The sequence below is a fragment of the Copidosoma floridanum genome, unplaced genomic scaffold (genome assembly GCF_036245765.1).
Source record: "Copidosoma floridanum isolate Cflo_tuat_1 unplaced genomic scaffold, Cflo_Japanese_pri ptg000030l, whole genome shotgun sequence".
NCBI lineage: Eukaryota > Metazoa > Arthropoda > Insecta > Hymenoptera > Encyrtidae > Copidosoma > Copidosoma floridanum.
The window spans coordinates 8,607,638-8,747,898 of NW_028321907.1; the positions used below are offsets into that span (position 1 = coordinate 8,607,638).

The following is a 140,261-nucleotide window of genomic DNA, read 5'->3' on the forward strand; positions in this document are numbered from 1 at the left end:
AGCGGGGGCGCATCGTCGAGCCGAGAGCGTGTGTGCGTGATGTTCATCCGCGCCAGTTGCGCTTTACTCGACGTTCAACCACCCCCTCGATGGGGGGCTTGTGCACCAGTACGTCTTTGTAGGCCCGAGATTTTGGCAGTACCGATACACGTTTTGTTGGTTGGTATTGTCCTTTCGATGCGTCACGTCGTTGCCTGCATAGCCTAGACAATAAGACAACGGGACACCTCAAGCAACGAGTCACGAAAAGCAATCGCACAAGTGCCAACGATAAAACTCGACGAAAGGGTGTGATGCATAGCACACGCCAACCCAGCCTCAATATGCATCAAATGACAAAGGGGTCGGAGAGTCCAAGAATTGTACTCGCGTTCGGCGTGGAGAGTTGGGAGGTAACCGAGAGGGAAGGAACAGTTGAAGCCGAGTAATAGAGATGCGGTACGTGTCGTCGAAACTCAGAGAGGCTGGAAGCTCGGAGGCTCCAGTCGCAGCCAACCAGTCACCATAGGGACGAAAACCGCGAGCGGTAGGAGGAGGAAGAGCCTCCTGCCGCTTAGACAGAACCGTGAGTATGGCATTTTAGATTTAACGTGCGTTACAATACGTATGTATGCATGTAGCTCGTAATTAATCGCCAAAAATCGTACAAATGTATATTGTGTACGTGTGACGCGTTTTCGTTACGAGTGTATCTTTGACGGGACGTGTAATGATGAGAGAGACCGCGTGCGCGTGTATCGCGTGGAAGGGGGTGGGAGAGTCGGTGCTACAGTCGCTGTCGATGCTATATGCATCTGTGTACAGCTGGTGGTGCACGGATGCCGAGATTGCCGAGAGGAGGCGCGTTATTGCTCGGTGCGCCAGAGATTGGGAAACTTTTGGTCCAGAGCTTTTTTCCCTTTATCATGCACGTTGCGCAACGCACTGATAATGGGACCGACGTGTAGGGAACGGTTGCACGAAAAATTGTACTTTTTGCGTGGCTCCGGGGGAAAAATTTTTATCATAATGTTTTTCGCGCGACTTTTTATCGAATGTGAGCAAGAGTCGTTGCACGTCACACACCTTGTGCGGATTTTTTTTTTATTTAGAAAGTGTTTGCTGTTTGGAAAAGTATTTTTTAATTTGCGCGAATAAAAACAAGTGGTCGTATACAATTGAAAAATTTTTTTTTTTAAAGTTTAATAGCATAGAGGGACTAAGTGATGGTTTATTAAAATCATATTCATGGAAATGAAGTTTTTGAAGTAAAAATACAAGATTTCGTTTGCATGAAATTGCAAAACAATTAATGATAAAGCAGGCAAACAAAAGTAAATTCATAAATATTGATATGTTTCTTCATGCAAACTAATAATAATGAAAATCATCACTGGAAGTTGAAAGTTATAAAATAGCCGCAAACAAATATATTTAAGCAAGTTTTGTGCTTATTTGTTAGCAATAGTCTGATAAATTTTACGATTTATTGTTGGGCGAATCTTCTTCGAAATGCTTGGAAAATACAATTAATTGCAACAAAATTAGTAGACTTTAATTTTTACCTTTTATCTTTGCAATGAAGACACCAGATGCTTTTTTGATATGTAATCAATAATTTTGGTACAATTTTAATTTTCCAAATTTGTCAATAATCATTGGACAGAAGAAAACATATCCATGGTTCCAAATAAAGTGCAAAAAAAAGCAGTTATCGAGCGAGGACTCGTGCAAGAGCCACAACCGGAGATAAAATTGTCGAGCGATGATCGAACGTCTCCGGCAGCTCGGCCAGTTTAGCATGTGTAACGAGAGGAGCTTCAAAAAGCGAGAAGTGCAACAATAAATTACCCACCCCCCTCGGCCATCTCTCTCTCTCCGTAAGTTTCGGTGGAGCCTATTAACGCTGTAATTTGGGCTTGTACTTCTCGAAAAATCTTAATACCCGCTCAACCCAGTTTCACGGCTGTCCTTACGTCGCCCTCTCCGCTGTTATCTTGACTCTGACATTTTTTTTCGCCTCCACTTGCGTGCTTTACTTTTAGCAATGCTCCAGCAAACAAAGAGTTATGGAGCTCTTTTTTTTTGTTCTTTCGACTAAACGGGGACACGTACTTGTTGTAACTTATTGTGCGGTGAGCCCCAAAGTGTTTCCGCTTCTGCGAATTTTTGTCAAATTTCGTGCTCCTATTGTCCTCTTTGTCTTTTTTTTTTCTTTTTTTTTTTTTTTAGTTTAATGTGAATAGGTGGGCTTACATCGGGAGTTTTTATTTTATTTATCAACTGCCCTGATAGGCTCGTAAATTTTTTTCAGGTACAAGCAGGCAGTGCTGCTGTTGGATGATGAGTACAGTAAAAAAAATGATATAAATAGTTTGTGTTTTGTTTAACGACTGTAAAAATGGCTTAAAAAATTTGATCCGTAGCCAAAAGTGTTTCCAAATAAAAATTGTAGATAAACGTTTGCACCAACAAAAAAAAATATGCTAACAGTTTTTCCCGTTTTTTTTTTTACCATCTAAAATATTTATTTTTAAAATTCTTTGAGCATAAATCAGAGTTTCCCGTTCATACATCTCAAAAAACATTTTCGCTGCTCACTTCAAGGTCTCAAATACAAATTCAGAAGTCATTTCAAGACTTTGAAAGTCTCTTTTTTTTAGCATCTTCGTGAGTCCAAAGCTAAGCCACTCAAAGTATAATAAAAAGAAACTTTATATAATTGGAAAACTCGAAGACTGTTTCGTGCTGTTTTTCAACAACTTAAATGCATACCTACATTTTATTCCATTATAAAAATGATCCCCGGAGTGAAAAAAAAAACTGTTACTCCCAATAAAACAGGTAAGTACCCATACCTGGAAGCGAGGGTCCTTCCCGAGTAAGCTGGGCACCGCAACTCCAACCCTTTAAAAGAAAATTAATTCCCTCGATTGCATTTGTCGTTCCAGGAAAATGAGAAATTTCTTTCTCCACCTCTGCTTCTCTAATTTAATTGGCAGAAGGGGTGAAGAAAAAAAAAACAGATATACACAAGCAGATTTTTACAGAAACCGTCGTTTACAGAAGCAAAAAGCTAAAAAAACGAGCTTTTACACTTACGGGGGTGGGGGTTCAAAAGGCGCCAAGTTCTCCCAGCGACTCTCACGTACGGTACTGCGTTCGACTTTGAGTACTTACATACACTCCATTTCGTTCCTCACAACACCCTGTGCGTATTTGGAAACCGAACCAAAAAAAATAGAAAGAGATATGTCTACTTCCCGTCGCAATGTCGAATTCCCGGGCTCACGGGATGGATACTCGGAAAATTATTGAAATCAAATCAAAGATTTCGGAGAACGTATGGGGTGAGAGAGAAAAAGATATAACTAAAGAAAGTCCAATTACGCACACAATAACAACCTTTATATCATCGGTTCTACGCCACAGGAATGCAACTGTGAATTTACACCCTATATATGCTAACCACTTGTGAATAAGTTCTCCTCTGCGTGAGTAAAAACAGCAGTATTAATTAAAAGTACGTCCATCTTATTTTATTCATCAGTTTTGACTTTAAAAACTATACAGTTCGTAAGGAATTAAAAACCCTAACACACTTGATGTAACGTAACATCTTGCAATAACAAATCATGATTCCCCTCATGGTTATTCACACCAAGGGATTTACTTATAAAGTCAATTAGAAATTGAGGATTGGATGGCTCAAGTTTTTTTTATTTTCCTTGCAGCACAAGTGAATTTCCAACTCTTTTGACGGTGTGCACTGTCTTTTTTTTTCCAAAATCCATTCAACCCCTAGCCAAGCGAGTGCAATCACGAAAAAGCACAATCACCGGAGGCTGAAATTAGATCAATGGAAGAAAGTTGGGTATGAACGAAAGATTATGAGGGACGGGTGGGGACGACGACGGTGGAGAAGATTAAAAGGAGAAGCCTGTGTTGGAGGAGTCGTTTGGCTGCATCAAAAGACTCGCGAACAATGGCCTGGGTCATCTGCTCTCGGTTTCGACGGGCTTCCGCAGCAGCAGCTGGACGATGTGTGCGCGACTCGAGCGCCTTTTCACCCACACCCGAACCTACTTGCTACGTAAGCCAGGTGTACATGTACCGGGTAGCTTTCGCGGGGAGGAGGTTAAAGCCAGTCCCAAGCCTTGATTTCCGAAGGAGCTGATGCACCCCGGGGATCCTGATTGCAGCTTTCGCACCGACTTTCTTTTTTCCTCCATCCACGATGTTTGTTTTATCCTTGGTGTTGAACAGGGCATTTCCATTTGCCCGTCGACGCTGGGTGGCTTATGATTACGGGAGACGAGGAAAGTGGGGCAGTACGTGGGCTTTATGGACCCCCTATCTCGTGCGTCTTTTGGTCGTAAAGGATCCTTTGATCCGTAGGTATTTCGAGCCCCAACCCCCAATGACCCTTTCTCGTGATTTTTGACATCACCTTGAGGGGAGGCGCGACCACATTTTTCCACCCGCGATTTTCGCGCTTTGCTCCAGAGTTGTGGACACGCCGGTGGAAATTAATTTCGTCCCCCTGTCGTATGTACACGTACACGCGAAGTAATTTCTAAGCGAAAGAGGGGTGTACAACTGCGAGACTGAGAGAGGGAGAGAGTTAACAAAGTCCCGGCTCTTGGAGAAAGCTCGCGAATGACTAATTTAATTTCTCTCTCTGCCCCGGCACGGGGAGTCCCTCGCGAGTTAAAGTATCAGTTTGGTACTGCAGCGCACTCCTGTGTATACTATTACAGTTACCACAAGAAAAAAAAACGACGGGTCTTTACTGTATTTTTCAATGATACTTGTTTGACACACACACACACACACACACACACACACACACACACATACACACTCTCTCTTTTTAGGCCTCAAAAACTAAAAATTAGCTTTGAATGCGTATATATAGTATGGCGAGGAAAAATAACCAGTTTTCCGATAAAGATCGATAGCTTGCATGTACTAAATGACACATGGATAGGGCGTGTTGTTTTGTTCACTAACCAACTCGTAAACTGAGAATTTTTGGGGTGCTTGGGTGGTAAAGAAGGGTTGGTACCTTTTGCACTCAAGGTTGGGTTGACTCTCGGATTTTTTGAATTACAAGAAGTTTTCACCGCTTTTCCAAGAGAAAGTAGTATGAGAGCCGCGTGTACCAGCAATCAGTTGAAACGAAATTGTTTGCTCGTTAGTTTTCAAAGCGAGCTAATCATGTCCTCGATGTAACTGCAGTTGGAAAAGCCAATCAAATTATACTATACGTTTTTAACATAGCTTAGGATGATTCCAATCAGTCGAGGACTTGACAACTGATAACTAATAAAAGCCCCATCATCAACGCAAGTTCTTGATTGATTTAAATTGATTGGAAAAGGCTCTATTTTACACGTATAGTCAGTTCTTTTTCTTCGCTTCTACTAAACGCGATCGTTTTGTATACACTTTGATTTTTACCACTATCAGGAGTCTTTCGGTAGATGAAACTTTATTTTAAGTTTTTGTTCAAATGATCAAAGTTAGATCCGTGTATTCCTCATCCATGTACATAATAGAAACGATCGTACAACTCGATGAATTTGGTTTCATTCCACGTACAGGTAGTTATCTTATTCAAAGCGGTGACTCTGATGCAATAATCGCATTCAAGATTTGGTTTGTTGGCAAACACTTTTATATAGAATAAGATCAATGTTTTAAGATGGAAAACAAACTCAAATATATTTTTCTTATATCAGATTTCTTACTTTCAGCCGCAATAACCACAAAAGCATTTCGTGCTTTGTAACTGACTTTGTTGTGTTTTCAATTTAATTTCAATATAAATAAATGCAAACGTCTTACATTTTGTCTTTATTTTGCATCTTTAAATGGATTTAACTTGAAATGAAATTCACTGTATTTACCAACGTGGAGAAAATAAGAAAAAAAAGGTTAAATAAGTACCTACCTCGAACACTTTGCTCCAACAGAATTCTCAAAGAGATTACTTTTTCCATTTTTTTAGCGCGTCCAGTAAACAAAACTCGCGGAAGAAGTTCTTTTTTTCCCTTTTATCTTACAAACATGGTAGTCTATCTCTCGGAGTACTGCTGATTTGATTTTTCCTTTGCATCCCCGGCTTTCTCGAGAGAAATCTCTGTCGCGGAAAGTTACAAACGAATTATTTGTATTTCCGGTGCCTCTCCGAACTTGCCTGCCTGTCACTTTTGGATGCTCCGTTACAAGAAACTTTGCCTCATTTGGACAACTCGGGTAGTTTCTACCCTGGGACTCTTAATTTTTTTTTTTTTTTTACAAAGTCACACTAACATAGACTATTTCGCAGGATCGCTTTGAATCCATAAACGAGTCCAGACACATCTTTTGCAAAGCGCATCGAAAAAGGCCTTCAAAGTAGGTATTTTTCCACCAAAGTTAATTTAATTAAATTCAACGGAATCCCCGTAAACCGTAAAATTGCAGGTTACAAACGGAGCAGAGAGTCATTCGGAGCATCCGTTTGAGTTTTGGCGCCAACGAATAATTGCATACCGCGATAATCTCCTTCCGATCGGATGAAAGAAAGTCACAAAGCTGCAGGTCACGTCCTTGGAGAAACGTACGTGAGCTTATCGAAACATTTCAAGTGAAATTTCTGAAGGGAACGCACGGTTTCAGAAATATTCCATCCAGACTAATCGGTAGTACCAACTTTGCATTACTCATAGTGGGGTTTCTCGGTTTAGCTGTCACGAGGAATGAACTTTCAGTCACTTTGTTAAAAGAAAAATCAAAGATGATGAAATATTGTTCAAAAGTACAGAGAACAATTGACGAAAAGACAATACAATTGTAATATCGGTTGCAAAGTGATTTTAAATTTTTTTGCTAAAAACGGTTTTTATGAAACGTTAGGAGCTCAAGCTATGCATGTTAGTACGGCGACAGAGAGACTCTCAAGCAGTTAATTAACGCCCACTCGCGAGCCGGGGACTCATTGGTGCATCTTGGCACGTGTCGTATCGGTGTACGTGTACTCGCGTATACTTGCGCTTCGCGTTTATTGACCCGTGGAAAAACCAAGAGAGACCGGATGGCGCTCCAGAGTACCAGAGATGCACGTGAAACAACTGTGCCAACAGAGAGAAAGAGATAGTAAGGAGTAAAGCAGCAACACAGTACTTGCATTACTCGGAAAAACGGAGAAATGAAAGCATCAGGAGACGCGTCAAAGACGCTCGTACATAAATCCAATACGTGTGTAAATATATATGTATACGGGGGAGTGAGAGGCACGTCGTTTCTTTGGGTCGCTGTGCGCATAATCTACATTATGTGGGTATACGTTGCGCGCACATGTTTTCAGATGTATGCGACATCCTTCTGCCGACACGGGCTGCACTTTGCTCTCGCGGGGTGAAGGGGGTGGGTGCGCGACTGCGAAGACAGTGGAAGGGGGCCGACGTGCTTTGGCGGAGTCAGCGGGTCAGTCAGTCGAGTCGCGGCTACGGTGGCGGGAGGATCGCTGCACTTGTTCGTGGGGTGTTTCGAGCGCGCGCACGCCGGTGTCGGGACGCAGCTTGACTCGTACTACTTGTGTCGTCGGGCACGTGTACGCTTTTTAATCTTTTTTTTTTTTTTTTGTGTGTGTGACGCGTCACTTGAGCGCAATTCAGTGAGTTACCACTTGTAGGGATGCTGAAGGGGACGCCCTCCGTTTCCTCTGTTTTGCATGGATCTTCCTCCCCTCTTTGCCCGTCCCTCGAAACTTGCCGGGGAAAAGTTTTGAACCGAATTAAGTGACGGGGTGAATTATCACTTTGGTGCGGGTCGGATGGACGTGCTCTTGCGAAACGGGCGTTTCATCGTTGGGAAGGAAGAGCGACGTTTAAAGTGTCGTTAAGGCGATTTAGTCGTTGTAGCGGGGAAAAAGCTCGTCAAGTTGGCTTGGCAGGTTGATTCGGGGATACTTTGGGTAAAATTTTAGATTTTTCAACTGCTCGATTAAGTTTTTTGTTTGTTTTTTTTTTCTAACTTAGAGCTTGGGGCCCAAGCTGATTTTTGTTCGAGTATATTGTCACAGTGGCAAATAATGGGATCGCGGTGGAGTTTAAGAACGATAAGCATAATAGGTTCGTGAGGTACCGAGCGATATCTTATCTGGGCGCCCAACGCCGTAATGTGCGGAACTTTTCCCAATAATTGGCTGTCAACTAGAATTTACGGCTTGATAGTTGCCGGGGTGATATATGTGAGTGTGTATTTGCAAATTTTTTTTTTTTTGTTTCATTCGTGGATTCGGGGTGTATTAGAGATACGAAAGAGATAAAGACAAATCTTGGGCTTGTATTTTGTTGATCTCGAATTAGGTCTTGAAACGTGATTTTAACTTAGTTGTAGACTCCAGTGTTCCATGCGTGTATGATTAATAAAATTAGTGAATTTTTACAGAAAAAAATTAATATCTTGAAGGAAAATTTTACTGATTCGTAGTGAATGAGTGAAAATCTAAATTCAAGTGTTCGATCAAGTGAGGGTTATCTGAGAAATCAACGTGTCAGTGATTATTGGGGTGAAAGAAGTGCATTAAAATCAGTTCCACTCGTTCCAAAGTGAAAATCTCGATTATCGATAAAATCAGTGAATCTTCCACTACGCTGTTTGGTGTGAGAAAAAAAAGTACAATATTTATATTGGAATAAGAATCGGAGAAACTACTCGGTGCAACTACAAACAGACCCACCTGAATAACTGCGTGAAGCCAGGGTGCACTTTACTCAGTTTATCTGCAAACACTGCGCCTCCGTTGACATTTGTTGAAAAACCCTCCGAAAAAAAGCCTCGGGCGAGTGTGAGCTTATACGTAAGGATTTCCAATTGTCGAGCTTAAATCTACTCCCGAAAAACCGAGCCGATGCACGCTAGAAGACAAGAGAAGCGACGAAGCGAAACAGCAACAAAAACGAGCGAGCTGGAGAGCGGCTTATCGACAACAACAAAAACAGCAGCCCACACTACGAGCGACTCAGCGTTGCTCTTGTTCGCGTTGTCGCTGATCGCCCGGGCCGATGAGCAATTGAATGGACGCTGGATGGACGAGGAGCAGTCCGGTGGCAGCGTCGAGAAGAGCAGCTGTAGCGGCAGTAGCAACGACACACCGACTACGGCTACACTCAGCTGGACGACCCTCAACCCCAGCAGGACTCTTTTGGGTATACTTTTGTTGATGCGTCCCAGGGGTTGATCCTACCAATTGTATCAGCTTGTTTTAATTTATTGAAAATTCGACACATTTTTTCCTCATACAATTTTCGTGCTACTAATTTACATAGGCTACCCCTCTTTTAACACTCGATTTCACCAAAAAGAGATGAATTTTTTACTTTACTGATTCTATTCCGCGTTTGGCTCTCGGTCTGTTTCACGTGACTGTACAATATGCTCCCAGGAAGGAAAGCAATTGGCAGCTACATTTAGCTAGAACTATAAATGAACACGTCCATAGAGAAAAAACACATCGAGCTCCTACTTCTAATGGAAATGTGCAGGAGTACGAGTCTAAAGAGATAAAAAGAGAGAAATAAAAGCTGACTCCCCACATGTACGGACACCACTTTTTTTTCCCCCTTACACAAAACCAGAATAATTTAAAGTATCGATCGCAAGACACAGCGTTAACCTCGTTAGTTTTTTTTCCCTCTCCCCGTGCAGCGGAGGAAGAAAAAAAACGGAGAGGGAAAGAGACCGAGTAGCCGGCTAATACCAGTCCTTCCGAGCACCCGCTTCTCTGAACGTCTATTTCTGTAATTCAGCCGAAGCGTGTACCTTTGCTCTCTCGCATCGCCGTGCGACAACCGAACGAGCGAGGCACCCTGGTGGAACGACGACGACGAGGAGACGGGAAATGTAAGAGTGCATACGTGAGTGTGCGCGCGGGCATATATTATGTGCAGGCTCGAGCACACGGAGATAAAGAGAAGGACGAGAGGGAAAATGAGAAATTACAGGGATTCCAGGGCGCGTGAAAGATGGCTGGGAACCCCTTCACTAGTTTTTCCTCACCCTCTCTCTCCATCGAGCTCTTGACTTTTATTTGCCATTAACATGGTGGATGTGTTTGGCGAACGCGGTTGAATTTTCACCAACAACAATGGGAGGGAGGGGGAGGGATGTGATATTTTTATTTACAGTTTTGTGTTGGAATATCGAAGTGACTTTGAAGTGTTCGTATCCCCTTGCTAAAAATCCGATCACACGAGGAACCGGTTCGTCCCTGATATTTGCCTATAATCAACGTGCACATCCTTACGCGCGTACGGCGTCATTTAGCCCATATACGTATCCCAAGTAAATGTTTACACTCGAACGTGACTCGTAGAAATTCTATCGGGATCGGCACTTAGAATCGAGTACTTGTATACATGCAAGCCCGTTGCAATTTCCTCGCTACCCTTCACGTGTAATTGCGAAGCTAAACTGCAGCACGTGCACGAGCACCCGATCCTCAAAACTCGAGCAACCCCGTCCTCGCATTTCTTATTGTATCGTATCTCTTGTCGCGCAACAGGAGCCCCAATTTCGCTCTAATCATTTTTTATATCTGCTCCTTCTTCCCCGCCACCACCCCTCTGTACATATATCAACCCCGCGCTAAGCTTTCGATTACGCGGCACTTTTTTTTCCTGCTTCTTCCTCAAGAATACACTTAGAATCCTGACGTGTTTTTGTTGATGGCTCCACACGCGGTGTCTCGTCGACCGAAGCATCAATTACGGGATTACCGTCGTACGTACGTATACACTCGGACCGTGAGCTTTTTCGTCCCACCCCCCCCCCCCATTTGAGTACGCGTAACATCCAGCGTTGTGATTTACCGCTCCCATAATGTACGTTATTAATGGATTCCCGTTGATAAATCTCACCCGGGACTGGCGACCATTTTCCGATGTGAAATCACAACGCTGTCCTTTCGGAATTTTCACGCACTTCAGTTCCACCCAAGCCGATCCTGACCATTTCCTCCCGCGTTGCATTAATTTTCGATCGTTCCGCGAGCACCTGCGGCTACAGGGTACGCAATACCACGTGAAACCAAGATCCAGCAATTCAATTACAACACTGGAGTAACCAAATTGCACTCCGTACCCCCCGCATATACGTACGCGTTTTGTCTTTGAGTAAACACACTCTACTCTACGTGGAACTATACCATTGAAATTTCAAGTGCGAGCGATCCCCCTCCCGTTGATTCGCTTGGTGGTTTTCTTTGCGAGGTCGACTCGGCTTTTGTTCCCCTTTAAGCTCTTGTCTTTCGCCCTAAGCGGTGGCATTTTTGTGAGGCCAATTATTTTCTTAGGAAAAGAAAAGGCAACGACAGAAAGGGGGAGGATTGCCTGCATTATTACGGGATTGGAGAAAAGAGACACGTTCGGTGTTTTCCATGCTCGTTATTCCAAGATGTAAGCATCTCAACGTGTTTTACTCTAAAGTTGATGTTGAGAAAAAAAAACTTCGCTGATTTTGAAGCATTAGAAATTTTTACATAACTACGATGATGTGCGCTTACGTAGGTACATCTAGTTATCGGCTCGTAGTATCTAATTTTCCAGGACTAATGAAAAAATTGTATACTCGGGAAATAGATGGCAACCGATGTCCACATACGCCTGATGCGACCAAGATAAGATAAATAGAGCAAGAACCGTGTGTCACATGATGATATAAGCATCGCAACAACTTTTACCGAGCGTTTTCCAACTTAAGTAGTAGTACAAGCCTACGTAGGGTCAGACGCACGTATTAATGGAATGCTTCGATCCACAATGTTTCACTTACATACTAAATGTTCCGACTAATGCGTGTATCTACTTTGATGATAATTCTTCAGCTTTTTCTTTCATTTCCCAACTGCCTCTATTATTTTCATTTTAGCTCTCGGGTGGTTGTGTACATGGGTACAGCGCTAATTAAAGTGGAAGCGCCCGAGGGGTGGTAGTGCAAGCGAAGCTAGGGTATCACGTTCGATGATCCAAGCACACTACTAATATTCATGAGCAAGTAATTACGAGCTCCAAAGGATACCGAAGATTCACCTTCTTGGGATATCCGATCAGGCCTCACCAGGTGCGCGGCTTGTTTAAATTCTGGTGTTTTTGTTTTTTGTAATTAAAATTTTAGTAATTAATAAGTTTAACGAAAACATTTCAACTCTTGAGAAAAATAAAATCGGCCAAGCGAATGATTCACAGAAAGGAGACCTTTTTCTAATTTTGTTTGGCTTTTTACGCGCTCGCACAGAGAAACGTCGTCACAAAAGAAAGTGCTTCAAAATTAAAACACGTTGAACCGCGGTATCTTCATACATCGTCGGCTACAAAGACTTTTATTATTTTTCTCCTAACGAATGAAAGACCGCTTTGTTTTCTACTGCTCTTTCGTTTAATTTAATTTTTATTTATTTATTTATTTTTTTTTTTTTTTTTTTTTGTTGGAAGATTTTAATAACTTTATGCAAGAAAAAATTTTTAATAACATCAACCGAGAAAAATTCTTTGGAGGTTCAAAAGATTGAATTTTCAGAACTACTTTTGAAAAACAGCCCTCCCTCAATGGACCAAATGGCATTAGTACAAAAAAAAATCTCACAGAAATCGCGAATAAAGAATTTTAATGGTGTATTATTCATTCTTTGTTCTTTTTTCTTCGCGAATGAATAAAAGAAGATGAGTGATGAATGTCTTGCCATCATAAAAGTCGACTTTTGAAAGTTATATCATCCATTTTCAGACACACGCAAATGCAATGAACGTACATATCTTTGGTGGTCGTTTATTGTATTATTCCGTGCTTTTCCTTTTAACGAGGATGTTTTTAAAGTATATTCAAAGAGTTTCAATGTTCGTTGAAACATTTTCACCCAAACTGTAAAAACCCGATTGAATTTCAAATGAATTTCTCCTCGTGGAGAACTGTACTCATTAAAGTCTTCCCAAGTATCACAGTTGAGCGAAAGCGTGACGCAACAATTTAATTTTGCTTCCGTACAGTTTAAATGCCAATTGGAAGGACGATTTGTACAATTAATTAAATTTCCGTAGCAAACGCAACGCCACGCGCTCGAACGGGTGCTGCATTGATTACGAGCCACCGATAACAAACGAATCGTATTGAAAATTTAACTTTCCACGATTCGGAAGAATTAATTCCTCATAAACAGACGTTTCTGAGCTAAAGAGGTTTTTATACTCTGTTACTATCATCCCAACCATGAAAAAGTTCGTGTTCAGAGGTGCGACTTTTATAGAAAAAAAAAAAAAAGTTTACCGTGAAGATGTTTTTTCCCATGGATTTCGTTTTGTTTATTTTACAAGATACAAAAATCAATCGCGCTTCGATTTGCTTCGGGCAAGTCCTTAGAGAACAAAACTGACGTAAAATATCATTTTGACGCGTAATTTTACAGGGAACCATTTGAAATATCGCTATTAATGAATTACTCCGTAAGAGTTAATGAAATGCTCCTAAAAACAAAAATAGTACAATTCTTTTCCAAGGAGTATTTAAGTACGAGGTTGCATATTTTCTCTACCATACGGTTGTTTGTTTCTTTATGTCGTATTTTTTTATTTTACTTAATTTTTTATTTTTTTTTTGCAAAAAAACACATAAAAAACCAAGAAGAAAGCACTGACAGTACATGCAAATTGAACAAATATTAGATTTCCATACACCCACTCGAGCCTCGAATCAGCGCGAAAGTGATTTTTTCTTATCCACTTAGAGCACTATTAGCTATGTAGACGGAATACGCAAACAATGCGGACTATTTAAAGTAGAAGGAGGACGGCCACTGAAAGGTAAACATAGAGTGTTTACTTTACGCTCCGTCAAGCGTCAATATTTGACAAATGTTGAGCAGATGGCCCATCGTGATATTATGCGCAATAAGTCTTTTTGCACTCGATGGTTCTTATGCAATCTTGCACTAAATAAAATAATACTGTCTGACCTATACCGTACCTGTACTACTTACTGGTGCAAGGGCATTGATGGCCTTTTTCCGTGCATATAAACGAAATTTTCGTCAAGAAAGTCCTATTATTGGCAACCTACACTTTGCACTTTGTCATACAGATGATAATAAAAGGGTAGTGCTATCTTCGAGTGTAATTTCAGACGCCATCGTGTTATTATTGCAACGACCCAACTTGCCCCCATCAGCTCTATAGCGTTGCAAAATTTTTCCTTCTCAGCTTTGTAGCGCGAGAAAAGCGAAAACGTTTCCAGTGTAATACCTAACCGATATAGTTACAACAGAGTGCCGATTAGGAGTCGAAGCGAGCGAGCGAGCCAAGTGTTCATCCAATTATAGTTACAGTAACGGCGTACTATCGGTGCCGACTGTAATTTGCATACTCGGTGCATACAGTCAGCTAAATGAAAAAAAAAAAAAAACAAACCGATTTAATTTTTAATTTTCAAAAACGCACCATCTCGTATTTTTCAATTGTCACATCAATATTGTATCCGTAGAGTTGGTCATCTTGTAAATAAATTTCAAAAGCACATCACAGATGATTTATTTTGAAAATCAATTTACGAGATGATATGAGTTTTGTCACTGACAAAGGTTCACTTGCTGGTTTTAGTTTTGTATACAACTAGTACGTAGCTACAGCCGATGTGTGATTTTTTTTTTTTTTTTTTTTTTTTGTTGCAGAGCTAGACCTCGATTACTTGGAGCGGCGCGGCGTTGGCGACGACGGACTCGAATCCGAGGCAGCGAGCGGCCCAGCGAGCAAAGACGAGGACAGTCCAGCTGACACCCTCGAGCGCGTTAAGGTCATATTTCTCGGCGCATCCGGGGTCGGCAAAACCAGCATCATTCGGGTAAGTTGGTGTACAAAGGAAAAAAAAGCCCCAAAATCACCTTTTTTTCGCGGAATATTTCATATACACAAGTGTCACGAAGCCCTTTCTCGACTTTTACTTATCTTTCATTTGGTACGTACATATACCGCCATAGAAGCGTCCCCCTATCCAACCCTTGCGTTAAAGGGGCTCGCAGCTTCTGCACATTTTCCTCCTTCTATGGCTGCGACCTTCCTCCCCCCCCCTCCCGGAATCAGGAAATGAGATATTTTTATTAGATCTGATAGAGAGGGAGGCGACCTTTTCATTTTATCTTTCCCTCTCGCTTGCTTGTTTAACTTATCTCACGGGTATTGTTGGCTTTGGGTCGGGCTGCTCGATTGCCTTTCAACGTGCGGTGCTTGATTCCGAAATGTGATGCTCTAGATTTCCAATTGAAGGGACTCCCTCGCACCAAGACAGTTGGCTTTCGTGCGATGTCTACTGGAATTTTGATGTGATGTGTTGCGGAATAGATTTTGAGTACTTGATTATTCAATTCGTTGTTGCTTCGACGGGCGATAGGCATATATATATGTATGTATATATTTATTAGGTGTGCTCAACTTTCATTTCAAGCATATACTGTTCTTGCCAGTTGATTGTTGCTGTAACATTATAGGTGGTGTTTATTTCAGTGAAATGCGAGGCGTATCGTGTTAAAATCAACGTTGTGTCTGATCAAGCTATTAAGGGTAGATGAAAGGGCTGCAGTACAACGTTGGATGTTTTTAATAACAAAATTTCAGAAAATGTTAAAAGTACAACATCCGAGTTTTAATAAACGTTAAAATACGTCTTACCGAATTTTATAGAAAAATATTGAATGTTATGTGTTCGTGCGAAGAGAACAAAAACAATTTTATGAATGATTCGCTGGAAAATTGAGTTTTGATGAAGATATCGAGTGTAGCTAGACTATAAATAATTAAAACTAATTGGACGAGTGAGCAGCGCCCGGTTTTAATGAATGATTGAAGTAAAAAAAGAATATTTAAATTGGCAGAAGAGCGAGTACAATCTGTAACATGATATTTTATGATGTAGGATTTATTATTATTACAACTTTATATTACTTCTGTTGTTGCTATCCCCGAAAAAATACCAAAAGTCATCAAAGAGTCAAATCAAGCATGTGCTAAAGATAAAAATAAACAGAGTAAATTATCACTTTGATGAAAAACATTCGAATGAAAAACGATGAATAAAAGTGTATTATACTCACGTCCTGTTTATTTTTTCGTAATTTATTCATAACGTGAAGAATAAAAAATTAAAAAGGATCGACACTTCACTTATACAACGACGAACCAGTTAATATTTCCATAATCTTTGATCTATAAAACCAATGCATGCACAGAAATTTTATGCAACATTTTTTGATATCTAATTGAAACTTGTGAATATCAAATTTAGTTGAACGAGAGCTTTTGCAAAAGCAAAAAACAGCCAATACTAGTTTTAGTTTTGTCTTTCACGAGCAAATCCTTTTGCATACAAAAAAAGCCAGCATTTACTTCTAGTCTAGTGCATGCATACATAAAAAGGCTTACCTAAATGTCTGTTTAGCAATTCTTTTGATAAAAATACCCTCAAAGCCGGCCAGTTTGTCGATGTGAAAGCTATTGCGCAAAAAGGTTGTATACCAGTGTGCGATACTGTTTCATTTGTGAATTTTCCAAACGTCAATGCATCGCCTCTAGCTTTCGTCTATAAATACAAACGTACGCACGTATATATTATATACCTGCACACACCACTGTAGGCCCTTTTCATTGCACGAGTATAGTCAGCAGGCGTGTCCGAAAAAATTTCGCCTCGTTTGTTCGCTGTAAAAGTATGGATGAATATATGCAGCGCGCATACCATTCTGAAAAGGCATTTTTCATCAGAGAATGTTTTTTTTTTTTTTTTTTTTTTTACGTCAAAAATAAAAAAGGGAAAATGCACAGATTGATGAAATTTAATATCAGTGCAGAAGATGAGATGAGGGAAAACAAAAAAATTCTCCTCATACTATAACTCGCACGAGCAATTAGCGACGAATAATTAGAGGGAGAGACTTAGGATTTTCTCTTTTTTGTAAGCTAACAACGTAATACCACGTTGCTGCTGATTACAAAGCCGCGAAACTTTGGTAGGTACTGACCGTCAAAGCCATCATCATTAGTAATTACTTCATGGAACAAAATAACAAACATTTTCTGGATGTTTAGCATAAACATTGAATGAACTTGAAATTTTTTTAAAAACGTGTGGTTTGATTTGACCAAAAAAATGGGATGATAAATGTGATAAAATTCCAGGAAAAATATCCTTTACGTGGAAAATATATACTCTACTGCGAGCAGCAAATTTGACACATAAATTTAGAAGCACATGTGGTACTTTCTCCGCTAAAGATAGTAAAAAAAAAAGTAAAAAATTGCGTACTACGTTAGAACAAGATGCAGTACAAAGACGAAGTTGCCTGTTAAGTCGAAGCCCTGTCTAATGAAAATGATATCCAAGTCTCGAGCCGCAAACTTGATTTCGTGCACATAGTTACAAACATCCAGTTATAAGTGCTCGTGGATCGCAATAATAATTTTAGATTACAAACTCGGTTCGCAAATTTGTGGTGAAGGCTCCGGCTAAAGTATAATTAACTACTCTGGAGTGTAGTCGTGAATAAAAAGGGGAAACAAATTACGTTGATCAAAAGTTTTCGCTGTCATGAAGACAAGTTTTCAACTACGTAGGTAAATTTACATCGAGATAACAAGCAAACCTGTTTTTTTAGCAACCACATAGAGTCCGATTGTAAAAAATCTTCATAATTATTATTTTCCACATCGTAGAAGAAATTTTCACAATGGGAAGACGAGTATTGAAAAGTGCGGTCGAAGGTGAGCGGTTGAGTCCGAGGAATGATTCTTCATTAAAAAAATTTGGCTTTTTACGTACGCTTGAACAATTTTGAGGAAACTTTTTAAGTCATCCCGCACTGAAGGTGCTCCCCGGACGGCCGACTGCTGACTACGTATGAGCCGTTTGCACCTATTTTTTTTTTTTTTTTTTTTTTTTTTTTTTTTTTTTTTTTTTTCTCGGCAAGTAATAACTAGTTGAAATTTATTAAGGAAACGAAATTTATTAAGGATGAATACACACGTACCCAAGTAACGAGCTACAGCTATGTGAGATAGAAAAATTGTAAATTCTCAATTTACTAATTCGATTATTCGATTGATAAATATTTATTTCGTGGTGACATGCAGAGGGACTCTTAGTCACTTCTCTCCTTATCTCTTTTACTCTAGATCTATGCTCCAAGAAAAAGGTAGTTTAATCGCTGATAAGAATTTGCATAGAATATGGTTGCATTGTAAAAATAGAAAAGGAAAAATGTGGCTTAGCCCTCTCCTCCCGCTCCAAATGTCACAATTGATGAAGGAGACCGGTGACGTTCATTAAGCGAACTCGCGTCAATGTAATCCGACGGCTGCGATGAGACAGGTGCCCTTTATGACGTGTCCCATTTGGGGAGACAGGTCGATTGGAAAAATTTTTGCGATGATTAATTTTTGAGTGATTAAAAACTCTCGTGGGATGGAGCGAGAGCTGGAATGAGAACGCGTTTTTATAAAAAATGGAAATTTATTTATATTTAACCTGTACTGTTGATGTCTTTTTTTTTTTTTTTTTTTTTTTTTTAACAATACATACTAGTGGGAGAAAATTGAAATTGCAATTTACGTAGCATCTCTGTTCGGTAAAGTGTATAATTTTGTTCGATCGGTTTACGAGCTAATTTCAAAGCTGCAAGTATACGCAAAGGAAGAAAAATACATTAAGTGGTTTTCACTTACAAAGCTATCTTCTGTAGGAAATTGTACTCCTTCTCTTTTTGCATGGCGTTACAGCTCCGAAGAATTATTTTAAATGAGAATCTCTTGCAACTAACTTGAGCGTGTAAATGTAAATTACCTGCTCTATGGCAAGAAAAAATTAATTTACTTATTAAAAACCGAGCGTGACATTGTTATTTTTTGCGCGTATAGTTTGCACCATTATAAAGATTACTAAATCAAAATTATGAACTATTTTCGGAACAAAATAATACCCGGAGCATCGCTAAAAGCATGTAGCTGTAATTCCGCGGTGTGGAAAGAGGGTAGGAGTACGTGTGGAAACATTTATTTATTTATTTTTTTTCCAAGAGCAAACTAGGCTAAGTACGTACGCAAAAACAAGTTTTTTTTTTCATTAATACTAAAATACGTGTCAGCCACGCAGCTCGGCAAATTACACAGACTGCGGCGTGTGCCCTGATTTTCCAGGAGTACGCAGATTTTTTCTGCACTTTCATAAATCATCTCCTCTGCAATATCAACATCCGAACAATTGAAAAAGATTCTCGTGATTGAGAGTAAAAAAGATATAAGAAAAAAAACCATGCCTACTATCATCCGGTGGCCTATATTCTCGTTCCATTCGCTCAACGAGCGACATCATTAAGAAGTACTACCTTTAATAATTTTTTCTCAAAGGAAAAAAAAAAAATTTATCACATCTGCACAACATTCATCATTAATTAAGAAAAATGTACGAGGCGAGTAGTACTGCTCGTGTTGTCTAAGAGAGAGTGAACGTAATTTTATTATACGTATAAATACATTTTCTGCATTATGTGCTCATACGAGTAATATATTGTGCATGTGCACAGCAATTTGTTTGGAACGAATTTTCGGAGGAGTACAGGCCAACCGAGGGCCGCGAGACTTACTACCCGAGCGTCGTGTTGGCCGAGCGGATGTACGAGCTCAAGATCACGGATTTGCCGACGATACCCTACTTCCCGATCAATTCGCACCTCGAATGGACCGACTTTCGTTACTACGGCCTGCGCAGCGCCACCGCCTACGTACTCGTCTTTGACCTCAGCAATCAGGACACGTTTCAGGTAGTTATTTCTTGATAATTTTTTTTCCTCCATAATAATCACCTGCAACAATTTTTTGGCTCATTTTCTACAGTTTTTACTGGTGCAATCGTTGCACATGGGTAATCTGTATTTTTACCAAAGTGAATAATTTTTTATTGTGTGGAATTAATTTTTAGTCGGAAAAACATCAATTTTTCATCCAAAGAGAAGGTTGTTCGAGTTTTGCATGCACTGTGTAGATTTATTTATTCAAGTAAAGACATACAATTGATCTCAAAAAGTTTACACCCAACTGCTACTTTGTTAATGATACCATTTCATTCAAATTATTGAACATTTCAGGACAACCTTGTGAATGCAAAATTTGTAGGGCTAAAAAAATGTACATGATTGTTTCGAGTAACATTGAAAATTTACTTTTTTCGATATCAATGAAATAGAATAGAGTTGAAAAAAAAATAATGACATCATTTGTAACTAATTCTCACTCTGGCAAAAAATGAAGCAGCCGTGCCTAATACGTGACAGCTTTTTTTTAAAAAAAATTCCAATTTTTTTACTATTTTCTGCTATGTGGGTTTGGAGTATGGCTAATGAGGAGGTACATGCTTTACTTTAATGATTCAGTTCATGGTGCATGGATTTTCGCGCTCACCCAAATTCATATTTAAATATCCTGTGGGCGCTCGTTAAACGCCTGATACAACTACACCCTTTAATATTTCTCGATGATCTTATTTAGAATTAAAAAAAAAAACGTAATGTACATTAAATTATTCATTATTATTTTCTGTGTACATGCATGAGTGTAATCATCAAAAATATCCCTGTATAATGATTTTAATGGTAAATGTATAATTACACACATTAATATTGCTGAAAGTATCAAGTTTAGTACATGATGAATAAATTTTATTACCAACGGAAATATGAATCAAAGTATGTCTCATTTCTCAGTTATGAGAGTTATGGGAGAACGTAATGAAAAAAAATAAATAAAAATAATAATTTGCGCGGGAATATCAAGATGCGAAAGAAGATTAAATTCGTTTCGACAAAAAGAAGAGAAATTAGATTTAAGATGTCGAAGCGATCGGATGTATGAAATGAATTTTCGAATTAAACGAACTGTTAAAATCCATCAATTAGTAAACGCAGCGATGTGAACTCGGTTGGATCAATTTTCGTCTCTTGTCGTGAAGTTAAATTCGAAATTCATATAAAATCTTTATGAATATAACGAAAAATTCAGTGAATCGAATAAACTACACTTTTATTTTTAATTAAATTTTACGAATGAAATAAATGAAATAAATAAAATAAAAGCCCGTGACGAATCTACCTGATTTTCATTATTCAAAATTCTCGCGCGAGTGGACCCGTACAACAATAAATATTTGTAATCCTTTCTTTCATGTCAAAATTACCTATCATGATAACCACAATAATTACGACAACAGTTATAACAATAACAATGCACGTATTATTATGTCCCACCGTAAACAATCACATCTGACAACAATGATAATCAAAGCCGATGAATAAATATTATTTGATCGCCGAAACTGATTTTATTTTGTTTACATAGCAGACATGTATACTATAAGCTAATAAACATCAGTTATGTTAAAAAAAAAATGGAAATACTATGTGCCTCTTAAATAAATGATTCTACCGAAACGTTAGGCAAGTAAGAACTGACTTTGTGCTCAATATGAAAAATGAGCGATTCTATGGGTTGGAAACGTCGATGTGAGTTCAAGGCGCAAAGTATACATTGCTTATCTTTTAAAGAAATCGGAACAGTAAAACGCTGAGATCCAACTTTCCAAATCAGGGTTATATTATCCCAAGAAAAGAGCCAAAGGAAGTTCATTTCCTTAAAAGAAAACTCATTAAAGCTAGTACAGGGCCGTTTGAAAGATTTATGTAAATTTTTTTCTATTTTTAACTACTTCCATAAATATTTTACCCTCTACCTTGGTTAATCACACTTACTAAGACGATCGAAACATTAATTACTTACTGTTACATCTTTCGGAAATTCCCAATAGCCCCAATGAACGCGGTGATTAAAAAATACACATGCATCACAAGTATAGTTCATCCGATGATTGAAAGTTTCAGCGGAACACAACCTACGTACGAAATGCTTTGTACATAAAGTAGAGCAAGGAGCATATTTATAATGTACAGTTGAGTGGATATTCGGTGCCACGTCTGGCGTAGATACTCGAGATAAAAGTCCTCCGGAGTAGCCCGGACAGCTCGAGCACTTACTTATCGTTTTCACTTGACTTTTCCCCACGAGATTTTGAATAGCCAAATAAAAATGCTCAACGCTAAAGTCACGTGCTCGAAAGTCATGTACGAGCCTTTGAGATCGCGAAATGAGACGATGAAAGGAAAATACGACAGGTCTTATACTTACGCAGGGTGGCCACGAGTTCCCTTGCATACCGCAGTCCTCGATCGTATGGCAACTTTTTTCAAACCTTTTTCTCTCTGTGTGTGAGTATCTGCGTTGAAGAGGGACTCTCTCACTCAGAGTCAACATGGGATGATGGAAAAAAAAAAAAAAAAAAAAAAAAAGGTTCAAGGGTCTAAGTAGCATAGCTCTAGTCCTTCTCGTCAAAGGGGCCTCTGACCGCTTATTTATGACACAATAACGTATAGTCAAAGAGGAAGCATGCAGCCTTATCGTGTTCGCGTATCTCTGAAGATAAATTTCAACCCACCGTCAAAAGTCATGAATATAAGGGGCGTGCGCTATCTACATAAGTACAAAAGCTCTGCGCGGTGTATATATTGGCACTTTGGCCTCTTTCGCACAAAGTGTCCATCCGCCCGAAAGAGTTCCGCTTCTTCCACGTATTTTATATGCACATACGTAAACGCCGAGCGCCGAGGAGCCTAAAAGTCGTATAGTGTATACACGAGAAAGCAGGAAACCTTTCTCTCTCTCTCTCTCTCTCTCTCTGAGCTGCCACAAAGTGACGGGGAAAAGTTTGCACGGACACGCATATATACACATATACAAGGCTGATGGATAAGGTGCCTCATGCAAATAAGGGTGTTATCGGTGGTGGGGGAGGCTCCTTTTGAATACAAGTTTCGCACCTCATCGTGCCAAAGAGGAGAAGAGTGTCGATCCAATATATTAAAATTCCCGTTGCGCCGTCGTTCGTTCCCTTTCATTTCCGTTCGTCCCCTTCTACCCCATTGTTTTTCCTCTCTACCGAGCGTGGTTTTTTCTCCGCTCCCACCGCCGCCGTGCAGCTGTTTTAGTTTTATTAGCACCCGCGAGAGGAATAGGCCGAGCGTGGCGATGAGAGGGAATCGCACAGAGGCCATTTTGTGCGCTCCAAATTTTTTCTTTTCCTATTATTATTTTTAATTTAAAGTTCACACGCTCTGCATACGTTATATCTGCATTTATATTTCACGCGAGGTGCGACGCAACCTGTACAGAGGGAAAATTCACTCCTGAGCTTTTTATTAGCGTTCATATTTTTATGTTTGTACGTGAATTGGGTGCTTGCTGGCATTTACTGCGTCAAAATTACTAAATGAGACATTCAAAGTTTTCTCTTGGAGTGACTTGGGTATAATTACACGAGTGCCTTGTACAGCACAAGTGGATTAAACTTATTAACGAGAATTTAATTTGTTCTTTAGAAAATTTCAAGAGTTATAGATATTTTAATACATTCTATTAGATGTAGGAAAAATCTGTGTTGATAAAACTTTCAATCCCGCAAACCTAAGATGATTTTTCCTTGGAATATTTTAATAAAGAACAATTTGCTTATCAAAAAAAATATTTCTTCGACCATTTCAAATCTAAATAATTTTAGGTATGATTGTAAACTATTTTCACTACGATTCAAGTAATCGGATTAATTTTTTAACCAACGAGTACAATTAGTAGCAGAATATACTTACGTACCATCAATTGTCCCGAAACAATAGTCCATCAGAAATTTGCACATTGTTACGAGAAATATCACTAAAACAGCTAGATAAGCGCACTTGAGTTGGTTCACGTGGTTCCTGTTTACGTTACCAACTAAAATATTCACGAGTGTTAGAGCTGCACTAAAATGGTGGATTTCAAAATTAATCTCCTTGGCTTTGGAAATGATTTGCACGATGATTCAACAAAGTAGTAAAAATTTGTATAACAGATGACAATAGATGTAGCAACGATAGTTCATACAATAGAGAGCCATCCCTTTGTTGCACGCGCCATAGTATTCCTCTTCGAATTTTTAGTCCAGCATTAAAGTTTGTAATACCCAATACCCAAGTTGTTGGTACAAAATATTTCAAACTCCTCCGATGCCCATAGAAATATAAATACTCTCACACAAATTAACATAAGTTTTTTTCTCGTTTCCTACGGTTCTACCCCTTTGCACATGGTATACATTATTCGGATACAGAAGTCATGGCATAACTCGATACCTCAATATTCACGAGTTCACATAAGATGTGCTTATGGGGTAGATATACCTATATTGTCTAGGACCTGAGTTGTAATTGTACAAATGAAGTAGGTGTAATCACCAAGCATATGTTAACAAATAAACTTTACCCTGTAAAAAATAGAAACCCCCTAAAATTGGGGCATATATATGCTCACGTCTTAAAAGATATCGGAAAACTCTGTGTGCGAACTTTTGTAGGGCAAGTGAGAAGTTCTGTTGCGAGGAACGATACCGCGGGCTGGGATCCAAAAATCCCTCCGCAGTATCCCAATAGCCCATTTGCCCTGTACTTATCGGTATCCTATATATATATATAATCTTTCGCCCCTTGCTCCGATGGAGCCGAGCCGTGCTCGCGAGTTTCGCATTAACGGAGATCGCGAGAGAGGGATTATCCCGAGCGATCGGCCGCGTGCTTGGTTTTGTTGAATATATATATATACATATATACATATACATGTATATTTATAACGATAGCGGAACCGCGAATAAGCTCGTTGTCGTCGTGCAACAATTAATCGCTGCAGGGAGGTGTATTTTGCAGCTTACGGGTTTCGTGGGGAGTGGCTTCGAGGTTTTAATTGAAAATTGGATTTTCAGGCTTCGGGTTGAATCGGGCAGTGGAAGGGGGTATCGGGACGAAATTGAGATGGGATTTTATTTTCATTTCCATGGATTTGTTGTTATTGAGAAAAAAGTCATAGAGTGTCTCGTGTGTTCACTATTGTTGCCGAATTTTGTAAGTCAATGGCTTTTGTACTGCCAACGCAACAGAGCCGGTGATATGGCCACGTAGATAGGAGCTGTAGTAATTTTAATTGGGAATGAATCGACGGTAATGTCGGAGCACCTTGATAATCTATACAAAAATACAGGTGGCATGAAAAGATTCAAAAATTGATTCACTTCAACTCGAAATACTCGAAATAAAGTTAGGATTTTTATACATTTTATATTCATACGTATTCGACCAAAAAGCAATTTATAGGGGTGAAAAAAAAGAGCTTTAATTTAAGCTTTTCCAAACTCGAAAATGTTAATCAGACCAAAAGTCAGCGGCAGAAGATTTAAATGAAACCGTGAATTTAAGCAAATGAATATTCCGTGTGCAGTAAATCCTTCAGATTAAGTTAAAGCGTCTTTTAAGCGCTTTCGATTGACTTCAAGCGCATACTGCAACTATATAATTCCCCGAGTCAAGTTAAAACCAAAAATAATGAATTTCGTTATTTTTGATATCACCATTATTCTTATACTCTCGGATGAAGATCAAGTATCGTCCCAAAGTACAAAAAGCACGAACCATCTTAAAGGACCCTGGAAGAGGTGCCGTGAAAAAAAAAAAAAAAAAAAAAAAAAACTCTCTCTCCAACATAATAGTATTTTTCTAAAGACGTGCCATACGAATACCCTTAAAGCGTCTCACTCGCAAAGTATAACGCCCGTCTACTGTTAAATCCCTTAACTGTGCTCATGGCTACGTCCAACCATCATTGGTAGCGTCAACAATACTCCTCCGTTTCCACCTACTCTTGCTCCTTGTGTACACGAATAGCTCGTTAGCTTAAAGACATCAAAATACACACGTGCAACAATAAATAAACAAAATCTAAAATAAAATCACCTCCCTTAAATGAATATCGATGTATGTATGTATATGTATGTATAAATTTTTTTTTCTCCCTCCCAATCCTGTTGCACAGTACATAAGGACACTTCGGGAGCAGATCTACGAGGCGCGCGACATGCGAGGCGTGCCCCTCATGGTGGTCGGGAACAAGCAAGACAAACTGTCGACAACCTCGACGACAACTCCCACGGCACGGCATCGCGACATCATCAACCTTGTGCGGAAGCACTGGCGCTGCGGCTACGTCGAATGCAGCGCCCGGTACAATTATCACGTGGTACAGGTGAGTTGCGATCCTTTGTTCTCGGTTTTGGTTGAAGCGTTTATGCGCATCTAGGATATAATTAGGGCGAATATTCGATCGAATCAACTGGAAACGGGTCGATGATACCAACTCCCATCCCCGTGTGTATACATATAGGAGCAAGCGTTGGTTAATAAACGCGCGCATCCCACGTATGTGTGTACCATCGTGTTTTTGATGATTGGCCACTGCGGTTCGCCTTGATTGGATGCCTGTTTGATTATCCTCACCCTCCTATAGTCGTCCTTGTCACTTTTGTACCTAGTTAGGGATGCAGATGTGGGCCCATATATATGTATACAAGGTTATTCTTTTTGCACTTGAGGACACCTGACTCGGACAGCAACATCATCATGCTCTGGACACTCCTCTAATCGATCCTTACTCACCCGGAGTCACGAGCTCCGTTGATTCATTAACGTTATTTCGGCTGGCTTGAGAGTCACTCGAGTGGCTGCTGGTGGATTTTGATCGATCAAGACCTACAACCACTGTATAGGATTTAAAGGGTGTAGAGGCTTGCTTTTATCTTTTATTCATGTTTTTCAGCTCGATAATGGGTCCCCCTCGAATTTCCATCAAACGGGTCACAACTGGGTCTTTGTTGATTTTTTTTTTTTTTTTTTTCATCATTGCGTCTTGTATATATGTCACGCGTTGAATTCTATTTTTTTTTTTTTTCTTTTCCAGAGAGGTAATGTAACGTTTGCGAAAAAAAACTTTTTCAATATCTGTGATCCGTTTTGAAGGGGAATCGCAAACGCGGAGGGGAGGCATCCTCACTGCGAAGCAGGTATTTTCTCGTATCGCGCACGCAGATATTTTACGGCTTCTATGCACATTACAGTGAACCCTATATTTATGGGCACGCTATTGTGTACCAGTAGCCTTGGGGGATTTTTATCAACACCAAATTGAATTTTTCTCCGTAGATCCATACATTTTTTTTTTACCTCATGGTATCGCGTCGTGTGCACATGGGTTTGTTTCTAATAACGCGATACGTTACTTGCTCTCATAAAGTTCCTGACATTTGTTTACGCTCTTTATGTTTAACGATATTATTAGAATAGTAAGCCCATTAGAAAATTGAAACGTTACAACAGCAGAAATCACGAAGAACAAGCACTATATTGATTCACTAACTATTTCATTCCAGCATCACTACCCTTAATGATCTAAAATACAGATTATGCATGATGAGAAAAAAAAGCAGAAAAAATTAATGAAAAAGCACGTGTATGAAGTCAATCGGTATATAATATAGAAATAACGACGTGTGCGCAGGTGTTTCGCGAGCTGATGAAGAGCATCCAGTCACTGGAGGGCAAAGTCCCGTCACCAACGGCGAGCGGCTCCTTGCGCCACCAGTCCTGCGACAGCGGGGCCGCCGGAGCCGCCGGCAACGAAGCCACTGGTGGATCAGAAAAATGCGTTCTTCTCTGACAGTAGATGAAAGAGCCGCTGCCGTCCGTCTGTCCCTCTTTCCGGCCTTTAACTCAAGAATAAGAGGGTACACGGTGGACACGAGGGATAACGCGAGTCGAGCACCCGATGCCAGACCAATGGTGGATTTGTCTCGTTACTCTCGTTCTCCTGTGTCGTCGATGCGTTCACGAGCCCTGGTCTTGGGGGCGGATCGGGCACTCGAGAGCGCGCCAGAAAAGCGCAAAGGGATTGCACGCGGGATCATGTTTTCAAAGTGGTTTTTAGGGGTTGCAAACACTTGGCCTGGATCAGCTCGATTTTTTGGTGCACAAGCGTGTGCGGTGCAGGCGATCATTCTCGATCGAGGCGGTACACACGTATTGCGTACCTTGTTGGGACTCAACGGGAGAGTTAACACTTGTAACACGGCCTAACGCAGCCCAATGTGCCCCAAATGTGGCGGACAGCTGCTCGAGCAATAGATAATATATTTGTATTCAAGCGAACATACGCATTTAGTTGTATCTTTATTGTTGTTGTTATTATTATTATTATTATTAATATTAATATTATGATTATTAGTTATCTTTTTGTTATTATCCATAAAGTGCTAAAACAGCGCCATACTGCCAATGAGCAGGTGGAGCCAAATCATCTGTTGGGTATTTTGCTATATTGCACAAGACATTGTGTGAGTGCTCAAAATTTGAATGATAGGATGATAACAAAAACAATAATAATGATAACCAATAGTTAACGACAAAAAAAAAAAAAAAAGAGTCAAAGTGGAGACGCACCGGACATGAATTATATTGTCCTTGTAGGAGGGTGTTGGTACACGCACGTTTGTATTAGATGAAAATAGTTCTTAAGCACGGCTGCTCCACAGGAGTGCCTTATATTTTTGCCAGAGTATGTAATACCATGATGAAATAACTATTTGAGCTTTAAACCAAATTGTGGTGGGAAAAAAAAATCAAATGTGTTTCGAGTTGCTCGATCTCCTGACGTATGCTAGGATTGTTTTTAAAAATTTATGTTCAAAGACAAGTAATTCAAGTCTAAAACTTCAATTAAGTCGAATTTTTTTAATTGAGTTGAATTTTTTTTTTTTTTTTTGTATTATTTTTAATTAGTTCTATTCAAACTATTATCACTTATAAATTCTAAAATATTAAGAAAAAAAATTTTTTAATCAGGTATTTTGATAACTAAATTCTTTTTGTGGTCGAAAAATATTTTTGAGTTTCATCAGATTGCATAAAAAATTTTACATTTCTCACTTTTGTCCCTGATGAAATCCTAGTGACCTATAAACATTTAAAAATAATACATAGATACTATTTTTTTGACCACTGATGTATAAAGTTGTTAATTTACAATTTAAAAAAATAATTCGTTCCACGGTAATATCAATATTTAATACTTGATCATTCATAATTATTTTAAGGTATTAATACTAATTAAAAAAAGCAGTAACATCACGATGCACGTAATAATCGTTATCTGGTGAAAATTGTAGCAGTCGTGCCTTATGTCCATCCGTAGTAGTATTTTTTTTTTTTTTAATAGCCAACTTGTTCTAGAGATTAAGTGTGAAAGTGTGAATCTAGTTAAAAACAATGAAGAAAAAACAACAATAAACAAAAAAAAATTGGGGTCTTTTGTAAAATGTATGATAAAATAAACAAGAATAACAACAATAAGTGTACGACGTAGAGTAACCATTGTAATTATATAAAAAACATAATGTACGAATAAAAAATAAACAAAAATATATACATATGTTATCGATGAGCGAGTAATAAAATTAAGAATGAAAATGATAAATAAATAAAACTGTTACATACATACGAAATGCACAATGTTGTTACCGTCAATTTGTAATACTCCGAGGCTATTATACATACGTAAACGGTGGTGATGCGCATCTGACTTTGTGAGAGCGAATTTTCCGTAAAATAAAATACAAGGTAGAAAACCAGAAAAATCCAGAGTTGTGCACATGTGCAAAGTTAGATTGATCGTGTTTTAGAAGTGTGAGTAGTAGGAAAAAGTTGAAATCAGAAAAAAAAAAATTCGGTGAAATAAAAAGATAAGACTACGTGATTTTCAGTAGATACCGACAAGTTAAGGTAAGACATAGGTAGAAAAAAAAAAAAAAAAAAAAAAAATTCGTCATAATACGTAGGTAGTAAAGCAAGTCAACGTGTATACACACGCACGTGAGCAGTGCCAAAAAATTATCCCACACGCGCATAACTATATAAATCATTATCATCATCGGCTGTTTCCGCAATTGGTAAAATGCAGTGTCTTTGTGAAGTATATACAAGCGAATAAGTTGCGTGCACATCGATGCGCGCGCACCCGAAACACCACATCTCCTCTCGCGAGGACGGGTGTGGGTGTGTAAGTCGACTTGGCTTCTCTCCGACACTGCACGGGAAGCACGGGAACGTCAAATAAGTACTTGTACACACAACACTTGCGTTGCCAGAGCTTTCATCTCTTGTTTATGAATATTTAAAATCGCGAGTAGAAAAACAAAGATATTCTTAATACGTATACCCAATAGTTTGTCGATGTCATCTAGTTTCAAGCTTGCGTTTGTAACTATCGCCGCGTCCAACATACAGACAGTGTGATGTGTCATTAGATCTGTGACCTTGAGGTGCGATAGTAAAGTGTTTTTTTTTCTTTTTTTTTTCATTGCTAGTGAGAACATGAAGGTGAGACCATTGAATATGTGCCATGTTGTATTATTAGACACGCAACGATCGAATATGTCACTGATGGAGTATACATACGTCAGTTGCTATAGTTGACTCTTTTTACCGTGACTTTCTTACACTATATAATATTTATGAGTTTGACGACGAGGAAACTTAAAAAAAACAATAGGGAAATAGAAACGAAATCAAAATGAGGCAAAAAATGTAACGTTAGTGAAAGAATTATTAACAATAAATATTAAAATATATGAGAAAGAGGCGTCGATTGAAAAAAAATATGTTGAAAAAACAGGTGGTGTGTTCTAGACTAGGACGTAGACTACTGTGAATGAGTATACATTGTTTTGTTGCGAGAATAAATTATTACGTTTGACGTGTGATTTTTCGAGAAAGTTATATTATGATATGTTTGGATAAAAACGTGATTACGTGATCAGTTAATAAATAGACGATAAAAGCACATACTGATAACCTTGACTCTTCGATTACATCCATCTTATTATAATTGTACACACACACACACGCGCACACACACACACACATATATATATATTCTCTTTTGTTGTTTCTCTTGTTGTTGTTTTACCATCGCGTCTTAACCTACATCGCATGTTTCCAAATTCCAAGTCATAAATTTCCGCACCAACCTTTCGCCCGTACATCCTCATTTCGGCAAACACTGAGTGACGCAAAATTTTCAGTGACCATGGAATTTATCGGAAAATCATTATAATCCGTCTGACGTTTCCGTGCACGAGTGACAGTGGCAGAGCAACAGTAGAGCTTGCAAAGTGGAGCAAAGGCCGAGCTTTCGAAACGCACACACACACGCGAGTGCAGTATATGTGAATAAACAAAGCGTGAGGAAGCAAAAATGTTCCGGAGCGTAAAAGCCAGGCAAGACTTGCTTAAATCGGCCAATGCCGCGTTCCTAAAGATCGACAAGGCACCATCGTCCAGTGACTTTGGCAAGGACTTCGAGAGGATCGTGCCCAAGGTGAGTCGTCTGTTAGCGTGAGGTTATGTTTTTCTCTCTACCTTCGTCTTCGTATATATAGTGTCCTTATCCGTGATATCGTATGCTCCGTGTTTGTGTGCAGACACTGCATGACTGCATATGTGTGTCTGTGCTATGTTTTGTATACATGAGAGATTCCGCAAATCGTTACATTGTTTTGAAAAAAACTATAATCAAATTTAGTAACTTGTTGAGCTTGTGATAAATTAAAAAATCGCGATTACCCAATTTGAAAAAAAGAAATTAATTACATATTTATGAAATTTCACTTATTTTTTATGTTTTTTTTCGGTCTTGATAACTTTTTCTAACCAGAGAAATCTCACATAGATTATGTTTCTCAGTAATCGATTACCTCATTTTTCAGTCAGTTACATATGTACCTCTTGGAGCTACAAAAAAATTAAAATCAGTTTCAAATTCGTACGAATTTTGTAACATTTATGTAGTACTTCTTGAAACTGCACGTATACTTGTACATGAAAGAAAATTTTCGCACTAATCTTATTATAATACTGTCTCACATTAAAGTGAAATATAATACCAATAAATTAAAATTGTTCTATAATTTTAAAATATGCTAATAAAAAAAGAATTTTAATCCAGCAACTTTATTTTCCTAGCTAAAATGTTTCCAAGTTAAATGAAAAAATCTCGTTTAAAACAAAAAACGATAGCCTTTAAAATAAGATACCATAGAGTTGATATCGTATCTACATTTTTACCAATTAAAACTTCATTTATTGTGCACGCAACTATGAATTTTTCAAACAAGTATACAGGTAACGTTGATTTTAAACCATTCAGTTATTCCTCTAACCCCGTATTCAACAACAATAAAATCGGCACCATTAGTCTTCAGAAGCAAAAATTCCAATTAATTATCCTCGATCTCCTATGCAATAAAATGACCAAGACCAAACCGATTCTACAGACCAGTGCCGTAAAAACAAAAGAAACTGGTACTCGGGAATTTTCCTCATTATTCTTAGACCCACAGAACTTGAAATTTACGGCCAACCGAGCCAGAACTTCTCAACTCGTCGTGAATTCAAAACAAAAGAGCTCCCCCTCCTGACCTCTCTCTCGCTCCTTCACCAACTCCCATCCACAAAAAGCCCCCAACCCTTGGAATCCTCAAAAGCTTAGCCACGCCGCAAGCATCTGAAATTCAAATTTTTTCCTCTTGCTCGCGTGGGCCACACAAAAGCTGAGCACGACGCGGGGCGTCCCGAGCACGAGCACGGATCTCAAGGAGGTCCTCTGCGAGAAGATACCCCTGCACCACGACCTCCTGCGCAAGTTCCATCGGGTGCATGGCTTCGACGTTGTCAGTCAGATCACCGTCAACGACATATATCGCGGCCTCGATGGGGTCAACGCCCTCATCAGGGAGACGTCGGAGTACGACCCTCAGACTGGAGTAAGTGTCATGTGGTGCTTTACTTTTTGCCACTCGATCGCTTTTTTTTTTTTTTTTTTTTTTTTTTTTTTATTACGTGGAGGTGTTGAAAATGCTATATCATTGACGAGTTCACACTACACTTACACACGAGTGTTTCGATCACGTTGATTTGTGGTGATCTCCGCCAGTAGATATTCTTCAACAATATTTTTTACTTTAAACCATACGAATTAAGCCTATCAAAACAACAAAGAGTACCATAATATGTTATTTTCATCCCATGATGACTACCCAAGGCATTATCGATTTAAAACCTGTGAATGAAATTTGACTAGGGTGTTATATTTAATTTAATAAATTCACTCCTGCTCAATTTTCCAATTGTTCTCATAGGATTGACATCTGTTGCGACGAGCTTAAGACCCGAGACATGTAAAAAAAAAAAAAAAAAAAAAAAAAATATATATAACATTGACTAGTACGTCTATAGATTTCTAAACTGCAAAAAATATGCAGATAGATACACAAAATAGTGTTGTTCACGCGTTAACGTCTGACGTTTTCCCCCCGCTTCCCAAGCTTAGTTTCTCAGATCCGTCTGATCATACGCTGACTCGTTCTACTGATAGTCCCCGCGTCCGCGTCTAACCCGGCCCTAATCTACTTGATCAGCTAAAACCGACCGACCCCTTGCAGATAAAGTACCGCGGGCTGTCGTTGCCCGAGCTCTACAATCTCCTGCCCCGGAAGGGCAACTCGCCGAGTCCCGAGGCCGTGTTCTGGCTACTCCTGACCGGGGACGTGCCCACGCACGAGCAAGCCGAGGCACTGACGGCCGACTGGACGGAACGTAGAGCCAGGCGCAAGGACTGGTGGTGGTCCGAGTCGTCGGGTGAACTTGGCGGCGTCGTCGGGGGCGTATTGAAAGCACTGCCCAACAACGTGTCTCCGGTTGGTCGGCTGGCCATCGCCCTCACGGCCCTTGACGCCGACAACCACATCAAAAAGGCCATCAAGGACGGCGTCATGAGCTACTCGTACTGGGAGGTCGGTCTTTTCTTTTTTTTTTCTCCTTATATTTTCCTGCCTCTGCCTTTTATTTATTTATTTTTTCCTTGCGTTTTTATCGGGGTGATGAGCTAAAGGGAGGGTAGGAGGAAGAAGAGAGATGGTTTTTGAAATATGATTGATGGCAGCAGCAGATCGCACGTGTACCATGTTTGGTCTTTCAAGTGGCACGCGGGGTGGCTGCGGGTGGGTGTTGCTCGACAGTGGTCTCGCGTGTATACCCCTTGTGTGCTCGGGGAGTTGAAAGTAGGTGTGAAAAATAGAATGTCGGCGCGATTCGTGCCACGCCACGTGTGATAAAGTGACTCGTTCGATTAAAAAGAAGATAAATATGTTGCAGACCATTTTTTCGAATGACAAAGAATTTAGCACCAACAACAAGTGTTCTGATGTTAATGTAACGTAATCTTTTTTCTTTTTTTTTTTTTTTTACGCAACATTATTTTTACTGCGATGGACGAAAAATCTCGTAAATAATAAGCGAATATTGATATTTTTTTTTTTTTTACCGTTAAATAATAAAAAAAAAGGCTATAATTATTTTAACAGCTGCTCACAGTATGTAACAAGTTTCAGAAGCCTCATTGATAGCATGCATGGCAATAAATTGTTTAAATAAATACCAACGCCATGCGCAGTTATGCCAATTATAACGAAATTAAATGGGACGCGTGTTTTTAATAAAGTGTATCGGTGCCATGATACATTAAAATTTATTTTCAGCGTCAAACTGACGTGTACAGAAGCGAAAAATGTTAGTAATCGATGTAAACCTCACTTCTACGCTCGTTCACGCGCTATTTACTATACTTTGATCACCGTACCTTTTAGCCCCAACAGCATATACAGCCGGAAAATAAATTCATCGGGACGAACCCTGTACTGATCAATATTCAATTCATTAGTTTGCAACGTAAAAAATTGAGAAACGTGGCAAACGATAGCTCCTGTGCCAAAGTTGAAAACTCATCAATTTATTTTCTCGCTAATTGCTTTTTTCTCTTTTTTGTTTTTTTGTTTTAAATAAGTACTCGTGTCATCAGCATGAAAAAAAAAAAAAAAAAAAAAAAAAAACGTACACTCGGGACTTAACCACACACTTTCGTAATCGCATTCCCTCTCTCTTTATATCGATCACTTCGAACGTTATAATCACGTAAAATCAGCGAGAAAATTCATCCTCCCGGCCTTTGAAAAATTTGCGCTCTCAGAGGCTCATTTTAAAAGGAATTACCGGGACGTGGCGTAATGAAAACGAGCGAGCCCCTCGAGCCTTTGTATAACGCCCCCGATAAACCGTCCGAGTGTTACATCTGCATACGTAAACGCAAAAGATAGTAATGATGATATAACTCTATCGGGAAACTCTCGGTTTCGTCCGGAATACCCAATGGATGGGGACGGCTGGTCTTGATTATCGAAAGGCTCGATATTCCATGTAAATACGTAGCGACGCACTTGCAAGAAATTATATAGCGCGAGGGCGCATACGTGCACGCGAGCGAAGGGTATTGTGTCCTGAATACGGATGGAACGTCATTACCATGAAACGCCTCGTACCCAGTATCTGCACCGAACGGGTTGGGAAGCGTACAGGGGTCGTGTAAAAAAAAAAAATCGGGCAAACACAATATTGCCTTACTCCCCCTCGCGCCCTGTATCAACGGTATTCGTGTGCACTCGCGTGCTACGGAAGCTATAGCGTGAAACAACCGAAAACTGCATTAACTTTTTTTTTTTTTTTTTTTTTTTTTCGCCGGCATGACAAATTGAGGCTTCGACCTGATCCTTTTCGCGTGTGGCCTTTTATCAATTGTTCGTGCGGTGCTTCTTGTGTGCGCACAAGTTGTACGTCAAGCCAAGCCAAGCGATTGGTGGCGATTTATCTTCTACTCGGACTGTATACGCTATGTTATCTCATGCACAAGTTAAATCGCGTATTTAATAATCGTCGTTTATCAAGTGCACCGTGTAGCCGAGTGATTTTAGCAAGAGTTTCTCGTGGGTGCAATTTTTTGTAGCATCCAGTTTTCAAAGCAGCCCTTGTACATTGTGCAATTATTCAAGTAAAGATTCTTTTTTTTTTTTAATCAGTACACCTCGTTGGTAAATCATGTTGAAAATAAAAAAACAACTCTAGATACAAAAAAAAAAAAAAAAAAAAAAAAAAAAAGGGGAAAAAAATGAGGCGTCCGATTTTAACGATTGGTCAAAGGGTCGGTGATAAACGAGAGTGATCAGACCAATGAATAGACACGTGCGTAAGATATGATGCACATGTGTATTACAAGCGCAGGCTACGTCGAAAGGCACCGAGGGAAGGTCGTTGTTCGTCTGCCCGTGTAATTTCCGACTTTGATTCTACCACACCAGCTCCTCCTCTACTCGCAGGGGGTGTGGATGAAGCTGGCGTTGCGAGCGTGTGGGTGGAAATTGGCCCTCTCTCGCGTTACCATCGCCTCTAATTGATCACCGATCCAGCGTCGCCCATCCGTAGGTTGTATACGTATGTGCACGGGTACTTTATGCGGGTCTGTTTCTCTCCGGTTCGCAGCACATTTACGAGGACAGTATGGAACTGCTGGCCTCGTTGCCGGCCATCGTCGCGCTGGTCAGTGCCACCGAGACGCGCAGGTCCAGCTTGGTGCTGGAGAAGGCCGACTGGATCGACTTTTTCCTCGACTGTCTGCACAATGTCGACGATAGCTTCTCCGAGGCCCAGAGGCAGGGCCTCGGGGACTTTTTGCGGCTCTACGTCTCCGTCAATGCGTAAGTTTCGTGCCGATGATGCTGCCCTTTTTTCTTTTTCCAGAAAAAATTTTACGTACAAGTACATTTTACGATTGCGTGGAACCATGAACAACAGAGAGATACAACTCACAGGTTTTTTTTTTTTTTTTTTTTTTTTTCATAAAGTGAGCAAACTTCATGTTGAATAATTCGGTCCAAGACAAGATGTTGCTCCATGCCAGCAAAATCTAAAACCAACTGTAGACCCTTTCTGAAGTTTTCGATTGATTTGAGCCCTGTTTTGTGTTTCTACGTATGCTTCATATTTGGATGAAAGGCTTTGAATATCAATTCAAACCAAATCTCGAAACATCAAAGCTTTTGAAAAATAAAAACACAAACGTAATTCTTGACAGATACGAATACTATCACCCAATTATAACAAGTTTAGGAAAACAAAAAAAAATTATTTTTCTAAAATTCGTGCCAACATCACCGCACGTAGAAGCATCAACACAATACCCGAAACAAATTATACGTTTTCCCTACGCCCCAATTCAGCACGTACGGGCACAATTCTATGCCCATGTTTATTCATTCGAGGCGTCTCGGCGATGCATACACCTACATACATATACATAAGTACATACACATACTGGGTGTACGTACACGCGTATGTATATATACTCATACCTGTACATGCATACATATGTATGCGTACCTATACATATATTCAATTATTTGTGCGACAGTGACGACGAGGGTGGAATACCGGGAGCTCACGTGGCGCAAATCATGGGGACGAGCCAGTACGACGCCAGCAGAGCTTTGGCCGCGGGTGTTCTCGCCTACGCCAACGAGCCCACCAGCGGCACTCTTTGTCAGGTACTCCTATATAATATAAGCAGATCATTCTACATGCCTACGCGCACCTCGTACATGCTCTTTGTTACACTGTTTGTGTATACATGTGTGTGCACATGTTACCGATTTGCGGCTTAAAATTAGAGCTATAAACAATGACCGTTGCATCCAACGGTGGTAACTACGGTACACCCTTCCTCGTTGGTTTGCGAATGTATGTAAGGGTATGGACAAAATAGCGGCTCATTTGTTGCGCGTCGAGAAACGCCCTACTTGTGCGGGGTGTGATAAATTTTTGCTTTATTTCTGGTTGTCAAATAATTTCGGGCTTACAAATTAACGTACGACGCAGTTGTGCTATTGGAAATTCATTTTTCACCCATTCCATTTACTTGGAATGTAGCAAAGTACACGTGGAAATTCGTCAATGTAACGATCTTCTCTTGATCTTTTTTTTTTTTTTTTTTTTTTTTTTTTTTTTTTTTTTTTCATTTCAGTACATGGATTTTCTGGTGCAATTTCAAAACGCCGTTGGTCGTGAGCCAAAGAACGAGATTTTGCGAAATTTCGTGAAAATCCTCGTGGATAAGAGATTCGAGTTTACGGGGCACAAGAGCTCCCAATTCGAAGACACCCGTTACAAGGTCTTACAGGAGTTCGTTAGGAGCAACGTGCCAAATGACCCGGAAATCAAGGTATTCACTGCTGACTACCATTTCTTTTTCCTCCCTCCGAATTTTTCGAAAGGGTACATTTTTTACGGCTGAAATTTGCATGCTCGATCCATTGCAAAGTACACGCGTTTAAGAGAAAGCCAAATTTATTTTTAATCAAATATTCCACCAGCTCCATCTAAACGAACAATTTTTGAAGGAAAACATTCATGCAGATCCTGTCACAGCTTCAAAAATGCTTTTGCGCTGTCCACGTGTATGGCATTGGTTGTTTCGAAAAAAAGTATTCAGCCAAATAGAGATGGTCATAAATTATCGATTAATCGTTATTCCGGTGTACTCGAGGTCATTGAATATTAAATTTCTCGATCAAACAGTTAGGATTAAAATTTAATTTTCAATTTAACTTTTTTTTTCAATAAAAATTTTAATAAAATAATAATTGATTGTTATTAAATTTAATAATTAAATTCACTTTTGTTTTTAACTTCACTTATTCGGTTTAATAACATTTATTACTCCATTTAATTAATCGTGTTTTGATGAAGAAAAAAAAAATGAATTTTAATTCCTAATTAAATTGTAATGAAACTTAGATTTAAATAAATCATCCAGAAGCAACCTTATAAGCATCAAACTGAAAAACAAAAAAAACAAAATCTTAATATAATGTTTCAAGACTGACAAAATGTATTTATGCTTGTACTTCCAATTAAGGACGTTTTAAACCATTATTTTGATAAATACTCGGTATTATAATTATTGTCAACAGCTGTCGCAGCAAATATCGAAAGTCTACACGAAGCAAATAAAAGAAGCTAGGAACCAGTCGATGGTCGCGGAGCAAAACGCCATAGCTGCTCCGCTCTTTCAGGTAAATGTTATTATCCCTCGCAAACAAATAACCCAAATGGCACTCGATAACGATGACCAACATTTTTTTCGCCCCAGTTTTACGGCTTGCGAGACATGAACTACAACCAATTGCTGCTGTGTATGTCGCGGGCACTGGGCATCGTTGCCTCGATGATTTGGACGACGGCACTTAACGCACCCGTCGAACGGCCCCGCGCCAAGTGCACCGTAAGCTATTTCACGGATTTGGGTGGCGATCACAAGGGACGACGAGGCAAACCTGGAAAGCACTTCAAGACGAAATAAACAGTATTTTCACAAAAAAAAGAAGAAAAAAAAAAAAAAAAAGTACAGAAAAAGAGAGCTAATTACCTGCCAAGGTGTTTTTTGTTGGCAAACAAACTCATTGGGCGCGTAAAAACAATGTAATTTATTGTAATATACCGATGTATCGAGTCGAACGAGATAATTTTTGTTCAAACAACGCGTGAGGATGAGACAGTGGTGAGCTGGTGCTCTGAGCAACGGTTTTCACTGAGGGTATCACATTCACTTTGCCGTGCTGTGAAATATGTATTAATAATAATACTAAAAAAAAAAAAAATTATTTCGATAAAATAGTTTAAAAAAATATATACACCTTAACTGTATATAGGTACAGGAGGCGATGGTTGTAAATTGCTCATGTGTAAAAATAAAAGTAATTTATGCTGGGATACTTCGAATAAAGTATCACCACCTATGTAGCAACTACCCTCGTTCACCTCCTTGTATCACTGAAATGAAAAAGCTAGGGGAAAAAAAAAGAGTTTTCGTTAAAAAAATATATGATGTATGTAGGTATCTTTGTAATTCTAATATTTTACTTTCAACTCTTCAGGGGAAACCATGATGATGTATATAGTTGTACAATTCTTAAATTATAGTATATTGTACAATGTAGATGTAGACCAACAGACAACCAAAGTTTAATTTATATAATCTTTTAAAATGACAGAACATTAATAGCTTGGGCATTATACATTTTTTTCAATGATGTAACGATTTGATCGCCCGTTTCATTAAAAGCTCCATATATTTGTGGAAATTATTCAAAATGCTGTTGACTCGTAACAAATCTGTGAAATGATAATGAAATTTTCCTTGGATTTATATAATATACAATAAATCTGTTTTACCGATTAAATGTCTGTATCATTTATTTTTTTCATTCTTCTGAATTAGCCTACAGGAATTACGTTCGTGGTAAGATATCATTATATTACCCGTACATCTAACATTCTCGACAATACTCCGTAACAGCCAAGGTACGTAAGTATTGATTATTGAATAGAAAAAAAAAATTGTTTAGTTGCGCGCAAAAAAAGAACTGAGTGTCAAAGAATCGATTGTATTTGAAGTATCGAAACGCGGTTGATATCGATTTTTAACGATAGCATCGATATAAATATGTCTCGATGTATCGAAAACATGTGTTGTTTCCGTTTCGTCGTCTGCCTCTGTTGATGTGAGTGAGTCAGTCTGACGCTGACGCCTAATATTATTGCGTTATATATACGTCAAAGGGAGAAACTTGTTCGATCGCTACATGAATAAGTTGGTTTTCAACTTTTTACAAGACTTTCCTACAGCTGTTTTTCAACGTTTGATGTTTATTACTTTTGGTGCACAGTCATTTGCGAAATAGTTGTGCAGTGAAACGTATAGTGTCGCAAAGCTGTCGTGCACTTGCAGCATCCAGCGTTAATGAACGATTTTATCTTGGGTGAGTCAAACAATTTTCATATCAATAAAGGGCACATTGTGTTTTACTCAACTCAGCCAATCAAGAGAATTTGTTGCACTTTGTCGTTCCAGTGTTACTATCGAGGGTTTTGGGGGTTGTTTAACATTAGCATGAAATTGATACTTGTTTGTGCTTCAAGGAATGAAAACAATGTATGCTATGACAAAGATCTATCGTTCTTTTGGTACTTTATAAAGTATACTCAAACAAACCTAGCTTTTCATTTAATCCAGATGTGTAGATCATACGCACGGTTTACGTCTGCCTTTTACTATACTCTTTGTTAAACGTAATAGTGTGTCATCCGACAATCATTTCATTTCTTTGTCTTGTTTACTTTTTAGATCTATAATGGCTAATAATTATCTGCGGGACCCAAAGACCCCGTTCTTCTCTTTGGAGGATGATGTGGATGACGAAACCTTTCTAAGAAGTGCACCACCAAGGTATCCAACATCATCCAACTATGGAGTCGGCAATCATTATCAAAACTACAATGATGAATTGCAGAGGAAACAGCAGGAACTCATTGAAAGGCGGAAAATGATTGAAGAAAGAACCATTCAATCCTCGGAACGTTCTTTGAAAACTTTGTTGGACACGGAACACATTGGCATTGCTACTGCTGAGGTATTTGTTATTTGCCAGAGTTTTTATCTATACAAGATAAGTTAAACAGATGTGTTCTGCATGCAAGGTCAAAGAAATTCAGTTCGAGTACAATTCACTTGTAATAATGCACTTTAAATAAATATTACTCGGATTTTTCATACAAATTTTGAAAGTGAAAAATAATAGTTTTGAAAAATAATTTTTGTGCAGGAACTGATAAAACAGCGAGAGCAACTGGAACGAACCGATCGACGTCTCGACGACATAAACAGCACGCTGCGCTTCAGCCAAAAACACATTCAAGGTATAAAGAGTGTCTTTGGCGGTCTAAAAAATTACTTCAGTGGCAGCAAGTCGATGGAATTACCTAATGGCTCGAGCGCTTCCGGGTTGAGGAGTCCGACGTCCCCGCTGTCTCCGACCTCGGAAAGTATATTGGCTGAAAGATTAAACAGTTCTGCCCAAAGTACGAGACGCAGCTCTGAACATCCTTCTCTGCGTGTACGTGGCCTAACAGAAGAAGAGGAGATGGATAACTTCCAACAAACTCACTTGAGAAATGCGGCTGCTGTGCTGGAACAGAATTTAGATGAAATGAGCGGCTCGATCGCTACTTTGAAGAATCTGGCTATTGGCTTGTCAGAGGAGATTAATACACAAAACGATCTGATCGACAATATCACCGACAAAGCTGAGAGAGCCGATATCACTATCCAGAGGCAGAACAAAGACATAAGAAACTTGTTGAAAAAGTAATCGTAATCCCACATATCCGGCAGTGTTGATTAAAAACTCGTTTTATTTTTCTCACAAGAGAAATGTATCAACGTTGTGGCATGAGTTATCAGTTACGTGCTTGTGTTGGACAGTTTTAATCTGTAAGGAATTAGGTAACGTGAAATATACTTTTTAGTTTTTAACGAGTTAACCGGAGGTATGGTTTTAAAAACAATTAAACTCTTTGATCAAAAATATTTAATAATATACAATTATAAGAAGTAATTGTTTCTCACACGATTCTAGTTAAATTATTAAAAATGTGTACATAAAATAAGTCGTTGCTTTCGGTTTCCTATACTAAATTAAGAAGATTTTTATGAATGTTATGATTGTTTGTAATGGTGTATTCATAAGAAAAGAAAAAAAAAAAATTCCGTTCTAAGAACTCTGCTAAAATATGTAGATGTCGTAGCAACGAAAAATATCTGTAGTATTCAAATTTGTCATCTGCTATACCGGAAAAAACAAAACAAACATACGATTCAACGAATTTACAATGCATATCTTATAATAAAAAGGCAATTTATATACTTTCGAGACCAAAAAGAATAAAGTAAACTTGGCACAGTAAGAACTCTCGTCACTTTTTTCAATCGGTAACGATGAAAAGAAGAGAAAAAACAGCAGAAACATTGTTCAACGATGAAGCAAGCAACACGTCAATGAAGGTACGCCTCCGGCTCGCTGACTTCATTAGCCACCGAAGTCGCCTCGAAAGCTCGTCTCTGTGCCTCGCGCTCGCTCGCTATGGCCGCGTGCTCGGCCGCGATTTTCCGGTACAAGCTGTTGTGCCGGTCCTTGGCTCTGGCCACGCTCGCCGAGTCCTGCCAACAAATTCATAGTCCAGGGTAAATCATGATCACCCGAGACGACCCGGCCATACCGATTTCCCCGTACCTTGGGCAACTCCGCGACTGGAGCACCTTGGGACCTCGAGGCGGCGATTTTTTGATAGAGCACACTGTGCCGCTCCTTAGCTCGCCTCACGGCCTCGGAGTCCTTCGGCTGGTAATTCAGCACGTCATCGTAGTTTATCAAGGCCGGGTGGAACCCGTTCTCGTCCGCCGTGTACTCAACGGTTCGCACCTTCAATTTCGGATCGATGAACGAGTACGATCCTGTTGGCCACAAATTTCGTGTTTCAATCAACAGCTCGACCCATTGCGAGTTAACTATAAATAAATAGCAAATCAACGCTCGGCGATAGTTGTTTTACCTCTGACGCGGCCAGTGCCGTCGCCGATCTCACTCTGGACGCGGTCGACGTGCCCGGGGTAACGGCCGGCCTTGTACTGGAAGCTGTAGGGGTTCGGTGGCCCTTGGGTCGTAACGTCATTCACTGCAGGTGGTAAAAGCTCGTCGGCAGCCCCGCACACGCTCGCTAGGCCAACTAGAAAAATCTGCGTGCAAGAGAACTTTTAGTCTTCGAAAGAGTAACAAACGTGGGGGGGGGGGGCTTGCACTAAGTTTTTCAATTCTTTCCATTTCTACCGATTCTCATCTTTTTCTTTTATTAATTTTTTCATTTGTAACGTTACAAGTATCGCCGAATCAAAATCAATCGAGGTTTTTGAGGAGATAAAAAAAAAAGTCCTCGATCGTAGGCACATAATAATACATAATCGCTGAATTCTCCATTTGCTTTCACTTTTCAGGCAGCGATTGTGTGCCTGTGTACATCTACCCTACCTGCGCGCTTTTTTTTTTCTTCCAAACCGATTGACACAATTTCCGTATCTCTACTATGGCGTTAAAAAAGCACTGTAAAACATATTATTGTTAATCACTAAAAAACTGATACTTGTACTTACCATGTAGACCATCATTGTTGAAACATTTATCGTTGCACCGTTAAATCGAGAGTTTCGCACGCGTGGATGTATTATAATCTACCTCCAGCAAGAGGCCCCTGCTTGTATACACTGAAGAAGCCGAGGAGAGAGAAGTGTTTTTCGTGACAGAGCGCCGCACGTTGCTGGTGAAAGTGGTTTGGGTCCGAAGGTGCGCTCGATGACAACACGCTCAACAACGACGGTTTAATATTTATGAGTTTCTTGCTTGATTTTTTAAATACTATAATTCCTTTGCCTCGAGAGGCGTGTCCACATTTACAAAAGAACAAAAACAAACGGGGTTTTTCTCCTTAGAGAGTATAATTGATTGTTTTGCGATTATTTTGCGTGAATGTATTTTGTGTGACTATCAATGGGTTCAAGGAAATTTGGGACAAACAACTGTTCATCGACGAAATGGTTCGGTGAAGAAAAATCTATAAGACATAGAAGGAACTCTCTATAGCCTGCGTGTAACGATAAATAAATGTAATGTACGTTGTGCAAAAAGTGGAGTGCATTTTTTTTTTTTAAAGAAAACAATAAAAATCAAGTATGTGCAAAGTACAGCTTTTTCCTCTGACTTTTCCAAATCACTTTATTTCAAAGCATCATTTAATTTCGTAATCCAAAAAATACAAGAGCCAAAAATCGGTTTCCGATACATTTCAAAATAACACCGCGTATACAAAGGAATAAACGTAACAATGTCCGAAACAATAATTAAAAACAAAACAGAGACAAATCAATCAATGTCGAGTTTCTTGAAGCTACCCTCGACCCCAAAAAGATCGGTAGCGTTTTTACCCTTGCCGGGCCTTTTGCTCTCGTCGACCCTCGCCTGGGACTCCTCCTCGACGAACCAATCCCGATGCTCCTCGATCCTCTTCACCTGCGCTCTGTGCAAATCCATCAGCGGCCCAGCTTTGCCGCCCAACTCGTTCGGAAGAAACTCGATCGGTATGAATTTGTCGAGGCTCTCCAACGACGAGTGCAGATGTAACTATACCAAAAAAAGCTCTCGTTTTTCGTCTTTATCTTAAATATTCAAATAAAAAAGGAGATAGAGGAGGTATAGTGTTATCCACCATTTCCGTAAGTTCCTTCTTCATGAAGGGCTTCATCATGTTGAGGATGACGTCCATGGCAGCGTTGGTGTTCATAAAGTGGAGGCCCTTGAGCCTGACGGGCAATGCCTCTTGGAGATAGTAGAGAAACTTTTTCAGGCCCAGTGGATTGATGCGTGCCGCGTGACCGAAGGCCACGTTACTCGTGTCGACGAGTATTATGTGGCCCTTGATGGTCCCGTGGCTGTACATCCACAGATCTATGCTCATACTGAAAAACTTCATGTTGTCGTTGTACACGTACTTGGACGGATCAAAGTCTATCAGCTTCGCGAATATCACCGAGTAGCCCTCCTTTGTCGTCCTCTCGAACGGCATCACGGTTCTGCAATCCATTACATTGGGATTTATGCTTTTCCTTCTCTTTGTCTCGTACATACTTGCGTACATGTTATATTGTATATGTGACGATCATCATTTCTACGAGTGGCCTAATTTGTTGTTAACTTAGTATGTACACAGCAGCAAAAAGGCCACTCGTATTTTATGCTCAACATTTTTCTGACCGCGACAAAATATATCGGTAATTGCCGAATCGGTCGTTATCTGTGTAACACGATGAAAGCAAGACAATGCAAGCAACCGATCGACACTTACGAGACATTGAAAGCCTGGCGCAACTCCTTGACGCTGAGCGGGTCTCGATTGGCAAAGAACTCGGGCACGTGGGTGCGAACCGTGTAAAAGGCATCGATGGTGCTTTTCGTCGGCTCGAGTCGGTAATAGTTGCTGTGGAGGAACAAGGCCAGCTCGGTGTCGGTGATGTTCGGCAGGTGCGGCTGTTTGGCGCACCAATCCCTCAGTGCTTGGACGTCCGACTCCTTGAGTTCGGGGTTTTTTTTCAACTCCTCCTCGTAGGGAACGAAAAGCGAAGCCGACATGATCAACTAAAAATGATTTTTTTTTTTTTTCCGCTAATACCGCGACTCGACGTGATCGCACTGCCCGACACACGCGACGGAACAACTAGTTGGATGTGACCGGTAGAGCTGGTGTGCACGTAGACTTGACGATGATCGTTTAATGATTAAGTACTGATGTGCGTGACTGTTATTACCTTTGCAGGTCACGCAAACGCGCCGCCTAACGTTACGTTGTAATATGCCTCGTACGCATCCGCGTCGCGGTGAAATACGTTAGAGAGATCGGTAATAACAGCCATGATTTGCGGAAGGCGTCTTTTGTTCCTGATGACGCGTCGAAACGATGTTTGCCCGTGTCAAGCGGTGACTAAGGATAAATATTATTTTTCTCTCTCTCCACATTGTATGAAACAGCAAACGAGACTTTTGCAATAGATTTCGGGTGCCTTAGGGTGCCGGTTAATTACATGCACCGCTTCGGCTCTTATTTCCCCTAATACATGGTTTCAGGCAAGGCCTTGTGACCGATTTTTTTTTTTTTCTTTTTCTATCTTTCAACACGAACATGCTGACAGATTATACATCATACTGTAATTGTACTGTAGTACTCGAAACAAATAAAATATCCATTTCGAGTTGATATTCTGTTGATGAGAATGGATCGGTTAACAAATTGGGGCAGTCGTTGTGTGCGCATAATCGTTTAATGATATACTCATTGCAAGCAGAGGGAAAAAAAAGGGAAAACAATTGTTGTCAGAGAGGCGTTTCAGTCGAGCTCGAGTTTCTTGAAACTACCCTTGAGACTCGAACGATCGGTAAGGCGCTCCGGTCCGTTCGCGCGCTTGGCCTCGTCGACCCGTTGATTTTTCTCTTCGTGCAGGAACCATTCGCGGTGCTCTTCCAGTTTCTTCAACTCCTTGGCAAATAGGTCCTTTTGCGCTCCAGCCTTGCCCCCGCACTCGTTCGGCAGCAGGTCCAGGCTGATGTTGAAATTCTCCAAGGTCTCGGGCTTGGGGTGCAAGTGCATCTGCGGAGATAATACACATGTAGCCAAAAAGTTAGATGGAGGTAAAATGTACAGAAACTCGTGGTAATTACCATGTCGAGCACTTCCTTTTTGACGAAAGGCTTGGCCATGCTCATTATGACGTCCATGGCGCTGTTGGAGTTGATGAGGTGCATCCCCTTGAACCTGACCGGCAGGGCGGCCTGGACGTATTCGTTGAACCGCTTGAACGTGCCGAGGTTTATCTGATTGGCGTGTCCGAGTGCCACGCCCTTGAGGTCGAATATGATCACGAGGCCCTTCATCGTGCCGCGTTGGTACATGTACAGGTCCAAGGTCATGGAGAGGAGTTTCACGGCTCTGGTGTAGTTGTAGTGCGAGGGATCAAAGTCCTGTAGCGCGCCGTAGATGATGCCGTAGCCGTCGGGAGACAACTGGGGCAGCGGGAAGCACAATCTGTTGAATTTTTTTTTTTTTCATGTAATATTGCGTTAAAAAATCAGTGGTCATATTTACGTGGGGTGTATTTTTTAAACCGGAGATGACCCAATTCGAGCGTCCGAGCGTTCGACCAGTTGACCCCATTATACGTTAGAACTTTGTTGCAAGGAATTGTATATTGTCGATAAAATGTTGCACGTTAGATAATCCGGAGATATTTTTTTTTATCTTTCTCAAGTACATTAAGAAATATTCGGTTGTAGAGCGTTAAAAAATGCCATGTTGTTTCCATCTCATGGTTTAATTTATTTACAAAGTAATATGCTTCATTTAGTTATTAAAAGTACTTGTTTGAAATAATTTAGACGTGAAATAATTTAGTTTTCGTATAGAATAATGTTTTACACCAAATATTACAATCACTTAATGCACAATCATCAGGCGGGCTTTATAATATATATATATAAAAATTGGAACGTTTCAAAATTTAATGCGTTAATTAACACCAAGTTTTTTGTAATTGTATTACAAATACTACATTGCATACGTATATTAATAAATTGGCAGATATGAATATAGCTTTGGGTGATGTACATGTACACTAACTTGATGCGATAATTTATCTTATCCGTAAATGGCAAAGTACGAAGCGAAGCATAAATGCACGATAATCTCTGTAACTTGTCCAGTAGTGATTTTTTTTTTTTTTTTAATCTGTAGTGTACATAGTTGGTTATGGTCGAAAATTAGAACATCTCGTCTGTTGCTAAAAATTATTTACTTTGTTATCAAAATCCAACAATTTTGAGTCGAAAAAGCTCAAGTTATATCGTGCCTTGAACTGCTCGAGCCACAGGTATTCAAATATTATTTTCTAACTACGTTTATAAAAGATAAAAAAAGCACTGAAATGTTACAAACTAAAGCGCTGAAAATGTTGCTGTTTAAAATATTTAGATCGAGTTATTAATGTATCAATGATATTTAAAATATTATAAAATTAAAACTTTCTCGAAAAAAAAAAACGTACTTACATCGTCACCTGAAAAAAAAAAAAACGAGAAAAAAAGCATAAAAAGGGTAAAATTCCCACAGTATAGAAGGAAAAACTGGGGCTCGATTTTTGCCTAAATTTTTGCCGAAATTCACCGCATTGTTTCGTTTTCTGTTATTTTTTTTAATGACTGTTGTATGAAATGAACTTACACTGTATTTTTTATCTGCTTCAAGTTATCGTCTTTTTCAATGTCCCTGCCTGAGAAAACTTCGGTCAAGTATGTTCTCGAAGTATAAAAATGTTCAATCGTGCTCTTTGTTGGGTCAATGTGGTATTCATTGCTGTGGAGGAACAAGGCCAGTTCGCTGTCTGTGATGGGTGGCAGGTGCGGCTGCTTTTTGTGCCATTCTCTCAGTACCTGAAATATTAGGGTGAATACTAATCAAGTGCTCTTCATTCCAACATATTTTTGAAGCTTCCTTTTTTTTTTTTTTTTACTCCTACGATATAAGATATTGTTTTACCTGTATGTGATCTTCCCGTAATTCTGAATTTTTTTTCAACTCTTCCTCGAAGGGCACCAGTTTCAATTTATCCATATTTTCTTATAATTTTCAACCCTCAAAATTTTCGTAACAACAATCCGAAAATCGTTTGAATGAGTGTAAATTTTTATAACTTATTTACACGTACATATTCCAGAATAACTTTTGCTCCAATAAAATTTAAAAGTATTGACCGTAGTAAAAAAGAAAAACGCGACTTCTGCACTTGCGTTTGTTTTACAAAGGAACGGATAGAAAAACCAGCGGGCGATAAAACTATACTGATTGAACTTGGCGTTTTATTGTATATGAGATTAATTTTTAACGGTGTGTACATGTGCGGGTGTACTGTGATGTATGGGTGTGTTCAAGGAGAGATAACAAAAAAATTAACAGTAGTTTTTTCATACAAAGTTGGCCGAAAAATGTTACACAAAGTTGATATGATAAAAACGCGCGTATGAAGAAATATATTATAAAAAAAAGTTAATAAAGATTAAATTCCTATCGCCTTTCGGACTTGTACTTCTAGGTATATACACTTAGAAAGTACTATACGATAATTTTGGTGAATGTAATCGATTAATTTTTTATACATATGAATAATAATAGAGTACATGTCTACGAGATAACATATTATAAGTACATATGTACCATGTGTGGTATATACGGTTTATTTAAATCTTTTTAGTGTTGCAACTGCTTCAGGTGGTGGTGGATGTATGTATTTCTTATTGCCCCATCTATAATTAACAATGATACTGACGATATAATGATAAAAATCAAGATAATCGATAATGATAATTTAGCCGTTAGGAGCATCGAATAGCTCGAACGACAATTCGTTTTTATATATATTATTCGTACAATAAATTAAAAAAATTTTCTTTTTTTAATTCTAAATTATTTTTCAACAGTACATGCCTGTTGTTTTAAAAATGGTACTCGTACAGAATAGACTTTAAGAAAAAGTATAGCATGTAATTAGCTGCGTACGAGTTTGGTGCTGCCTTCAATTTTGGCAATGTGTCATCACAAATTTTCACTCAAAGAATGAAAAAAAAAAAATAATAATATATATATGATTTTTATACTATTACGAGGTCGTATTAATTGCATTTTCAACCTTGTCGAGATCAAGGAAAAAATATCGCGTTTTGTAACAAATTATTTGACTATAAAGAAAAAAAATTCACAGTACAATAATATATTTCATCGAGATCAACAACTTTTTGCCGAAACATTTTTCGACTCTGTGTCGTGTGTGTGTGTGAGTCTTAAAATATTATTTGTTATGCATCAGCTAGTACGAATGCACCTTTGCTTAATAACTCAGTTTGTTAGGTAAGAAACAAATTAAAAGTAAAAAAAAATAAGTGAAAAAACGTCTTTTGTTTGAGTTTGCATAGTTAACATCAAGCTTGGCCTCCATAAGTAGCTCGGACTGACTTGACATGACTTTTTCCCTCGTATAGTAATCATCACACCTGTAGACTGCACTGTTACTCATTTGTTTATAGCCTATACAAGTTATTTATTTAAGCCGCATCAATACATATGTCGTTGCCTTTTGTTCAACTGTATATCAGTGTTCGTATACCTATTTGAGGTCATAGTACACAATAATGTGAAAAAAACTGTGAATTATTGTTTAACAAACAAGTATAAATTTATACTGGTGAAATATGTTAAGGAGGGGTCTCGCATCAATTATTTTTTAAGTTATTTTTTGGCATAAATACGTACAGCCAGTCCACAATTATATATTAATATTATTACTATAGTCAGTTAACTGGGAATCAGCGCCATCTAGCGTACGATTTTTCTCGTCGCTCATAGACCCTACTGACGTTTTTGTATTTTCGTTGACGAAGAAAAGCACAACCCAGATATCGCCCTTTAAAATGACGTGGAGAAATCTGAGTTGTGCTTTTTTTCATCCGCCGAAAATATGGGCTGTATTCGACAGTCCGGACGAAAAAAAGTTCAACTCAGATTTCTCGATGTCATTTTAAATTGCAAACTCTGAGTTGTAATTTTCTTCGTGACCTCGTGACCTGAAGCAAAAAACGTCCGTATAAGTATATATATGGCTGCTTGATTTTTTTCAGTACAGTAATACTGGCTGTGTAACTTACGCAGTTATACATTAAAGACCAATAAAATCATTAATAACAATACTATCATAGCTATAGAACTGTAGGAAAAAAGAGAAAAGGCACTATCTACAGTTGTGATGTCCATAAAAAAATACAAGAAGTAATATCCATATATTATTATAATTTACTTATAACTAAGACGACTGTTGTTGTTTCGGGAACTGCTGGAAATGAGTGACAAGAGTCATGGATTATCGGTAATTTATTGCAGTTATCAGTAATCTTACACTTCAAATAACTAATTTTTTGCCTCTCAACACTTTGAATACACGCAAAAAATATAATTTAAACTTATTTACTACCCAAAGCTGTGAAGAAGTTTTGGTTATGTTTCGTTTCTGCTATAATGATCGCATCGCATTCGTTACAAAACAAATTGTTCAACTACAACTGTTTACAAAACATTTTTTTTTTCTTTTTTTTTTTTTTAGAAAGAGGAGATTGCAAAGCAGTTCATGTTGCCAGAGAGGAAGAGTAAAATAGCAACTCTATTAAAACAAGATGGACAGGCATACTGTATCTGCCGAAGCTCTGACAGCTCGCGGTTTATGATGTAACTTTTTTACTTTAAAATCGCTTGATGTGTAATGAAATTACTTTTATTTAGTTACATTTGTTTACTAGTGGCTGTGATGCTTGCGAGGAGTGGTACCATGGTGATTGTATAAATATCACGGAAAAAGAAGCCAAACACATCAAACAGTTCTTCTGTGTTGTAAGATATTTTTTTGGATAAAGTCATTGGATTAAATAATTTTGATGTACCTATGTAATTTTTTTTCCTAGAGATGTAGAGAAGAGGATCCCACTTTAGTAACCAGATATAAAGTTAAAAAAACCGAGAGAACAGAAAAAACTGATCAGGAGGACAGGAAACACAAAAAAAACAAGGAAAAAGAAAAGTCTTTCAAGTATGATTATGACAGTCATTGGGATCTATCGGGTACTAAAAAGTCGCCAAAAAAATGCGGAGATTGCTCTGGCTGTGTGAGAACGGATAATTGTGGAAGATGTGATGCTTGCAGGTAACATTTTTAAACTGTGTTACAAAAATATGTAATCATAAACGTTTAAAACATAAAATCCAAAAAAATCAGTGATTTAAACATTGGTGTTTACAGGCATCTTAAGAAGCATGGTCCATCAGTTCGTTTGAAATTAAGATGCGATCTGAGAACATGTAGAGTACTTGGAGATCCGCTTAAACCTTCCAAAAGTTTAAATCGCAACACAAAGTTGAACAAAAAAAGAAGAGGAGACTCTAGTGAGAGACTAGACTATCTTGAACCTCCGAGGCACTGTTATGGGCCGTCATGCACCAAACAGTCTAGACCTGGAAGCAAATACTGCTCGGAAGAGTGTGGCATAAAATTAGCTACCAGTAGAATTTATCAAGTGCTCCCTCAGAGACTGCAAGAGTGGGCACTTACGCCTTGTATCGCTGAGCAAAATAACAAAATAGCTTTGGATAACGTTAGAAGGCAGCAACAGGATGTAAAGAGAATTCTCCAGGAGTTGGATAAGAGACATTCCGAGCTGGATAAGATTGTAGAACGTGCTAAGCATGCTGCTGTAGAGTCTAAGGCTGAAGTTGACGATAACGACGATAATGAGATGAGCATGTACTGTATTACTTGCGGCCATGAAATTAGTTCCAAAACTGCAATCAAGCATATGGAAAAGTGTTTCAATAAGGTAATTTAGCATTTTTTTTTAACTTCGAACATTTTATCAATTTACTTTTTATCTTCTCCATCTCACACTATTATTAAACATGTAACCCAAGTTTATTAACAAACGTATTTTCTTTCAGTACGAGTCTCAAGCGTCATTTGGGTCCATATTCAAAACCCGAATCGAGGGCCAGGTCATGTTTTGTGATTATTTCAACCCAATCAATCACACGTATTGTAAAAGATTGCGAGTTCTCTGTCCAGAACACTGTAAAGATCCGAAAATCAGCGACACAGAAGTTTGTGGCTGCCCACTTGTAACAAACGTCTTTGATGCGACTGGTGAATTTTGCAGGGCTCCTAAAAAGAGCTGTGTGAAACACTATGTTTGGGAAAAGCTAAGCAGAGCGGAAATTGATATGGAGCGTGTGAGGCAGTGGATAAAAGTTGACGAACTAGTCGAGCAGGAAAGACAAATAAGAACAAATATGGCTGCTAGAGCTGGTGTGCTTGCTTTATTGCTACATTCAACGTATAACCATGAAATCATGGAGCAAATTAGCCAAGAACAAAATATAGAACGAATCAAGCAAATGGAGGAAGAGCTTCAAAGATACAGTATGCAGTTGCAATTGGAACAAAATAAAGGACAGTTATGAGGTTGAATTTACAATGTCGGTCAAGCATCAAGTTTAGTTGAATGGTTTTATTTAATTTTTTCTTCTTCAAAGTTTAATCAGATAAGTAAACTTAATTTCTTATTTTCATGTATGTACATTTACAATCCATCATTAAAATTTCTTACATTCTAAATATTTGTGATGTTAAATTTTATTAGCATTATAAAAACATTAATTATCATACAACCTGCACATGGCGCGTGATAAACATTTGAATTAAATGTATCTTTTGTTTATAAAATTTATTAATAAAAACGAAAAATGAAACAAAAAGTGACTTGCACTCTTATCACTTATTAATACTTTTTAATAGTTCATTTGATGACTATTACAGATGTTTTTTGTTTGGCGAGTTTTTAAAAGGATTTCTGCCTTTTATATACTCACCGACAGGAGAAACGATTTCTTTTTGCCAAACCAGCTTGTGCTTATGTGTTGGCGTTATACTACTTTTATTGGGAGATCTTGAATTTAATCTTTGTACATTATTGAGATCAGATGGTACTTTCAACAAGTCTGGTGAGAGAGTAGCTTTTCTATATGACGAATTTCTAACAATCTCTGGAGATAAGCTTGTACCATTATTATTATTGGTGTTTTTTAATGCACCTAGAGACAATAACGTTGCCCCATTTGTGGCTGGATCCAACAACAATTTCTTAGTTAGCAATTGTCTGTCTGTGAAATAAAATTTAAATTGATTATTTTTGGTATGTAAAATTTTTACTTTTAATTCAGTTAAGATTAGAAAAAAAAGATATACCTGTTGCATTTCCACAGTTTCTAAGTTTGAGAGTAGTCTTCCTTACACAGTTTTTGACACTTTTTTCAATGTTCTCTTTGTTGTGGGGCTTTTCAAAGGTCTTGGAACATGTACAATAAACTTTTTGTTTTCTCATGTTTTTTATTTCTGTAGCTAAATATTTTAGAAACTTATCACACAAAACGTGAGGTAAATGCTTGGCTTCTCTCAAAAAACTCTCACATGACTTGCTTCTGTACATGGACCGTTTTTTTACAATACGCTCTTCATCCATTAAGTATCGCGAATAATTCGACAAGTAGGTATCATCCAGACTTTTGAAAATTGATGAATGTTCGTTGTCACCGTCGTAGTCATTGGTGGTGCTTAAGTCTGACAAAGAGCTCCGTAAACTTGAATTTTCGTAAAGTTCGCATTGTTTTTCCCAAAAAATGAAAGACTCTGTAGTATTGTGGTTGCAGTTATCATCGGTTCTTCTACATATATTGTACTGACTTGTACCATCCTGCAGCCTAGAATTGTTTTTTGTATATTTTGATTGCTTTTTGTCTGAAGCATCTTCTGAAAGATCAGCTTCATTGGCAGAGAAAATCTTTGTAGAATTCTGATGGTAAGAATTAATTTCATTTGCTAAATCTACTAAATACTTCCCAGTATTTTCAAGGGTTTTAGAAATATTATTGGGAGAAGTTGAAGTTGTAGCAGCGCGAATTACAGTAGATTCATCCAAGACAGTCCTTAGCCCATCTAGTTCACTTTTTTCCATACTAGATGATTTGTTTGATGAAATATTACTTTTAGCTAAACCAACATTAAACTCACGTTGATCAGAATCATTTTTGTACCTGTTGGCGTTTGTTTTGGATATATTTTGCAATAATGTAGGTTTAAACGGTATATATTCTGTACTTTGATCTTCATGTAAATTAAATTTGCTATTTTTTTCATTCAAATTAATGTTATTCATATTACAAGAGTTTAACGTGTTTTCATCCAAACAGTCCATGAAAATATCACTTTCAGAAAGTACATCCAAGTTTTGATCAAGAGGACTGATGGCATAGCTTGTATCATTTTCAAAAAAAGACTCTTTTAACGTAACATTTGGATCTTTAGCATTTGGCATGGCTTGACCAACAGCTTGCACACATCCTCTCACATTATCTTTATTCAAGCTGCTGCTGTTGCTATCATTACTACCACCATTGGAACAAGTACTATAAACTGAGGTATCACTTGTTCCATTTTTTCTCAATTCAGCATGCAAATCTGGAATCCAATAAAACAGATCTACTTAGGTATTACAAACATTGGTGAGCAACGTTGATTGAATGAAATATATGTAGGTAAAACCCATAAAACGTAATGTAATACTTCTATAGAAAGTGCTTTAACAACTGATACAGGTCTACAACTGGAACTGTACTATATTGGCCATACGTTTTGAAAAAAACGTGCTATTCTTTAAACAACTAAGAATTCTATAAGTATACTTGTGGGGCATTATTGCACGTGCGAAATCTAAATAACAATTCAGTACAAGAATAGTTACTCACCCTTAGGATCCAATCTATGGTTTTTTCGAAAATATTCGTTGTTCATTTTGCTGTGTATGGCAAAAATCACTTGTGCGCAGCACCACCTCTTTTCCTCGTTTCTCGGAAGAGAAACAAAACACGATTTGACTCAAAAGATTCACGATCAACAGTAAAAGTAAGTATTCATGTTTCATAAATTATAAATACAGTAAATCTAGTTGAGTTCAGAGAACAACACCATAACAGGTGGTTGCGGACTGCGGGGCCCTTTTTCTGCACTGCCGACCTTCTCCCGAGGAATATCGCGTTTCGAATGCCTGCTACTTAATCTGCTATACGTCTCTGCTCTCTCATGTGCGTATGCATGCCTATCCTATTCTATATCCTGTACCTTTTGGCCTTAAGGATGCGTGGACTGTGGACAAAAGTGGGCATGGTCAAAGTGAAAGCCGGTACTTTTAGGTATAAACACAAAAACGTGTGAGAGAGGGCGGGGAATCGGGGATACATACGTGTGTCCCTAAGCCATACATAGTGATATGTTACATGGAAAAGGGAAAGAGAAGAAGAATAAAACACAATCTCAAACGGTCGCTTTTGAATCTCGGACGGCTCTCTGATGCTCGCTTTTTTAGTTATACGTAACCGGTGTCGGTTAAAAAAATATGCCGACACTGACGTAAGTGCATATATGGGTGTAGGTGATGGGGCCCGATAAAGTCCTGGGGAAATGGGAGAGCGATAACGCGATATATGGAGGGCTCGCTTCGCCCTCCTCTCTGTCTCTAATTTCTTATCGGGGATGAGAAGACATCCCTGATTTATCTTAAGTACTTGCACTTAAGATTAGGATTTCCAACTATTTGTTTCTCACGAAGCTATTTTTCTGTTACAGGCCTTTATTTTACCGTTACAACGCGTACGCGAATGTTTTATGTCTCACAGGATGGTAATTTATATATTAAGTATATACTCGTACAACGCATTTCTACAAATGTTGATTAACGGCTGTTGCATATTATGCTAACTATGGACAAATGCACGAGATGTTTATATTTTGGTTGAGTTGTTTTTATACATGCATTATTTGTTATCATGGTCCATATTTATTTAATTATATTAGTGTCAGCATAGATTATTTATTGCATTTTTGAATAATATGGTAATGAAATGTCGGTATAAAAAAAGTAAAAGGTACAGGCATTTAACAATGATAATTCTTTATTCGATATACATAACAATATTTCTTTTCACTTTGGATTCAAACAAGATTCAGATTTACTCTATCTATTTAAAGGTAATTGCTGCTCTCGAAAGCTTTATGTACACTCGTGATAAAATTATCAATTTACTCATCGTCCTGTGCTCACAAAGCGCGTATCACATGATTCTCACATACCTTTTTCGTTGACAAAATATTGCACCCTTGGTGCTTACAATCGTATGATAAAGTTTTTTTTCCGTTCATAAATATTTACATAAATCATTATAAAAATTCAAATGGAATCCATAGTCTTTTTTTTTTTTTTTTTTTTTTTAGTAAAAGTTGAAATGAATCTATAAACATTGGTGACAAGAAAATTGAAAATTGTGGGTATTTTTTATCTATCACACTTAGGAATCAACAAGTCGTATGCATGTTGCAAAACTGATACAACATTATTTAGTTGATATAATTTGACATTATTATACTTTAAAAATGAATAAAAGTATGGGAACTAGTGTGAGAACGAAAAAAAAAAGTTTCATCAGTGCACATAAATTAAATAATTGCAACTGACTAGTCTTAACTTGGAATCTAAGAAAAATCCCACAGACGAACTTAATTACTCATTTGTACTTTGAAGTGTATACAATTACAAGATGTTAAAAGAATTCACCTACAATAGCCAAACGTTGAAGAAATGGTTGTGACTGACAGCTTAGTAAAAGATAATCTTCTTTTGCTGTTAGATTTGTAGGGTAATTGTGTTTTCTAATTCTTTCAAGCATGACCTGTGGGTCATAGTTAAACTTTTCTTCCGAAAAAGTTTCTTCGTTGTTAATGCTTTCATTTTTACCAGATCCATAATTATTATGAGTTGAGAAGTCTGCAGTTGCTTGCGACGCAGTTACAATTGTTTCTAAATTTTCACTGTCATCTGATTTGTAAGCTCCACTTGGGGGAGCTGTAACTCTCACTTTGTTTGTATCTTCCATTTCAGTTTTTTGCGTGCTGTTGGTTTCTGTATAACTTTCAGAGCTTTCGTTATCAGAATTACTACTCGTTCTGATTCTCTTTATTTTTGAAAGTTTTTCAATTCTTATAGCATCATTACTTGCTTCTCTTTTGCTCTCATCATCTTCAAAATACTTGATATCGGCAGGGTTTTGGTTTTTTCTATTTTTGACAGCAGCAAACTTGCGTATGCTGGCTTTTTTTTGAGAAAACAGGTTGTGCGGGTACTGACAACAATGAAGTGCACCAGGATCGATAGGATGAGCTTCTGTATTGAAAATGTAACCACCAGCATCTACAACACACTGTCCCCATTCCGTTTCAATGACATCACCATGTTCTCCTAAAAATTAATTTGAAAAATATATGTTTTGCTCGCGTTTACAAATATTCAAACAATTATTACCACATACCTGCATTATGAATGAAATTATCAGGATCAAATAGCAAGTACAAATATTTCGTTGTTTCTGAGAGGAAAAATGATTCCATTCTATCGGCTTTGCGATGATCTCTGACGTCATTTATTGTGGCATAGCCACACGTGGTTTTTGCACTGTGCTGCAGACTTTTTAGAATATCAACTCCAACTTGAATCAGATATGGATCACCAGTTGCTCTGTACAAATACATAACAGACTCAATTAACTCAGGCCTCAGCGGATAGCCTTCTCTGTTAGTTCCTGCCTCTCCTTGTGGAATGTTATAAAACTCTGGGGTAAAGCCAAACTGTTTCCATACTCTATGGTAATTATGTAATGATTTCATGGCATCTTCAACTTGACCAAAAAGACTGAGCACGCCAGGCCAATAGGCATCCAACGATTGAAACACCGGTAGAGTTACTTGTCCTTTTGTCATAGAAACCCAGAGGTGCCAGTCTTCTCGTCTAATGTACTTTTCAATGGCTGCTCTATGCTCGTGAAAAATAGCAGCCAACTCTGGATCTTGAAAGAGCAGAGTCCCCTTGGCTAAGTACTCGAAGTAGGAATCGACACCAGCACCTATTCCAGAATCCTGAGCGGTCCAGTGTCCAGTCATCACATCCACGTGGTTTCCCACCAAGCCAATATTAGACTTGTAATAGTGCAAAGCTTTCATTGCATTCATAGCTACCTCCTCGTATACAGGATCACCAGTCAACCTTGACAAAGTGCCAAACTCCAAGATGAAGGTGCCAATACCTGCTGTACACGTTATGGTCGTCTCACCGGGTGGAACTCCATACTTGAGATTGACAGTGCCATATGGCATCCCGGTAGGTGTGTCAAAGGCTACAATCAGTCTTCTGCTAATATCCTCTGCTAATCTTAGCAGAGGCCCATTACATGGCCAGCCGGGCTCCAGCTGCATCCCAGCTTTTTTCGACAGCAAGTGCGCGCTCAAAAGACCACCCACTACCCTGATGTTGGTCTCAAATACCGATACGTTGATGTTGGCCTCAAAGTCGGACCTCGAGGCGATGATCTCGGCGACTCGGCGGAACTCTGTGAAATTTCCCATCACAGCCAGCGTGTCGAGGGCGTCGATAAGGGTGAGCGAGAAGCTGCCCCAGGTATCGAAGCCATCGCAGCTCAGAGAGCGCAGCTCGTCGTAAGGATAAGCGTACTTAATGTAACTGGAGTACGCGTGGTCAAACATAGCACGTGTCTCCTCGCGTAGCTTTGTCAGGTCTTTTTTTTCGTACCTTTGGAGTACGCCACCGGCCAAGGACGCGCATTTTAGCACGATCAACAAGCTCACAAACACCATGAACATTTTCTAACATGTGTGATTGTTCGTCGATCGTTCGAGGATGATTGAGAGCTGCAAGTTGATAAGACGACTGTTGTTACATTGTATCATGTTTTAATCTTCTGAAATTGGTTACAACACAGTTAATTAAGTAATTCTTTTGAAAGACTTTCACAGCTTTTGTCGTTGCAGGTTAGGAAACTGTTGTGTACTGTTACACATCAGGAACAAATATGATTAAACTTTCGTCTATTAATTTTATATTGTAGTACAACCGGTGTGGAAGTTTATTAATTAATTAATAATATATAAAAAAATGTATTAACAGCTCTTGCACATTTTTTGTTCAAGAAACTAAACTAAAAACACTACGAAACTATTGTCGGTGTTCAAAGTAAGAAAGCTCAAGCCACGAACTTTACACGTCGGCAGGTGACGTCTGACGTATAAAATAAGTGTACCTATTATGTATTAATGATAAGAATTATCCCTGGCAGTACATGCATGCAGTTTGCGGATAGCAATCGATCAATAACTACGAGTCAAATAACAATAGTAATAACGAGTTATTACTTTGTTTTGTTTATAAGAAATTTCATACGAATAATATGGATAAACTTTTCTGTTGATATTTTCATATTTATGAATAAAAAGAAAAATCAGAGACTACAGTCTGATTCATTTGCTAGAGTTATTTATTTATTTTGTTTATGCAGTGCTACCTCAACTGCTGGCAGCTGCGGAATATAGAATACAGCCTCAAAGTTATACGCTTGCACAGGGAAAAACTACAAAAACCCGGTAAACGCCAGAGATTTTGGTAAACGTGGGTGTGTGGAATAGGGGATAGGTATTGCCTATTGTCAATTCAATTTTAAAATTTTTTATTGGCAAAACTTTGAAGTTATACAGCCATAGTACTTATAGTGCAGTTTGTTTATTCATTGTCATCGCGTACAGAGTTTAGAGTGCATCAGCGCCATCTAGCGTTGTGGATTTCGCGGACTAACGCAAACTATTTTCTAGGGGAACCGTCTTGAAAAAGTCCCTAGATTCTAGTGATTTACACCAGAAGTAAATCACTAGAAATGTATAGATATATATAGTGGGTGCGCCTATAAATAGACCTCGTGTGGCGCCAGTCAACTGTCGATACAGCAGGGCCGACATTATCGTTGCTGTACCGACGGTTGGTTGACTCAATCGAACTGCAGGTTTCCCTCTTATCTCGTGTCGACCGTCGATACAGCAGGGTTCGTAACACTAGATGGCGCTAGATGCAAATGCAATTTCGACCGACGATCGTTGGGGGGGGGTGGTTGCGTGCACGATATACGCAATACAACCAACGCGAGATACGCGTGGGGGACATAATTGTTCATAGAGGTATAATAATTACAATTATAATTATATTATACCTCTATGTAATTGTTACCTTTTTTGTCAAATTTTAGTATTTTTAGTATGCATGTGGCCATCAATCTCGAGCTGTATTGCGTAATATCGAAGCACACTAATAGACCCTTCACGTCTATGATTTTTGACCTAAACTATATATATCTATACCTATCTAGTGACTTACTTCTGGTGGAAATCACTAGAATATAGGGACTTTTTCAAGACGGTTCCCCTAGAAAATAGTTTGCGTTAGTCCGCGAAATCCGCAACGCTAGATGGCGCTGATACACCATACACGATGGCAACTCTGACAAATGGGAACAATTGTCAACAAACTTCGATGTTTTTTGCTGTTTTGTTTTGACTCCCATACTACACCGACATTTCGGAGTTTGTTAGTTGACAGTAACGCCATCGACCATGCGGCGTTACTACAGCCTGCGTAACTTATTAACTAAATGCAACGTGCAACTCGCAATTTTTCCGCAAGCGCGCACTCGCGCAGTTAACGCCGCCGAACGAGGGAGGAAAAGAGAAAGAGAGAGGACGAACGTAAAGTGTGATTTGGTGATAAACAAAGAGGAGGAAGTGTCAGATATCAGCTGTTACGGCAGCAGCAACACCACCAAAAAACAATAAACGGCTCAGAACTTTCAGCATACTGTTGATATACCTAATACAAAAGCAGGTACTTAGGTATATCGCCAAAGAGGAATTCTTAGGATGTTAAAAGGCTGGATGTTGTTTCATTGGACAATGGTTAGTCGTCGATTTTTCTAACACATCATGCGGGTGGAGGTGGACAGAGCAAGGAAGCGAAGAGCAAAAGACTCGAACATTTTTAGCACTGAGAGAACATTTATAAGCTCACCCGCCAACAAGCCTGACAGTATTAAATTATACGTGCATGGAGTATAACAAGCACTGACTTATAAAGAAAAGAGAAAGGCGGATATGTATCTAAGTATTGTGACAATTACTTGCCCCAGAGTTTAAAGAAATGGAAAATTTCATTTTGTTTCTGCACAGTATAAAGTAAACCTTTTTCCTTTTCATCTCGATCTGTACTCGGCTCGGTCGTCCTTGACTCTTTCTTGCGGCTCTCTCTCTCACTCTTTCCTTCTTCCTCGGTTGTTCTCTGTCGTCATCGAAAAATCGATCCGCTAGCAGAGAACAGGCCAGCTTCACCAGAGGCTGCACAGCTGCAGTGTCATTGCAAATCCGCGGTGACATTTGTTCGACAATGACACTGAACAGTCTTATTTGTTGGTAAGTTGATTTTTTCGTACCTGCTTTCGTATTTTGATTTTCTTTCGAGTCTATTTGATGAATGGGCTGCACTTGACACTCGTGTTTTCACGCAGGAAGTTATAGCATGTAGTGCGAGTTTTGCATTTCTTTGTGAAGCTTCAAGTGCAATATTTCAATGGTTTTTCTTTTTTTTCTTTTTTTTTTTTTTTTTTCTCTAGAATCTCATCATTTTTTCTAGTATATTATTATTATTATTTTTTCATTTCAATTTTAATGTACAATAGTTGACACAGTTTTTTACGGATAATATTACGATTTTTCTATTGTTTTTAGGTACCAGAAGAAAATTGGCACTTATGATAAACAATTGTGGGAAGAGACTGTGGAGCAGAAAATTTTTTCCAGACTTACTCATGTTCCTATGAAGTCGGCAAAATTCAAAACAGAACTCATAGATGTTGATTTTGTCAGAGGTAAAAACTATATATCTATTTTTACCGCAAGAATTTATCAACAAATGTTAACGTCTATTTTTCACCGATCGTAAAATAATTTTGGCTTTTAACACATAGGCTCAACTTATCCAAAAGTTCCAAATCATGGACTGGTGACGGTTGCTTATTTAGCAATTTTAAGACTGCTTATTTTACCGTTGACCGCGCGATGGTGGATTCAACAAACAAGCTTTCGCATTTATATTTTTTTCTTACTACTTTACGGCTTTCAGATGCTTAATATTTATATATACTTTAGTCACTACAACACTGAAAATGAAACTGAGGTAAGGATGTTTTTTATGTACCTAACTTGGATAGCAATAAAATAAAATTTTTGTTACGTTTTATTGTAATTTTCTAGAATGTCACAATGTCAGAAGTATTAATACCTACAGCAATGATGTTAATATTATGTATGGTACACTCTCAAATAGTATCAACAAATTCTGGTCCAATAATGTCTCACAAATATGATAAACAAAGAACGCGACGTTCCAGGCATAGTAGATCTTCTCTTAGTAAGCCAAGAACAAGAAAGAATATGCGTAAGTCAAATTGTTTACAAAATAATAGATAACAACAGCTCATTCACTTAGCGTTTTCACATTCTGCCTCTGATTTGTTTTTTTTTTTTTTTTTCACATTGCACACTTGATTTTAGGAGAGAACAAAGAAACAAAAACTATTAAAGATAAGGTAGCAGTGAGGTTTGCTAATAAATTAGTTAACGAAACTTGTACAGTGATAAGTAGTTCTAGTGAAATGCAAGAAGTTGTTTTAAATGACGGAAGAGTATACTCAGAAATTAAATCAAACCTTTCTGCTAATTCACAGCAGCTGATTGTCGAAAAAGAATCAGGTAGTTTGTTTACTTACTGAAAAATTAAAAGTATCAATTTTTCAATGAAATTAAATTTGGGTTTTATTTACCGATTTGTTAGATAGTTTAGGAGAAAATCGAGAAAATGAAAATAATATTCCTCAGGATGACGATGGCTTTGAGAGTTTGAATGGGAATGGTTCAAGTGATAATGACAGAGAAATATCGAAAGTTGAAATGGAGGACAATCAAGTTGAAAATATGACTAAGGAGAAAAAAGACAGCAGAACTTCAGGGCAAGCAAATTTTCGTTGTAGAATATCTGGTGAGTTATTTTGAGTCATCAAAGTCATAAGTGCAGTTTATTAGCACCAAGTAGTATGTATCATCTTTTTTTTTTGCAGCTCCAGAAGTTTGTAAGAAAAAGCAGGATTTTTCTGATAAAGATCTAGATGATTATGATAGCCCAGTAAGTGATTGTCAGACAATTGTTATTAGATAAGCTGTCTGCAACTTTAAATTTACATGATTATCATAATGTAAAGAAAAATTACAAAAAAGGACTTATAATTATTTCTAAATCAGAGTAGCGAGCATCTCTCAATGCAGAGTTCGAGAGACGGAAGAAAATATTGCGATAGCGAAGAAGAAGGTGATTGCGAAGAAATAACAAATCATCTTATGGATGCAGCTACTTCCGACGCGGAATGGATGGAAGTTGCAACAAATAGAGATGAATGTAGTTATAGGTATACGGAATAAATAATTGTCATTATAAATTCTTTTTTTTTTTTTTTTCAATATTGATAAAAAACGTAATGGTAAATTATACGTAGTTCTGAATTCGAAGAGTCTGACTGCCAAAGCGATACTGGACTGAATTATGAGGAATACCTAGAGTACCCCTTTGTATGTGAATTTGATGTTCCCCCATCAGTTCTCTTGAGCCCTTGTGCTTCTCACGAAAGAGGTACAAGCAACTTTTTTTTTCAACATCTTTGTATTCTGTCCAAAGTTTATACATTGAATTTTAATGGAAATACTGTTTAAATTCAGTTTCATGCACAATATGGACCCACAAGGACGTTAAGAAAGCAGAGCTTTCGGTGCTTGACATTAGTTACGCCATTATTTCCAAAGTAGAATCCCTGTCGAGTAATTTTTATTCCGGGCTTGTACTCGCCATCCTGTTGTCCCTTGTGCCTTCCTTTCGACGAGTCAGCAATCATTTTGGAGTAGATTCGGTGAACAACACCACTGTTGGTTCAGTAATGCTCGGCGAATTAACGTTACTTAATCATCAAACCCTCTCTAATGTGATTTGCGAAATAATCGACATTGCTTTTGGCTCAACGTGGACGTAAGTATACCCTAGCTGGTTATAATATTAAGATACATGAACCATGAAACGAAATAACGGAAATTTTTTTGTGCTCAGGGATCGGTTACTGATCTGTTGTTCGGCAGTTGAGAGGTTTGTTTTATCATCCCTGTTGTTTTTTCTATTAGCAGTTGCCGAGCGAACGTACAAACAGCGACTGCTTTATGCTAAACTGTTTTCTCATTTGACGTCGTCCAGACGGGCGCGAAAGTCTGATTTACCACATTTTCGTTTGAATAAAGTTAGAAATATTAAAATATGGCTCAGTGTACGATCATATCTTAAGGTATGCCAATGTCGCGGATCATACATTTTTTTTGCGACTCGAAATTTCATCACGACTAATAATTTTATTGGTATGTTGTAGAGAAGGGGACCTCAGAGATCGGTCGATATTATCGTATCCTCGGTATTTATCATCACATTGATTTTATTGTCATTCGTTTCATTTGAATTGATAAAGGTACATCAAAAAGTCTCAAACAATTTTCTTATCATTTTTACGTAAAAATTCTTATTGAAATAATTATGTAGGACCTTGACAGTTGGAGCTACAATTTTGAAGCGATTTTTTGGAGCTTTACTTTCGGGGTATATATTTTAAGATTTATGACACTTGGTACAAAAATACACAAAAAGTATCGAAATCTCTCTGTTCTAATTACTGAACAGGTAAATATTTTGAATTTTTTTTATTTAATGCCGATAAAATTTTTTCAAACTAACACACTGTATTTTTGCTGTAGATAAATCTTTATTTACAAATTGAACAGAAACCCCACAAAAAGGAAGAGCTCATGGTTGCTAATAATGTGTTAAAGTTGGCAGCAGATCTGATAAAAGTAATTTCCACACTACCTTAAATTTTCGGTGATTCCATGATTAAAATAATTTTTTTTTTTTTAATTTTGCAGGAGCTAGAAAGTCCGTTCAAAATTTCTGGATTATCAGCCAATCACCGGTATGTTCTAACCATCACAAAAGTTGTATTGTTATCGGCCCTGTCCGGAGTATTTTCTGAGTTGTTGGGATTTAAAATTAAAATTAAGATTAAATAAATTAAAATGATTGTACGAAAAATGACACATATATGTATATTTTAATTGAAGCAACTTTTTAAAACACAAACCAACGATTGCGATTTTCAAGTATAAAAATAGAAGTACAAAAATAATACCTTATGCAAATGTATTATTTTCTTATGCTATTTTCGAATTTTTTACCTTCAGCAACGTTAACGAAATATTTTTATTAATTACGAAATGTTTAAGAATGTTACTACGTACACAGCATCATGGAGTGACGGATTGTGTCGAAGCTTGCAAACATTTACAAATACTGTTTCTAATAAAAATTTAACGATGTTACGATTTGAAAATGTACCAGTTCTGCGAAAAGTCTTGACAAAGAATTTTTAAACTACAACTAAGAAATTAAAAAAAATTATGAATTTTATGATGTCGACGACTGTTGTCAAAAAAAAAAAAAAAAAAAAAAAAAAACATTTCGTGACATGATTAGTGTTGATGATTGTTGATAGCTTTTAAAGTTACATAAACAGACCTGTTTTTTTGAATATGCAAAAAATTATGTAAAGTAGGAAAAAATTTGTTTATATAGGTTCATGTTATCTATAAATTAATTGTTTCATAATAAAATAAATATCGATCGTTTCATCTATGAAAATTCTGTTGTAAACTCATTGAAAAGAAACACCCATTTTACTTTAAATTAACTTTACATTTATTTTAAAAAAGATGTTATATGATTTTTTAAACCTACAGTCAGATTTTTAATATATTTTTATTCAAAGTGAATCGATTAAATACTTTTTCACTAACATATCATTAAACACTCAATTTTTTACTTTCATTTGGTCTTATCTGTTCTTCAAGTATTTATTACACTTATAACATACACCTACTTGTGTAACACACAATACAAGAATTAAAATTTCATTCGTAAACGTGAAAATGTTGAGTGTTGTAGGTGATGGCTACAGCAACAGGAGAAAGTGATAGTGTCGGACGCAATACCAATACCAAGAAAAAGCGTAAGCAAAAACGTAAAAAAATGTGTAGATGCAATTGCTGTTGTATTAGAAAATTAAACTACGATCGTGTATCTACAGTTCTACTTATTATAAACTAGCGGTAGATAAAATTGGCATGTTTTATTTAATAAATTAGGTAATTTAAAATATTATTTTTTTAAAAAGGTACATGTAAAGTAAATAATATTTCGTATTTTATCGAACAAAGAAATTCAGTGATCAATTAAAAAATGACTAATAATATAAAAATTTATTTAGAATTCGAGTATGTGTGTTTCATAGGAAATTGGAACATTCGATTTCATTCAGAAGTGTCGGTATGTCAGTAAAAAAAAAAAATAAAAAAAAAAAAATAAATGACTGCACAATTAAATATAAATAAGACAAATGTAATACAAAATTATATACATAAAAATTCCTTGATTAAAGTTAGGGTCACTGACGGTCTCAAAAATTACTGAAGCAGGTCATAATTATTTGAATGTAAAAAAAAAAAAAAAAAAAAAAAAATAAAAATAAAAAAAAATAATAATGATAATAATTATAATTTTTACAAATTAAAAATTGCAATGTAAATCGTTAAAGATTATTGAAAATTAAATCAAATATGCATTTGAAATTACAATTTTTTTATGCTGACACTTTTTTTCTAGTTTGAAATTACGTCGTAATTACATAAAACATTAAGTCATTATTTTACGAACTGTCGATTTAATTTCAATCTGCATAAAAAAATCAAGTAAAATTAGAAATTTGTAAAATTTCAATTAAATTTGTAATCAAAATAAATTTTAACATCTAGCTACACCGAAAAAAATTTCTTCAATCAAAATAAACATTTATTTAAATGCAAACAAATAAAAATATATATACAATTAAAATATTTATTCAAATCAAATAATATTGATTTAAATCAAATAAATAACTTCCTTATAACTTGATATTTAATAAATTCAACCCAATAATTGCTTTATTCAAATAAATATTATTTTTATTTTTAAATAAACATTTATTTGAGTTCACGAAAAATTTTTTATGCAAGGTTTTATGTATTTTTTATCAACTTTTTAATTTTAACATTTAAAATACTCTGAGATTTAGCTAATTTACCTTCAGAACCCTTAATTTTTAAAAAAGTTTTCTTACACTTTATCTTGCAACACTGCACATCTGCAAAAACCACACACCACCGTAAACATTATACTGTGGACTCAGAAATAAGCATGACCTTATTTACACTCAACTATAGCTCTACATTTTATGTTTGCATAATATGTATGTACAATCGCGTGATTTATATATAACTTCAGCGGTGTGCATAATTCAAGTCTCACCTTAATTTTTTAAGATTGCTCAGCAGCCCTATCATCAATATTTGATTAAAACTGACATCTCAAAAATCTTAAAAAACGTATAACAATTTTTAAGACATTAAGACACCTCTACAAATCTTTTTCTACGTCATACTATATTAATTTTTTTGTTTATTTATTATTAATTACTCATCTTAATTTATTTGTTTGTTTGTTTTCGAAAATTACCAATATTTAGACTGAAAACATGATTGCAGATTAATAATTATCATTAATAAGAACTTTTGTTTTTTCAGACCCGAGTTCGGCACTTGTCTATGAAAAAAAAAAAAAAAAAAAGAAAGAAAAACAAATAAAAACATAAAAAAATTATCTGACGAAATCCAAGTAAAAGTGACGTTTGCACGCAATGGAAATCGCGAACTCTCCGTTCCTAAGCCGTTTTTTACTTTTTTACTAGTGCTTTTCACGAACAGCAGTTCAATAAAACGAATTTTTGATGTGTCTGTGAAAACTTTTTTTTTATTTCTTTCCTTAAACAATAAGTGAATTAATAAGTCTTTAAATGTTGATGTTAAAAAAATATCAATTGAATGAAAGGAGTGGTAATTTTTATTGAATACTGACCTGAATTCTATGGAGAGCAAAAGTTTGCCGTACGTAATCTTGGAAAAGCTGTCAAATAATACACATATCTACATACCTGTAGATTTGCTGTTTTTGTTTTTTGACCGCACAGTTTTTCAAGCTAAAAATATTGTATTTAAATGTTATATTTAATTAAACTTGTAGTTATATTATTAAAAATTATTTTCCTGATCTAAATGAAATTCATCCTGAAAAAAAAATGTAGTAATGAATAGTCAACAGGCAGCGGAAAATTAATTGCTGGTGAGGAATGAAAAAAAAGACAATAAAAATAGAAGGGTATGTTGTGTTGACACGTCAAAAATAAGAGGGGGTGGCTCACGAGCGTAAGCACTGGCATACAAACATGTTCTCATATGCCATCATACATGTACACAGTTTGCGTAAAAAGAATGAAATACTGAAATAAATATAAGCGACGTATAAAAATAAATGAAACCACATAAATGGAAAAATAACAATTATTAAGTTAAAAAGTTTAATTTATGTTGTATTTTCATTTATTGTTATGTTATGAATATTTCGCTAGCTGCACAGTTGCATGTTAATTGAGGATTAAATTTGAAGTTGTGTAAGATTTTCAGTGTTAATTTATTTCTGTTTTTTAGGATTTTCAAAACAACAAGAACCCAAAAAAACAAAAATTCGTGCATTTTTATTGTTGGCTGCACATTTGTATATTAATTACGTTAATATATCTTTCTTACACTTAATAAGTAGCAAATAATATATTGCAGAGACTGACGGCACGCGCATCAATCAAAAATAGCTTCCGTTGCTCCAAAATCCTAATTCTCGTTCTGGTGTGAATAAATAAAGATGGCCCTACATTAATTATCAAGAGATGTATCATTGAAGCACTTCATAATTATATTTCTTAGGATTTTGAAACTCGTTAAATTTATCATCATTCAATTTTTTACCATAAAGCCACCCTTAATATTAGACAAAAAAAAAACAAAAAAAAACGTGATTCTTTTATAACTGAAAATTATTGAGATTTTTTTAACTACTCCTCAGGTGACTCATAATATTTTTTTGGTTATTTACAATTATCGAACTCCAAAATAAATGTTTTTTTTCTGAATTTTTTCTTGTCTTTGGAAGTTTTTGAGCCTCCTGTAGGCCGCAGATCGGCAGTTCGGCAATTTCGGTACGAGCAACGCGTGTAGGCGTTGTCACAACATCATCATCGCCTCCGTTAACTCGGCCACGTTACCTATACAGCCAAGTATAGATATGGTACGGCGCATCGCACAAGGTACGTATACTCTATGGCTCTCTCGTACACTACTTACTCTGTCACACTGTGCAGTGTGCACTGGTGTTAATACGGGTTTACCTACGTATATACTTCTTATTAGTTGGCAGTGCCTCGCCAAACTGCGTGCAAGCCAGCCACACTTTAAAAGTCGCTTGGCGTGCGCGCGCGCTTTATCGCACAGCATAGCATGGATTTAACGACACCACGTCCCGTGGTCCATGTTATAAATATATACTCGCTTACTCAGTGCCGTGGTAAGGATGGTTGTTGATGGTTGTGTGCCTAAAGAGCGGGACGAGCTTGTACTAAGAGAGAGGGCTGGTGTAGTGGTGACTGTTTTATTATATCCACAATAGGCAGTGCAGAAGCTGCGAGTGTTGGTAGAAATAAAAAAAAATAAATAAAAAATAAATTAAAAAATCAGAGTAAATTAACAGTATCACAGCTGCACTTGATCTCGGCTAAAGAGATAGAAAAAAATAAAAATAAATAATAAATAAAAAACAGAGCCAGAGAAGGTCTGAAAACTATAGCCATGGCAGTGATCCTGGACGAACCGAACTACGATGGATTCCGCACCTTTTCTTGGCTCTCTGAGTTCGCCGGTGTGCCTATCGACCAAGTGAGTTATGCCATACGCGTACATTCTATCTATTCCTCTTATATAGCCTGCATCCTGCATACCTACGGTAAAAAGATACATCAGCTCACCGCCCCATAAATATTTGCCTCTTTTTTTTTAAGTACCGAATTTATTTTTTTTTCATTGTTTATTTATTTTTTTCTTTCTTTTTTCCCTACTCCAATCTCCTGGACGTACGTACTTTTATGCGAGGTATTTTGGAACACGAGCAGGATGGAAAATTAATTTAAGCCCAAGCATTTTGGAGCAAAGCAGAAGACGTTGCGCTCCGAAATGCCGGTGCTGTACGTATGTGCGTGTGTATGTATTATATACGTGTGGGTGGATTTTGTTTTTTGGAGCAACCGCCTGCATGGATTGTTGTACACCAAATTAGAGTACCGTATAAGGGTAAATTTTATGCGTATATATGTATTATATAAATAAGGAGTAATCGAGTATATAATATACAATGGTACAATAAAATTCGTGTGCACTGGAGATTGAACTGTTGAATGTGAAAAGAGGTCGGGTGAGTAGGATACATAGATATAGAGGATGATACATTCACCAGATTCTGCGAATTTGTGGACGTGCATGTATGTGCGACCCATACTGTTATAACGAACCGTTACGTGGACGTTGCGGATAAAACGATGATGGCAAAACGACTCGCTCGTAAGATTTTTTTTTTCTTTTTTTTACATCTGAGAGGGAGGTATAAGTATGACTTATGCGCTATTCTCACGCCTTACCCCTTGCATTGTTAAACAGTTACGTAGATTTTCGTTTCTTCCATGTACGGCATCCTTATAATTCGTTGGAGATGGCGTATGGATCGTGAGACAGTAGATATTATACGAGTGATTTCGCAAAAAAATGTTCTTGAATATACTCACATGTGACGAAACTACGGAACACGCGATGAATTCGATCTATATTTTTAGCAACTGGTTTTCCTGATTTTTTTTTTTTTTTTTTTTTAAACACAATTTAGTTTTCTCGAGCATTGCATTGTGGAACAGAAAAAGAAATTTCTTTGAAGATTCCACAATGGAAACCTTAAATGAGTGTCATATCAAGTTTCTCATTTCTCCACGTATACTTAAAATCATGTAAGATTACAAATTCTTTTCCAAAAGGAATGTTTCAGAACATTGAAAATTAAAGGTGGCTTTCGATGGAGAAACCAATATATATTAATTCCACCCCAGTTTCAATTAAAAATATTATAAATTATACTGGTTTCCGCTTTTTTTATTCTGTTTATTTGTTTTACTTCTTTGTAGTGTTGAGTTTGAATCTAATTAAAAAATGAACCTTGCCTGCGTGGCTTTTCTTTTAGAAGAACAAAACATCGTAGAATCAATTATTACAAGCTTCCAATAAAATCAAACATTCTATGCCGGAAGCCCTTTGAATCTAAAAGCTCTGTTACACGAGATTTTTTTATTCAACAATTATGGTACAATACATGATATTTTGAAATTCAGCGTACTCAAATGGGTAAAAAATTTAGAATTTATTTTTATGAGCTCCTAAAATTCGAAAATTCTATACATAGTAAGCTTTTAATAAGAACATCATGATGTTAATTGAGCTAATTTATTAAATTCATTAGATTAATCTTGGCTCTTTTAATCTAACAACACCTGTATCGTGTACAGTATTTTAACAATGAACCACAATTCAACAGTAAGACTTTGTCTTATCTAAAAAAGAAACTCATTGCATTAGCTTTCTCATTCCAACACTTTCAGTTTTTCTCCAAGAAACTAAAAAACAAATTAGAGCCGTAAGTTCATTTTAGTGCGCACATGTAGGTTTCTAGTGGCGTTGTAATACTCATACTGATAATGCTGTACCGTGGCACGTTAAACACACTAATTTTCCTAAAACAAGCGAAGCATAAAAAAGATCGGTGGTTTCACAGCAATTTTTTGTACCATTGCTCGAATGTAATTAAACCCACGATAATGAAGGGGTGCGTGCAAAGGTGACTTTCGTTTTTTTTCTTTTTTTTTTTCGTTTACGCACGCGTTTGCCAATACCTATATATATGTACTATTGTAACCTTGAAACGCCTGGTGACGACATCTTTCCTCGCGACTGTCTCCTCATCTTCTACATCGGTACCTACATTTGTTGAGCCCAAGATAGCGGGTGGAGTTGATTTTGCCGATGCCGATACTTAATAAGCCTCTCTAGTGCCGATCTCCCTAACGTTACCGCAAGTTGCTGGTTGCCGGTGTCAAGGATGGAACCATCGATAAGCCGGCTTATCTAGATTTGGCTCTCATGTCACAGATATATGTTACATTTCGGCCCATCGATTAGCTGACAGTACAAATAGAGGTGCGTGCACGCGCGTACTTATGTGGGCTTTGTTTTAGTGCGGAAGTAAATTTTGGTCGTATTGGTACGAGGGAATTTATCGATCGATCGGTGGTCCAATGAGCGTGAAATAAAAATTTATTGTCATCGCTATAGTCAACGGGGAAAAATTCAATAGATTCTTTGGTTTTATTACTGTCGGCCTGGGGCTGAAAATCTAATCCAATTGAGGCCTCGAATAACTCTTTTTTTTTGTTTTGTTATTTCTCCGTTACCGACTTGTACATCTCTATTGTGGATGTTTATACATTGTACGCGAATGATGAATATTTTTCGAGAAATCTATAAAACAGAGTGTCAATTCGTACGTAAATGCAAATAGACGTGAAAAAACAATATATTGTTCATTGCACCTACTCGCTAACAATGAGCGTTAATAGGTCGCGTATACTCACATGAATCGCGCTCTTGTCCGCCAAGAAACACTGTACTGCGGGTAGGTATAGAATTTAAACAATTGCGTTATTGTGTTTAGAATGTGCGTTGTGACACTGTTTGCATTCATACCAGAAAAAATCCTAAAGTCATCTTTGACGGGAAGCTTCATACAAAGGAACTTTTGACATAATTTCAATAATTAACCGATCGCGTCGCGTAAATTAGTATCTTACTTTATCCACAGTACAGTGTGAAAAATTAAATTAAATTTTTGAGAAAAATTTTCTAAATGCAGTAGTCTTCATTCGGGTAGTAACAGGCAAACGTATTTTGAGAAAAGGATACATTACTGACGAGAGCAGGCCACAGACTGCCGTTGCGCTTCATTTTATTGCGGTCGTCGTAGCGGACACGTACTAGACGTTTTTTGTTGCCCTACCGTTGACTTATTTATTTTTTACGTTGTTAAAAAAAGAAAGAAAGAAAGAAATTAGAGTTTGTTTCGTCGATTTTGGTGTAAGTACGACTACATATACAGGTACATACATGTGCAGACACTTCATTGTAATTTTATTGGCTATAGCTGTGGGGCTCTGACAGTAAACCCAAAATTTCATTGCACGATGTATTATACAGAAGGTTCTTAGTTTTTTTTCTTTTCGGTTTGCTCTTTTCTGAGCTCAACTCTTTTTTTAGAAAAATTCCGACGAAATGTATGATTCAAGTACATTTTGGTCTTCAAACATTATTATCAAAAGGGTTGTGTTCGTACTGTTTGTTTATCGAATTACAAAGCGGCTTATCTGCAGTGAGTCACGTTTTTAATCATTGCATATCTATAGTAATCATAAAATTGCTTTATGATTAAAAAAAAGAATCAGTATTCCGTTTACATTAACAGAAGAGTCTGTTATTTGTTTTCAAACACTTTACTTCTGACCGAGTTCTTTCAAAAAAGCTAATTTTCTCAGCTCTGATTCGACCTGTCAGATGAATTTTCTCTTTCATAATTCAAAACTTGCTGTCAATTGTATATTAACTAAATTAAAAGTAAACTTCTTCAATTGAAATTTTTTTTCCCCGTATAACTCTGAGTTGAAAAATGATACAACAAATGACAAATAGTTTCTCTGAGAGTACGTTTTCACAGAGCTTCATTACAGATAAAAAGTCAAAAAATCGTAGCTAGCGGTGGAAATATGAAAAGAAGAGGTAGACGATATAATAATAATTTTAAAAAATTGCAAATTTATTAGGATGATAATCGTTCGTAAGTTCAACGCTTAATAAAATTGACGATACTCTAGTACAATTAAAGCTTGGTGACAAATTCAACGAGTTAAAATCAACTAGTGCACAATAAGTATAGAAAAAAACAACGAAAAAAGACACAAAGAGACCCGTCGAGATTGTAATAATTCACGAATGAAAAAAATTACACAGATTGCCGATATCTGCGATTCGTTTGTTGAACTCACAAGCTGTATTATTTTGCTCTCTTTTAGCCAACGTACGAATTTCTTCAAAACAAGAGTGCCATGTAACGTACGTATATGAGGAAATCCACAAAAAATATCCTTTTTTGTCCCTCATTTTAATATAAAAAATTTTGCATACCCTTCAAACCAGGCTTATTTTACTCGTAATTTTATAAACTATGAGGAAAAAATTTTGAACACGGATTTCAGTGTTCTCAACACAATCTGTATGGATGTAATCATGTCATGTAAATCGCGGAAAAAGAGTGTCACCCTTACTGAAACCCGCGCGTGTTCAAAATTTTTTCCTCATAGAACATGTTATTACGTAAAATTAACCTTATCTCGAAGGTGTGCTTCAAAAAAAATTTTTTTATTAAAATGAGGGACAAAAATGGGATATTTTTCGTGAATTTCAAGCAGCAATCCGTGAGTTTCGCGCAAGTCCTTGAAGAAAATCGGGTGTACTCGTCATACGCAAAGATGCTTTCTCGCACAACGATGATGAAGACGATGTTTGAAGGCGTGGATATAGCTGTTGGTTTAAAATTAGATTTTTTACTATCGTTCGATCGTCATCGATTGAAATGCAAAGCGCATACTTGGCACTGAGAAAACATCAGGTTATTTGAAAAGTTACTCGTGGTAATAGACACGTAGAGATGTTTGGCAGTCCGATTTAGTACAATGTGTATATAAACACGACAATTATTTATTTCATTCCAAATTCACCATAGAATTTATTGATATTCTTGAATGATAGATAGATAAATACGCGAATTTTTTTTTTTCATCAATTTCTCTTCGTTTTTATGTAAGGTTTTTAACTTTTTTTTTCATTTTATCGTTAAAACCAGGTAGTTAACACAACTTACGCGTTTCAACAGCTCCTCACGTCAACCTACGTGCAAGCACTAATTTTCGTTAATCGCTTTGATGAAATTTATATTTATCGTTTCAAAAAAACTAATATTGTTAATACCATACATCAAACAAGAAATCTGTTACAAACTGCTATTAGAGTGTTGTAATAGTCACATTATTATTTAGTTGCCAATCCCATATTTGAAACATTTCACGTGAAACCTTGCTAAAGAAGTATACACTCAGCTGGCATTGATTATGTCCCGATAAGCCATTTAAATGGAAGGCAGGTGTGTACACATGCAATGTCAGTCATCTATACACGAATTATTTCATACAACTTTTTTATGTGTATAAATGTTTGTCTAAGTAATTACACTCTAACTCTAAAGCAGTACAAGTATACGCAAAGAGTAAGAGGTAAGGGAACATGTGATTGAACACGAAGCACGACAATAGCACTTGTCCACGCAGAGCCATGTTCTCTTAACAAAGCTGTGGGGGCAATTTTTAACAACGAAAAAAAAAGTATACTGTTTGGTTACCTAATTTTAATGTCTCGGTTAGCGAGGTCTCATTTGTCTGAGAATTGAAGTAATATTTGTAGCCAGTAGAAGTTGCTGTAGATATCGAAATGATATTTCCGAGCAGTACCTTAATTATTTGTCTCTCTAAATTAGTTCATTTGCTTGAATGTCCAAAAGTTTGTTGTAGTGCAACAACATACTTTTAACAGCTTGTAGAACAGAGAATGGTTTTTCTATGGTTACAAATTATGTACTTACATCCATTTAGAATATTAGTAGCAATTATCGATAAAAACACAGTTTTGATTGATCATTATTTAATTGTAATACAATTAAATCGAGGTGTTAAAAAACCACTCGTTAAGACAAATTATAGTAGAAGTCACGGAAGAATTAAGAAAACAGCTTTTAATTTTCTCGTAATGTACGAAACAATGAACTTAGATGTGTGTAAATTTGTAAAATTAAAACTAATTTATGTTACATGAAATGATTCTGAGTGCAAAGTTCTTTCTTCATTAGTGAAAAAAAAGAAAAAAAAAAAAAAAAAAAAACGCTAATTTGAAGTATTCTAATGTTTTTATTTGAATTTCAATCAGTAACAAAGGTTTTGTAAAATCATTAAATATTTGATGCTTCACATATTCACTAGGAACTTAGAAACTTAGGCCGTATGCTGCAATAATAAAATAGTGATCAAACGGTGTACGCGATCAATCTAAAGATCAATAAACCAGATGGCATAACAATGAAGTCCAATGACAATTAAATTAATGATATCACATGAACTCAGTGAATAGATCCGGCTCGTTACTAGATGCAAAATTTGAGTGAATTTCAAAACATTGTGAAACCGATATCTATTAATAAAAAATGACGCATGGGTGGGTGCGTCTCATGCGCATACATATATGCAACGTAAAGCTAAGATAATCGCAAAGGGGAATGCAGCGATCGAGCTTTTCCGATACAGGCATGTCTCTTGGATGTATAGGTTTTGTAGATTGGCAGGTGTGCATAATGTGTGAGTTTCAGTAAACGAGGCCACGTTTGTTTCCTGCACAAATGGCATGTAAGCATACATAAACACATATAATTCTTAGTGGGCAGTCATCTCTCGAGTGTGAGTGAAAAGTCATGTAATAGAATCATCTTGACTCTCAAATGGTTTGAAAAAAAAATTATATTTATTTTTTTCTTTGAAAGAACGACATTTGGGTGCATAATGCGAATTACATGTTAACATAGAACTTGATTATAGATACTTGGGGCCAGGAGTATGATCGCGGCACACTTAATTTTGATTATTTTGGGATGGTTGTTGATTTGCTGATTCGAATATTATTTGTGTACTCGTTACATTTTTAGTTGTAGGTATATAGAGTTTCGTTAATACAGAAATCTGTTTTGGAAAAAAATATCAATTTACTTTAGTATAGAACTGTAAAATTCTTTTTTTTTGCTAAGCTCTTCTTTTGAGAAATTTAATTAATTTTTTATCAACATATAATTTTAAAAAATTATTTTTTAGTTACCTTTCGTAAATTCTACTTCAAAAAAATTATCTCACTCTCAAAAAGACATTTTATTCCTCTTAAATTTTTTTCCAGCCAATTTCTTTTACCTTTTGCATAAAATCGATATTTTTATTTACTTAATTTGTAAGAAATAGCTATAATATAAAATGTATAAAAAAATTACAACTTTCACTAAAAAAAGTAAAATAAATATAGCTGGTGTTATTTCTTTAAATATCTCAAGTACACAGGTACAAAAACTTCAAACTAAATGAATAAACTTCATAAAGCAGAATCGTACCACGTGAAAACATGAGTCGGCAGAAAACGTCTGACTGACTGTTTATACCTGCGTTACTGTTTCTCAATTTACAACATGAATTATGTTTTTCTAGGATTTTTACAAACTCTTGTGTATACATTGCATTAAAATTAAACGATAATTATTGAGACAATGAATGATAGTCTTGGTTAAAACTATGTAAATTGTTGGTTTCACTAAAAAAAAAAATTCGTTTATCCAAATAAACATGTATTTGAATAAAAATCAAAAAAACGTTTTTTCTAATGAAATAAATATTCAGCTAAGTATGTTAAGTATTACGTTACAAAAAATTATTTATTTGGTTTAAATTAATATTATTTGATTTCAATAAACATTTATTTCATTCAAATAAATATTTCTTGTTTGTATTTAAATAAACATTTTTTTACATTGACGAAATTTATTTTGAATCAATGTGTGGGGAATCAATTAATGGAACTATGTAAAAAGAATGAGAAATTGATTTATCTAAATTGGTCAGAATAGCTAAAGCATGATTTATTTAGGAAATATAAACATTGTTTATTATACAAGTTATTCGTGATGAGTTGTGGTCCTTTTCGCTAATGAACATCACTTAAGTTGTCAAAGTGATGGTACAAATCCGTTGTGGAAAATTTGGAATCAGTGTCTGCGCTGTTTGATGGTGTCAATAGTTATGTCACTAAAACAATAAAATAAATTTTATTTCTTACTAGTACATTTATCGTGTACTTCCAACTTCTATATCGACAAATGCATAAGGCAATTTATGTATGCCATATAAATTTCAATATAACATAGAAGCGAAAATTATGATGACAATTTGTTTACTTTTGATTGGTAAGTATGGATTAGTTGGCAGAACATAGTTATTACATCCTTACTGAGAGAAAAAATTATGAAAAATACTGTACTAGAATTGTAATCTGATAAATATGATTTCATTGTCTAAAAACTTTGAACTGTTTGTACAATAATTTTCTGCGTTACATTTTACACAGCAAAAATAATTTAACATAGTAAAAATTAGGCTATTAAAAGTAAAAAGTCCCGAAATAACGGAATGATACTAGTTTACTATTTTAGCAGAGTAATTTTTATTTTTTCTCTCAGTGTAAATGACTTTATCTCCACATCGAATCTCCTTGTAATAATAAGTGAGTGTTTAAAAAATTATATTTTGTTGGTCTTTTGTTTGTATTCTAAGACAGTATAAGTTTAGTTCGAAGGACGAGCTGTTATACAATAGCAACGTCCATTGCTAGGATTAAAATGAATAAACTAAAAATTAATTGAAAATATGTAAAATAATATGAGTAAATATTTTTTTGCCAAGTTTTTTTTCAAAAAACAATTTTATCATATTTCCGATGACACAATATGTATGTACAACGTATTTGAAACATACTTACTATGTTGGCTTATAGATTTCTTGGCTTTAGGTTAGGAAACATTGTTCCACGTGGCCTCCAGTTATCGTTGATTTTAATTAAGCACGTGGTATTAGAGGACAAACTCATGTTAAAGGGACACAAAAACGTGTATCTTCTACTCGAAAGAAACATAATTTTTCTATGGACTGTATGATTTGGAGAGTCGGATAGGTATAGGGAAATTGCATCGCAATTGAGTATTGAGGCAATAGCATTGCACAAAAAAAAGTAATAGGAACTTTTACTGAAGCAACTACATGAATTTAATAATTTTTGGGATTACTATGTTCTATCTATCTAAACGTTAAATACACAACAAGTAATATATTGTATAGAAGCGGTGGAGATGTACTGATTACTGCAAAGGCAGCACAATTCTTGCTGTACATGGGTTTAATTTTACGTGCGAGGCTCTTCCAGATATTATGATTCTAAGCTTACGATTGGTTACCATACTGCGGCGTAAATGTATACAAAGTGTGTTTGCTGCTGAACTCACGTTCTGAGTAGTAGGGCTCCAGAGAAGAAGGAGCCAATAAGAGGGCGGAGTAGGAGAGTCCATAATGGTACCTACAATCCATACAAGTACGAAGTGCCATAAACTGTGGTGTTAATGGCACTTCGTACTTGTAAATATGATAATAATAAAACCATGTTAATATCCAGACTTGCAATTTAAGTCGAATGAGTTTTAATCAGAAGCTAAGATTTCTTTTTTTTTTTTTTTCACAATGATTTATTAAAAAATCATAAAAATAATGCTTTTTTTTAGTAAAATTCATAAATTTCCGAAAATCCATAACACTCATTTTCCAAGATCAACGAATAAAAAGGATATTTTCTTTTTTTTATTCCAGATTAATTTTATGATAACTCAGTTTACGGCATTGGCGTTGGCTGGATTTCTTAGGAAATCTTTAAGTCCAAAAACAGTGTCCCCAACTACCCGACATGCCTTCAGCCTCATCATGGGCCTTTTTCTTGTATACTTCAGTTTTGGCAGGTAACGTTGATTCTCATTTTTATCATTCAATACCCTCAAGTAAATCACACAGTATTAAAAAAATTATTGTTTATTTTGTAGAGGTTGAAAATTTTATGGTCACTCAATTATTTTGTTATTATTACAATTTAAATATTTTTTATTTAATGTAATATCATTTTAATTTTTAACAATGAATAATCCTGACAAACGTTACGCATTCCTGATGTAATCGTATATTTCTACAAGCTTATAGATAATATTTGCAGTATTCTTCTGTAAGAAGTTCATCAATTCAAATTCGTGAGATAAAATATTTTGCAGATTGTCAATTTTATTAAATGATCAAATTCGTCATTGTTTTATTTGTATTACACAACTCAACGTATGGCTGAGTAGTTTTAAGGGTGTGAAGGTAAATTTGTTGTGCTAAACTTTCACGCATGTTTTGTCCCCATATACAATAGCCATCTAGAAAAAGTGGTGAACTAAAACAAAAAATAAATAAAAGTAAAATTTTATCAGTGCCAAAAATCCCTTGATTTTTCCAAAATGCTTAAAAACAAAAATCTGCAGTTCACAATCACACGAATTGTTCATTCGTCTCTCCCGCCACTACAAGTACACATCACAGTTGTTAAAACAGCTTCTGATATATTTTTAGTGCAAATAAAATCTTAAGTTTTGATTTACGAAAAATCGTACTCTTTTACAAACAATGTAATTAATGAATATACTGTTTCTTTTCGTACGATATAGCCAGACGATGCACTTGGCGGGGCTGCCGACTCTGTGCTACATCGCGTTGCGCACACAGAGTCCTCACTACGTACAGAGGTATGTACTTCTTTTGTAACATGAATAAAATATATATAAAAAAAAAACACAATTACAAATCTACAAGTTAAACGATAACCTTTTTACGATTAATTTGTCGAGCCAAAGTGGCTCTGTATACCATGTAATCAGATCAGTCGTACGCTTAATTCAATGCTTCTCATAGAAATCCACCCCCCGGCCGATGGTGGCTCGTATCGGATCGATGTTAATGTGATATTGTAGATCTGCGCGGATTAAGAACAGCTATGGTGAAAGAAAAAAAAAAAAGTTTTAATTCAACCGGTGATATTGGCCTCGTCATCATTAAAGCGCTGTGGGTACTCTGAGCGTACGATATTTTTTTTCTCTCTGTCTCATGAACGAGGCTACGAGGAAACGCGCACGTATAACATGTACTGGTGCGCTCACGCGACTTTTCATCTCGTGACGGGATCTTAGTTGGGATTTTGTTGCTTTTGAATGCCCGAACGTATTGTGTAAGCGTCAATAATGAAATTGGTTATTAGGTTGGCCGTAGAGCAAGTTAATTGATGTGGGTTGACTTGCGGACTGTCTTTAGTTGATTAATAGTAGCTACGAGGAAAACTGTTATCCTCTTTTCTTTAACGTTGGAAGCTACACGTTATGTTGATAAAATAAATATTAAAGAAAATGAATGTTAATTGTCTAACTATGGAGGTAAAAATTGTTTATACTCGGTTTTGAGTATTCTGTATACGTTTTTTTAAAATTAAAATTAATGAAAAAATATTTTAAAACTATGCTACATTTAAGCGTTTACTTATATTTAAAAAAAAGTTAAAAAATTGTAGAATACTATTCCCTTGTTTACAAAAAAAAAAAAATAATAAAAAAAATAAATAAAAAAAATAAACAAAAAAAATAAATAAGTAAGAAAATAATATTAAATATTCTTTCTTACAGACATGTATTTATAGTGGCAATGGTATATCTGTCGTACATCCATTTTAATCGGCAAATGTATCATTACGGTTCTCACACACTCGATATTACCGGTAAGTCTTTGTTAACTTTTTTTCCTTTTTTTTAAAAAAAAAAAAAAAAAACAAACCAATTAAAATACTTTCAAAAATATTATTTCTTGTATGTTTAAGGTCCACTTATGGTGATAACTCAAAAAGTAACGAGCCTGGCATACAACGTGCACGACGGCTTGTCACGCAAGCAGGACGAGCTTACGCCTTCACAGCGACATCATGCCGTACAGTAAGTTATCTTTACAAATTATAATTAACTTTTTGTTTCATGAAATACATTCTATTTGATAATGAAACATGATTCAGAAATAATTACGTTTATGTCGATGTATTAAATATTTACAGGAAAGTTCCCACAGTGATAGAATATTTCAGTTATGTCTTCCATTTTCAAACACTAATGGCTGGGCCTATTATTTTTTATCGTGACTACATCGATTTCATTCACGGGCGTGGTCAACAATACGTGTTGAAGGTAGTTTCACTTTCATTAACATTTTGTTAAAAAATTAAAAAAAAAAAAAAAATTCCTCGTTAAACGTCATTTGTTTCCAGTTGCGATACATAAATCTAGTTTTGGACTTTTCTATTCGATAATCACTTGCTTCGGTAAAATAAATTTTTTTTTTTTTTTTTGGAACCAACTCTGTTAATAAAATTAAAGCTCGTGTGAACGTTCAACTAGTTTCTTTTTCAAACGATATTTATATACAGTCACGCTTGAAATGTACCCATAAGCACAGTTGAAATAAGTATGATTATTAATACACCATATTCCAAATAGAAAAAGTATGATACAGTTTTTGTTACAAACTAACTGTATGTACCGTCTCCTCGTAAAAAAAAAATAAAAATAATAATAATAACGTGTGTTTCTTGTATTGTAAAAAATGCAGGGTCCACGTGACGAGAACGGCCAAGCGAGTGAAATCGTGCTGGAGCCGTCGCCCAGAAAAGCAGTGTTGAGGAAAGTCACCGAGAGTTTGATATGCGCATTCATCTTCGTTACTTTGCTCCCATCGTATCCTATTCAAAGAATTAAAGGCATAGTACATTTTTTTTAATCCATAGGCACTTTGTTTCACGAGACGCGATTATTTAATTTATTTCTATATTCTTTAACAGACGACGAGTTCCTCAACAATACTTCCATGGCGTACAAATATTGGTACCTGATAATGGCAACTATGCTTGTTCGATTTAAGTATTACCACGCTTGGATCTTTGCAGATGCAATTTGCAATAATTCCGGCATGGGCTTTAATGGTGTTGATGAGAAGGGCCGACATCGTTGGGATCTAGTGACGAATGTTGATCCGTACACATTTGAGGTATATATTATTATTTTTTCAATCCTCACTCCTAATGGCCGATAATCAAGTATGACATAAGCTACAAAAATCGTGACCACTAGAACCGCTATCATTTTATATTTAACCACAAGGTTTGTGTGCAAAAATTATTTAAATTTCATGCCATTATAATTTTAACTTAAAATACATAAAAAAGTATAGGTGTGCTTATCACGAGACTACCAGAGATACGTGATTAAAATAAAAAAAAACGAACAATGTCTCATTAGAACGTTGATTCATTAAAATACTAATTTGTTTCGTTTTTCTTTATTATTGTTGATAAAAGTCAGCTGGTATAATGTTATCTAAGTTTAAATCCATTTACTTGATAAATGAAAAAAAAGTATTAGCTTTGATATCATATCAATACATATGTGTTTTTCTAGAGATAGGTTTTTTCGCTTAAATATTATCATTCTGAATTTTTCATCAAAGTTAAAAACATTTGGTATACTTTAAATTATGCTTTTTTGAAAAAAAAAAAAAAAAAAAAAACCGTTTCAGATCACTAATTTACATTTGTCATTATACATTACGGCGTGGAAATACGTAAGAAAACAGTAGATCAGGGACGCAAAACATCCTTACAACACAATATTTTTATATGTATATACATATGGACATTTCAAGGTATCCAAACGTTTATCTTTGATTACTCGTAACTATGTTTTTCCACTGAATCGGCAAAAAAAAGAATCCAAACCACGATGTTCACACCAACAAAAAGAGAGGGTTATCGTAAAAGTTGTAATTTCAACTTTTATAAATACAAGTGATCTCAATTTATGGATGTAGCACATTTTTTTCTTGCTCGTTGTATTCACACGTTCGTGATATCCGCGTTAAATTTAGCTGACGCATATACGTACGTACGTGTTCGGTTGCATGTGCACCACAAGTGGGAACCTTACGCTTATCTAACCACATTAAACAACAGTAGATATAGAAATACGTAGGTTTCAATTGTGTACGGAAGTGTCGTGCAAGAATATTCTTATCGAAACATATACTCGATGGAAAATATCTCGATTTCATCTTTTCCTTGTTTAAGACGTTGAAATTAACGTGGGTTGTTTTTTTTTTTAATTTTGTTTACAGACTGCGTTAAATTTGAAAGACGCCATAGATTCGTGGAATAAGGGCACAAACAAATGGCTGAGGATGGTGGTTTTCGAGAGAGCCAAGAGGCACAAAATGATGCTCACTTTTGCTCTGTCTTCCTTCTGGCACGGCTTTTACCCCGGCTACTATCTCACCTTCATGAACGGAGCCTTTTTCACGACTGTCGCGCGATTGGTGAGTCCTACACTCTTCAACCATTTACTTACGAGTTTGCGAAGGATAAATTTAAATTTAAATATTTTTTTTCGATATCATTGTTCACAGGCTCGGCGGCACCTCAGGCCACATTTTCTCACCTCAAGTACAAAGAAAGTATTTTATGACGCGTTTACCTTGGTCACAACTCGGCTCGTGTTGGCGTACTTCACTTTCAGCTTTATTTTCCTCGAATACGCGCCCTGCATCAACTTGTATCTGTAAGTCACCTTTCTTCCTGCCATTTTATGTTTAATCGTTCATAAATGCCATCGTAATGTTGGATTTATTTTAATTATAAGTCACAAAGTACTCTTAAGTGTTACATATTTTGGGAAACTAACTCGATAAATCTCAAGAGTCAATGATATTAGTAAAGTACGAAGACATTGAATGGAAACATTGAATTATGTTACGTTTGGGTAATTTATTACTTTTCAAATTAGTTTATGCTACATGTACTTTCCGATTCGGTCGTAGGCATATCTTTTGTTGGACTGTCAAACTGGTGATGATAATTTAACGAAGGCGTTATACTATTTTGGCCCTCTTCGTTGCTCTTGAATAGAAATAAAAAGATAAGAGGGCTTCCACAAGAGTTAACTGATTGCTATGACTTTTCTTTTTTACTTTTAAATATTTGTGTCAGTAGTAATACATTGAGCTTGAATAAGTGTACGATGTTAGCGTGGCTGTCAAAAAACAAAAATGAACAAAAATGGCCCAAACTCGCTAAAAACGGTTTACAAGGAGATTTTTCTCTTTTATAAAAAAATTTCTTTTTTTTTTAATTTTTGCAAATCATAATCCGTAGCCGATTTCTATATTTTTTCCATAAGAGCAATTAAAAATAATCTCAATTTAAAATTTTCATGAAAAATTATACGCTTAATTTTATCTCATTATCTTAAAAATACGTAAATACAGATCGAAGCGAACGTGCGGGGGGACCGGCACGTACGCCACGCGAATCTCGTTTTTTTTTGTCACAGTGTACGTGTGCATCTCAGTGTAAGTATCGGTATATCAGCTGTATAATCAGCATCGAGTACCAGTGTATTGGTAAGTTGTTGTTTTCGCTACGTGATATTTTCAGCAGTCACCAGATGACGCTTCCTTAATCGTATGTTGTGTCTGTATACCCTATAGAGTGTATCGAAGCCGGTGTGGGGATACGGACGCTCATATATATACAATCCAGTAAGGCCGACGCACCGACAGTAAACCCAAAAGACTACGTGCAAGCGCAATACTATATAAGTGATTAAGGAACTCTAATTTTTTTTTTTTTTTTTTTTTTTTACCACAAAAACATGCAAAAAATACACCACGTAACGAGGATCTATTAGTGGTTACGCGAGGTGTCATTATGTGCGATACGTTCGACAAATCAACCGAGCAGTGTTTTTCCATAACTTGGCGAGAAATTGCTGTCAAGAGCCAAATTACAAAATCAATTTACCAAAATCACAACTACGCAGTATTATTCGCGCGTTTACCGTAAGTGACTGAAGTTCGCGATACTTATTAGTATCATAAATTATATTTCGGTACCTCGAGTCGGAGCTCCGGAGAATAGACTGATAGGTACGTATATGATCAGCCTCGAATGGCGTCTCTTTTACTACGTATTTCGTGCGAGTTTGTAATTTTTTAAACTATCTGAAAACAAAAAAACAAAAAATAAAATAAAAAAAATAAATAGAAATTCAGTCTGAACACTGTGATTTTGTAATCATTTATATGCATAAACATTGATACGAATATACACTATAATCATACACACGGATGATGTGAATTTTCAACGCCACCGAAAAGTTATAGGCATATCCCTGACCATAAAAACATATTAAAACGATACTCAATGCACTTGCAATTCTCCTTTAGTGACCGTTGTTTGCCTCCGTGCTTTTACTATCGCATGTACATCTTATGTGTACTCGACGCGAAAGAAAACGCAGAGCTGGCAGCTGCGCTGCTGCATATACTTGTGTAGTTGGGAGACTTTCGAAAAATCCTTGAACGACTTCTTTCGCGCTAATCTTTGTGAAAAAAAAAAAAAAAAAAAAAACCATGAGTCTTATCTCTTTCTCCGGAACAAGGAGCTGTACGCGTACATTGAATCGATAATTAGTTGATGTTACGTAACACCATGAAAGTACTCTGCATGGGGAGTCTTACCAATAAAACTCGGTTTTCTCCGGTTACGGATTAGAATATTATTAGCGTGAAAAAATCGATGAAGCCGTATCACTCGAACATTGTGGTATACTTAATAAACTTTTAGCTCTTACTGATAAACTGGGATGATTGATAGCTGAGCGAGGCTGGAGAAAGAAAAATTTAATTTTTTAATTCGTACCTTCGATTCAAAATTCATAACGAGTTTGCGCTCTTAGATGTGGATAGTACATCACGGTCATCATCTCCGCGTGCAGCTTAATAAATGCTAGAAGTTTCTTTTGTGTAATCGATGGTTGATTGCAACTTCGAAGTAATTAAGTTTTGGAGTGTAAGATCGGGGCTTTAAATTATTAGCTGCAACTAAAAAAAATCATCAAAGTCGGTCTTTCGCTGATATATAATACCTATCTATATGGGCCATTATTAGGTGACCAAAGAAAACTAGTATACAGCGAGTCACGTTCGCCGGAGCCGACAATAATTGCGAAATCCACGGACGATCGCAAACCGGTTTTTATTAGCAGTTTCAGAAAAAAAAATCCAATCGAGAATTCGCCAGTATTGAAAAAAAACCTTTTTTTTTGAGGGCTCACTTGAGGGACAAAGACTTTTATCCTCCGTGGGCCTTTGGAAATGTGAGAAAATTTGAGAACTACAGCGATAGATAAGTGTGGCACGGAAATTATTGCTAATTAGGATATGGAGCACCTATTCTTACTCAACACTTGTTGAATTGTTGAATACACCTGCGGGCAAGAATACAGTGCTTTGCGTTTAATGGATAGGGTATGGTATAGTAAGATAAATTTTTTGTTTCTTCGTTAAAAAAAAAAAAAAAAAAAAACATCGTGCAACACACAAGTGCACAATACTTAATGTGAGACTCAACTACTTTTCAATGTATCATAATATATTTTTTGAGAATAAGCCTAAAAATCTGGTAAAAAAAAGGTTTTTTTCCCCCAAGATAAGCTCAGAATTACATTTGATGTATAATTAAACTTCCTGAAATCGTTTTCAGCGGGCATGAGATAAAAATGCATGTTCCAAAAACATGTGCTTAAAAAAATTTGTGTTTCAATCTCAGGGATCCCCCAACTGGAGATTTTTCGTGGAAACGCATGTACAGTCAGATAAGCCGTTAATATCTCCATATCCTGAACTGTCACAGAACCCGAAATTCATGATACACGTTACGAAACAACTTTTTTTTCCTCAACCACACACCTCATACGTTCTCTCTAATCAACTCTCGGCATGTGTGTGAATATGCTCGCAAAAGAAAAAAAAAAAAAAAACAACCCCCAAATGTTCTCTTATTGCTTGTTCGCAGGAAAATGTACCTTGCGCCGCATTTATTCGGCCTGTCGGCGATCATGGTTCTACCCCTGCTGCCCAGGGCGCGGGAGGTCGGTGGCCACAAGCCCATGCTGGGCCACCGCAAGAACTCGACGGAACTGAAGGCTCACCACCACCACCACAGCGAGGGGCCCTCGGCGAGCGCCAGCAGAAACGGCCACGCGCATCACAAGGACAAATGAGTCGAGGCTTCCAACAGTGGTGGTCGCTACAGTATCGTTGCCCCTGCCATCGCCACTAAAGACCTCGACAGTGTCAAAATCACGGCTGATGTGTTTCTACTGTCTCCTTGACTGGCTCATCCCCAACCTGCAGGCCTGTTAATTGGGACGGCCAAGCTCCAGGCTGGAGTCACCGGGCAAACCTCGTTATTGTTTGACAGCACAGTTTTTATTTTTATTTTTATTTATTTATTTATTTTTTTTACTGTGGGATACTGTATCTCGTTTTCCGATGAAAGTGACCGTGGCGTCCGATACATTCAATAAGAATGCCAAAAAAAGTTTTCCTCGGGGTTACCTCGAGCTTAACGCGTTTTGGTAGTCCAATGTACCTAAAATTATGCGCACCGTGTGTAAATTTGTACAACATCAGGAGGAGAGAGGATGTATTGTGCGTTTCTATATGTATATGGTGAAATAAAATGCGAGGCACAAAAAAACGCGCATAACAATTATATATACGTACGTGCACGTGTGCGCTACTTTGCTTCGTTGAGATTCCTGCTCGTGCGAGGAGATATAGTTGCCCCGCCGCTTGTCTGCTTCCATGTATCCGTTTACCTTTTTTTTTTATTTAATTTATTTTATTTTATTTTATTTTTTATTTTTGCATCCGTCTGCGATATTGCTCGAGCGAGTGTAAGTATTTTTCATGTGATCTGTACAGCCGTACTGAATGCGATGTGATATTGCCTGAGTGGGTATTTTTCTTATTGTTTTGAGTTGATTGAATATCAAGTGTATAGATGGAAGCTGTTGAAGTAAGTAATTATGCGTACGTACATAAGACTTGTTGATGCGTGTCTGTGCGTTTTATTTTATTTTTTACTTTGGATACAAGCCAAGGAAAATGGACGGCGAACGCGTGTGCATTGTGTTATTACTCAATCAAATGATGTATATTTTAATGCATCGGTTTTAATTGCATCGGTGATAATGTGCTGTTATTGTTTTGTCCATAGATTAAAAAGACTCAAGGTTTGATTCTATATGCAATTGTTACTTGCGGGGACTTTTTAACGTCAGATTGCAAAATTTCTTTTGAATTTTTTGCACGTATTATTATAGATATTGTGTTTGGCACTTTTTTAAAAGCTCCATACGGTTATGGCGAGATATCATGACGATATATTTTTCAGAGATATATCATATATATTTATGAAATTTAAAAAAAAAGCGAGAAAAAAAGACGAAAAAATATTTTTTAAGATAAACATGTTATATATAAACGTACATGTACACATGGAATGAAGAGAACAAGTTTTATTTGTTGTACTGTGTTTTTTTATTCGTTTTCATTCAATCGACAAATATTTACTCTTGCGTTTGTACTAAAAAAATTTCGAAAAAAGTTTTTAAATCATTTTTCTTCGATTCGACTACTTTTTTTACTTATATACGAGCAAAACTAAGACGGTCACGATGTTTCATATAAAAAATAAATAGGTGAATGGTAATTACTAAAATTCATCCAAAATAAAAATAACTATGCAGGACTTTGATATGTAACTCTACTTTTTGCTCTTTGTAATATTTACAAAAGCATTTTTGACACGTGACTATAACACGTAGAAAGTAATCTAGTACTAAGATAAAAGAAAAAAATAAAGTCAAAAATATTTATAAATTATAAAATGAAAATTAATGGAAAAATTTCATTGCATATTTATCTATCGACCAAGAAACGATGCCTTTACCGACAATGCTTGTACTGGAATTAACAAAAGCTATTTTACATCTTGTCTCCAATAAGCTCTATTTTACATGAAAAATTTCACAAAAGATTTTTAAAAAGGTCTCGATTGCTTGTACAATCATTACTAAGTACTGCAATTTTCAAACGAGTGCAAAATAACCCCTGTTATCGATATATAAATGTAAAACATGTAGTATTTAACTTTTTAATATGTAAAAAATCTCCAGTAGATCTGATCGCAACAATCATTGATGTAACCTGAGTCGGAGCTGTACAAAACCTTGGATCAAAGGCTCTGGTTCGCATTTCTCGATTTATTTTAATTAATTAAGTAAATCCACTGAAGTGCAGATTTTAATTCATTCAATTGAGCTCATTAAAAATCGAAATTTTTCAAGTAAGAATTTAATCTAGATACAACTCTAAATAATTAATTTGAAATTTAAATTTATCCTTCTTTAATTAATTTCTAAATGATACGATTTTATTGGTTGAACGAATAACATATTTCGTAAAATAATCTAATATCACAGGGCTAGCCTTGAAAATGAAAGAAATTTTTATTATACAAGCCAATATTTCATAACATTAGTAAACTACGAGAACAAGTGAATCGACAACGTACTAGTTTCACCAGAAAGTTAATGGACAAGCATATCTTCGATTTTACTTTTCTAGTGCCAATAGAGACGTGTTTAAGTAAAACCAACGTTTGTAATCACTTTAAAAACGCATAAATTGACCACAAAAAATATCATAAACTGACTGTAATCCAGGGAAAATTTTTTAATATACTGTCATTCCTAAATCTTTGTTTCATATGACTCTCGTGTCATATGTGCCCTGGCACAAAACATTTAAATACCGCTTGTAAATTAGAAAAAAAGTACTACGAGATACATTTATTACAAATATAAAATCCATGGAAAATTGTTTGCTTATAATATACAATCACTGGTAAATAAATTACACTACGAAGCGCACATTTTTCAAGAATCGCCGAAAATTGACGTAGATTAATTATTTTTCTAGAATGGAGAAAAAAGTCGCAAAGAGTTAAAAGCGATTCCCTCGCTTTTTCTAATATTTATTGTTGGAAGCTGCGCCTACATGCTTCGAAAGAGTTTTTCACTCTTCCTTTTTCTAAGAGAAATTATCTTTAGAGCACGAAGGTGGGGGTACAGGTTTTCTTCGCCGCTTCCGATCGCGTCTCTACCTACGTTTGACTTCCGAAAGGAGCCATTTCACTCGTCGACCAACACTGGGAGAAATAATAAACGAGGTCCCAAAGAAAATGAGAGCACTATGATATTTCTGTCATATTTCTGGTCCAACTTTCGTTTATTTGGGATGCCCAAATCGGTTTTCGATGTGTATACAAACATACATTGTACTTCCGCATTGCCAAGTCGAGTTATCGGACGGTAAAGTTTTTTTTTCTAAATATGCCTTGCACCTAGATCGTTTCTCATTGTTATCGTCCAACGTTATTGTCTTTCAGATTTTTCTCATTAGAAAATTCAAGGATACAATATATAAAAATGGGTACGATTAGCAATGTACAACTAAAAAGTTTCATCTATATATTTGTAAAAGACCATCAGCAACAATAATGAAAACTAATTACAACTTACCGATAGATATGTATATTTTAATACATGTGAAGAGAAAAAGGTTGAATGCGTGCATTAATATAGAACGAGTGTGTGATCGATAGGGAATGAATCGTACAGTTTTCAAATGCCCAAAGTGACAATACATCGCGTGTGGTACGTGAATTGTTGTGAATAGTTATAGTTATGTGCATCGATGAAAGTATTTATACATAAATGCAAAACTTTAGCACAAAAATGTGTGTTCTGTTGATCAGTTATCATCAATAATGTTATGTTGATGAGATAATGTCTCATTCAGCCAATCCGTTTTTGCAAAGATTTTTCATGGACGAAATATTTTTTTTCTTCTATTATCCATACAAGGGTATTTTGTGTTATAAATAGTATTTTACAAGATAACAAAAAATAGTAATAACATACAGTTAACTTAACAATTTACGTGAATTCGTTTCTATATAATATTATTTCTTTTTACATTAGCTTTAACAAATTTTGTATTGATTGTGTAACATGTTATTCTGTAATATACGTATAATATATTCTTCAGAGATTTTGTATTATTATTTGCTTCCTGTGATTAAATTAAAAAAATTATTTTTATTAGTTTTAAACCTGATATTACATAGCCATAGTCTTTCTTACGTTTTTTCCTAGCAGCCATAATGAATTGACTACAATTTTTAACAAAAAAAAAAAAAAAATTGCAAATGATTCGAAGGTTATTCAATTTTTTTTCCATTAAACTGTTAACCCCCTTACGTATCAAAAAATCATCAAAATTTTTTAGAAAAATTAAATGAAAAAAAAAAAAAACTGTACAATGAAAAATTTTAATTTTCAATTGATATGGCTTTAATTTAATACTAGAGAAAAGTTACTGCCAATAATTAATCTACATTATCTACATGCAAACGTATATTTCCTTTGAAATACACTACAAGTGAGTAGCTAATTTACACTGGCTTTAGTTTTAAAACAATAAGATAACGACAAAATCGAAGGCTATTATTTTATTCATCTGTTTAAATTTCAAAATTTTTATTATCTTTTTTTTTATTATTATCATGCAGTTATTTAACGGGGGTCACTGAAATAAAGCTGCAATATATGTAGCCTATCGCTAGTGTACTCTACGAAGATTCATGGAGGATTTTTACATGCTTATGAGTCGAGAAATTTACCACCCCCAAGTCGAAGACTGAAGAGTTTTTGCTTTTTCGTACGAGAAAGCTAAAATTATCTGAAAGTTCTTTTTTAGCCCTGCCAAATTATATTTAAATAAAGGTAATACAAAAATTATTTTATCATAAGCACTTTTTCGTCGTTGCCCTTTGACCTTATATATTTTTCTGCACGTCTATAAAAAAAAAGTCTCGAAACAATGGATCACAATCAAATTCATCACCTTTATAAAAAAAAAAAAAAAAAGGTCCATGGATCTAAAAACATCTTCAGATGTTGTTCCTCGAAGTCAAACGCGCAAAAAAAAAGCCCTTATAGTTTAACGCTCGCGAAGCATCGGGATCAAGAGCACAAGTCTCAGGAGGGAAGGTGAGAATCGTGGCGGATATCGAGTTCGAAGGTGTTTTTCCTGCATCCTTGAGGTTTTATACTCCGTCGCGATGTACCATTCATTTGCGTGTACATGTTACATGCATACGGTCTGAAAAAGGCGTTGGATTACCGTGTTCTCGCTCAACGCGAGACACCGAGGCAACGAAATAGAGTTGCGTCCCTCAAGACTCGCCACCTTTTTTCCACATCGTATTGTCACCGTCGAGAAAACGCGAGCATGTTAACAATAAAGTAACGAGTCAAGATTTACGTTAGGAGCAAAAAAAAAAAAGAATCGAAATAAAAAAGAGGTCAGTCATACACCGGTCGAAGCTATTTGGAAGGAAAAGCGGTGCTCTACACCCACGTTTTCGCGAAACTCCTTCCATCCATCCGCGACCTAATAGAAACTCTTTCGTGTGTATGATAAAAAAAAAAAAAAAAATAACCCATAGCCCCAACGTCTGCATGATGTATATACATACACACTTGCAGAGAGGGGGATGGGCGTGTAATCGAGTAAAGAGAAGCACTGCAAATGTCCCGCTGCGCTTTCCGGAAGCCTTAGCGCTGTGTGCGCTCCTACAGCCATCGGCTACAGGCGTCGCTGGTATATTGTAGCTTTCGCACACCAGGGAGTAGCTCGCGCCGCGCGTCCCTTTTGGGCACGCACATATATACCTATCGTGCGCGAGGTGCCGATGTTAGGCGCTGCCCGGGAAATAAGAAGTTAGTGTACCGGTGGTGCAGGGCTGCTGCGCTCGTTAGTCGCGTAACAGCCGGGAGCTCGTCTGTATCTCCCGCGGTACTTGTACACTAAGATAATTATACACGGGTGCAGTGCCCTGGAGGACAAAGCGCCCGGGTGCGCTCATTTGTACAGGAGACTACTGCAAGCCCTGCAGCCATGGCTAAACCTGGGGAGAGCTTTTGGGTAGGAAAGGACCATTTGTTTTTTTATTCATTTCTTTTTTTTCTTTTTTTATTTTTTTACTCTTTAGTTATCTTCTTTTTTTCAAAGAGATAGTGATCAGTGGTGTGGTGGTGGTGGTTTATGTTGAACGATTTTTGGCTGTCAAGTGTGGGTCGACCTACCGATTTTATTGTCGTGGCTAAGAGGTATAACAATGCGGTTTCTGTTCTAGCGAGATGACTCATTGCTCGTTAAAATTCACAGAGTAATAGCAGTGGTTTATGCAGAGAAGATTTTAGAGCGTACAAGATAACAATTTTGGAGTTATTATACCTGTCCATTGCTTTAACCGATTTTTATGTTTTTATTTAAAAAAAGTATAATCAACGGCGCAGTGGTCACGAAGTAGTAAATTTTAGCTTCGCGACGCCTAACGAGCTTAAAGTTCACGAATATTGCGGACGAAACGAAGCTGAAGTTACGATCCATATCGAAGTTATTCACGTGTTCCGGGAACTTATATGATTTTATCTAGTCTAAGCCGATTGAAAAATATTGACCTGTGAACAGTGAAAAAATATCCTACCGATACCGGGAAGCAAAACGGCTGAGTTTTTTAATTTTAATTTCATAAAATTTCGTACGGTTTTCCAAGGTATGCGCTGAGAAAAAGATCGGTTACCGGAAAATATCCCTGAAAAATGTGATGTACAGTTTATTTTTACCATCATGCTGTTGAATCTTCTGTAAAAAAAAAAAAAAAAAAAAAATCGTTGATCGTACAAAATTGAGCCCACTATCAATTAAAAAAATATCAGCATCAGCATCTTACTATGTGCTCGCAGGATCTCATAACGTTTCTGAAGATCGGCTACGTGGCGATAATCTTCACAATGATCCTGATGTTCTGGGCGTCGACGGTCCGGCTGCACGAGATGCACGGCAGCAACTACAGGTCGGATAGCTGGCAGCTACCGGTCCAGTACCCGCCCTGCTTCTTCAATCCTCTGTGCACCTGTTCCAAGGTCATACCCGATCTCGGGATCGTCACGTGCTACAACGTCCCTATGCCCCGGATACCCTACCACATCAACTCTTCCAAGGTTTTCATGCTGCAGCTCGAAAATAATGGCCTGAGATCCATACAACCCCATTTTCTCATGAACACCGGTAAGTGCGACGTGTATTATACAGCTTATTCTCATACAATTTGATTAATTATTACTCATGTTATTTTCGAACGAATAAAGCTATAATTACGATGATATTTACCAATATTAAATGTATAAGAGCTTGCACTATGTAATTTTATCATCACGAGAGAGCGTAATCAAGGCTATTTAAGTCCAATTACGTTTGTAATTTGATAATGAATTACAGCTCGATCGTATTTTTCTTGATAACAAAAAATATTTTTGGTTCCCTTGGGCATCTGTATACTTAATTATTAAAGCATTGATGACAACTTTTACTGATTTATACGGGCTTATTTATTGACATTTTGGAGCAAAAACAATAACTGAGCAAGTAATGACAATTAATTTTTCACAAATTTAAAACCAATTACGAACAAACGATTAAAAGTTACCGCAGAAGATGTAATTACATACATTGTCAAGGGTTAATCATTCATTAAGAACATATGTACACTCACAAATGCCCATTGAAACTCTGGAGAAATGTTTATCCCGGTAATCGCCAGAGCGAAGCGATGATTGACTTGAATTTAATGTTGATTAAATAAGGGCCAACGTATAATTATTCTACTTCTTACGCTGTATTGGTTGATTTTAATATTTGCTGTAAGTTCATAAAAATCTTGAAATTTGATACCGGCCATGGTATCGATCACATGGATTAGTTTCGTGTTCCAAAACATCGTGTAACATGAGTATCAGAACGAAGCCTCAGGAGTAGAAAATGTATATTAAAAAAGTGTATTTTACAGTTGAAAATTTAACAATAGTTATTACCTTTTACAAGTATTTACAGTTTCGTTATAAAACAGTATGTGCATGTAATTAGAGCCTTGCGTACTATGCGTCTCTCTTTTATTTTGTCTCTCCCTTTATTCTCTCATGACTTTATCATGATAATTTTACTTCATTGTCTTATATACATACATATTTAATTTGCTTAAATGTTTTTAATTTCGTTATTTCTACTGAAATTATTGCAAGAAAGTAGTGGCGTTGTTAGCACTATTTATATTCACACATACAATATAAATAAATAACGATCATTTGTCTTAAGTTACAATAAATAGTTCTCCTCTCTCTGCAGTGATTTCTAGTGCTATATGATGTTTATTATATTACAGATTTTTTAAGCAGGTTTTTTATACTTCCTAAATTTTATCATTATTTTTTTTAGTAGTAACAAGCTAAAAATCAGTAATTATAGGTAAAATTAACGTGAATTTTTCTTTTAATACGTATGACACTAAATATTTACACGGGGCTTAGCCCCACCATTCAAATAAACTCATATCAATGTCACTTAATGCTCTCATTCCTTTCCTGTACGAAAATACATCTCAAGTTCTTTTGTAGTAAATATATCAGTTTTAATCTTACTTGTTTTTATACACACATCACAACACCCATACAGCTAATCTCGTCTAATCGGCTGGAATTGAAAGACAAAAGAGGGTGATCGGTAAAATGGTAATCAAGCAAGAGAGCGAGATGTGGGGGAGGGGGGTGGAAAAATAATAAATCGGGGTTGTATGATGCAAACAGAGTGAGAGACAGATAGAGAAGGAGCACTTGTGTATAATACGTACGTACGTGCATGCCTTATGTCCACAGGGCTGTACAAGCTGCAGATCAAGCATAATCCTCTATCGGATATACCGGACGAGGCGTTCGTAGGGCTTGAAAGATCGTTGTGGGAGCTTGAACTACCCTACAACCGTCTCGTGCGAGTGCCCAGCAAATCTTTCAGACATCTGCAGAAGCTGCGGCTTCTCGATCTAACAGGTAACAAAACTCAATATCATACATATGTACGGACGTTCGCCTTTCGGCCTCGAGACGTTCGGTGTACACCTCCCCACTCGTGTAGACATAGTGCTATTGTTGTGACTGTGACGAAGCTCTGTAGTCTAGCGAGTCTGAGGCATTGGCTTAGGCTCGTCTCACGGGTTACATCAGCGGAAATATCTGTCTTTGAACGTTACATAAACAAAAAAACTCTGATTTGTGCAGGAAGGATCGGACGATTTGATGATGACAAGTTGTCTTCATGTGCGGATTGCATGTTAGAGCTTAGTCTAATCATGCCATTGTCTGTGACTTTTTTTTTTTTTTTTTTTTTTTTTTTTACAATTTATCACTGCCAATTTGGAATGGTCTGTAGTATTAAGTGTCAATGGAACTAAGCTCACGTGGGTGTACGGAAATTGCCATTATTACTTAATAGAGTTTATGACCCCTTAGGTAATCAGATTTCGCACATAGCTGCTGACAATTGGCGTGGCTTGGAAAACTCCTTGCAAACTCTTAGAATGGGTCGCAATTCGATCGACAAACTGCCAGCTGACGCTTTTGCCGGTCTCACGTTCTTGGAGTACCTGGACTTGCGCGAAAACAGTCTCCAAGAGATCGATCCGTCGGTTTTTCGGGACGGCATGGCTCACCTAACTCACCTTTATTTGAACGATAATCAGTTGCACCACATACCCTACCAGCAGTTATCCTACCTGAAGCGCATGCGAGTATTGGACTTGAGCTACAATCGAATCCGCCACATGATACATCCACAAACAGAGGCGGAGGCGCGGGGCGTCTCAATGTCCTTGGACGTATTAAGGCTGGATTACAATCAGATCGATATGCTGCCTCCCGATTCTTTCCAGCATTTCAGCAAAATCAACAAAACGTACCTCAATGGCAATCCCATTATGAAGATTGAGGTGATGATGAGGATTTGTTTGCTCTTTATCTCCTCCGTTGTTGTAGATGAACAAAAACTGGAAGAATAAATACCTTTCGCTTTAATGTATTTTAGCAAGGTGCTTTCAAAAATTCGAGGGTACGGGAACTATACTTCACTGACTGCGATATTTACGAGATCGAATCGACAGATTTCATGGGTCTGGAGTCTTCTTTGGAATTATTAGACCTAGCTGGAAATAATCTTACATCTCTGCCCAACAGCGTCTTTCAGAATTACGACAACCTGCGTACTTTGGTCTTTCGAGAGAATCTTGTGGATACCTTTAATCCAAGTAAAATTACTTGCCTTCCTCGCGGAAGGATGCCTTTAGTTTTACCAGGGCTGCAAGTCAATGACCACCGGTGAATATCGTTGTCCATCATTGCAGGATGGAAAACGATTTTGCATTGGTTATGACTTGAGCCCTCGTATGTAGTGCACTTACCGAAGAAAATCTCAGTTTTTAATACTTCCTCTGTAGGTGAGGTCTTCAATGGTTTTCAGTATTCACTTTACAATCTCGATCTCACTGGTAAGAAAAACGGCATGGTTTCACTTCAGGATCTACGGCAAATGCGAAACTTGCGTTTCCTTTCCATCTCCAGGATGCCTGGAGGCACACTGTCACAAAACGATTTTCTCGAATTTGGCATGGACGTCAAGGAACTTCGCGTAATAAAGAGCAACTTGCAAACGATAAAGAATCATGCTTTTTCGCACGTTCGTGGAATAAAGTATCTGGACTTTTCTGAGAACGCCATTTCCACTATTGAGGATGATGCTTTCCAAGAGGTAATACGATTAGTTACATATCAGTCAAGTATTTTTACAGCAATCGCTCAAATGTTTACATTATTATAACATAGGTTGGAAATTCATTAATGACGTTGAGAATTGCACACGGACTGTCTTCGTCGTTTAGCGAACTGCCGTATAAACCATTCAAATCGTTGACAAACCTGCAACACTTAGATTTTAGTAATAATAAAATAAAATCAATGCCAGATACGTCATTTCATTTTTTGAAGAGAATCAGGCGCATCGAGTTGCAAGACAATGAAATAGATTCCATTAAAAAAGGAACATTCCAGGTACGATGGTAGAATAACAATATCCTTTTAAAGTTGATAAAAATGAGTGCATTTTATTTTTAGGGGGATATCCACTCAACCTTGGAATATACAGACTTTGGTTACAATCACATAGGTAGTTTAGCCACTCACACTTTCGTGGATTTACCATCAATGCAAACCATCAATCTTGAAGATAATAAAATTAGTACTATTGAAAGACGTGCTTTCATGAACATGAATCGTTTGAAGTACATTAATTTACGCGGAAACAAGATCAAAGACATGCAAGATGAAGCTTTTCAGGTAGTAAAAGTGTTTTATGCTTTGATTATGATAGTGAGTATTTTGTTTTTCGTTAACTGGGAATTGATTTCAGAATTTGCCAGATTTGGAATTTTTAGACTTAGCGTATAATAAATTGTCCGAATTTGATTTTGAATCTTTTGATCAAGTTGGAACATTATCGTCATTCAAAGTAAATGCTAGTCACAATGAGATTCATCGATTGTCCGTCAGCGTGAATGATTCAGTTTCGTCTTCTTCAAACCACAATAGCTACTTTCAAGGTTTCGTATTTAAGGATGCAATTTTTCGTTTACAAACATCTAATATGGAATAAAGATATGGATCATTTTGTTGTTTAAATAGGTGGGATGATGCAATCGAACATAAAAGTCCTAGACTTCAGCTATAACAATATCACGGAGATAATGCGTTTTTACTTTAAACCAGTCGAATACTCGTTAACTCATTTATATCTTTCGCACAACGATCTCAGCAACGTAACTCAGGCTGTGTTTGGAAATATGCCGCACTTGCAGTGGCTCGACCTCAGTTGGAACGACATCATGGAAATTGATTTTGACTGCTTCAGAGAGACAAAGAATCTTCAAGTGCTAATGTTTTCACACAACAATATCATGGACATACCTGCCGAATCATTAAAGCCACTGAAGAAATTAAGAATAGTAGACCTATCGTACAATAGGCTTAGATCGTTGGCGGATAATTTGTTTATGGACGCAAGTATCGAGTACTTGGATTTGTCACACAATCAATTCATGAGACTGCCAATTAAGACAATGTCAATGACTGCTGCTACCAGTTTGTCCATTCTCGATCTGTCGTGGAATTTCATTTCCGGTGTACACAATACAGATGCCATATTTAGATTAAAGGTAAGTTTCAGTACTTCTACATTTAAATTAGTAAACATTTAGATTAGTTACAGCCAGTAGTTTAAAATGTTGAGTGCACTGCTAACAATTTTACTCTCGACTGGTCAGTGAAGAAAATTCAAGATCACACGTTGATTCTAATCGTTCGTAACACCTTGAGATTTACTGATGTACCATTGACCTAATCAGACTGTAAGTATTTACTGCTTCAGATCGAGAGAAAAGAGGTTGATTTTTTAGTATTTTGTCCATCAGTCGATAAAAGGATTAAAGATTTTCTTTAGGATAAAAAGATAAGTAATACACGTTCCGAAATACCGAAAAAATAACGAATAAAAACAATTACATCTCAACAAGGATCGCGTACCCCGAGTCAAAGATTACATAATTTCAATATAATCAAACCTCATTTCACTCTTTCTTACCAGATACATGCGGTTCGAATCTGATTAGTGGTTAATGAGACTAGGTAGCATATAACTCCACCTCGCTTGGTAAATTTCGCTTCATTGGATTCGACGAACGTGGACACATCGCTAATGCGATAAGCTAATTGACCTTAGTTAATCTTTACCATGTGCGCTGAATACCATACGCTTGGAATATGTTTTATTCTATTTTTAACTTCCTCCCTCGTTATGTTGACACACATTTTCTGAACTAGATATATAGCCCTCGGAAGTTAACGAAAGTAAAATCGATGGCGGGGACAAAAAAAAAACACGTAACAATGACGACGTGTAGTACACTTACACAAGTTTCATTTGCGTTGTCGCATACACTGTCGTGATCTTATTTTTTTAATTGACGATGTTGTAGGGGTTGACCTGGCTCGATTTGTCCTATAATCGACTAGTCAGGCTTGACGATGGCGTCTTCTCGGATTTACCGCAATTGGCATACCTTGATTTAAGCCACAACAAGCAGCTCATACTTGAACCCCGAGGAAGGACTTTCCATGGATTGGAAGAATGTCTGTTATTCCTTGGACTCAGCAATATTTCCTTACTTCAGGTATTTATTAAATCTTTCTTTCTTCTATCAACTGGACGTAACAATTCATTGTTTTCATTGATAATTTGATTTGTTTTTGGTACTTGCTACACATGGTGATAAGCAATTATCATATATTACCTACGAAACATTGTATTTTTCTATTAAAAATTACTCACAAAATATGTATTGGGGTAAATACACGAGTAATCGTTGACAGAGTTAGTATTCTCGCCTGCGGTTACGTGTACACATTTCATTAGACCCCATCCGAGTGGAACAGGTCAAGCGATTCCATGTACGCCTCTTTCTTTCTTTTTTTTTTTCTTCTTTTCTGCATGTTATTTAGGTCCCAGAGCTTCCATTCCATCGACTACAAAGGCTTCACCTGGCACACAACGAGCTGGCTACGGTTCCCGCGGAGATGGCGGCGAACTTGACAAGCCTTCATCTGCTGGACTTGAGTCACAACGACCTGACCGTCGTTCCACTTATCACTCACGCCCTACCGAATCTACGAATGTTCAACATTGCCTATAATCCAATCACAATAATCACGAACACGAGTTTCCTCGGAATCGCGGATAGTCTCGAGCTTCTCGATATACGTAGGCTTTCGCTCTCCACTTTTGAGGTTTGTTCTAATTTCTGGTTTTACCTCTTTTTTCTGTTTTTTTTTCTTTTTTTTTTTTTTTCACCGTATGCCGTTTTGGATAAAAGATTTATTCACATACATGTTTTATGAGATTAAACTCTCGATCATGTTTGTTCTTTTTTTGTAGTAAATGCAAATCTCTAAGAGATTCGCTCTAAATATTTGCAAAATTTATTTTTATTTCGAAAAGTTTTCCATCTTAACTGTGGGCTTTGAAAATTATTTGATTGTACCTACATATAAAAATTCAGTGATACATATTTATCGATTAGGCTGGTGCCCTGTGCAAAGCAACGAAACTTCGAACCCTCTTATGCACTGCCTACACGGGCGTCAAAAATTTCAATTTCCCAAACATGCTGGAGTACAATCATGGTCTTAGACACTTGTTCATCGACGTGAGTATACTTGAGATGATGGACCCCCTATATTTGCGAAGTGAATGAAAAATCAAATAATTTCGTGACAATTAAGGTACACAACGATACAACTCTGGAGAAGGAGATGAGGGGCCGCTTCCCCGTCAAACTCTTCAACTTCACGTTCAGCGGCCGAGCGTTGAAGAGCATACACCCCGAAGTCTTACATGTAAGATAATCGTTTAAGCTCATTTAGCCGCGAAAGCGAGACTGTGGCGAGCTTAAATTACTGTTTCTCCTTCCTGTTTTTTTCTTTATCTCCCCTCAAAATACAATCACCAAAACTCTCTCTCTGTTTGCATCAGGGCATGAGAAACCCGCACCTGCACTTTGGCCTGTACAACACGAGCGTAAGCAACGTGCCCAAGACAATGTTTGCGCACGCCGAGATCGTTAGGAACGTGACGGTCGAGTTGCGAGAGAACGAGATCAAAACCCTGCACAATCCCTCCAACTCTTACAAGCCTGGCGTGCCGGGCCGGCGGTTCTTGATGAGGCTTCGGATGCGCGGCAGCCACCTCAACTGCGACTGCGATATTGGGTAAACGTGACACGAACTGCTTTGCATGTGCATGCCTCGAGGTGTTTGACATTGAAAAAAAAAAACGATTTCTTCTTTTTTTTCACTTTTTTCTTAGTTGGATTGAAATGTGGATGAGGAAACATAGGCAGTACGAAGAGGATCGCTGCAACTCGCACTCGGAGCTGTACAACTACGATAGGGAAGAGGGGCACGAGTACGAGTGTTGGGACAACGGCTGGGACGACGATTTGCGGGAGACGTACTGTGCCAATAAAAATAACGTCTCGGTCGCCGAGGCGCTCAAATCGGATCTCGAGTGTGGATGGGCCGCGGCGGACTCGTTTGGTTTGTCAAGGATCCTCTTGACTTTGCTTTTGATTGCCATGTACGTGATTTATTAGGAGCAAAGGAGAATTGCTTGCTTTCCAAAAAAGGGGTGAATTTCTTTTGGTAAAATGTGAACTATTGCTTCAGCAAAAGTGAAGTTTTTCTTTTTTTTTTTTTTTTTCATCGAAACGAGTTGCGGACTTGTCGTACTGTTTTCTAGGTCTCTTCCACGTCGTGAGGCTCATAAGTTATGGTACGACATATGGTATACTTACTGCAACTACTTTTTACCGAATCTATGTCGAAATGCAAACTGAAATACAAATTTTCGTTTTTTATAAAAAAATGATGTTATTTTACCGCGTTAATATCAGTCGATACACAAGTATACAAAATTGAAAAATTCCGGGTTCAAGAATGTATACGCTGGACAACTTTAACATAAACTTACTTAGTTGAATATAAAAGTTAATATAAAAATACAAACAAAAATACTTCTCAAAATATCTTTTATTTTTAGATATTTGGATACCCATAACATTTTCTTGGTACTTCTGCAAATTGTAATTACATGACAGGAAAATCTTTAACTTTTTTTAACGTTTAAATTCAACGTGGTTTTAATAATTCTGAAAAATAATGTAAATAGTAATTCAGGTAGTATTTTCCCAAGAATTCTAGGCCTATTAAAGTCCTTTGGTGAAATAAAGTTAAAAAAAATATTTAAAAAAACTAGTAAAATTGAATTTAGTTATTGTAGAATATTATACATACTTGGAAATAGACAAAATTGTTTACAAACATCTGTATTCTTACAGTGAGTACACTTTTTTTGTAAATTAAATCTGGCGAATATGTAAAAATGTAGTTTTAAAGAAAAATGAACTCTGGCTCACGAATATTTCATAAAAAATCTAATTTTCAATTTTTAGTGTTTTTTTCTTATAAAAATCAGGTAAAAGTACCAAAAAATAAGAAAAAAATTAACTTTAAATCCAGTCCGTATGACATACTTATTTTTAAACAATCTTTTAGAGAATCTACTACTTCAACCAAATTTTTATCGATGAGATTTAAAATTGTGTCACGATATCCTACGCAACAATTGTGTCAACGGTCAACAAATTAAAAGCATTAAATTTTTTATAAAAATATGAAATTTCTGATTTCCACCGAAAACAAAATTCGGTATTGCGTACAAAATAACTATCTGAGAGTTTATGATAAAACTCCAATACAAAACATCACATCTGACAAACTGCTTGTTACTTTTGTGTATATGCTTGCGATTTCATTACAGTTATAAAGTTGATCGTAACATAAAAAGACACTTCTCAAGGAAATAAGTGAGTTTAACTCACAGTATCATCACATTGATCATGATAATTGCGATCTTGTGTGTTTTATCTAAATACGAATTCATTAACAAAAAATTTTGTTTTTTCATTGAAGACTTCAAACAATTGTTTAAGAAGACTGGTGACTTTTTTTACAGTTGGTCTTCAAGTTTTATTTGTACTTTTATATTTTTTTGTGTGATTTTAAAAGAGAAAGAAAATGCAAGAACGCTGTACTTTTAATTTCAATTTGCAAGTGAAAATTTGTATCATGCATTAAAAGTTTTATAAGAAAGTTATATGAGTAACTATAAACCAATACATATGCATATATTTTCGATTTTCATCAAAGTAGTATTTTCTGAAAAAAAAATTTCGTCAATTTAAATAAACGTTAATACGAATGAAGACAAACAAATATATATTCAAATAAAATAAACATTTGTTCAAATCAAATGATATTAACTTTAACCAAATAAATAATCTCTCCGTAAAGTAATATTTGATAAACTAAAATAAAATATTTATTTAAATAAAATACATATTTACATATTTGTATTTTTATAAACGTTTTTTTGGATCGACGAAATTTTTTTTTTTCATGAGTATACATGTATTAAATATTTATTGGTTATTTTTTAAAGATTCGGATTATTTTAAAGAAACAATACTTAGGTTTTATGTACTCTAGAAGCATGTTTAATGTAAAAAATTTTTAAGAAAATTTGTTGAGAATATGTCGCATCATAAATACGCTTCACTTATAAATTCAATTAATTTTTTGAATATTCAACAATTTTCTGTATATAGGTGCTAGAATATTTAAAATTATTTCAACAACACCTCATAAAACACGTAAATTTTGTTACAATTCTATTATAATGACGAGTTCAATAAGAAACTAATGTTAAGTTCTTTTTTAATTATAACGTTAATTAAGAAAAGATGTTATAAACATCAATGTCGATCTTCAATCAGAGAAAAGTGTAAATAAAAAAAATCTAGATACACGCAGATCACCACGTAACAGTGAATATCTCTAAGAAATTCAATGTTGATCATAATGGTAAAAATTTCTTTTAAAAAAACGATATAGTGCATCGATAATTACGTGTATAGTTACGTACTTTAAATATTGTTATGGCTATAAGATTTAACTAGTATGTTATTTCCACACCGGTTTGTTAATGTAAAGTAAGCAAATTACAACGATTCGAATGTAATGAGTGAAAAACAAATAAATAATTTTCATAACTACATAAAAACTGTGTCAAGCAACCCTTTTTTGTTTTATTGAAAAATTAAAGTAACAAACACGCGTTGAGCAAAAGATTGGGATGCACTGCAATAGAAACAAAAATTAGTCGTAAAACATGATTTTTGTAATAATACCGAAAGCCATTCGAATGACTGGCGAGACAATGAAGCCGAAAATGATTGTCAAACAAATGCAGATGCTCAACAGTTGAACGAAAAACAGCGCGGTCTTGACGGCAATTTGTTGAGTATCTGTAGTATTTTTAAGGTCTATCATCGCATCGAAAACGAACCTCATGATGTGTAGAAAAATCTGAAAAGAATATCGTCAAATTCCTGGGCTGCTATCGATTCGTGCGAATAAGTCAAATTTACCTCCAAAACCGGTGCGATATTGATCATCACGTAAAACAGAGCCAACAAACATCGTCCGGTCGCTTGGCTCATTATTTTCAACAAATTCGAGTACGTGTGATCTCCCTGGGACATACCTCGCAACTCTTGATACTCTGCCAGGTAGTTCCTGATTTTTACCAGCATCGAATCGTTCTCGCTTTCATCGGTTTTCGATTCTTCGAAGGTCAAGTTTTCTGCACGGATTTACTTTGATTATTAAAAACATAACCTCGTCAAGTCCACGACAATTATTTAGCAATGGAAACTTGGCCGATTAGTGTTTTTGGTCAAGTTGTAGGTGAACACGTAAGATCGTGAAAAGTACCGATGTTGAGATTGCTGATTTCGCTCCACTTGATGGACTCGAAGCCATTGGCGATACTGAAAAAGTTGCGGTGCTTCCAGATCGTATTTTGCGACACGTCGTCGAATATCTCCGTGACCGAGAATTCATCGATCTTATCTTCCTTGGGATCGGCATCCCCCGCGTTGTAAGTCTCGTCAATTTTCTCGCACGAGTACGTGCGGTTCAGGTTCTGATAGCCAGTGCCGTCGGACTCGTCGTTTGCGCTTGTCTCGGGTGTACTTTCTATTTTCAAGCTTTTGTCCGATGACGAGTCCTGTGTGCATATTGTTTCATCGGCAACGAGTTTTTCCGTATTTTTTTTTTTTTTTTTTTTTTTTATGGGATAAACAGGATTGTTGGGAAATGAAGAAACTTACGTTGAGGTTAGCAATAATTTTCGTGTCGGTGCCATCCCCGCACAGATGTTGATTTTGGAAGGTTTTGTTGCAACCCGATTGTAGCTCGTCAGAGACCATGGTTTTTATACTTACACTTGACTTTTGAACAATTTTTGGGTTAACAATCAAGCTTTTAAATAATGTTTTGACAAATAATGCGTTCTTTCGGTTATTATAAAAAAATATACTTCCGGCTGACAGATAATCACAATATCAAATTGAATTTGGGCTACCTTCACTTTGATTTGTTGAAAAAAAAGAGAATGATATTATTGCCATCTTCCAAGAATAGTTAGCATTTAAAATTCAAAGATGCATGGTAAAAATTTATAAAAAATTTTCTTACATAAGAGCAGTTTTTTGAAAAAAAATACAACAATTCGCCGAGGCTTTCATAACTTTTCAAAAATCTGTACATTTTTTATAAAAATTCGGTCAAATATCAGGGTAATAGTAGTTTTTAACTAGAATTTGACATTGCACATTATGTTCACGCTTTCGAATATATATATTAATAATTTTTTATGGAAAGCGATCATCAGCTGATTGAATGAAATCGAATAAAAAAATTAAGAGTCTTTTATTATTTATTATCCAGAGAAACTTGCGTGTACATAACTTTTTTCTAAAAATAATTCCTGGGTTAAGTATACGTATAATATAAATTTATTCTAAGGTCCTTTGTCCACATTATAATTCCATTCCATTTATACTTGTGAGGCTGTTGAGTAAAATTTTTTCGGTTGTGACAGCGGCATCTGTTGAACAAAAAATTTATGTGAATTATTGAATTAAAATCACATTGCTTTCCAGCTTACCCATTTGATACCAAAGATCTGTATTTCCCGCATCTGCTCTTGCCGAGTTTAGAGCGTGGCGTATTGCGATGGGAATGGAACAGCTCATACAAAGAGGTGGCTCTCCAGTAGCTGAAAAAAAAAAAATGATACGACTCGGTATAACCAGTTTCAAGGTTTTTGAAAATATTATTTAAAAACTAACCTTTCGAACGCAATATCCCGAGTGGATTGGAAGCATTGCGACGGAAGGAGACCCTGAAATCTACTGGAATGTCTTTTGCCCCGGGAACTTTGTAATTCTGAAAACGAAAGTAACCTGACGTAAGTAAGCACTCGAGTGTACTCATGATGATTAAAATTCCACATTCACCCAAGTTCTGTAGTTTGTCAGTCCTCCGGTTTTCGGATCATATATTAAATCCTCGCAAGTCCACAAGCCTATGCCCATAACGAAGGCTCCTTCGATCTGGCCCAAGTCGATTTTGGGACTCAAGCTTACTCCAACGTCTTCGAGAATATCAACTCGGTGGACGAGGTGCTGTCCAGTCAGCATGTCCACCTCCACTTCGGATACCGTAGCTCCGTATATTGGGTATGAGTTATCACTGGATGGTGCTACATACAGGTCAGAGGCATGTAGATCGATTCCATCGGTGTGCGCCTTGAGTATCAATTCTTGCCACGTGGGCTCTTTTTCAAAAGTGGCTCTGATTGGCTTGAGTCTTTTTAAAATAATCTTACATGCCGACAGCGTTGCCTAAACAAAAGTACTTGTTTTTACAAAAGTATTTTTTGAGAAGCGAGATAATTTTTATGGATATTTTTCAACGTTGGGACGTACAAAACCACAGACATCACTACCAACGCTTCCACCGGTGACGGAACTGTTTGGGGATATCAAAGTGTTGCTCGGTTTCACGCTCACCATTTTCAAGTCTATATTAAACGCAGATGCAACTATTTGGGCCATCTGTGAATGAAACAGTAGTAAGAGCATATTACATTGCGTTACGGATTATGAAGTAGAAAATGCCGATGAGAAAATTTATTTTTTACTTTAGTGTGTAGTCCTTGCCCCATTTCTATTCCGGCGTGTGATACCGAGACCGTACCATCTCGTGCGTAGATCGATACCATCGAATAGTATTGTCCAACAAGTGACAGTGAATACTTCATCGTTACCAAAGATATACCTCTCTTTTTCCAACGATTTTCCTGAAATAATGAAACAAATGTTAACGTTTGCTGATTCGCTGATGAAGATCTCATCGATTCATTTGACGTGTAGCAGTAGTCAACAAATACCTGGTTAAATTTTTTTACGTCTCCGAGTCTCTGTTCGTAATTGGATGATTTTTTCAAATTTTCAATCATTGGCAGCAAAGCTTCTTTGTCCGTCTGACTCATGTTGTTTATTCTGACTTCCAATGGATCTTTTCCTGTCACTCTTGCGATTCTTTCCATTATGTGCTCTATCAATCCAATTCCCTCTACAGAACCTAAACGTCATTCAATTTTCATTAGTATGTAAGAAAGTTTCTCTAGTTTAATCTACGTATAAAAGTAAAAAATCAGAATTTATTGTATGGATCAATAAATTACAAACAAGGGATGTATAGGTTAAATATTTTTTTTTTCAACTGGCCGGGTTGTATCCTTAGATTTTTTTAGTTGTAAAAAAAAAATCGCAATAATTACTTAATAGTTAATAGTTTAATTAATAGTTTTTTGTTCATTATAATTTGAATTTTCTTTCTTGTTAAAATTTTTTAACGATTTAAAATAAATTGATTGTGAAAATTCAAAAAAATATTTAACGAAAATCCATTTTATTGACTATTTTATGGAGAAGGAAGTGTTACGGTGAAAATGTCCATTGTACTTGGGAAAGTAGGAAAGAAATATTTTTCATCTCAAATGGATAATTTTACACAGCCAGTATAAGTTTCTGTTGTATCTGAATTAACAATTGCCATTAACTTGATAAAATTTATCGTAGTGTAAGTACACTCTCGCTTTCTATAATAAAATAGTAATTATTTCGAAAGGGCATTTTTTTATGGTAAATCTCTTTTTCTCAAGCCCCTCATCTTAGTTCTCGAATATAATGATAGAATAAGATTAAAACTTGGACTCAGTAGCGTTTGGTTGCAGATCCATCTCTCTATTAGAATCCAATGTACATATAACCGATTTTCTAACACATATGAAAATTACCTGGCGATCGACACCACGTGTTACACGGTAAATCGGTCTTGACATCGTAACCGATCGTATTCCACTTTTTTTCGTCATAGCAGTTGTAGAAAAAATTGATCGCACTCGTGGCGTGCGACTCGTTGAAAGCAGCACCCTTATTCCCATAGTAAGAACCATTCAATCGCTGTATCTTGCCATGCTCGTCGACGCTCACATCGTACTCCATATAAGCAGCCACTCGCTTGCCGATCGCGCGCATGTTGTCCTCGATCGACATGACTAGGCGAGCTGGTCTACGCAGCAAATGACAAGCCAACGCACAAGCGCAAGCAATTTGCGTGGCACGACTGATTTTCGCGCCATAAGCGCCACCGAGGCGCCTCACCTTAATGTTGATGCTTAAAAAAGTAGAACATCCAGCAGATTCTTAGCTTTTGGGATTTTCTTTATTTTTTTGAGTAACCAAAGGTACTAACGTGTTGGTAGGAACGTCAAGTAACGAGGCTACAGAAGCTTGGGTAAGATCCATCCATTGCGTGGCTGAAAAAACATCCATTCCATCTTCAATGGGAACGCAAACACATGTTTGGACTTCCATGCTGAAATGGTATTGGCTTCCTACCACGTGACTTCCCTTGATCTTGTACTTTTCATCTTTTCCTATATCACATGGATAATAATTTCATCAACATAATATTTTCGTTAATTATAAATAAAAGATGTCAAAGTATGAAATCAATACCCGGGGCTTCCTTTGCAGGTAATTCTATTATCTGTTTGATTCGACTCTTATCATTAGCATTTATGACATCCTGCACGGTAATCAGAGGCTTCCTTTTGGATGTCGCCTTGTAAACTAAGCTTACCTTGGAAGCAGCATATTGAGCAATGTTTTGAGATTCAGCGACAATCATACCGTAAGGTTGACCTGCGTATTGTACTTCATTGTCTGCAAACAGCTGTTTGAAGAAAACAATTAGATGTTTATCTTGGATGAAAATACTAAAATTTTTTTTTAAGGTCAATACCTACAATTTCATCGTATTCCAGAGATTCAAAACTAAGACCTGAGTTTATAAATAAGTTTTTTCCTGGAATGTTTTTTGCGGAATAGAAAGCTACGACTCCATCGATATTCTGAAAACATGTCGTTCAAATAGTTTATTTCAAGTTTCGACGCTTCGATAATGTATGAAATTGGCAATCACCAGAGCAGCTTCGTAGTCAATTTTGTATATTTTTCCGGGAGCTTCAGCGAGTGTCAAAGCGCAAAATACTTCATTATGTTTTATCTGGATATCGTTAATAAACTCGCCTTCACCCGAGGTTTGATAAATCGACTCGATCTTTGGCATAGGTTGGTTTATTGGCCAAATGTTCTTATTTGTATCGTAGTCTTGCTTTCCCGAAGACAACTTGCGTTCAAGTAAAGTGCCTCCACTACGTAACTTGGGATTTACGCGACTTGAACTGATGCTTAAAATAAACTAGCATCGAGATTTTAAGTAAAATTTGACAACTTTTAAAACTTTCTTTAATACAATTCAATATTGTGAAACTATATTACTTTATACAGGAGGCCAACGCTCAATAGCTGACGATACTCTGGCGTAAAGTCCGGCAAAACGTGATCAGGATTGAGTTCTGACTTAAGAACATTAAATGCTTGCTTGAGTGTTTGATGGTCGTAAATACACTTTCCACTGAAAAATGTTTCAGTTTTTGATGCGTGAAGCTGCAAAAATGTCACGATTAGGCTCAGTTTTAAAATATACTTATATTTGTCGAGAAACATATTTAACCATGTTAAGTTTTAATGTTTTAAATATGTATTGAAGTAAATTGTGGGTGTATATATCATAAAACTCCGTTTCTCTAAGTTATTGGGGTGATATTTCTTGTTCTGGTTTTATTAATAAACTTTTTATGCTAGTTATCGAATTTTTTCATTCAGTTATATGTTGCAGATTATCAAGACAGTTAACTCACAAAATCAGGATCAATCCCTCCAAAGATTACATTCGGTCTTTCTAACACTTTTCCATCCTTATCCAACTTGAAAAGAAATCCGGCGTTGACGATAGCATGAGCATTTTGAGCTCTAGGCATGATCTGTTTTGTATTTGACACGGAATCATGGAAAGCGATCGGTCAATTTAGATTGATGAATTTCAAGGTTTCAAAAATTTTTTTTTTAAGTCGAGAGAACAACATCAACAATTACCTTGTACGTTTTGTAAACGTAGTCTTTACTCATAGACGGTAAGACGATGCTGTAAATTAATTTTTTCTCCATTTGTAGGTACAAAAATTCTATTAGATTCATACTTTTTTTCGAATCGGGTGAATCAACTTTAATTATAAAATAACCACATTAACAAAGTTTATTTCAGCTATTATCATAACGCTGTCGTGATGATTACTTACGAATGTGGATTTCAGCCCTTGCCGTTTCTAGAATGAGAAATATGTCTGATGGAAACTCATTGTGATTATTTTTGATCATCAAGTTTCCAGCTATCGTACCGATCTAATAAATCAATGATTTTTAATTCTCAACATTTTCGATTTATACTGAGGTAAATATTCAGTCTTACATTTCGAACAGGTACACTTGCGACGAGATCCACATGCTTGGCCATTTCTTTTAGATATTCAAAGCCAGGATGTGTCATGTATTTTTCAAAACTGTCTTTTGCAATAGAGAGAGTAACATTAGCACCCAAAGTCAGAGCATCGTTTGTCTTGGACAGTCGATGCAAATCCAGAACGTCGTTCACATCGATGTACACCTGTACTTTACCGAGGCGATAAACACCTGAAAGATATTAATTTTGAACGATTTGCAACTAATAATCGATTATTGGTAATATATCTTTAAAATACCACGAGCAGTATTGCCACCATTGATTACGTAGGAAGAAGATGGATGCTTTCGGAAGATGTCAAAAATATCATCAACAGTTAATACCTTATAAAACTTTGAGGAATCTTCTAGATCTAATTGTAATGATCGTGGCATGCTAGACTCGTGAATTATTTCCATTTCCTTACATGTGCCACTGCAAGAATTTTTGGGACAATTTCTACAAGACTGAATGCTATACGCTTCCTGTAAATAAAACAAAAGTTAAAACCAATTGATAAAATATTTTTTTTGTTTGCCCATGATAATTTTAAGAGTAAAGTTAATTAATCGGATAGTAGTGCTCATAAACAACAATTTAGATGATTTTATAAACCAAATTTTTCTCTATAATTGCTACGTTTTAATGGCGTTTAATGTAAATATCACGTTAAAACTAAGAAGTTCATGTACTCCACGGTAACAATAAATAATTACTTCTATATCTTTTATTTGATTCTTCATCTCAGGCGTAGCATCGCTGGCAAAAATTTTAAAAGCATCCAGAATCGGCCGGTATCCAGTACACCGGCAAATGTTACCACCAAAAGAGTTTTCAATTTCTTTCATCGTCATTTTTTTACCTTTCGTGAGACTAAAAAAATGATTGTCTCAGAAGTTTTTCAAAAAAGTGAAATGCAAAATGGGTTTTGAGGTATATACCTGTACATGTTCATAACCCATCCAGGTGAGCAGAAACCACATTGAGACCCGTTCATTTCAGCTAGGGTGGCTTGCAACGTGTGGTAGCCTTTTACTCGGCTCCCTAATCCTTCGACGGTTGTGATTTTCCATCTATTGAATGAATTGAATTTGACTTTTACATAAAATTCTAATAATGCATTTGCTATAAAAAATCTTACTTTTCAAAAACTATAAGTTGTAGGTTTAGTTGGTCAACTTACCCATCGCATAAAAATACTGAAACCAAACAAGAATTCACAGCTATTAGGCGACCATTCGTTTCTACTGCTACAATACACGCACCACATCCTCCTTCGTGGCACATAGCTTTCGTTCCTTTTAAACAAGCTACTTCACGAATAAATGTGTTTAACGAGTTTCTTAATATTGTTTTATTAGAAACTGAAAAAAATGAAAAAACATTTGATTAGTTGTATTTTTGGTGAATTTTTGTGGCTTTTTAATACCGACCTGTATGTACCGTGCCATTTATCGCCAGTGAGACTGTTGAATCATCACTAGAGATCATTGATAATACATTATTTCTAATATACATTTATTGAAAAATTGTGTGTTTTTTACCAATATTTTGAATTTATAGTTTACATATTGTTTACATATATTTTAACGTATGAAGGTATTATTTCACGTCAACCTTCCCAGTGCTGTGTGTCAGTATCAAAACTCTTTATTTACAAATCATGATTATTGTATTTAAGTCCATACGTAAAAATATTGTGACAAACTTTCAGTTAATTTTTTTGCTTTTAAATTAAATTATCAGTTTATGAGTAGTATCGACTTTCATTCTAAGAAACGAAAAATCTGTTATATCTTGAAAAAAGTATTTTAGACATTTTTTTTTTTTTTTGGTAGAAGGAAAGATGAATTTTTTTACGCCAAAATAATCGTTTTTAGAAAGCATTTTTTTTCGAAACCCTAAATACCAAAGTGAATACGGATGTGCCGTACGAATAATGGTAAGGATATATGCAAGACAGATCAGAGATTTGTGAAGTAGGCAGGTCGATGTGATAGTAGTGAAGTGAAAAAACCGGTTACATTTTAAAAGAAGGAAAAAAAATCGTTTTCAAGGTGTAACACGACTTGTGTTTTTTCAAGGTTAAAATTTAACGTTTTCGATAAGCTGACGGTTTTATAGTAAAGCTACGAAAAAAATACAACGTAAACATATTTTAATTACATTTTGGGTACTTATAAGATTTAGTACCATATAATTACAAGCCGAAAAGTTAGGATTTAGGCCTTTGTGCACAGTATTGCGAAAGCTGTGGTAAAATGCCTTTATGTATTGCACATATTATAATGTTAATTAAATCAACTTTGTGACTGAAGTTTTATAGCATAGTTCAAGTAAACAATTCAGTCTTATGTAGTCCAAAATAATAGTAAATTATTGTTGTATATTTTTTCTAAATGATGCTATTGCTAGTATCTTATACTACTATTATGTTACACACAATGTTGGCTTTCTATGATACTATACGGAATCATCTAAGAATAGATAGTGTATAAAATTAAACAAATTTAACGAGTTTATTTAGTATATATTGATGATGCACTAAAATTACACGTAAAACAATTTAATGTAAAGAGCACATAGAGAAAGTGCAGTGAAAGTAAACCTGTTTTGTAACTTCATCAGCCTTAAAATTTGAGTAAAAAATTTTTGTACGGAAAATTAAAAAACCAAAAAAATACATACGTCTGCGAGAGTATGTTTCTTGATTTTCTTGAACTAATTACAAGTCTTATGATTTGGAAAAATTTCAATAACTTACTGTTCACCTGGTGAACTGCTTTCTCCCTGACCCATGATTATTAAAACAATATCTACTTTTCTCTCACTCTATGATTATTAATAACTGAATAACTTGTGAGTCTTTGTATAATCTGTCCAGTGAACTGGAGCCAATCAACACTGTATCTCAGCAGTCAACACAAACTCGCCTGCATCTGCAACGCGAAATTTTCAAGTCCCTCTCTCCGAGACATTTATCCCCACACGAGCCAAGATAAGCATTAAATGATAAATTGGCAGTCCGTTCTCTGTACACGAAATTCGGGGCTATTATACAAATAACAAAAAAATCCGCTTGCTTTTTATTCAAACAGATATACGTTTCACAAACTAATCAATTGTTGAACAAGAACATGATATTTAATCGTTATATTAAGTGAAGAATTGCTTCCAGCATAAAAAGTCATGGTATTAACATAGATTTTTTTTTAGTCACACTGGAAACACTGTATATATTTGTGTAACATAAAAATGTTTTTAGACGCTTTGTTTAATATTAAATTTGATAAAACAAATTGGTTTAAAATCATTGAGGGTGGAATATGGAGTTTTTTATTAAATGGCTTAACTGTTATTTATCGGGGCTTTTTATTACAATACGATGATTCCCTTTATTATTTTTAAATTGTTTCAAGTATAAACAAATGATTATAAATTAAACAAAGTTATGTTGGAATTCATAAGTTCATATCTTCAATACTTGTAAGACTATTCAGTAAAATCTTCTCTACTGTGACACAATTATCTGTAAGAGAAATAATAATATTTATTCTAAATTTTAAAGGTACAAGTTTCGTATTCCTGCTTACCTAATTGATACCAAGGATCTTTGTTTCCTGCATCTGCTCGTGCCGAGTCAAGAGCTTGTCTAATTGCTAGAGGTATTGAACAACTCATACACATAGGGGGTTCACCTGCAGCTTAAAAAAAAAACAAAAAAACTTTAAATTTACATGGAAAAACGGTAAAGAATTCGTTTTATAAATACGAAAATTTTTATTATACATCATGATTTATGAATGCTTGTTTATGATAATTGTGTGAAAAATTGGTGAACAAGGAGATATACAATTCGGAAATAAAGTTTTAATTGAAATATTTACTTTTTGATCCATATATTCCTAAAGGGTTTGTTGAATTACGACGAAATGATATGCGAAAATCCGTGGGTATATCCTTGGGTCCTGGTACTTTATAGTTCTATGCATAAAAATGATTTATTATTGTCATGCCATTTGAACCTATCTTGTTTGTGTACGAGATTTAAATCAAACTAAACCATTTTTTTATATGTATTGTTATTGCTCAAAAACGTATCAAAAACAATTATTTCAATTCACCCAAGTTCTGTAGTTTGTTAGTCCTCCGGTTTTTTGATCATATATTAAATCTTCGCATGTCCAGTAACCAATTCCCATAACGAAGGCTCCTTCGATTTGACCTACGTCTATTTTTGGATTTAAACTTTCCCCAAGATCTTCTATAATGTCTACTCGCCGAATCAGATGTTGACCTGTCAATACGTCGATCTCGACTTCAGAAACTGTAGCTCCATAAATTTTATAACTATTTATTTGCGGATTTGGCGTATACCTTGTTTAAGAAAAAAAATGTTGTGATAGCCCGGTAATATAGTAAAAAATGCAGTTTGTATTGGTATACTACAAAAGTCAGTTGCATTAAAATTTTTATTGGTGATTGTAGAGATACGTACGTGAATGAGACAAACAAATCAACTAGCATCTGGTGTGCTTTTAAAACTAACTCTTGCCATGATGGATTTCCACCCAAAGCTTCTCTAACTGGTTGCAATCTTTTCAAAAGTTCCTCACATGCAGATTTTGTTGCCTAACAAAAAAATCATGGTTTAAAATTATTTATTACATAAAATTACGTAATATCGATCACACTTACAGTTCCAAAAACATCGCTTCCAAAACTTCCTCCAGTAAAAAAATTATTTGGTGCGTTGAAGCTGTCACTTGGCTTTATACTAATCATGTTTAAGTCAATTCCTAAAGTATGAGCAGCGACTTGAGCAACCTGAAAATGAACCCCGCTTCAAATTTCGTTTATCAACCCTATGAGTGTTATAGCCTGAAAATTTTGATTTTTGTACTTTTGTATTGAGTCCTTGACCCATTTCTATCCCTCCGTGTGTAATTGACACTGTCCCATCTCTGGCATGAACAGCTATTGCAGTGTAATACTGCCCAAATACAAAAAAAGGATATTTCATCAAAACAAGTGACATTCCTCGTTTCTTCCAACGGTTTTCCTAAATAAAATATATTAATTAATAAAAAAGCCACTTTTCTTCTGTCTTATTGAGTATGAAATTACTTTATTATATTTGCTGATTTCATTCATTCGATTTTCATAATCAGAACTTTTTTTAAGATCTTCAATCATTGGCACTAAAGCTTCTTTATCATTAGGATCCATATTAGCGATTCGAACTTCGATCGGATCTTTACCGGTTACTTTAGCAATTCTATCCATTATATGTTCTATCATCGATACACCTTCTGTTGAACCTTCATTGATATAATTAATTTTTTTTTTTACTATTATATACCATTGCTTTACATTATTACTGCACAATTTATTTCAATGAAATTATACCAGGAGCTCTGCACCACGTGTTTGGCGGCATGTCAGTTTTCACGTCGTATCCTGTGAAAGACCAGGTTGATGGATTATAGCAATTGAAAAAATGATGGACCACTAGAATAGAGTGTGGCTCATTGAACGAAGCACCCATGTTTCCAAAATAAGTTGCGTCCAGTTTTTGAATTTCACCCTTCTCGTCTACGATTAGTTCATATTCAACGAGTGATGGTACTCTCTTTCCAATTGCACGCATGTTGTCCTCAATTGTCATGACCAGTCTTGCTGGTTGTCTCAACAAGTGACAAGCCAATGCGCAAGCACAAGCAATTTGGTTGGCACGTGTTAGTTTCCCACCGTAAGAACCTCCCAGTCGTCTAACTTTTATGTTTATGCTGAAAAAAAAGTAGTTTCTCTATTATAAATTTAGGAAGAACGCATTATTAATACATACTTATTTATTGGTATATTGAGAGTCAAAGCAATATTCGCATGTAAAAAATCTATGAACTGTGTTGCTGGGTATACATCTACTCCATTTTCGATGGGTACGCAAACGCAAGTCTGAGTTTCCATAGAAAAATGATATTGAGGGCCACACTCGTGAGTACCCTTGAGTTGGTACTTGTTACTCTTTCCTAAAAAAAAAAAAAAAAATTGATTATCAACTTCGTTGAATGCATTGAGAGTCTTTGAGCTGCACTGACCAGCTGGTGCCTGAGCTGGCATATCAACATTTTTAGATATTCGTGTTTTATCGTTGCTTGCCACAGCATCATTGATAGTAATGATCGGTTTTCTTCGAGGGCCAGGTGTATATACAAGTTTTACTCTTGACGCGGCGTACTGAGCTAGGTTTTGAGAGTCAGCTACTACCATCCCGTATGGTTGCCCTGCGTATCTTATTTCTTTTTCGGCAAACAACTACATAAGTATTAAATAATAATTATTGTTCTTAATTTACGTATAACAAGTTGAAGGTGCATTTTTGATAACCTACGATTTCATCCTCAACAATGAATGGAAACTGATGGGCTAAGTTTATAAAAGTATTTTTTCCAGGAACATCTTTAGCTGAGTAAAAAGCTATTACCCCGTCCAAGTCCTAAAATATGGCTGTTTTTAATTTTTATTAATAATGTGAATATAATTTTAAGCGATTTATGCGTAAGTTGACACGTATGCTTCGGAAACCAATTCCTTGCAATAACAGCAAATGAAGTTTTAAGTCCAACAGTATACTTTGGTAACTTATTACGTGATATTTCTTTTTATGATAAAATATTATTTAAATTTATTATATAAGTTGTGATGGTTAGTGCTTTAGTTTTTATTCCTAGAAAATTCTTAAGTTTATAATTGAACTATCAAATAAAAACAATTCCTTTGAAAAAAAAAATTATTACCAAAGCTTCTTCGTAGTCAATTTTTTTAATCACGCCAGGAGCTTCTGCTAATGTAAAGACACAAAATACTTCGTTGTCTCTGATAGCCATATCATTTATGTACTCGCCTTCACCTGACGTTTGATAAATTGATTCCATTTTCGGTAATGGTTGGTTAACTGGCCATTTCTTGCTATTTGTCTCATAATCCTGTTTGCCTGACGACAATGCACGTTCTAGCAAAGTGCCACCACTACGTAACTTCTCGTCAATTTTACTTGGATTTACACTAAGAATAAACTGTAAAACATTCAATAAGATTTTTCAAATTCTTACAGTTGTGTTATGTGGACTTAGTTATTTAAACTTTCGATTAAAAACCTTGTAAAATAAGCAAAGAGCCAAAAGTTTTCTAAATTCTGGCTTATAATCAGGTAATACGTAATCAGGATTTAACTCAGAATCCAAAATATGTAATGCTTGTTTTAAAGCTCTTATGTCAAAAATACATTTCTCCTCCAAAAATTCTTCAGTCTTTACTGCATGTAGCTAAAAAAAAAAGACAAATAAATGAACAAACAAACAAATACATAACTAAATAAGCAAGCAAATCAGTAACAAAAAACGGTTTATAAGAATATTTTACTATTGTCATCATTTGTTATACTTACGAATTCGGGTCTTATACCACCAAATATTATATTTGGTCTTTTCAGAACTTTTCCACCATCATCAAGTTTAAAAAGAAATCCAGCATTAACTATAGCATGAGCATTTTGAGCTCTTGGCATTATCTTAGTGTAAAATTAATCAATTAATAGCGCTAATTAAATAATTATTTAGACATAAAACAATTTTGGAAAAAAAATGTAGCATTTTACCTTATAAGTTTTGTATACATAATCACTGCTTAAGGCTGGAAGTACAATGCTATAAATTATTTTCTTATTCATGTTTAAGTTTAAAAAATTGATTAATTCAACATTATCTTTAGAGCCTGGGGCACTCACTGCAATTTTTTAATAAAATTTGTTTTAAAAAAAATAAAATTGAACAATGTAAATTTTCGTATACAAATTACATACATATATGAATTTCTGCTCCAGCTGTTTCAAGTATTAAAAAAATATCTGAAGGAAACTCCCGGTGATCATTTTTTATCATTAAGTTACCAGCAATCGTTCCAATCTAAGATAAAATCATTATTGCATCTCGCGTAATGATAATATACAAAATATACGTACTTACATTTCTGATGGGCACACTGGCGATTAAATCAATATGACCAGCCATTTGTTTTAGATATTGGAAGCCTGATTCCTGTGCATACTTATTGAATAAGTATTTCGCCGTGGAGAGAGTTATGTTTGCACCCAAAGTAAGGATGTCTTTTTCTTTTTCAACTCTATGCAGTTCCAATACATTATTAATATCAATGTACACTTGCATTTTATTTACACGATATAGACCTTAGTATATAAAAAACTTGTTGATAGTACTTATTGAGCAACGCGAATATTATTGCAAAGTCGATTAAATAAGGTATACGCACCATGAGCAGTGTTCCCACCATTAATAATATACTTTGCATTTGGGTGCTCTTCAAAAATTTCAAAAATGTTCTTAACATCCAATAATTTGTAGATTTTCGTACTATCTTTTAACTCAATTATCATTTTTCTGGGAATACTGGATTTATATATGACTTCCAAATCATTGCAAGTACTATTACGTGCCACTTTTGGGCAATTTTTACACGATTGGATTTTATAAATGTCCTAAAATCATGATATTAAAATTATGATTACCAATAAATTATGATTCACTGATAATTGCCTTAAGGAGTAAAATTTCCTACAGGGTAGATATAATAATATAAAAAAATGTAAGTATGCAGAAAAAAATTATATACTATTAACTTTTTAAATACACACTACCTCTATATCTTTAATATTTTTCTTCATGGTAGCGGGAGCATCACTAGCAAAAATTTTAAAAGCATCCAGAATCGGCCGGTATCCAGTACACCGGCAAATGTTACCACCAAAAGAGTTTTCAATTTCTTTCATCGTCATTTTTTTACCTTTCGTGAGACTAAAAAAATGATTGTCTCAGAAGTTTTTCAAAAAAGTGAAATGCAAAATGGGTTTTGAGGTATATACCTGTACATGTTCATAACCCATCCAGGTGAGCAGAAACCACATTGAGACCCGTTCATTTCAGCTAGGGTGGCTTGCAACGTGTGGTAGCCTTTTACTCGGCTCCCTAATCCTTCGACGGTTGTGATTTTCCAACTTGAAACGCCAAAAAAACATGCGAGGCAAAGTAGTATATTAAATTATTGAGGCAATGTATGATTTATTTATCACCATCAGCCTTACCCATCGCAAATGTGAATTGGGACCAAACATGAGTTAATGGACATAACATGGCCATTAATTTCTGCTGCTACTAGGCATGCACCACAGCCTCCCTCGTGACACATAGCTTTCGTTCCTTTAAGGCAAGCTACTTGACGTATAAAGCTATTTAAGGAAGTTTCAGCTGAAATATTTCTAGAAACTAAAAACATTCAAGGAAAAGTAGAGGTATCAGCTTATTCTTTATTTCACACGATGGATTAATATTTCAGTATGTATACCTTCATACAAAATATTATTAATCGTTACTTGCACAGCTTGATTATCTTCACTATTGACCTTCGACTGGTTAGCTCTGTAAGATTTAAACAGATAGCATTTAATTTCTTTAAGAAAATAATTTTATAAACTTCAGCTTATGATGCAAGAGGATGTGTCTAGTTTAAAAGATAACGTGGTGTTTTAAAAAAATTACTAGATGTAAGCTTGTTGTTAAGAATATGTCATCGTGCTCTATTCGAATGTATTATTAAGTGTAGACGATAGCATACAGTGTAATGATGTTGATGCTGTTATATCACCAAAGACGTCGTGAATAAATGCGTTAATTCACCAAATAAGTAAAAAATTATCGATAGCTGTTTAACTGTTATTATTACTGTTCATAAAAATATTTAAAATTCAATTTTATCCAGTAAAAATATTAACACAAAATAATTTTTATTTTCGTTTGTGATAATTTTTTTCAATCGTACAAATTAATATGTAAAATGGCTTAAAACGTGTAATATAATTATGAATACTATGATCTGTCTCTATTAAATTATTTATTAATGTAAAAATTTGTATAAAATTCATTTTAAATGTCTAAATAACTTACACACTTTCGTTTAATTTACTTTCTCTAAGTCCCATTTTGTTTCAAAAGAATCAACTTCAGTTGAAATTTTACAAATATGTTTAATATTATTAAAGTATGTTATTGAACCTCTTAAACTTTACTGTGCGCTTCTTTGTCTTGTTATGGCTGATATTTTCAATGGATACAAAGTGACCACTTCTTTTTCATCCCTACCTAGTACCAATCGTTGCAAGCACTGGTTTCGTAAGATAATTATGGATGGACTCTTCGAATCGTAAAATTTGTACTTACACGTAATGACAAAAACTTATGGTTTGCTAATATATTATTTGCTATAATTTTAAAATCTTTTACCAATTAATCGAATAAGATTATAGTTAAAGTTGAAAATAAAAAAATAATAACAGTTTATAAAGTCTAGATTTTAAACAACTACTAAAACTTATTTTTCACAATATCTGCTACAAGTTATTATTGAAACTTCTTAATACTTATTATTAGTGATCATTTTTTTTGTATGCGAGATCAATTAGTACAAGTGCCCGCAAAAGATTATTATTTTTTATTATTTTTCAATTATTATTTTTTTAATGATATATAATATAACAATAAAAATAGTATGGTATTAAGAATTCATTATTACTATTCGATTTTGATAAATTTTAAAAGTAAAGTATACTAGATAGTGCAAATTAATAATAAAAGTTCTTTTCATTTACTATTTTTTTTTTGTTTCTAAAATGACGTTTATGACGAAAAAATAAATAAATAAAAAATAAATAAATAAAAAGTAATAATAATAACTGATAATAAAAAATAATGTTACTGATTAAAATTTATTACTTGTCTCAAATCTGGATTTGCATAACTCTTATAATCAGTTATTATTTTTTATACGTTAAAATAATTTTCGCTTGGATATTGCAAGAAATCTTGAAAAATAGTAAAATTATTATATTTCATTAAAAATTTAACAACATTATTAAAGATTGTTAAATACTAAAAATCTGCTAGTGATAATATGATAGGATGTGTAAATTTTAATTTTACAATTGCATTAAACTATCCTTGGTTTAAATAAAACGCAAATATAAATAACACTACTATTTATAGGTTAATTGTGATACAAGAAATTTAGAAGACAAGGTTTGCTCACGCGCATCTTACCAAAAGTCAACCAATCACAAGCCCTTGCGAATGTCGGCCATGTAGGTCAGGAGCCAATCAAATAATTTAAAATTAAGACAAACATGGCGATTTTATGAAGACGCAGAAATTTTTCAATTTAATTGTCTAATGGGCACACCTTCTTTTCCTTCCACCATGTAGGTATATTTTTAGAAAAATGATTTAAAATAAAATATAGTTGTACTCTATACCTATCAAGTATTCTTCTTTCATCATTTATGTTGAATAATATCAATATTTTATTTAATAACTAATGTAGGTTCTAATGTGAGATGTTAAAAAGATTCTTGATTATTTTTTAGTCATTTATTAAATACATTGTGTAATATAATTTTTAATAAGTTGAACATGCAATTTAAGCCACAAGTACTGGTGTTACATGATAATTTCCACTTTACGATGAGTAAAAATATATTTATGGTTTACTTTGTGCAAAAACTTTATTTCTAATAAAAATAAATATATTGTTCTTAGAAACTCTGTTACAAACAGTATAAGTTTCAGTAAGAAGTCTTTTCATAATAAATGAAAAGAATATTTCTCATCACTTAGTACATGATTTTTTTTTACTATTCATAATTTTCATTTCAAATAAAAACGACAAGCTGTATGACGTATGATTAAGATATAATAAAAAGAATTTTATTCCTCAACATGGAAACAAGAATATTTCTTATGGTCCAGCATAAAAATTTAATATTAGAAAATTGCTTGTCTTGTTTTATTTTACAAAACATATTTAATGTTTTACGATACTATAAAATAAAAATCATCATCTACAACACACAAAAGTTATACTTTATCATAAATACAATGGAGATAATCATCAATATTATCTTTCTTTCATATAATATTCAAAAAAATAGAAGCAGTATTTATTCAACTACCATTTAAAAGCATTTTTTTCGGCTAATTTCTTGTTCGAGCAACTTTTGAAAGTAAATATATCAAGATGCTCAAACTGCCGTATTTCATGATTAAAATACAGTGAAGTAAATACTCCTGTGATTCAGTTCAAATGGTTAAAAACTACGTAGGTTTGATTTTCAATATATATTTCAGCATTAACTGAATGTTTCTTCATCGTTTAACACTATTTTGCTTTGTTTTACACTATGGATTTAATAACAAAAAATTCAACGGAATGAAAAGTAATTTTCACTTAGTGTACATAAAACATATCATGATAAAAAATTCTTTTTTTTTTTTTTTTTTTTTTTTTTTTTTTTTTTTTTTTCAACATTTTCTACCAAATATAAAGCCACCTCGTGGTTTATGAGATATATATAAGTATAAATATATTTTCAAGCCATGTTTTAGATATTCGAGAAATCATGGTTCACCAAGATGTCGAATGAAAATTTTTTTCGACAGGTGAGAAAATTAATTATCGTTATTTGTCATAACATGCAGTTGCATATCCACTTAACATGCACGGTGTAAGTATGAGAGTGACGTAGTATTTGACACCAACACGAAATATATCAAGCTTTCTTGGTAAAATACAATAAGGAAAAAAAACAACACATTTTCATCTAAAAAAATTTTAGAAAAAAAAAGTACTCTGCGTCATGTGAGAAACAAAATAAAAATTTACCCTCTGATTTTAAAACGTCCGTGACGTGCATGTTTTATAAATTGGTCAACAAAGTAAAGAATGACCATGATATTAATTATCATGAGCAAACTCTCCCTCAATGAATAAAACTGCATTGAAGGACCTGTGCTAAAAATGTATTAAAAGTATCGTCATTGTTATCATGGACGTCGTTTAGCCCTCGATCAATAAAAAATATAAAAGTTTTGAGTGGTTCAAGCAGCGCCGACAAATAATATCAATTTGTCTTTACGTTTGGATCAAAAGAGATCCCTTGGCGGTGTGAGAGACCAACACCTCAGGGAACATCAGTTATGGTCTCCCTCTTCAGAGCCGAGCAAAGCAAAGCGTTGCGCAAAGACGTGACCAACTTGTCCAGCTCCTCCACCTTCATCTTGAGAATCCTGTTGTTCTTTTCCAACTCGATGGCTCGACTCACCATCTCCCTCTCCTTGGTCTTTTTATTCATCCGCGATCTGCGTGACGCCTCGTTGTTCTTTTCGCGCGTCTCCCTGTGCTGTTCGTTATCCAAGTCGCTCCCGTGCATTCTTTTGCTACACCTACCCCAACTGCTCGTGCTACTGCGGCTAGTCATGGAGCTCGTCCGTGTCTTTCTAATCCTCGTTCGCCTCTCCATCGATGGTGGGCTGTCGGGGTTCTCGAGCTTAATGACGGGTCTCAACTGCCGACCCGATGCCGATCGCTTGGCAATCGTTACTTTGGCAGTTGTGGATGACGATAAGAACGAGGGCTCACAGCTTTCTCGCGACTGCGATAAATTGGTTGTCGTTTGCACGCGGATTTTCGAGTATGTGGGTGTCACCGGTGACAATGGAACCGGTTCATAAGTTTTAGGCGAGACAATCACGTGTGCCGAGGAATCTGCCGGCGACATAATCACACTATTGAACTCTGTTACTTTAGACAATGATTCTGTTGATATACTGTCATTTAGAGATGGGGTGTTCTCCTGAAAGCACGTACAAATTTATTGAAGAATACATTTAACTTTGAAAAAAACAAATAGTTCATAAAAAGCACGCTTACCTCGCATAAGAAGGAAATCAAATCGAAATTTTTGGGTAAGTCATTGGTCTCGAGGACCTGGAATGGATCTTGACTGACTCCAAGTAAATTTGGTTCCTGCTTGAATTCAATGTCAATCATCGTATGGGGCTGTTGATAAACGGGTAGGCCGGTGGCAGGCTGTACTATGATTCCAGGGTTGTTCAAGTGTTGCCAGGTTACGTTGTTATTGTTGTTGTTGTTGTTCTTGTTGTTGTTGTTGTTGTTGTTGTTACTGTGATTTGAGTGCATATGTTTTTGCTGTTGTTGTTGCAGATCATTTACTGGATAGGCGTGGTCGTGAAGTGGCTGGACAACGTACGTGGACGTTTGAGGCCGACGTACGCTTAGTGTCGTCTCGCCACTTCCGGTATAAGTAGTTTTCCTGCTGAGCGTCATCTTATCCGCTGCAGTTAAGTCATTATTGTTCTCAATTCTTGTATCTGCAATTTCAAAAAAAGGTTCGTTTATGGAGGTATTCTGGCTTTTTTCTAATATTACATAGTCTAAATGAATTTAATCTGGAGGCTAGGTGATCTATATCTCTGAATGTCCATGGCTACATGACTTTCATTACGTAACGTTTTTCTTTTTCAGATTCGTTATGTAATTTCTCAATAAATTGATTATAACGAAACTACAATAATCCAGGTTAGTGTCGTATAATAAATCTGTCAAATTCTTGCATTGGCATTTAAATAATAAACCATACACGAATGATTTTATACTATTTTAATAGAATTCTGCATAGTTAGTTTAGCGTAATTATTTTTGGCACATTTGATATTTTCGTAGCATTTGATGCACATCTTAAGTTTGCTATTTTCGTACTTCTCAGTTTATGTAACTAATTTTACGTAATTCTTCTTGTTTGTATGTAAAATACATTTGACTACGACACTTTATGGCATTTATTTCATAATATTGCATTTTTGCAACAAAAGATGACACGAGTGGAATGAATTATATCTTTCTGGGGTGCAATTTGTGCCCTGCATGGAACATGTTACGTTTGCTATTGATTTGTGATGATACGATAACAATTTATACACATAAACTGATTCTAAGACAGATTTGAGATTTTAACATCATCACATTTGAGTTTAAAAGCAATATACCTATCGAACGACGTCTTAAACTTACATTCTACATAGGTAAGGGGTTGAAAATGCTATATATAATAATTATGTAAGTAGCCCTTTTTATAATCAACATAAAATTCTTGCAAAATTATTTCGTACTTGCACTTAAATGAATCTGAAACGTCAATTAAAAACCATTGACAGGACAAAAAGAAATACTCCGGGTCTAGGTGTTTTTTTTTCGATGGGTCAAATCTAATATCTGTATGAATAACGATTCGTACAAAGTTATTGAGAAAAAGTTTAAACTGACCTGTAAGCTTAGAAGCCATGGCAAATTCACCTGCATGAAAATCGAATTGAGGCTGCTGCGCATTGGTCATGCACCAGCCACTCAAATCCTGAAAATCCTCCTCCCAGGAGTCGTTGAAATCTGGTTGGGCAAGCTCGTCCTCGATGTTGAGAAGTATGTTGCTTCGAGGAACTTGAGTCGCCAAAAACGTGCCGCCGACGCCATGGGGCGCGCCAGGGTCGGTGCGGACCTGCTGTTCGTACGGATACTGCCAGGGATGGAGCACCATTGGTTCCGCCTCGTTGTTTAGGTTCGGGAGTGGCAGCATTTCCATTTTCACCGGGGCGAAGAAGTTGTTCAACTCCTGTTCCATTGTCTCCGGTCGGTTTGATCTCACGCCACGAGAAGCAGGCGACTGCTTTTTCTTCGTGTTGCATGGTTTTATGCTCTGTTAGGGGTAGAAATTTTTTTATTTACTTATTTTTTTTTCAACGCTTTATACATGTCAGTCTGTACAATTATGTAGGTGTTGGAATGCTAAACAACAGATAATCAACTTAAGGACTAAGGTTTTCCAAATGGTGTCATCAATGTTTGAGTCATATATGTGTACAGAGTACCATTTTTCCGCATTAGTAGAACAATGTTTTTACTCTGTTCACAATTATTACTTATTGTACAGAATTAAAATTTCAACAATATATTTTGAAAAAAATCAAACAGTACAAGGAACAAGCGATACGTTCTGCACATGAGTAATTTTTTTCACTGACATAAAAAACATACACACGTGCAGCAATCATTGGTTTTGCGCACGTGTTGCATAAATATAGTGTAATTTATAAAGGAAAATTTATTTTCAGATAGGATTGGGCTGGACGTGGTTTCAAACTATAAATTTGAATAGATAGAAAGGATTTTTGTGAAATATGCAAATTACTAAAAGGTGAAAAAAGAACAATTTTGTGACTTTAGGATCAAAAAAATTCATCTACTGCTATAAGAATAAAACTGTTATTAAAGAATTTATTACTAAAAACTTGAAAATACTAAATTTATATAAGCAAATACAGTAGAACTATCAAGTAGCTAAATAAGAGATGATCTAAGATCTCGTTTTTGAGTTCTTGTGATAATCTCAGCTACCTAATACAATTACGTAACATTACCATTTTAACTTTAACATTTTAAATTGATGTAAATTGCATAATATGAGTTTGAATCCGGTTATTATAAATAATCGATGTATCAAACTTACTTGAAAACACGTAAACCAAATTTGTTACAATATATTTATGAATAATAATATATTATTTTCTACGTCATTTATTACTAAGTAACGGTAGATTATATTACTATCTTATTGTAATATTATTTTGTAATAAATTAGTGAAATTGGTTTACATTTGTAAATACCTTAATGATTGTTTGTTCCATGAAATTTTTAAAGCCTACGTAATTTAGGTGAAAAATTATGAACTTTACTAATTTTCCACTAAAACTACTATTCTAGATAGAACGGCCAATTTTTCCTTATTCGCACAAAATTATTCTTATGTATTTGTCTGGTGGGTTATTAACTACTGAGAATTCAAGTGAACTAATCTTCATCAAGTACACTCAAGTTATCGAGTATGTACCTTTTTGCACTAACGATTTACTCGTTCTAACGTTTCAAATAAGTGCTTACTTTAACTTCAACCCTGTGTTCTATGGAAATGTTGCTGGCCGTTTGGCGCTCGTAGACGAGAGGGATTTTGGAAGCCTGAAACACAAAAATCATTGTTTCATTGCGATCATTCAATCGCAAGTACAACCAAACTGTATTTGATGGTAAATCTGATAAATAGCAAGTGTCAAGTATTTCATTAATAATTAAAATTAATGGCACAAGGATTATAATTATCATAAACTATTAGTAAGTACAATTCGTTAAAAGTCCCAAAAATTTTCATAATAAATTTTGCTTCGTAATGGCGTTTATACCTGAAGAAAGACCGTCACTCAATTTTATAGTTGTTTTGTTTCAATTTAAATTTTTTAAATCGAATGATACATTTGTTGAAAATATGACGAAACACTTAAAAATGTGAAAAAATATTTGGAGAAGATAATGTTTCCCGACATCAATTGAAGTCGCATGAGTCATATCACTCCTACAGGAATGACAATTGTTCATCAAGAGGCACAAAAAGTAGATAAGAATCGAGTTAAGCTTTGGCGCGTGAACACGAGTCAACCAGCCGTGTACAGGTCCGTGTATGTCAGAAAGTTACTGATACAAAAAAAAAAAAAAAAAAAAAAAAAAAAAAAAAAAAAAGGGATAGGAAGCCAAAGAGAGACTTTGGCTTATCTTATCTTTGTGAAACTCATTATTGCTTGTTTATTAAGTCGTTGATCCTTATCACGTTCAGCATTTTTGTTGACCCAACTTCTTCTTTGTTGGGCTAATTGCTTGAATTCTGCAGTGCTTGATTGGACAGGGGCGTTAAAAATGGAACATTTCATTATCTCTCCATCCACATTTTTCAATAAAATCTGATGAAAAATAAAGACGTTTTCACACACGTCTAATCGATTTCGATAAAATAAAATTTTTCGAAAAAAAGAAGAAAAGTAGATAAGCAAATATCCACATCGTGGTATTTAAAGGAGCTAGCACGCATCGGTAAGTAAAACGTTGTATTATCGTAAGTCGCCAGTCCATTGATCGTGGCTGGCTTTGGCTCGGGGAATTCCATCGAGTCATCACGCAGCTCGCAAACTTTATTTTTCTCCTTTACTTACCGCTCGCTTTCACTTTTCCCTCCTCTCATTTATTTCTAGCATACTTTACAGGTTTCATCATACGACCACTGCTGATTTTTCTGGTCCCAATCATACTTGTATTTAAATATTTAATACATCTCACGTACATTTTCTTAATCAAAGCAAGTTGTATTTAAAATGTAGAGACGTTGCATTCATGTAACGTTGTTTGTTATATATGACGATTGTTTACCGTAGAATTAAAATTTAGTTGAAGCGCAAATTGCTAATGTAAATTAACGTAGTGGTTAGCTTTGGGAGCAGTGAGATTTTGCCCTGCCAGTTGTCAGCGTCACCTGTTTTACTATTTTAATCTATTGCGGTAAAAATTTGAAGCTCCCAAATACCACTGGATAACTAATAAAATTTTAATTTCAATATATCTATACTTGTACAGCGTTTTTCGGAGGAGGTGCGATAACGAGCAAAACTGACGGCTAACCGAACGTGTTTGACATATGTATAGCGTTTACGTCAAACGTCTTACGTAACAAACTCGATCGTGTGAGTTGCGGCTCGGTTTTATTTTATTTTTTTCCTTCACATACTTATACCTCGTGTTTTTTCGTGCGACAATGACAATGCTCGTTTAATGCAAGTGTTCGTAAGTATTAATCATCCAGTCTAAACTGTCAATCAACTGAAAGCTCCAACTTAAACAGATTTTACGGTTCCCATCGATTTTTTCGACCCTGAAACTATCAACCACCACGTACGCGTGTTGACGTTTCACGTTATTCTTGAACGTTCGACGGAGTGATGGAGCTCGGCGGAGTATAGATGTCGGCAGCGCAGGCGTTGCCACATACTGCGAATTTTCTTTCGTACCACGGTACCACCAAACTATTAAAAACTCGCGACAACATCTTTACATCCTTATTAGTTATCCACCCAAATTACCTGATGGTTTACAGAGATTAATTAACGCATTGGGTGCAAACGTGCGGCAAACGACCAAGTATATATTATCATATTGATTTTAGCCGCTCGATTTTCCTGTTCTCTTTCCGCGAAGAGATTAGCGATCCTCTTTTTAACTACCCCCCACCTTAGCTCTCTGCTAATCCACGCACGCACACATGCATTCCTTCCGCGATTGTTCGCGTCTACTTGTACAATTTCTGCAGACCAACATGCAACTCATTGTTACACGGCCCGACGGCTTACGTAAAATAATTATTCTTTGCGCAGTATAGTTCGTATATGTAGAGGCTGTTAATAGCGACAAGTTTTTCTCGGAAATTGCAAGTATCACGAAGGAAATCCGCGATGGGTACGACACCGATGTCGTTACGTAAGATCGAATTTTCCGCCTTTCCGTGATTTAATGCATCAATCCGTTAAATTATAACAATGACTCACCCTCCGAAAAGCTTGAAACTTTTCGGATACTCTGTCCACCTGCGTGGAAGCGACGAGCACGGTCGCTGCAATTTCTTGTCTTGTTCCGAACGTGGCTTTTTGTCCCGTCAACCTGCAGGCTGTCCTCCTCCCCAGAGATTTTGGAGTTTGCCCAGGTTTAATGCTGCTGTCTTGAATTTCCAATGTACCTGGCCACGAGTAGTTCTGTAACTAGCGTCCGAGCTTTCCTCAAACGTTTGATGGTTGCCGGCTATCGAATAAGCGTGAATTACTCCCTGAATGACGTCTGGCTTGTTTCACTTGTAAATAGCGTCTGACGCAGACAACGAGCAAGCAGCTATACGCTCGGCAGTTGGGCTTTATTGCGCGTCCGTCACGAGACGAGAGGCGCTTTTACTAAAAGGGGGAGAGAGAGCAGCGTTGGGTGAAGAGGATTCCCGCAGTGAAAATTACGGTCAGTAACATAAAAGTTACTGTCACTAACATACCAATCTATAGAGTGTTGGAGAAGCGAATAGGCAGAGAAGGAGGGGGCATTCCAGAGGTTCTCACCGGTGCTCCCAAATGTGACTGGCAAACATGTGAGAAATAACACAAGCGCCAATCCCCACACAACCCGGTGCGCTTAATGGTCCCTTTATTTATTTAAAACAAAGTGAATAAAACAAGCGCCAATCCCCACACAACCCGGTGCGCTTAATGGTCCCTTTAGTTTTTTTAAATAAATATAATGATAAGACAAGCGCCAATCCCCACACAACCCGGTGCGCTTACTGGTCCCTTTATTTATTTAAAATAAAGTGAATAAAACAAGCGCCAATCCCCACACAACCCGGTGCGCTTACTGGTCCCTTTGTTTTTTTTAAATAAATATAATGATAAGACAAGCGCCAATCCCCACACAACCCGGTGCGCTTACTGGTCCCTTTATTTATTTAAAACAAAGTGAATAAAACAAGCGCCAATCCCCACACAACCCGGAACGCTTACTGGTCCCTTTATTTATTTAAAACAAAGTGAATAAAACAAGCGCCAATCCCCACACAACCCGGTGCGCTTACTGGTCCCTTTATTTTTTTTAAATAAATATAATGATAAGACAAGCGCCAATCCCCACACAACCCGGAACGCTTACTGTTCCCTTTATTTTTTTTAAATAAATTGAATAAAACGAGCGCCAATCCCCACACAACACGGTGCGCTTACTGGTCCCTTTATTTTTTTTAACAAGCGCTTGTTTTATTCACTTTATTTTAAAAAAATAAAGGGACCAGTAAGCGTTCCGGGTTGTGTGGGGATTGGCGCTTGTTTTATTCAATTTATTTTAAATAAATAAAGGGACCAGTAAGCGCACCGAGTTGTGTGGGGATTGGCGCTTGTTTTATTCACTTTGTTTTAAATAAATAAAGGGACCATTAAGCGCACCGGGTTGTGTGGGGATTGGCGCTTGTGTTATTTCTCACATGTTTGCCAGTCACATTTGGGAGCACCGGTGAGAACCTCTGGAATGCCCCCTCCTTCTATGCCTATTCGCTTCTCCAACACTCTATAGATTGGTATGTTAGTGACAGTAACTTTTATGTTACTGACCGTAATTTTCACTGCGGGAATCCTCTTCACCCAACGCTGAGAGAGAGAGAGGAAAAAAAAGAGCACCACTACTACGACGTAGACAAAGAAGGTGTCCAATCGTCCAATGGCACGTCGAGTGATGTGACTCTGCGCCAATCGTTGAACGACCGACTTTGGCTATAGTAAGGGGTGTGAAAGCTCGTTATAGTCCCGGTGCGTTTATTGGTCAAAAGAAAATACGTCATCCCAAGCATAAGGTAAAAGTACGTAATATGAAACGTGCCCATATTATGAAAACTCAAGATTAAATAATCATGAAAATTCTAATAATAAAAATAAAATATACTGAAGAATCTCTATAATACTACCGTATCAAATTAACAAAAATAGTAAACAATTTCAAACATTATTATATTGAAAAATATATTATTACGAATCCGGTTTTCATAATACGGACAGTTTGAAACATAACCTGCAATATGTGATGTTCCTATTTATGAAACGCACGAGCCCATTTAATTAACATGTAAATTTCATAATTGGGACTTGTGTCTCATAAATATGGATACAACTTTTTAGCTATTCCATAGTTATGGACATTTTGATCGTGTCAATATTTGCTTATAAAATTATTTTTTTACATCTAAATTTCATTTCAAAAATGTTAATTTGTTCAGAAGAGCATAGCGCTTCTATTAAAACCAAAAATTATGGACATATGACTATTTTTTTATTTAATATTGGTCGATGAAACGTAACAATCGAAATTTGTATCCATAATACGTACTTTTACCTTATCCCAAGAAGGTGCATTTTTGATTTTTCACTGTTCGCGCATGTGCAGAAACCAATATTTGACTTCTGCACATGTGCAGATGACCAAAATACGTTTAAAAGTGCACGGTTGACTTGTTCAAGATAAAGCCCCGTGTGTGCCATACGTATGGACAAGTACATGGATGTGTTTGATCGTGTGACAGTTTATCTGTTATTTTTGTACCTAATAGGTATATGCACGAGTGCCGCCGGGCTGAGTACGAGGCATTTAACTATTCGACTGTGCTTTAGTGCGGATTTTTTTGACACGCGTTAATTATCAGTACAAACTACTAAGTTGCAGATACTGAGATACCTGTTTGTTTGTAAAAGTGGGTGCGTATGTATGTACAACTCTCGGAATAAATATAGAGGCATAATGTTAGTATTTTGTAGAGAAAGTGACCGATTTATTTTGTACGAGAAAGAGACCTTATCGACTATAGGAAAGATAAAATTCTTGATAATCCAGCGGTTGCATAGGGGACTCGTGTTTATTTTTTTACATTTTTTGCTGAAATAACAAGTGTACTTAATATTCTGCACGGTTTTTTTTTTTTTTTTTTTTTTAATCATCATTACTATACTTATAATTTTTACATTATTTTCATCATAATATGATATATAGATATTATGTCATGAATAATATTCATACCAATAATAACATGGAACTTGTGTCATGAAAAAACACTAGATCGTTGTTAATAATATTTAAATCTCATGTATTTATTTAAACTTTACAAATTATAAAACAATGGTACTTCTAAAAACGTAATGTATCAGGACAGCTCAATATTTTGGAGCTTTTTATTTTCATGGGGTAAACCTACCAAGTGTTGCACTATTAATTATTCAGATATATACCAACAAAATTGTACTAAAATGTTGATTGGCCTTTATTTTTTTCAACTGTTATAATTTTTTCTGATAATCCTCCGATTTTATAATAATTTGGCTAAAAAAATTATAGCATTTAAATCGTTATACTTCTCATCAAATGTTGTATGTGGTTATGCATAGTGACAGCTGTAACTTTAGATCCAAAAATTCTCATTAAAAAAAACATGGATATTTTCCTCATAAGAATTTTTAAAAGTTTAAAACTAATTATATAATTTTAAAAATTTCATTTTTCGAAAGTTGTTAGAAATTTGATGTATAAAAAGTTATATCCGATTTTGAAGTATTAAAATTTCTTGTAGCTCTGTAATTATTTGTTAAGTAGTCATTTCTGTGAAGTAGACAAAATAAATTTTTATCTTGAAAAAAACTACCATATCTTAATTAAATTTTTATCATCCACTTTTGTAAGTCACTAAATGCTTGCGTAGAATAGATAAAGCAAAAGATCGATTAACTTCATAATTGGTAACTTCTTAACTGAAAATTTTCTATTTAAATATTTACTATGATTAATAAAATAATTATCAAGGATTCTTTTTTCATCAATTTTGTCGTGTATTGTCTAATGAATCTTGTTCAGAAACGATAAAATGTGAGCTCCGAGCAAACATATAAACAGCACAAAAGAGTATGGAAAAATTATATATAGAGTTTTAACTGTAATGGGAATCACAGGATGTTAGAAAATGCAAAAATAGGGCCAACTAAAATCTAACTTTCATACTCTGTGTGAGTCTTTTTTTTTTTGGACGATTACTTTACCCTTAGCAGAAGAAATTCTTTTCGAATCATATTAGATTTTTTAAGGAAAAACTAAAAAATAAAAAGTCAGGTTATGTATTGATATTTTTTGTATTAAAAAACAATTTATCGAACTATTTTTACAAGGTCAATAAAGAATATGCGCTCTTAGCTAACTAATTAAAACTTCTGTCTAGAAAATACAAAAAAAATTTTTTAACTGACTACAATTTTTCTCTTGTACGCTTAAATTGTTAGTTTACAAGTTAAAAATAAACTTTTATTATAACATATTTTTTTTTTTATTTCGGTAATTGTATATCGTAAATCATTGTACAAAATAGTTACATATGTATAATAACAATGTATATATATATATTAAATAAAAAAATCGCTTATCATCTATCATAATCATAAATTATTAAGTAATTGCAGTCAGCACACACAAATATTTCAATCGTACACGTTATGTATGTATAATGGAAGAAAGACTTTACATGCACATGTGTGTATATGGATTTTAAACAATGAAAATAACTTTGCGTGTTAAAAAAAAAAAAAAAAAAAAACCAATCGTCATCATCAACGCACGTACAAAAAATGAAGCAATACATTTCATAGAATAATTAAACACAAAATAAAGTACAATTATATTCAACTACACGTAGTTCTAAGTTTCACATACATCGTTCGTTTTCTTTTATGCTGCTATGATCAGTCGCACATGGTATATTTATATAAAAAAAGTATAAATCGTTCATTTATTACTTAATCCTTATAATTGACGATTTGTTTCAGAGTATTATTTTTTTCTTTCGCTCTTAACGAATCGCGAGGAAAACGCACCGAAGCGGCGATCGTCTAATTTCTCTTTTATTTATTCTATCTATATGTTACGTTCATATACTTGTAAGGCCGATCGCGGCTCCAAGACTTTTTTCTCAAGCGATTCGTTATTCTCGCTTAACTGTAATCATCGATTTTTGTTTTATTACTACATGATTCGTTCTTTAATGTGTATGCACATGTTTGAATACAAAAATTCATAAATACATTTTGGTGTGTACTTAGTTTCATTATTTTTTCTTTTATTTATCAATTTTTTTTTTTTTTTTTCGTAAGTCACAGTGAAGTGAAGCAACGACAGTCACTTCTTAGAAGTTGTATAGGTATAACGCAGAGGTACAACCGTTGGTTCTCGGCACAATTATTGTATGGATTCGTCACTTTTGACTCGAGATTTTGTCAGAGGGGCACCATTTTTTCCGAAATTCACTGACCTTCACTATCGCTGTCACTTTTATCTACAAATTCACCACAATGCAACACAATTAACTTTTTATATTGTCACTTAGTTTACAAGATGTGCAGTGATTGTTATTATTACTATTATTATTATAGCGATGAAAAAAAGGTATGCAACAAAACAAAAGCTTGCATGCTATTTATGTATTTATAATATTTATAAGTGTGTATACATGTAACGTGCATAATTATTACAAAATACAGAAATGTGAAAAATAAAAAAAAAGATGAGAAAAGTGCTTAGCTGGCAATTTTTTTTTTTTTTTTCTCTTATAAAGTCTACGAACCTTTTTTTCCGGGATACGCGTGGCGTTTCAGTCTGTCGTAAAGATCATCTTTCGTACCGTAAATGCTCGCATTCGATCGTGCGAGGCTATTCATTTTCCCGCCATTGTGTAAACTCTCTGCATGGTGCAACGTGAACAAAGAGAATATGTCTTTTTACAATAGAATACTAACAACATTTACAATAATTTTTGTATATATATATATTTCATATCTGCATGCGATCCATTTTATACATATGTATTGATTATGTATACGTTATACTTTTTTTATATGAAATATATATGGCACACAGTACATATAGCGTAATTGCAGTTACGTGCGACTTGACGTGCAACTCAAGGTGGTATTTTCAATGTATATTTGAAATTGTTGAATGCATTTCTTACTTTTTAATTGTGTGCGAGGCAAAGTAAAGTATTGCAGGATGGTTTTTTTTTTTTTTTTTTTTTTTTTTTTTTTTTTTTTTTTTTTTCCTTGTAACTTTCATTAAAAAGAGTGCTCAAAATATAATGGCGTCTGATCGCTCAGATTCGCTCTTACCTTTCATGTAAGTTTCATTGTAAAAGTTGGGCATTTCCCATCCATCTTCCTCATCGTCGTAATAGTGCGCATACGTGCTGTGGTGCGAAGGAGCGATCGATTCGGCGTAAGGAGTTGGCGCACCGTAATAAAAGTTCACTTGGGAGCCGTTTTGATCCGTTGCTGGGGTCAACATCTTCTTTGGCTCTTTCCGTTTTGATGCTCTACAACAACAATGTTTTTTTTTTTTTTTTTTTTTTTATTTCTCAATTACAAATATCCACATGTTAATTGCACGTACTGCAAATTTGTATTGGCTATCTGACACAAACCTTGCACAAATCATCCAGACGAACAGGACAATAATAATGATGAGGATAACTCCACCAGCAATACTACCGGTGACGTAGAAAAATGATGACTTTTCTTTGCAGTGTTTGCCGGTAAAACTACCACTGCAACGACACGAAGGTTGCCCTCTCGAGTCCTTGAGGCACGTACCCTCATTATCACAATAACCAAGGCAGACGTCAACGCACTCATGACCGGTACCATTGTAGCCAGGCTTGCACTCGCACTTAAAGTCACTTGTTTCGGGTATCAGTAGACAGTAGGCGTTAGCGTCACAGTGCATCTCTTCCCCGTTCACTTCACATGGGTTCGTGCACTCGGAAATGCTGGTCTGTAAATTACACGACAAGTTAGTCAAATGGCTCGTTTACATTTCGTGGTTTCAAGAGTGATTAAACTTACGGTAGCAGCTCCCTTGGTGCTAGTGTTTGGTGGGCATGGTATGCAGGAGGTCTGCTGAGCTTCGGGCTGGTAAGTACCCTTTTTGCACTCGATGCATTCATTGAACGTCACGTTGAGGTAACTACCAGGCTCGCAAACCGGCAGCGAGCATTCTTCGATCGTGGCTGAACCGAGGTTCGGCGTTGTCCTTCCAATGGGGCATGCTTGGCAGGCAGCCTGAACACCCTGCATTCTATAGGTGCCTCGTGGGCAAGGCTCGCACTTTCCTTCGACAGCAAGCTGTTGCCCGGAGCCACATTCGTCACGGCATTCTTCGCGGGATACCGCCTCTGCGGTTCTGGTTGTTTTGCCCAGACCACAGATGAGGCACGAAAAGCTACCTTCTTCTGGCTGATAAAAACCGTGACCGCAGTTACGGCATAGGCCAGCGGCGTCATCGTAATACTTGCCAGCTGGACAACGTTCCTTACAATCAGCCGCACTACGTGCACCTGGACCTATTGTCACGGACGGCCCACCCGCTATGACTGGGCACTGATTGCATTTCAGCTGACCTGATTCGC

At 36.1% G+C, this 140,261-nt stretch overlaps 16 protein-coding genes and 1 long non-coding RNA gene across 23 annotated transcripts in view; 7 read left to right on the top strand and 10 right to left on the bottom strand.

Moving 5' to 3' along the window:
• The first annotated feature begins 323 nt into the window (after window positions 1-323).
• Window positions 324-28,158, top strand: LOC106639103 (ras-like protein family member 10B). The gene is made up of 6 exons (XM_089596434.1): window positions 324-392; window positions 460-565; window positions 14,687-14,856; window positions 19,583-19,819; window positions 25,995-26,204; window positions 27,513-28,158. The coding sequence occupies exons 1-6, from the start codon at window positions 324-326 to the stop codon at window positions 27,669-27,671; spliced, it is 951 nt and encodes a 316-aa protein (XP_089452560.1). The 3' UTR covers window positions 27,672-28,158.
• Window positions 28,159-29,769: 1,611 nt separating this feature from the next.
• LOC106647199 (citrate synthase, mitochondrial) lies at window positions 29,770-40,011 on the top strand. 4 transcript variants are annotated; one of them, XM_014363517.3, is made up of 9 exons: window positions 29,770-29,788; window positions 31,090-31,385; window positions 32,617-32,829; window positions 33,508-33,858; window positions 36,434-36,648; window positions 37,362-37,494; window positions 37,971-38,168; window positions 38,920-39,021; window positions 39,099-40,011. In XM_014363517.3, exons 2-9 carry the CDS (start codon window positions 31,263-31,265, stop codon window positions 39,306-39,308), a joined length of 1,545 nt encoding a protein of 514 aa, XP_014219003.2. In that variant the 5' UTR covers window positions 29,770-29,788; window positions 31,090-31,262; the 3' UTR covers window positions 39,309-40,011. The 4 variants fall into 4 exon arrangements, with proteins under 4 accessions (XP_014219003.2, XP_014218986.2, XP_014218977.2 ...); XM_014363500.2 differs by lacking the exon at window positions 29,770-29,788 and adding an exon at window positions 30,107-30,122; XM_014363491.2 differs by lacking the exon at window positions 29,770-29,788 and adding an exon at window positions 30,134-30,385.
• Window positions 40,012-40,540: 529 nt separating this feature from the next.
• On the top strand, window positions 40,541-42,654 carry Snap29 (Synaptosomal-associated protein 29kDa). Its single transcript, XM_014363543.2, has 3 exons — window positions 40,541-40,767; window positions 41,133-41,418; window positions 41,611-42,654. The coding sequence occupies exons 2-3, from the start codon at window positions 41,140-41,142 to the stop codon at window positions 42,154-42,156; spliced, it is 825 nt and encodes a 274-aa protein (XP_014219029.2). The 5' UTR covers window positions 40,541-40,767; window positions 41,133-41,139; the 3' UTR covers window positions 42,157-42,654.
• Window positions 42,648-44,413, bottom strand: LOC106647245 (Cuticular protein 57A). The gene is made up of 4 exons (XM_014363562.2): window positions 43,992-44,413; window positions 43,397-43,580; window positions 43,078-43,298; window positions 42,648-43,004 (listed from the first exon to the last, which is right to left on the bottom strand). The coding sequence occupies exons 1-4, from the start codon at window positions 44,004-44,006 to the stop codon at window positions 42,840-42,842; spliced, it is 585 nt and encodes a 194-aa protein (XP_014219048.2). The 5' UTR covers window positions 44,007-44,413; the 3' UTR covers window positions 42,648-42,839.
• Window positions 44,414-44,446: 33 nt separating this feature from the next.
• Window positions 44,447-46,198, bottom strand: LOC106647229 (alpha-tocopherol transfer protein-like). The gene is made up of 3 exons (XM_014363537.2): window positions 45,737-46,198; window positions 45,101-45,464; window positions 44,447-45,015 (listed from the first exon to the last, which is right to left on the bottom strand). The coding sequence occupies exons 1-3, from the start codon at window positions 46,018-46,020 to the stop codon at window positions 44,758-44,760; spliced, it is 906 nt and encodes a 301-aa protein (XP_014219023.1). The 5' UTR covers window positions 46,021-46,198; the 3' UTR covers window positions 44,447-44,757.
• A 573-nt stretch (window positions 46,199-46,771) lies between these two features.
• On the bottom strand, window positions 46,772-49,048 carry LOC106639009 (alpha-tocopherol transfer protein-like). The gene is made up of 4 exons (XM_014352474.2): window positions 48,974-49,048; window positions 48,659-48,867; window positions 47,104-47,467; window positions 46,772-47,032 (listed from the first exon to the last, which is right to left on the bottom strand). Exons 1-4 carry the CDS (start codon window positions 49,046-49,048, stop codon window positions 46,772-46,774), a joined length of 909 nt encoding a protein of 302 aa, XP_014207960.2.
• A 2,071-nt stretch (window positions 49,049-51,119) lies between these two features.
• Window positions 51,120-53,698, top strand: LOC106646742 (CXXC-type zinc finger protein 1). The gene is made up of 6 exons (XM_014362865.3): window positions 51,120-51,350; window positions 51,585-51,706; window positions 51,778-51,868; window positions 51,940-52,178; window positions 52,275-52,848; window positions 52,967-53,698. Exons 1-6 carry the CDS (start codon window positions 51,324-51,326, stop codon window positions 53,483-53,485), a joined length of 1,572 nt encoding a protein of 523 aa, XP_014218351.2. The 5' UTR covers window positions 51,120-51,323; the 3' UTR covers window positions 53,486-53,698.
• Window positions 53,699-53,792: 94 nt separating this feature from the next.
• On the bottom strand, window positions 53,793-56,136 carry LOC106646731 (uncharacterized). Its single transcript, XM_014362854.3, has 3 exons — window positions 55,826-56,136; window positions 54,270-55,538; window positions 53,793-54,184 (listed from the first exon to the last, which is right to left on the bottom strand). Exons 1-3 carry the CDS (start codon window positions 55,869-55,871, stop codon window positions 53,835-53,837), a joined length of 1,665 nt encoding a protein of 554 aa, XP_014218340.2. The 5' UTR covers window positions 55,872-56,136; the 3' UTR covers window positions 53,793-53,834.
• A 1,200-nt stretch (window positions 56,137-57,336) lies between these two features.
• On the bottom strand, window positions 57,337-60,254 carry Edem1 (ER degradation-enhancing alpha-mannosidase-like protein 2). 2 transcript variants are annotated; one of them, XM_014362762.2, is made up of 3 exons: window positions 59,935-60,254; window positions 58,439-59,831; window positions 57,337-58,368 (listed from the first exon to the last, which is right to left on the bottom strand). In XM_014362762.2, the coding sequence occupies exons 2-3, from the start codon at window positions 59,781-59,783 to the stop codon at window positions 57,674-57,676; spliced, it is 2,040 nt and encodes a 679-aa protein (XP_014218248.2). In that variant the 5' UTR covers window positions 59,784-59,831; window positions 59,935-60,254; the 3' UTR covers window positions 57,337-57,673. The 2 variants fall into 2 exon arrangements, with proteins under 2 accessions (XP_014218248.2, XP_089452873.1); XM_089596747.1 differs by having other exon boundaries at window positions 58,439-60,254.
• A 1,362-nt stretch (window positions 60,255-61,616) lies between these two features.
• On the top strand, window positions 61,617-66,714 carry phtf (putative homeodomain transcription factor). Of its 2 annotated transcripts, none has more exons than XM_014362924.2 (15): window positions 61,617-62,426; window positions 62,742-62,881; window positions 62,981-63,189; window positions 63,267-63,450; window positions 63,567-63,764; window positions 63,847-64,050; window positions 64,130-64,194; window positions 64,311-64,474; window positions 64,562-64,695; window positions 64,782-65,085; window positions 65,164-65,392; window positions 65,474-65,569; window positions 65,641-65,778; window positions 65,853-65,948; window positions 66,021-66,714. In XM_014362924.2, the coding sequence occupies exons 1-15, from the start codon at window positions 62,401-62,403 to the stop codon at window positions 66,162-66,164; spliced, it is 2,331 nt and encodes a 776-aa protein (XP_014218410.2). In that variant the 5' UTR covers window positions 61,617-62,400; the 3' UTR covers window positions 66,165-66,714. The 2 variants fall into 2 exon arrangements, with proteins under 2 accessions (XP_014218410.2, XP_014218418.2); XM_014362932.2 differs by having other exon boundaries at window positions 65,474-65,515.
• A 3,790-nt stretch (window positions 66,715-70,504) lies between these two features.
• Window positions 70,505-90,761, top strand: oys (lysophospholipid acyltransferase 6). Its single transcript, XM_089596673.1, has 11 exons — window positions 70,505-71,006; window positions 80,762-80,907; window positions 81,646-81,723; window positions 82,651-82,742; window positions 82,842-82,953; window positions 83,070-83,199; window positions 83,621-83,768; window positions 83,850-84,055; window positions 85,178-85,375; window positions 85,466-85,617; window positions 88,914-90,761. Exons 1-11 carry the CDS (start codon window positions 70,920-70,922, stop codon window positions 89,119-89,121), a joined length of 1,557 nt encoding a protein of 518 aa, XP_089452799.1. The 5' UTR covers window positions 70,505-70,919; the 3' UTR covers window positions 89,122-90,761.
• On the bottom strand, window positions 78,969-80,386 carry LOC149373463 (uncharacterized). Its single transcript, XR_016293376.1, has 2 exons — window positions 79,884-80,386; window positions 78,969-79,153 (listed from the first exon to the last, which is right to left on the bottom strand). It is a non-coding gene; the product is annotated as an uncharacterized LOC149373463 (long non-coding RNA).
• Window positions 90,762-95,806: 5,045 nt separating the features above from the next.
• chp (leucine rich repeat containing G protein-coupled receptor chaoptin) lies at window positions 95,807-105,631 on the top strand. 2 transcript variants are annotated; one of them, XM_014361678.2, is made up of 15 exons: window positions 95,807-96,109; window positions 97,750-97,920; window positions 98,380-98,855; window positions 98,951-99,170; window positions 99,339-99,670; window positions 99,745-99,969; window positions 100,033-100,254; window positions 100,328-100,517; window positions 100,600-101,129; window positions 101,949-102,143; window positions 102,472-102,756; window positions 103,050-103,175; window positions 103,252-103,365; window positions 103,502-103,737; window positions 103,835-105,631. In XM_014361678.2, the coding sequence occupies exons 1-15, from the start codon at window positions 95,833-95,835 to the stop codon at window positions 104,118-104,120; spliced, it is 3,885 nt and encodes a 1,294-aa protein (XP_014217164.2). In that variant the 5' UTR covers window positions 95,807-95,832; the 3' UTR covers window positions 104,121-105,631. The 2 variants fall into 2 exon arrangements, with proteins under 2 accessions (XP_014217164.2, XP_014217165.2); XM_014361679.2 differs by having other exon boundaries at window positions 99,360-99,670.
• A 2,794-nt stretch (window positions 105,632-108,425) lies between these two features.
• On the bottom strand, window positions 108,426-114,897 carry LOC106645750 (uncharacterized). The gene is made up of 22 exons (XM_014361675.2): window positions 114,840-114,897; window positions 114,590-114,770; window positions 114,348-114,479; window positions 114,123-114,279; window positions 113,666-113,891; window positions 113,377-113,597; window positions 113,207-113,309; window positions 113,004-113,131; window positions 112,769-112,891; window positions 112,347-112,514; window positions 111,988-112,266; window positions 111,812-111,916; window positions 111,522-111,738; window positions 111,256-111,439; window positions 110,798-111,177; window positions 109,886-110,079; window positions 109,637-109,795; window positions 109,422-109,550; window positions 108,951-109,337; window positions 108,783-108,879; window positions 108,599-108,709; window positions 108,426-108,538 (listed from the first exon to the last, which is right to left on the bottom strand). The coding sequence occupies exons 1-22, from the start codon at window positions 114,895-114,897 to the stop codon at window positions 108,471-108,473; spliced, it is 3,807 nt and encodes a 1,268-aa protein (XP_014217161.2). The 3' UTR covers window positions 108,426-108,470.
• A 1,970-nt stretch (window positions 114,898-116,867) lies between these two features.
• Window positions 116,868-123,460, bottom strand: LOC106645749 (xanthine dehydrogenase/oxidase-like). Its single transcript, XM_023391409.2, has 24 exons — window positions 123,426-123,460; window positions 122,827-122,900; window positions 122,567-122,747; window positions 122,348-122,479; window positions 122,123-122,279; window positions 121,738-121,963; window positions 121,434-121,654; window positions 121,271-121,373; window positions 121,067-121,194; window positions 120,857-120,979; window positions 120,567-120,734; window positions 120,207-120,485; window positions 119,801-119,905; window positions 119,508-119,724; window positions 119,255-119,438; window positions 118,816-119,195; window positions 118,534-118,727; window positions 118,310-118,468; window positions 118,105-118,233; window positions 117,905-118,038; window positions 117,531-117,783; window positions 117,294-117,390; window positions 117,000-117,110; window positions 116,868-116,935 (listed from the first exon to the last, which is right to left on the bottom strand). Exons 1-24 carry the CDS (start codon window positions 123,458-123,460, stop codon window positions 116,868-116,870), a joined length of 3,858 nt encoding a protein of 1,285 aa, XP_023247177.2.
• A 2,401-nt stretch (window positions 123,461-125,861) lies between these two features.
• LOC106645755 (uncharacterized) lies at window positions 125,862-133,266 on the bottom strand. The gene is made up of 6 exons (XM_089596436.1): window positions 133,255-133,266; window positions 132,802-133,011; window positions 130,322-130,396; window positions 128,653-129,079; window positions 127,240-127,700; window positions 125,862-127,162 (listed from the first exon to the last, which is right to left on the bottom strand). The coding sequence occupies exons 1-6, from the start codon at window positions 133,264-133,266 to the stop codon at window positions 126,491-126,493; spliced, it is 1,857 nt and encodes a 618-aa protein (XP_089452562.1). The 3' UTR covers window positions 125,862-126,490.
• Window positions 133,267-138,004: 4,738 nt separating this feature from the next.
• The window catches only part of uif (sushi, von Willebrand factor type A, EGF and pentraxin domain-containing protein uif), a 49,476-nt gene continuing 47,219 nt past the window's right edge, over window positions 138,005-140,261 (bottom strand). The window contains exons 33-37 of the mRNA XM_089596474.1: window positions 139,699-140,261; window positions 139,278-139,627; window positions 138,967-139,169; window positions 138,426-138,542; window positions 138,005-138,137 (exon numbers count right to left, since the gene is read on the bottom strand). The exon at window positions 139,699-140,261 is cut by the window's right edge and continues 75 nt beyond it. Of these exons, the coding sequence (XP_089452600.1) occupies window positions 138,106-138,137; window positions 138,426-138,542; window positions 138,967-139,169; window positions 139,278-139,627; window positions 139,699-140,261 (1,265 nt within the window). The 3' untranslated portion in view covers window positions 138,005-138,105. The remainder of the gene's footprint in view (window positions 138,138-138,425; window positions 138,543-138,966; window positions 139,170-139,277; window positions 139,628-139,698) is intronic.

Bases quoted from the DNA above. Each gene is read 5' to 3' on its own strand.
- LOC106639103 (XM_089596434.1), top strand. From the start codon at position 324: ATGCATCAAATGACAAAGGGGTCGGAGAGTCCAAGAATTGTACTCGCG. The intron at 393-459 runs GTAACCGAGAGG...GTCGAAACTCAG, and splicing joins TCGGCGTGGAGAGTTGGGAG to AGAGGCTGGAAGCTCGGAGG. The intron at 566-14,686 runs GTGAGTATGGCA...TTTTTGTTGCAG, and splicing joins CCTGCCGCTTAGACAGAACC to AGCTAGACCTCGATTACTTG.
- LOC106647199 (XM_014363517.3), top strand. From the start codon at position 31,263: ATGTTCCGGAGCGTAAAAGCCAGGCAAGACTTGCTTAAATCGGCCAAT. The intron at 32,830-33,507 runs GTAAGTGTCATG...GACCCCTTGCAG, and splicing joins AGTACGACCCTCAGACTGGA to ATAAAGTACCGCGGGCTGTC. The intron at 38,169-38,919 runs GTATTCACTGCT...TATTGTCAACAG, and splicing joins CAAATGACCCGGAAATCAAG to CTGTCGCAGCAAATATCGAA.
- Snap29 (XM_014363543.2), top strand. From the start codon at position 41,140: ATGGCTAATAATTATCTGCGGGACCCAAAGACCCCGTTCTTCTCTTTG. The intron at 41,419-41,610 runs GTATTTGTTATT...ATTTTTGTGCAG, and splicing joins TTGGCATTGCTACTGCTGAG to GAACTGATAAAACAGCGAGA.
- LOC106647245 (XM_014363562.2), bottom strand. The intron at 43,299-43,396 runs GTAAAACAACTA...TGTGGCCAACAG, and splicing joins CGGCACTGGCCGCGTCAGAG to GATCGTACTCGTTCATCGAT. The intron at 43,005-43,077 runs GTACGGGGAAAT...ATTTGTTGGCAG, and splicing joins CAGTCGCGGAGTTGCCCAAG to GACTCGGCGAGCGTGGCCAG.
- LOC106647229 (XM_014363537.2), bottom strand. From the start codon at position 46,020: ATGTCGGCTTCGCTTTTCGTTCCCTACGAGGAGGAGTTGAAAAAAAAC. The intron at 45,465-45,736 runs GTAAGTGTCGAT...AATGGATTGCAG, and splicing joins CGCCAGGCTTTCAATGTCTC to AACCGTGATGCCGTTCGAGA. The intron at 45,016-45,100 runs GTGGATAACACT...TTTTTGGTATAG, and splicing joins AGAAGGAACTTACGGAAATG to TTACATCTGCACTCGTCGTT.
- LOC106639009 (XM_014352474.2), bottom strand. From the start codon at position 49,048: ATGGATAAATTGAAACTGGTGCCCTTCGAGGAAGAGTTGAAAAAAAAT. The intron at 48,868-48,973 runs GTAAAACAATAT...CTAATATTTCAG, and splicing joins TACGGGAAGATCACATACAG to GTACTGAGAGAATGGCACAA. The intron at 47,033-47,103 runs GTAATTACCACG...TTATCTCCGCAG, and splicing joins AAAAGGAAGTGCTCGACATG to ATGCACTTGCACCCCAAGCC.
- LOC106646742 (XM_014362865.3), top strand. From the start codon at position 51,324: ATGAGTGACAAGAGTCATGGATTATCG. The intron at 51,707-51,777 runs GTAACTTTTTTA...TTTGTTTACTAG, and splicing joins GACAGCTCGCGGTTTATGAT to TGGCTGTGATGCTTGCGAGG. The intron at 51,869-51,939 runs GTAAGATATTTT...TTTTTTTCCTAG, and splicing joins TCAAACAGTTCTTCTGTGTT to AGATGTAGAGAAGAGGATCC.
- LOC106646731 (XM_014362854.3), bottom strand. From the start codon at position 55,871: ATGAACAACGAATATTTTCGAAAAAACCATAGATTGGATCCTAAGG. The intron at 55,539-55,825 runs GTGAGTAACTAT...ATTGGATTCCAG, and splicing joins CCATAGATTGGATCCTAAGG to ATTTGCATGCTGAATTGAGA. The intron at 54,185-54,269 runs GTATATCTTTTT...TTTATTTCACAG, and splicing joins AAACTGTGGAAATGCAACAG to ACAGACAATTGCTAACTAAG.
- Edem1 (XM_014362762.2), bottom strand. From the start codon at position 59,783: ATGTTCATGGTGTTTGTGAGCTTGTTGATCGTGCTAAAATGCGCGTCC. The intron at 58,369-58,438 runs GTATGTGGTAAT...ATTAATTTTTAG, and splicing joins TAATTTCATTCATAATGCAG to GAGAACATGGTGATGTCATT.
- phtf (XM_014362924.2), top strand. From the start codon at position 62,401: ATGACACTGAACAGTCTTATTTGTTG. The intron at 64,475-64,561 runs GTATACGGAATA...AATTATACGTAG, and splicing joins AGAGATGAATGTAGTTATAG to TTCTGAATTCGAAGAGTCTG. The intron at 65,086-65,163 runs GTAAGTATACCC...TTTTGTGCTCAG, and splicing joins GCTTTTGGCTCAACGTGGAC to GGATCGGTTACTGATCTGTT.
- oys (XM_089596673.1), top strand. From the start codon at position 70,920: ATGGCAGTGATCCTGGACGAACCGAACTACGATGGATTCCGCACCTTT. The intron at 80,908-81,645 runs GTAACGTTGATT...CGTACGATATAG, and splicing joins GTATACTTCAGTTTTGGCAG to CCAGACGATGCACTTGGCGG. The intron at 83,200-83,620 runs GTAGTTTCACTT...TAAAAAATGCAG, and splicing joins GTCAACAATACGTGTTGAAG to GGTCCACGTGACGAGAACGG.
- chp (XM_014361678.2), top strand. From the start codon at position 95,833: ATGATCCTGATGTTCTGGGCGTCGACGGTCCGGCTGCACGAGATGCAC. The intron at 99,671-99,744 runs GTAATACGATTA...ATTATAACATAG, and splicing joins AGGATGATGCTTTCCAAGAG to GTTGGAAATTCATTAATGAC. The intron at 100,255-100,327 runs GTAGTAAAAGTG...AATTGATTTCAG, and splicing joins TGCAAGATGAAGCTTTTCAG to AATTTGCCAGATTTGGAATT.
- LOC106645750 (XM_014361675.2), bottom strand. From the start codon at position 114,897: ATGATCTCTAGTGATGATTCAACAGTCTCACTGGCGATAAATGGCACG. The intron at 113,892-114,122 runs GTAATTATTTAT...TTTTATTTACAG, and splicing joins ATCAAATAAAAGATATAGAA to GAAGCGTATAGCATTCAGTC. The intron at 111,440-111,521 runs GTATTGATTTCA...CATGTGATATAG, and splicing joins ACCTGCAAAGGAAGCCCCGG to GAAAAGATGAAAAGTACAAG.
- LOC106645749 (XM_023391409.2), bottom strand. From the start codon at position 123,460: ATGGGACTTAGAGAAAGTAAATTAAACGAAAGTGT. The intron at 122,901-123,425 runs GTAAGTTATTTA...TAAATCTTACAG, and splicing joins AGTAAATTAAACGAAAGTGT to AGCTAACCAGTCGAAGGTCA. The intron at 117,111-117,293 runs GTAAATATTTCA...TTTTTTTTTAAG, and splicing joins AGGAATATATGGATCAAAAA to CTGCAGGTGAACCCCCTATG.
- LOC106645755 (XM_089596436.1), bottom strand. The intron at 130,397-132,801 runs GTGAGTCATTGT...TTTGTGTTTCAG, and splicing joins AGTTTCAAGCTTTTCGGAGG to GCTTCCAAAATCCCTCTCGT. The intron at 129,080-130,321 runs GTAAGCACTTAT...TACCCCTAACAG, and splicing joins AACACAGGGTTGAAGTTAAA to AGCATAAAACCATGCAACAC.